We start from the raw sequence: 119,906 nt of genomic DNA on the forward strand, positions 1-119,906 counted from the left end.
CCAAGGTCAGATTTCAAGTCATTAGCCAGGCTTTCACTGTGCACATAAATCACTGTGGTGTATCAGTAATAAGGAAGTTTACCTGTTAAGAGGGCCTTTAAAGGCTCTTTAGAAGTCATGTGAAGTGCCTTGGGCATATTCCTGTAATTTGTAGTCTTATATTAACTCTCATTTTCCTCACAAATGAGGACATTTCTCTTGAGCCAGCTAACTCGCTCTAATTTTCTTCTTTCAATAAACAGAGTATAGAGAGTCATTAGAGACATTTATTCAGTCAGTTATATAACTATTATGGGTTTAATGTTTCAGTACATGTCAGGCTACTTCTCCTGGCTTTATCTTTACTGATTGCACTGGGATATATATAGACAGAAATGCCAGTTGTAAAAGATGAAGACTTTTCTGTCGACCAATATTAGTCATCCGTGTTTGAAACCTTGAAACTTTTCCTACTGTAACATTCCAGCTTTTTTCTGGAGATTTACGAACATATGGAGATTTGTTCAGAAATCTCCATATGTTTATATGTCCTGGTGGTTCATGCAAAGAGCCTCCAGATCTGAGGAAATACTATTCACAGTGCCATAAAGTGCAACCACAGAACAACATGTGCCATTCAGCATATAATATTAGTGATCAATTTTCCAGAACTCGAGCAATGAACGCCTTTATCTCTCTTTTACCGTTTATGACTTTGGTTAATGGTTAAGCAACGTCTTTGTGTCCCCTAGGATGGAGGACATATCTGACCCCCTTCGTTAAGTTTTCTGAGGGTTGATCCGAGGAGTTAACCAATAGCTGGCAGTCGGCGTCTGACCATGATTATAAAGGTGGGCCGTTTGGGAGTTGGCAAGTTTATGCGTTTGAAGCTCGACACAGCAGCAGAGATCTCTGTTAATCTAATCACTGCCTAGTTTTTGTATTCAGTAGTCAGGGATCACTGATACTCAGGTCTACACCTGCTACTGAGTCGTTGGATGTCTGAAGACTGCTGTTTTACTATTTTCACACTTGACCTCTGAGAATCTTGTCGAGAATTCGCAATGGAGAGGTTGAAGGCAAACGGAGGGGGTCATGTCAACTCAGCGTTTGATTCCAACCTCGGTGACCCTCCAATCTATGAAGAGACCGAATTCTCCAACAATGAGCACCGGACGGTCAGACCCTCTGTGATGAGTGCTTTCGGGCACGACACTTTAGACCGGGTGCCCAACATCGACTTCTACCGTAATGCCGGCAGCGTGAGTGGTCACCGAGCGGTGAGACCCTCCCTGCAGGAACTCCATGATGTTTTCCAGAAGGTGAGTCTGTTGGAGATACGATGCTCGATGTGAACTAGCTGACATTTGTTTTTCTTGAATCCTGTTATCTCTTTTGTTGTGCCTTCTTTTCACTCTAAAAATCTTTGTTCCGAAAGCAACTTTCTTCTGAGAGATAGTTACGCTCAGAGTACAGTGAGTGTTGCTGCTTATATGATAAAACAAATTCACAGTGTCTGTATCTGTCTGCAGCTAACTCTTTATCTAAAACCTTGTAAAACTAAGCTGTTAAAATGTTATTTTTGAAACTAAGCAGCGATCAGCACACTTGACACACTTTATTTGCTTTTACTGCTGTTTATTTGGCCCTATTGCCTAAGACATGATGAGGACATTTAGGTTTATAGCATCGTACTAGATAATCTTTTATGAATGGATATAAAAATGATGGATCTTTAAGCAGGCGCTCCAATGACAATTGTGGAACTTTGATTTTTGCAAAAGACTGTATCGTAAGATGTTGATGTGCACCATCCAAATATCAAATTCACATCCAAGAGAACGCAGAAATTTTACTAACAATCCTTAGGACGTGATGCACAGAGGGAAAGGAAATATATAAACATCCCTTCATGAAAAGACAGAGGACAGATGTGACTGTGAATGTGTCCGATACAGATGAAACAAATTTCCTATCTAAGTACTTATTATTATCTATTTTTTTCTCTTTCTTTTAAAGAATGGGACGATCTCTGTACCTGAAACAGTGACAGACGATGGCGAGGGGAGCGAAGGGACCCCCTCTGATGATCTGGAGTCTGCCGTTCCTACTGATGTCGACAAAGGAGCAGTGAAGTTTGGTTGGATAAGGGGGGTTCTGGTGAGTTTTGCTCTTGAAGTTCCCTCTGAGTAACACAGATCTGTGCAAAAAAGGTATTTGCATATTTATTATAATGACTCTGTGTCTCAAAAATTAGAGTATGAAGCAAATTGACATTATTTTTATATATATGTTTTTCTGTAATTATGGGTTCTGCTAACAGAAAAATAAGAAATATGTTACACTTGCCATAGAAAGTGCTTTAACAAATCTTGATCATTGCTATCTAATTCTTTTATTTCACAGGTAAGATGCATGTTAAACATCTGGGGTGTCATGTTGTTCATCCGGCTGTCCTGGGTTTTTGGTCAGGCAGGCTGGGGTAAGTGAAACATTTATACTCTTTGCACAGTCTTAGCATTTATTTCCATTTGCCTTTTTCTACTGGTGGCTTCCAAATCAAAGCTTTAGCATTTTTAAGGAGTTTTATTTGACTTTCTTACAAAATTCTGGTTCAGGCTCATAGTGTTGTCTATTTAAATTCTCACAGAACAATCAGAGGTGCTAGGTTTTTGTAAATGAAGAGACTATGAACACTACAAAATGACACATTTTAAAGCTGAAGTGGAAACATCTTGGAGTAGTTTTTTCATTACCTTTCTGAGCTCCACTCAACAGATAAAAAGTCTCCTCAGCAGCATTTAGTGAATGTGAATGATTGAGATGTAATGGTCTTTAGAATTGCATAAAATGATTTAAGACTATTATTCAATAATAGTTTCGGGTTAATGATTTTAAAATAAAAAATTTTGGCCCTAAACAGAAATGAACATTTTCTAAATATCTATAAGATGGACATTTTTTTTAGATAAAACACTGTTTTATTTCTATCTTGTTGAACATGCTGTTTGAGTTCTAATTCATCCTAATCCTGAAGTGTGTCATGCTAACATTTCAGGTCTGGGAATTGTGGTCATCGCTCTCAGCTGTGTGGTCACCACCATCACAGGCCTCTCCATGTCCGCCATTTGCACTAACGGAGTTGTTAGAGGAGGTAGGTCAGCGAATCGGCTGCCGTATTTCATATTTAGAAAAGCACAGTGACGGGATAATTTAGCGCAATTATTGACTAACCTTCCATGCTGGTATATTATTCATAACTTATAACTGCTACTGCAGCCAGCCTGGGCGAGTAAAACATTATTTATAAGTATTCGCTGCGATAACGCACCCTCTCTGTGACACAAAATCATTCAGTGGGTAGAATGAAGTGACCAAAAGAACAGTGTTTGCAGATAAAGTCACAAAGCCTTGAGACTACATCTGAATGTCACCTTTCCAAGCCTTATTCCCTCTTTTACAGCTTTGCACTGACATATAATCAATCAATCAATCAATCAGTGATTGAGTGATTAATCATCCACTACCGATATCAGTCTTCAGATGTGCCCTGATCATGTATGTGGCAAAATACAACATGTGATTCTGTTGCAGATACCCTCACCAGCCAGAAGCTCTCTCACTAAGTGTTTAGAAATGTGTCAGTGACTGAAGCAAAGACACTACTGATCATTTGACATATTACTGAGTTTAAATACACACTCATAACTAAAATTATTCAATGATGACTGCAAATTTGGTTCATCATCTGCAACTATATCCAAACCAGCTGCTGTTACAACTGATTCAAAAAAAAGAAACAGTTTTCAAAGCTCAACAGAGCTGATATTACAAGAGCTTTTTCTAAATTTAACCCCCCACTTTTACGATATAATGCAGTCTCAAAGATATTCAACACCCACAAGAGCAATCTTTTGCTGTAATTACCTGCTGGAAATGTTAATCACGAGAAGAAATCCAGTTTTGACAGTATTCTTGAACAATTGCTGCCAGAGGCAGTTCTATAAGTCTAATTTAAATATGCACACATTTTTCTAAAAGTGTTTAATAATGTCCGTTGACATAAAAAGCAAAAATATCACCACATTCTTATAATTATCCACAATTGTATCAACACCATTATTAATGATCGTTGTCATCAATTTATACAAAATTAAAAGCAATCCTAACAATTTTATTCATATTAAAGGTGATGGTAACAGAAATATTATATCTCCACTGTTGATAGAGCTGATGAGTCAAATTTCTTGTCTATGTTTCCTAATTTGCTGAAAATTAACTTTGTGCCATTATTGTCATACCCACACATAAAAAGATGTATGACTTTCACACCTACATTTTTTTTGCCAGTTTCGTAAACATATGTAGTTTTTTTCTGTTCCATTAAGAATCACATTATAGGTTTTCTGTCTTCTAATAAGTATATTGATAATTCTATTTGATTGCATGCTCTTTGTATTCTTTACTTCGAATGGTAAATCATTTTGTTACATCATCTAATTTTTTGTTTAAAACAAACAAAAAAAAAAAAACACTTCCATGACAGTACATTGGAAAACATGCATTTATTTTTAAACGAGTCTTTCTTAAAATTAACTTAACTAACTAAACTAAAAGGGAATCTTTTATAACCATTTTGTTACATCAGGAGGAGCTTACTACTTGATATCACGCAGTTTGGGACCAGAGTTTGGAGGGTCGATTGGACTCATTTTCGCCTTCGCCAATGCAGTGGCTGTGGCCATGTATGTGGTGGGCTTTGCAGAGACGGTGGTGGATTTGCTCAAGGTGTGTAATGCTTTAACGATCTGAGTGCTACAGAAAACACACCGAGGTATCTGAGTGCTTACTTACCTTACCTGTATTTGTTCTGCTCAGGAATATGCTGATCTGATGGTAGATGAAATGAATGACATCAGGATCATTGGCTGCATTACAGTGGTGTTGCTCTTGGGCATTTCGGTGGCTGGTATGGAATGGGAGGCAAAGGTGAGGCATTAACATCGTACTTCTTGTGATTACCCTGGACTTGTTGTTGTAAAGGATCAAACTTAACTCAAACCTTTTTATGTCTCCCCCCCCAAAAGGCCCAAATTGTTCTGCTTGTGATCTTGCTGGTGGCCATAGTGAATATGTTTGTAGGAACAGCAATTCCTGCAACTGAAGATAAGAAATCAAAGGGCTTTTTTGGATACAACAGTAAGATCCCGTTAATCTACCTCAAATTTATCCCGAAAAATATTGAAATTTTATACACCGAAGTATAAACTAATACTCTCTTCTTTTCCAAATATCAATTTTTTTAAACAGCAAAACTTTTTATGGAGAACTTTACGCCAGATTTTAGGGATGGTGAAACATTTTTCTCAGTGTTTGCCATCTTTTTCCCTGCGGCCACCGGTATCCTGGCTGGAGCAAACATCTCTGGAGACTTGCGGGTAATTTTTCAAAGCAGATGATTCTGCGGAAGTCAACATTTTTAACGTTTGCTCACACACGTATGTTGTCTGTTAAACTACAGGACGCCCAGGCTGCCATACCCAAAGGTACATTGTTGGCCATTTTCATCACTGGTATCACTTACCTCGGCGTGGCACTTTGTGTCGGTAAGTGACCTGCAGTCTTTCCACCTTTCTCAGACTATAACTTGTTTCTCTATTTTATTAACAAATTGAGATTTACTTGTCATAAGATTCAAAGCATTTTGATGAAAAACTCACAGGCAAAACGTCTGTCTTTATTTTTTTGGTCAGCCGGTACCGTTGTCCGGGATGCCACAGGAAACATGACCGACCTTGTTACTCCTGGGGTGCCTTGTAACGGCTCATCAGTAATTGCCTGTGAACTTGGCTATAATTTTTCTTCTTGCGAAACAGAGCCATGCAAGTTTGGCTTGATGAACAACTTCCAGGTAGGAAACCTTTCAAACACATTGCGGTTATGTCATCTCACAACAGAAGGGCATCCTTCACAGTTGCGTTTTCATATAGAATACAAGCTTTTTTGCTCTCCCCTAATGCGCTCTCATCATCTCCCTTTTTTTCAGGTAATGACCATGGTGTCTGGGTTTGGTCCCCTCATCACTGCAGGAACCTTCTCAGCCACACTTTCGTCAGCCCTGGCCTCTCTTGTTAGTGCTCCGAAAGTCTTCCAGGTAGGGAACTTAATTTTTTAAAATATATTGTAATGAAAAAAAAAAGGTAATTTTGTTGTCATCAATGTCTCTAATCAAAGTTCTATTTTTGTTCAGGCTCTGTGCAAAGACAACATCTACAAAGCTCTGCACTTCTTCGCCAAAGGACACGGAAAGAACAATGAGCCAATCCGAGGCTACGTCCTCACCTTCGTTATTTCCGTCGCCTTCATTCTCATTGGTCAGTAAATTAGTCAACCAACATCCTTACACTGCTGTTACACAACGTCCACATCTTTTCTGACTCTCCTGGTAAATCCCACTTTACATAATGTTGTATAAGCATGGAAGTTAATTTTGTCAGCATGCTTATTGAGGAGGATGGGAGTTGATGTCCAATCAATGAGCATCTACAAAGCTCATTGACTGATTGATTTCACAGTGAGGTGATGAAAATAAATGGTTGTTTTGTTTATATGTTTTACGTACCTTTACCAGGAGGGGTGCCAATAAACCTGAAGGTCATTTCAACTTAACTTTCATGCAAACCTCAACTATTTGCTTTAGTAACACTTAAAGAGCTCTACTGAATGTAGATTGAAACAAAAATCTTAAATCAATTTAAGTCAGTTGCCATTTAAGTTTCACATACACATAGAGGCCTCATGTCAGTAAATGCCTCCAGATAATCTGCTTTTGTGTACGATTGTTAATGTTGCTCAATCTCAGTGCACACAAAGAAACTTCCCAAATAAACTCTTCTTCACACACTGATGGTGTTTTCCATCAGAGTAGATGTGAGTTGGTTCCAAACACCAGCAGACCATTTATCTTAGTACGAGAGCAGTTTGTGTGGTGAGCATCACAAACCTTTTTGTAAAGAAAGGAAGTTAATCAAGCACACTAACCGAGGATTTCACCTCCAGTTGGAGACTTTGTGATTCCATATTAATCTCATCATTGCATACCCTGTTTCAGTTCACAAGCTTCTGCTTGTACATTTTAAGATTTAGTCCTTCTTTGTACAGGTGATCTCAACACCATCGCTCCGATCATCTCGAACTTCTTCCTGGCATCCTACGCACTCATCAATTTCTCTTGTTTCCATGCTTCCTACGCCAAGTCTCCGGGTGAGTCTCCATCAAGCAGCTCAAAACTCAGAAGTATTTTATTTAGAAAATACAAAGCCAGAGAAAAACAAAGCTGTTTTAATATGCATAACTGAGTTTAAGCAACTAAACCTCTTTTCGTGATGCTTTCCCCAGGCTGGAGACCAGCGTATAAATACTACAACATGTGGCTGTCTCTGGTGGGAGCCCTGCTCTGCTGTGTTGTTATGTTTGTCATCAACTGGTGGGCAGCTCTGCTCACATATGGCATTGAAATTCTGCTCTACATTTACGTCACAGTCAAGAAGCCAGGTGAGCTTGTTTGCGAGCCTGGAAATGCTTCAGGGATTGCTGAATATTAGAAGAACTAACCACTGATGGATCTAAACCTTTGTGTGCAGATGTGAACTGGGGGTCGTCCACGCAGGCGGTGTCCTTTGTGAGCGCAGTCAGCAACGCTTTGTCTCTGTCTGGTGTGGAAGATCATGTCAAGAACTTCAGGTAACAATCTGCTGCACTTTCACCCCATTTGTACTCAGGTACAACTTGCCAATGTTTCATGTTGTTTATGTCACGTTCTCACCTTACAGCTGGAAATGTTGCTGCAGTTTTTCAAATCTGTTTGAAAAAATATATATAATAATCGTTGAGCCGGTGTGAATTGTACTGCCGCTGTAATCCGTCTAATTCAATGTTTTGTGTGCTGCACAGGCAGAGATGGCATTCCTCATGCCTAGTAATACGTGGCTATTTAAGCTCCTTCCATTCTTGTCTGACATAAACAAGGCACATTTGTTCACACAGCAACCACTCACTGGATATTTACATTTAGATGTAAAAATGTATCGATTGACAGAGTCGTTATTTGTGATAAGAAGCAATTGAATAAACGTGCCTAATAAAGCAGTGCGTCATATAATGGTATAATAAAAGCATTACACTTGATGATGATCTGCAGTGTAACATTGACACGCTCCTGTTTCTTATTCAGGCCTCAGATCTTGGTTCTAACTGGGTCAGCGCGGGCCAGGCCAGCCCTCCTAGATCTAGCTCACTCCTTCACCAAAAACTACGGACTCTGTCTCAGCTGTGATGTTTTGGTGGTAGGTTACAAATGAATTTATTATTTACAAATCCCCCAAAATAATGCAACAGTGCTGATTTCACACAAAGTGTATGGTTCATAGAATATCAAGCAAGAATAAGAAAAATGTAAATGCTCTGGACAATCAAAGACTAACATTTCTCTGATTTTGCATTCGGGTGTGTGTCCTGAATGCGAAAGAGATGTGTGTGGGAAGTCTTGTGCTCAGGACTGATCCAAGCTTTACATTTTCTGACTTATTTTTTTTCAGGGTCCGAGATCGGCAATCATGCCAGAGATGAACAATGGGATGGAAAAGAACCAGATGTGGCTCAATAAGAACAAACGCAAAGCCTTTTTTGCTGCTGTGGCCTGCGACAATTTCAGGGAAGGTGCAGAAACTCTGCTGCAGGTCAGTGTGGATGGCATTTACACAATATGTCTGTAAAGAGGCAGGAAAACAAAGGCCAGTAACCTAAATTGTCCACAAGAACAATGTGCAATCAGCGGGATCTTATCAAAGGAACCTGGGAAATTTGCAGAAGCTCATATCACTCTTCTTACTGCCTGTGAATTACTTTGTAATGACCCATCTTGAACTTGAAACTTGTCAGGACATCGAAGCAGCAGGTAGAAAAGTAGGGAGTTATTGAGAAACAGTGAAACATTCTTATGGCTCTGACTATCATACTCCAGAGATAAGGACACTGTTCATTGCCAGGATCACTCACTTCAAACAGCACAGAAGATTAAAAGCTATAATTGATTAACGCTGCAGTGGACGAGTCCCTGACTGTAAAACAGAGTCACGGCCTTCTTGTGTACAAGAAGGACATTTTAATAGTTTCTGAAAGTAGTTTTAAGTCCATCAGCCTTTTGTATCACAGCGTGACAAGGTGTCTTATTGTTTCGGCTAACGGCTCGACCCGAGCTGAGGTTTTAAGAAGGTTTCTGTTTTGTTCGCAGGCTTCCGGTCTTGGCCGCATGAAGCCCAACACGTTAATGATCGGCTTCAAGAGGAACTGGAGAACGGCAGAAACAAAAGCAGTGCAGAGCTATGTGGGAATACTGCAGTACGTACCCAAAATGAACATGCAAACATGCTAAAATCAATGTCAGCCGTTAGAAATTTCAAACAGATCTGCATGATAACCATTGTTGGTCTTTATGACAGCGATGCATTTGACTTTGAATATGGGACAGTGGTGCTGCGGATGAACCAGGGACTGGATGTGTCGCATCTTGTAGAAGAAGAAGGTCAGCATGAAGTTACTGTGTGATTCATGATACAGCATTTCAATTAAAATCTTTTAGGTCAAGGTTTTGCAATTACCTTGACCTAAGGTAATTACTGTGGAGCCACACACGGGTATTCAACCCCTCTGCTTTGGCTCTTTGTAAATTTGACCAAAAAATGTGACTTTACTACCACAGTAGCAAAGTTGGCTCTATCATCCAATACCACATTTCATACCGGTAACAATAATACAAACAGATGGGCATGTTAAACTAGCTGTGTGTGCTTCCCTTTGTAAAAGACCAGTGAATGCCACAACAATTACACAGTTTAACAGGTTTTCATTAACAATACTGGCTAGATGTAGGATTATTCGACAAGCTAATGGTTGTTTACCTGCTGGTAGGATTTGCAGCACAGCTTCTCTCCACAATTCAATAGAAATAACTTTTCAACATAGCAAATTTGAGTTTCAGGAACAATGATAGAAAGAGGTGTTTTGGTCACTTTTTAAACACTGATATATTTTTACACCAAGTTGTTGGGAGAAATTATTTATCTACTGGAAACTTGGGGAAACAAATACGTTGCTCTTTGATTCATTAAAAAATATTTCAAGTCTTGTTAAGGTACAAAATAAAATAATAAAAAATAGTAAAGAAAAAGTAAAAAATAACTAATCCTAAAGCTGAATTCTACACATTTATATATATATTTTTAAAATAAAAGAGGAATTGTAGTTGACCTAATATGAAAGGAACTTTTGACATGGAACTTTGATCTGCAGATTACAGAATATCTACAGTGGTCGGCCTGTTTCAGATAAAATAAATAACTTGCAATGATGCCATAAAGCAATTATAGGTTACCTGTTTTGTTGGCGGGGGTTTCTTCAGGTGCACAGAAATTTCCGCTTGGCAACAAATATAGTAATCTGTTACCAATTACCATCAAAACGTAAATCAGGAAACTGTCCAAAGAAATATATATATTTCATAGGGACTATAAGATGACATTTGAAAATGTAAAAATGTTTGGATGTAAATTTATGAAGGCATTTTTACATCAAAAATTAAAAGATGTGATGAAAAAATATTTTAAAAAGTACATAAAAGACCTGTTGCTGTGTACTTTTATCTTGTGTTATTTATCCCAGATTCACCAGTAATTGGTCAATCATTGACAAATGCCCATTTCTACTAACTCAGTCTTTATAGTATTGTAAAGTTTGTTTGTACTTTCCTGGAAAATGTGAATATTCAGATATATTCTAACTTTATGACCTGTAAAAATGCTCTGTTAAAGTTGCTCATTTTACCAGACCAGTAACAGAAATACAAGCTCCCATTTAGGAAACTACAACCAGATCTGTCATGACCGCCCCTTTTCTTCCCTTCTGAGAAAAAGAGATGGCTTTTAATGCAACTTGTAAAGATTAGATTTCATCCTTATGGCTGTTATTCATATAATTCTTTGAATAAGATTAAAATGTTACAACTGAAACGCAGTAAAACATATAAAAGAAAGCAGCAGTTCCATTATTTCTAGCTAAAATGACTTGGAATGGAAGCAGAATGCAACTTACCAATAAAAAGCGGATAAATGTCCCAAGGCACTACATTTAAATATAGGTACCTTCTTTCTTTTCTGGGTAACTCTGATTAATGATACAAGTACTCTCTGTATCTGATCGGTTACCTGATTGTGCCTTTCAGAGGAAATGCTGAAGGCAGCGAAGGAGCAGCAGGCCCTGGATAATGAGATGTTGCCAAACGGGGGGAAAACAAAGGGACTCTTCAGGAAGTCCAGGCATTCATCTCAGCAAGTGCTCACAACTAGAGGTATGTACCTACATGACCTTTCAGCACAGACAAATCCATGCAACTTAAAGCAGAGGACACATCCATTTAAGATTTTTAAGTGTGCGTGAAAACTTTCTTCGACACATTCCGGCTGAATCAAAGAATAAAATAACATGCATTTAACAAATGAAGTCAATCAACTCGCATCGTTTTCTGTGGAACTTTTCCCCACATTCCTATTGAGGTACAATTGAATCAGCTGCTCCTATTAAAGACATTTCTGTGGGTGTAATCCAATAATATGCTCCCATTTGTTCCACTTTAAGAAGCATCTCTTAAGAAGCAGTCCTTTAAGCCAGACAGGAGAGGCTACCTGCAGCCTCCCACTCTATCAATCTATGTCTCTGCATCATACACAATCAACAGTGAGCTACATAATGGAAAAACAGTGAAACTCATTGGTATACCATCTACATCGACATCCCCCGGATGTATTAATGACCAGTCCACCTCAAATGTCCCACTGGTACCATCCAAGTAAATTCTCCATGTACCTTTATATTTACTGAATCTCATTTCCTGTGTCTTTTCTCTCTGTGTCTGTCTGCCAGTGTCGGTGTGTGGACCCCCGCCTCCTCAGATCGCCAAAATGAACGAGAAGCTGGTGGAGGCCAGTGGTCAATTTAAAAAGAAACAGCCTAAAGGCACCATTGACGTGTGGTGGCTGTTTGATGATGGAGGTAGGTGTCACTTCCCTTCTGGTTGGTAAATTTCTCACAGTGTGACGGATTCATCGGGACAGACATCAGATCCTCCCTGAAAGCAAAAGTAGCAAAAAAAAAAAAAAAAAGGTAAAACGTCACAGGTAGTCAATAAAATAATATAGAAAATAAAGGATTGCAAAAAAAAAAAAAAAGTTAATAAAGCAAATATTATAATTACCAACTGTTTGGAAAAGTTAGAAAGAAAAAGTGAATATTTCTGTATTAGCAGTTTTGGCTTTTACATCCTACATCTTTTGCATTTTTGGGCTTAATTCAATTTCAGCCAAATAAATAAACATCCTTCCTAGTCTTCAATCCCATGTTTCTAAGCAGTGACAACATACTCTTTTTGCATGGGATACAAACCATAACAAACAAATTCCATCTTTATTTGTAGTGTCATTTCAAAGTGTTTTGATGGTGCGGTAGTACTCCTAAAATGTAATATATAGAAAAGAAGCATTTATAGAAAGCTTGAGAAGCACTAGCTAAATGCATAATCTGATGTACTGTGCTATCACATAATAATTGCAGGAGGTATATTACATTTTCTCAATTATTTAAGCAAAGCTGCAGGGTTGTTGTTTTCGGCATTTATTATTTCGAAACTTGTCGGTATATTAGCTGTACTGTGCCAATAATTTGAATCCTTTTAGAAAGCGCATTGATTTTTTCATTAACTTACCTTTGATATGCAATTTTTGTTCTGTTGTGATCAGTACAGAATAATGTCTGCTGAAAGATTAACTTTTTACACAGTCTATACAATGCCAAGGAATAGCGAGAAAAGGATGGTTAGACGTGATCCTAGGATACGGGAATGGCATTCAGCCTTAGTCCCTTTTTCCTGGATTCAAAGTTATGTACTACCAGAACAAGATTATAAAAAAACACCTTACATGTGTTTTATGGTCTTAAAACTATGCCATAAACCGGTTTCAATGGACAAGGGGAAAAAAGTCACATGCTTGGAAAACAATAACTTGTTTTCAATTCAAGTGACCTACAACCTACTTATGTTTCCTTCTCTCAGGTCTTACGCTGTTGCTCCCCTACATCCTCACCACCAGGAAGAAGTGGAAAGACTGTAAACTAAGGATCTTTATTGCAGGGCAGCCTGGACGAACTGAGATAGACAAAGAGGAGTGAGTAAACAAACTCATGTGGCAGTATCAGTGAAAACGTATCACGTGAACATAAAGATGCCAGAAATAACAGCATGTGTTTGAATAAAGCTGAATCTGTTTGCTTGGTGATTTGGTTTGCAGGATGAGGTCCCTGTTGCACAAATTCAGAATTAAGAGCAGTGACATCACCGTCATCGACGACATCCACATTAAACCCCGCAATGACAAGTGAGTAGCTGCTTTCTGCCGGGTGCAGTGGTACAACGGTTACAGTCAAGTTTAAATGCTTAGTCATCCACACATTATGAAAGTCAGCTCACCCTCTTGTCTGCCTTTCGTCCAGCATAAAGAAACTAGAAGACATGATTGAGCCGTACCGTCTGCGTGAGGGGTCTAAAGGCAGGGATCAGGCTGCGGGGATCCAGGAGTATCCCTGGAAAATCACTGATGCAGAGCTCAGTAGCTTTGAAGAGAAGGTGAAGAAAAATTTATTACGGTTCTTTCCTGGTGATTCAATGGAATTTCATTAATTAAAAAAGAAAAAGAAAAGAGACCAACATATCTTCTCTTTTACAGACACACCTCCAGGTACGACTAAACGAGCTCCTTCAGGAACATTCTAAATCGGCCAACCTGATTGTTTTGTAAGTATAAAGTGTCAGACGGCCAGATGGTATCCAACTGCCTACTCCACTCCAAAAGTTGATCTAATTTAACGTTTTTCTGTACGGTTAACCCTCTGCAGGAGCCTGCCCATCGCTCGTAAAGGATCCATCTCTGATTTTCTCTACATGGCCTGGCTGGACATCTTGACAAAGGACCTCCCACCCACCTTGCTCATCCGGGGCAACCACAAGAGTGTTCTTACTTTCTACTCGTGAGCACCTCAAAGGCCAAACTCTGAAGAACAATGTTGCTGGAAAGGGGATTACAAAAGCAATACTTTCATTTATATATTCATAAAGGGTTCAAGTACATGAGCGACACTGTCTTCCAGACCCACATCAGTCATATATTCATACTCTGATTATCAATTTGGGAAAGTGAATAAAGAAAGCACAATAGATTTAAAAAAGACAGAAAGTAGGATTTAGACAATACGGCAGCTATGTAAACTGCTTGATTTGGAGTGGCTACTAAGAAATGCAACCATTTTTTATTATAAGAGAGAGAAGACAGAACCAGCACACACAAGACGCTGCTGGAGTGCTTAAACCGAGTGACTGTGACTGTAATATAAATGTAAATAGGATATTGTAGTGCATATTTTTTGAAGTCAAAAAGCTTTAATAATTACCAATAATAATAATGATAACACATCAAACGTACATAGCACTTATTATTACACTCAAAGATGCCTTACAAGAAAAACACAAACAACATAAAACAACTAGCTGAAAATTGAGAAGGGGATTATAATGGTTATGCCAGGTTCAACAGTAATGAGTTCCTGTTGTTATGAAGAAGACAGTTCCAGAGGGCTGGAGCTGTGGCACAAAAGGCTTGACGCCCGAGAGTACGATGTTTGGTTCTGATGGGGGTCAGGAAGTTACAGTCAGAGGAACGAAGCGAATAGGAGAGCGGTGGCAAAGAAACTCGATGAAAGAGATAAGACAGGACGAGGTTATTAATAAGCTATGAAACGAGCTACTTTAATATTAGAAATACTTTCTTCACTGTAGTAGTACTGCTCTAATTCGTTTTTGTACATTGTTAGTTCTAGTTACGTTTAATATTCTTAAAGTTAAAACTGTATCATGTTGTTTACCCATTCCACCTAAATTTGCTTCAACATTTTAATTTTGTTACGTCACATTTCTTTTGCTTGAAGAAAGCTGAGTGATTCAAAGGCACTGTGAAATATCTTTTTTGTGGTATTTTTACTCATCATTTTGTGATTATATTTAAATAAGTGGGATTGTTTGAAATAAAAAAAATATGAAAAGCTTGATTATTTCTGTTTTATGTTTTTTTTTCCATGCCCGTGTTTTTTTAAGTGATTATATATCAAAATGATTTTCCCATATTCTTTCAAAAAACCACAAAGTTAATTGTATCTCATCAGGATTTGATGTAGTATGACCACACAGTAGTGTACAGATTAGAAACAGGGGGGGGGGGGGGGGATCTAATTGTATTCAGAAGTCACCTAAATAGTAAATGGAGTCCATCTGTCTTTAATTTGTTTTCAGTTTAAATCCAGCTGTTCTGGAGGCCTCAGAGGTAATTTTGAGAACAATTAGCACAATGAAGACCAAGAAACACTGCAAACAGGACAGGGATAACGCTGTGAACCTATGAACAAGTGTGTGGCTATAAACCAATATTCCACACTTTGAACATCTTACACTATCGGTTGATCTGTCATCTAAAAAAATGAAAAGATTTCACTAACACTGCACATTACTGAACACATCATCACCACAGGGAAACAATTGTCTTTGTTGATAAACATGTGCTTCATTATGCCACATGTCGGTGAAGGATAGATGGATGAAGCTAAAGCGGGTGCAAAATTATTGAGAATGGGTCAGACATTCTGCTTTCAGCAGGAAACATTATGACAGGAATTAAAACTTCAATTATTTAAATCTAAAGCAGACAGAATGCCCAATTTTAGATACAATTAGGAATTTGTCTCCATCCAATCTGACTGATTTCGAGCTACTTTGCAAAGAAGAATGGCAAAATAGCACAAACTTTTCAGATTTGTTGACATGTGTCAGACCACCGGTTTCTTCCCACGAGTGCACTGCTGTTACACCCCCCCCCCCCCAGAACCAATAAGGGTCAGGTCTGGCACTGGGTGTAACACAAAAAGAAGGCAACCTAAACAGTTGGTGTCAGTACCAAAAATATAGTTTGATTTACAGTTTAAGTAAAATGTCACTCACAGTAGACAAACACAGGGAAGCTTTAAACTTCAGGGTCTCCAAGGCCAAAACAACAAACATAACATCCCACTCTTAATTGTAAAATAGAAACACTTTCTAGAAGAGAACTGAAAAAGAAAGTACAATACCTGAACTCCCTGACTAACCAAAAACAGGAGAAAACAGTTAAAGAAAATGGCAGAGAACCCCTACCAGCTTCCACTGTGAAGAGAAACAAAACTTAAGTTATACACTTTATGCTTCACAAGAATTCTCACAGCAAAACTATACAAAGTCTCCACAAACAATCAGCTCACTGCCAAGATCACATCAGATCAAGGCCCAAGGATCTGACATCTCCGGTTGAAGCTCTTTATGGGGTGGCTGACGAGCTCCAACACATTGCACCTGTGGCAGCCAGGTAAAACTGAAACACAAAGAAAGAGCTCTCTCATGAAGAGAGCCCCTAGAGGTCAGTGACCGTAACAACTGCCATGTGTTGATGTGTCAAATAAAATCTCAATATAGCATACTGTGTGGACTTCACAAGATATATTTTTGTAAAACTGCCTATATACCTCTGCAAATACATTTTTATTATGACACAGACCAACATGTTTACAAGGAGTACATCTATTTTTCCATCTTGGAAGTAGAATATAGGAGTAAATCTGAAAATCTCCGGAAATAAAAATAAAACTGGTGTGCTCTTAAGACAGAGCCATGGAAATTGTGGCATTTCTATTCAAGCAAGAAAACGTTCAATTTCACATAGAACTGGCCATGTGCGCATATTGAATAAGAGAAAATGTTGTGCATGGAAATATATAGACATATCTCCAAAATAAAAATTCACGGTGAGCTGACACAAATATTTATGCATTTTAGCGCGTTTAGGTCAGTGAGCTTTATGTCTCTGCTCATTACTATGCAAAACGCCTCTTTTGGCTGCGTGCTGGAAGGGAAAGAGGTAGGAGGGAGTATGAATTGTCTAACAGGATCTGAGCTGATGTGAGCTGCTATCAGGAAACCAAAAATGAAAGGAATACAGGTCAGAGTCAACGACCTCCTGCGATGCTTATCGGTGTCCAAAACTGCTTCGCGTTTCTTTGAAAGACAGTTTCACACGCAGATGCTCTCTCAAAACAAAGGCAAGCAAGATGGAAACGCAGCGTTAGCTTAGCTAGCCTACCTAGCATTTTGTAATTGACAAGCTTTGGTTTTTGTCTCATGTCACAGTACATATTCTTCTCAGACAGTCTGTTCGTCACCTTCTTTGTTTGATTCTAGTATGTCATTAACGTAAAGCACATCTACAAATCTTAAATGGCTTGGTTTTACTCAAAAAGCTAATGTAGCTTTAAGGTTTAGTTTGTTTATACCTGCAACTGTCGCGAGAATCTTTGTTAGCGTCATTTATAGTTGCTATGGTAACAAAGCTTCATTGTGATTTAGCCATATTTTTATTTTTATTTCTTGCCCAATTTATGACTATGTGGTTCTGTATTACAGCAGGTTATTTGAGATAATAAAGGTGAAAAGTTAGCATTTTGTGTTGTATGATTCTGTTTCCGTTTTGTGACGTATGCAGACGTGACGTGTGGAGGGGGGGGAGCAAATTGTAAAAAGCGGGAAAAAGGAACTAGGGAAGCAGGTCATAGTCGATAACAGTGCAGTTTTTAGCGTTAATTTTGCAGACACGTAGTTGTTTTAGTCAGATTAAATTAATTACCTTGTTGTCAGTTCTATACTGGGATCACATTGCCATCATGCCTGTCCTGGATGTTACAGACTTGTCCACAGTATCTCCATCCAAGAGAGCAAGAACAGAAACAAAGCCTGAAGATGAAAAATACGTGCTTAGATTTTCTAAACTTTCGGATCTTGCAACAACACCTACACGAGGTTCTGCAAAAGCAGCAGGATATGATCTCTACAGGTTGGTTTTCCTTTTCTTTTTTTTTTTTTGCTGTGGGGCTATTCTGTTTTCTTTGCAGTTATTTTTAATTCTAGATATAGCACATTGCTTTAACAGAATAGACAGTCTTCTGTGTCTAGAAATCTTATTTGTTGTAGAGTTTTCTGCACTGTCAGGTATTGAACCATGTGGGAAGCTGTTTTAATGCTTTCTCTAAGGATAACTGCATTGCTTTTCATTTGACACAACAGTGCTTATGATTACTCCATTGGTCCCCTGGATAAGGCGATTGTGAAGACAGACATCCAGATTGCTGTTCCTCATGGCTGTTACGGCAGAGTTGGTGAGTTTCTGACATGCAGCTTGTGCTCCTCAGTCACACTTCCTGTTTGGCTCATTTGAATTCAAGCTTTGATATTTCTTCCTTTCAGCACCAAGATCTGGACTGGCAGCTAAACACTTCATTGATGTTGGTGGTGAGTCTGAGCAGAAATGTGTGCCTCTGATTAGCATAATCAGATCATGCATTTATGCATTTCGACTGCTTGTGGGTGTGTGTGTGTGTGTGTGTGTGTTCACAGCTGGTGTTGTAGATGAAGATTACCGGGGTAATGTAGGAGTCGTGCTCTTCAACTTTGGCAAAGAAACATTTGAAGGTGAGTTCTGTCATTGGTATTTAGGCGTAGGAAGGTCTATCAAAGGTCCCCTCATTGACAGACATTGATGTCATTGTTGGATCAAATTAATTTTATGCCCCCTGGTGGAATACAGTGGCAACAGCCTGAAATGTTTCCCCTGGTGGCGAGTTTTTCCATATGATCTAAAAGCTAGAATGTTCAATCACACCTTTTGTAAATTTAATTTAATGTTCTTTGTGTGTGTTGTGTTATCTAAAAGGTAATGTAAAATGAATGTCGACTTTTATTGCAAATAAATGTTTTCAATTTTAAAATTGTCAACATTTTGCCCATGTCACTGAATTAATTTAATTTGTGCCTTTCACTTAATTCACATCTGTACTAAAAGTTTTTAATCCCTAGAAGGATGCTGTTTATGTAAAGTAACTGCCCAAATGTCCAACAACACAATAACTTTGTTTTATCTCAGGGTAATGCTTTTTTCCACCAACCAGGAAATTGACAAGGTGCAGAGCTTACTGTGCAGAATGACATAAAAGACATCCTGTCTGTCGTCCAAGTTAATCATTAATGTTGCTCTTCACAGTGAAAAAGGGCGACAGAGTTGCTCAGCTGGTGTGTGAGAAAATCTGCTACCCAGATCTGGTGGAGGAAGAGGTAAACTGTGACCATTTTGACTTTCATTTACACCCTGCCTTTCAGGTGTTTCCAGTTAGTCTAAACTTGAAGTAATGCAAGGTATGAACTGAAAACATAAGGGGAATGTTCAGTCTGGTTACAGTTTTAACCCTTTGCTTCTTGATGGTGCCTCCAGTGGAAAAAAAACAAAACAGCGCTATTATGCATCGATCAGAAATTGTTTAATAGCATCACTTTTACAAGGAAATTTTCTAGGTTTTTAAACATTCTTGCACATACATTTCCAAATTGTCTACATATACACAAGTAAGCTAAATAATTTTTATTCGGCTTGTTTAATTTGCTCAATTTATTTCCCCAGACTCTCGATGAAACTGTTCGTGGTGCTGGAGGCTTTGGATCTACTGGGCGCAACTGAGGGCTCCATAATGTTACTGTATTAGCAATAAGTTGTTCTTATATGGTAATACAATTAGGTGCTAATAAAGTTCTTTTTTTATACAGAAAAGACTACTTCTTATTTTTACTCATTTCAGTTTATTGCAGTCGTATTGTTTCATTCAATAGCCCTCCACAAAGCGAAAGTCTTTCAAACCTCCACATGGGGGCAGTAGTAGACAAGAATTCAAACTTGTGCTTCAAGTCACATTCCTTTGCAAGTGCAGCGTTTCTCCAACATGGGGTGAAAGTGTGAGATACCTCAGTGTATCACATCCAGCTGTTTGACTTAATCTGACTTACAATGGCCAAAACATTCCTCACTTCGATCAAACAACTGCAGAGGAGGAGTGGTGTGGCTGTTGTAACTTCTTGTTATTTTGACCTGGATGAAAGAGGAGGAGGAGGAAATAAAACCACATGCATACACAAAAAAATATGTTTTTATTGTGTGGATTTACAGCTAAACCCTCACTGATGTGAACAGAGAACAGGCTGGTCTGTAACAATGCAGCACTGATTTTACTTGTGAGAGAACATGTGGCCACAGCGACCTCAGTGCATAATCATGAAGGCCCAGGTTTGGCATCATCAAATGTGGTGTGTGTGTGTGTACTGCATGTCTGTATACACTGTTTACAAAGGAAGTAGTTGGTCATTATAAGCACCATTATGACCCCCTCTAATCCAGGGGCTTCCTATAGTTTACAAATGCTTTATAGATTAAAAGTGGCACTGATTATTACAGTATAAACACAATTTACATACACAGAAGAGAGCGGACAGACTTAGTTGTTGCAGCGGCAATGACACGGAATCTTCAGAATGACCGTCGGGATCGTATTTGACTACTAAGGTTTTGGGTTTGTAGTGCAGTGCATTCAGAAGTCTGTAGATGTGTTGTTAGCACCAATACGGATACGGATTATTGGATCAGTGGGAAAGATGGGAAAGCAGAGTTTAAATAGGCAGTAGGATTCATTCAAGCTCAGATGTGGTTACATCTCAATAGTCCACAGTGGGTTCCTTCCCTCTCCTAAACTTTTTTTTTTTTCAACCGTTTTCATCATTCAGCGTCTGGGGAAGAAAACATTCCTTAACTTCTTAAGGGGATGAAATAAATTGATAGACTATTGTGACTCAACCCATTCTTCTCTTTCGACCAAGTTGAGTTAATAAAATAGCTTTCTGCAGCCCACACGCCCCTCCAAGTGGCATCTGATTCCACATATCATATGACATTTAACAGTAAAATAAAAACCTATTCACACTCTCAATAGTGCTCTAAACAGCTGAAGAAGTGTTTCCTTAGACTTCGAGCAAACATTTCCTCACTTAGCTGCTATTCCTTTCATAGAATCTGGATCTATGATATGTAGAATCATCTTTGGTGATCAAATGGTGTCATAATCCCCCCTTCCCACTTTGTCTCTTTGGTGGCGAGCCCCTAGTTGCCCCTGGCTACTTATTCAGAGTCTCAATTGTTTGGCCTTTAAGGCAGGGTGAGCATGACGCTGGATCAGCAGCTGCCAGCAACATCTGCCCCTCTCAGTCTGGTGATGGTTAATGGAGGATGAGCTGCACCCTCATCTTCAGTACATCTCCCAGCTGTCCTGTGAGGTAGTCTTTATCATGTTGGTCCTCCAGCTCGGCCAGCTCTTTCTTCCTGTACAGAGGGACGCTGCTGATTTGAAGGTTGTACACCCCCGGCGGGAGGACCTTCTTCTTACTCAAATGCAGGTAGCTGACTCCGTCCCTCTGGTTGATTTTGAAGAGACCTTCTTCATTCCCGTTGTCGATGCTGTAGCGCACGTGGTCGCTGAGCGTGGACAAGGCCGGGGTGAACTCCAGGATGTGCTCGCGGTTGCTGAGGTCGCTGGTGTTCAGGTGCAACTGGAGCGTGTTTTCGATGTCCATGCTGGCCAGGCTTACTGTGTTATCCTCAGTGAGCTGAAGAATTAAAACAATACTTTGTGAAGTTCACTTTTCAACAGCACTAATTCTACAGTCAGGTCACACGCTGCACATTTCAGTCATGCACCAACATGATTTTATGCTCATTTGTAATATATTTAATGAGATTTGGTTAAATGCTGAGAGATGCCCTCACTAATCATTTAGCTAATTGTTAAATCACTTAGTATTGCAGTCCAACCCTTTATTGTGGTGTTCAGTGATGCCAACTTGAATTTGAAACACACAGGTGACGCAGTAATATAAAAATAAAATATCCACCTCACCCTGCACCACCTTCCCTATTCATGGTGTTGGCAGTATTTGTACAGTGTAGATGCTCCTTTCTTTTTTTTTAAAACAGGGACATGTTTTCAAAAAGAGATAGATTTGACCAAATCCATCTTTCCATCAGATTTGATGTAAAGATGGATTGAGCAAACACAAGACAAGCCTGTTAGAGACAGCAAAAGACATAAGGAGTTAAGGTTCCTGTTCCAGCAGGGCAGCATCTCTAAAGTACAACTGGAGCACTAAAGTTTGTGGTTGAATTGTGACAAAATACTTTTAACAGAATGGTGCTTTTACAAGGTACTTTAGATTTTCTGGTTTCTTGTTTGCTCACATCATGCTAGATATGTGTGAATTTACAAGAATGCATCTCTCATTATCATCATCCATGTTTAAAATGTGTCTAAATAAAAAGTCCTTCATTCATCTTAACAGCATATGAATACAAATTCGAAGTTCGAACCGATGATGTGTCAGAAATGTATATTTTGAGCACCCAAATCAACCTTGAAAGGGCTTTTTTATACATCTAGACACAAACTGAATTCGACAATTGACAGACTACCAGCACTAGATCAAGCATGCTGCCACAGTCGAAGTTTTTGAACTAATATGTTCCTCAAGTTTTCCAGTCTTTCAAACAAATTACCTGCATGTCTTCCCCAGCACTATCATGTGTCGAGTTGACACTGCGGCGTTTGCGTCCTTTCTTCGGGTACCCGTTTATCTTACACTCATAGCAGGCTTCTGGAGAGAGCGAGTTGTCATCCTCCTCACCTCCCTGTCCACCACTCACACTGCCACTCGTGAAGCCAAGACCTGTGACACAGTGCCTGAAGCAGAATCAAAGCAATCAGTCAAACCGAAAACACGGTGGCTGCTTTTTATTTTTTCGAATGTCTCAAATGTACCCTTGTCCAGCGCGGTAGTATCCGGGCGGGCATCCACAGAGGTAGCCCCCGTCTGTGTTAGAGCAGCCAAACTTGCACGGGTTGTGGCTGGTGGAGCACTCGTTGATGTCTGTGCAGCCTCCGGTGGACTGCTCGTAGTTGAAGCCGGTGGGACAGAGGCAGCGGAAGCTCCCCAGGGTGTTGTGGCATGACGCTCCCCCACAGATCTGGCTGTTCAGACACTCATTCTCATCTGGGTCACAGGAAGTTGGTGGGAAGCAAACAAACATGGGGGGGGAGGTCATTCCAGTGAAAGGACACAAACAATGCTGGGAAAGTCTGTTCTAAATCTCGTCAATATGTAGAGAGACCTAAACTAGAAACAGGGGCCTGGCTTTAAAGTGGTGGAAAATCTCGTGATTCAGTTTTGGCTTTATTATTTCTATCTGGGGCAACAATTTTTAGCTTAATGAGTTGTTTTAGAATATTATTTTGTCAACGTTTAAATAGGTGAATGACAATGTATTGTAAAGTGCTTTGGGTCGTCTGGACTAGATAAAGTGATATACACTTACAGGTCATTTACTATTTAAGTCATAAAAGATTTTAAGCAAAAATAACAAGAAGGCAGTAAGAAATGTTTTTCAATTTCTCGTGACACTGAACACATTTGAACAGCTCATTCTTAAAACGCAGCCTCTGTTTGATATTTTAGCAACTACATCATCCTGTGTCACAAAAGGTTTTTATGTTGCCATTTAAAAAAAAAAACAGTGCTCACCAACACACTGGTTCCACTGGTAGTGCTGCAGGTAACCTTGGGGACAGCTGCACCTGTATCCACCCACTAAGTTCTGACAGCCATGCTGACACCTGTGGTTTCCGTCGCACTCGTCCATGTCTGCCAGGGACCAGCACAAATCACCATGACTGTAAGTGTTTCATTTCTGTTACCAGTCCATCGATTGCTCTTTTGTTTTTCAGACCTTCGCAGCTCTGTCCACTGGGATCTAATGAGTATCCCCGCTGGCAGTCACAATTGAAGCTACCCGGAGAGTTCTGGCAGACCCCGTTGGAACCGCACAGATTTGGGTCAGTTGAACATTCGTTGTTGTCTGTGCAGAGGGAAGAGGAGGTTCAGGCAGGGGAGCGAACGGGAAGATGATTGTGACCTGGATTTACAGCTGAAACCATGCGCTGTGTTCACTGTTTAAAAAGATGCTAAATCCTTTTTTTTCTCCTTTCTGTCTGATATGAATTCAGATAAAACTTTTACAGTTTTATGTATGCAATGCTAGGGTAGGTATTGCCTGGATTCAATATCCACATGACTAAAAGTGTGAATTCATACTTTCATTCATTCAACTGGTGTATTTAACTAAATATGGCATCACAAAGAAAAACATTATTGGCCTTTAACAAATATTGAAGCAACGGATCAAGACATCTGTCAGTAAGTTCAATATTGGACACAGATGTGTCTTCCAAATGGACATTTACCCTAAGGACAATTGGTCCATGTTTTGGACTGGCCATTATAAACTCCAGATCCCAATTCCATAGAAAATTAGTGGGCAGAACTGAAGAGGTGCGTGTGAGTAAGGCGGCCAATAAACCTGATTTAGTTACATCAGTTCTCTCAGTAGGAATGGACTAGAATCCAATAAACTAGTGTTAGATGGTTGTGGACGAAGACTCAAAACATCTGACACAAGCCATATAATCTGAAGGTTGATTCTACAAAATGCTAGGGAAATGTATGTAAAGTTCTGGATTTGAAGACAGTCCAAACAAATTGTTTCACTTATCATTTTAGCATTTAGAAAATAGGATAAATATGGTAACACGTACCATATTTACTTGTTTCATATGTATTAGGCGTATGTAGCCTAATAGAGCATATGAAAATATCTGGTTTTATCTTAAAATATGCTTATAAATCAGTACGAAATATGTATTTCAAGAAGGTGATCAACATGAATACTTCGGCAAACTAAGGTCCACAGAATATTATGTGAAATTCAGTCAGTTCTTGGCATGAAGCCTCAATAAAACTGACCAGGTTCTAATATTGTTCTGAAGATGGAAAAGTTTTAAATAATTTTGGTATCGGGTAAAGATCACGTCATTTTTTTGTGTCTGCATAGGTATAACACAAGAATTGAAATATAACATGCTTTCTTCGTTACAGTTCTGGATCTGATCAAATTTGACGGTGTGAAAATTCATCAATGCTAATATAAGGTTGCAAAGAAACAATATTTTTTTAGACTTTTGATAAAAATGTTTTAATTGAACCTGAATGCTTTGTTTTATTCAACGGGCTTAACAATTTTCAGTTGAATGAACAAACATTTGAACACATGAGTCAAAAGAGCAATCTCAATGTTTTAACAGCTGGTCGAGATTTCAGAGGTGTCCACTGAAGAGCTTTCACATGAAAGACCCTTTTGGTTCTTAAGGTTGCAATTCTATCAAGAAATAATTTTTATTATTCATGTCACACCCATATTTTTCTAACCTCATTACTTGTACATTCTCAGACCTCAACATCTTCTATGAGGCCTTGTTGAGGTCATTCCTGATGTCCCAACTGAGGGTTCCCTGTGCTAGTTTTGATATGAGGTAATGCAAGCTGCTACATGCTCAGAGTAAAAAAAAATTTAAAAAAAGTTATAGATATATATTTTTTCCTACACAACACAGAAGGGCCGTACAAGAAAAGGGTAGTAGCAAGATGGCGGACCTTGACGCCCTTCAAGTGCTACTTCTTTGTTTAAAATTGTTTGTTCAAATAAATCCTGCATTTTCCATCTGTTGAACCAGCTCAGCATATAGCTTCTCATTCTGGGTGCTTGACTTGGGTTTATTCTGAAACACTGGACAAGCCCAGAATATAACCAACTGGTGGACTTCCTGAGCAGACCATGTTTTCCACAGTGATTGTTGCTTCTTTGTGTAGAGTTAAACCGGCCCATGAGTGATGCAGCAGTGATGTCATGGCTTGCACTGAAAACGATGGTTGAACCAGATTTGGCACTCAAGAATCTCATTCTTCCATTGAAAACACAGGACACTGGTTCAGAATCACATTCGGGAACTGGCTCGAGCTTTGGACTGTGCTGGTGGAAAACCCTGTCATTGGTTTGATCTTGGTCTTTGTTTCGTCTCACTCAAAATCTTGGTCTGGTCTTAGTCTCAAGTTAGACCGAGACCAGTAAATACAGTGACACTGAACTACCTTTAGTTAAGGTTTACATTGCCATTTTACAAACAAAGACATGAATATTATTAAAATGCAGGTGGATGATGAGGTAATACTTACCAATGCAGGCGGTGTGGTGCTGGGTGAAGCCAGGGGGACACTTGCACGTGAAGCCGCCAATGGTATTAACACACAGGAACTGACAATTATGCTGTTTGGTTGAGCACTCATCCAGATCTGAAAGTGCGAGGTTCAACAGGATGAAGCATTTGCTTTTCAAGATAATTCAAAACTGCTCAGATGTTGAACTAATGTGCTTAAGATACAGTGAAAGACTTGCACGCTCCTTTCTGAGCTAAATCCTTGTGCTTGTACAGCTTTTGGCCTACAAATGAACTGCAAAGGCAGCAGACACCGGACACACAGAGGGATACTGCTGAGGGGGGAGGACTGAAGCTTCAGTAAATAAAGATGAAAGAGGCCCTCAAAAAGGGACAGCATGAATACACTTGTTTAGACTTGTGAAAAAGCTCGATAAACAGAGACACAGGCGGATGCACTGCATCACAGTTCCTGAACACACACATGCACACCCACTACAGCTGCTCTAACCTGGAAGCTAAATCATGGAAGGGTTCTTTGAATATTTCGGGGTTGTGTTTCACTGTGCGTGCATGCATGTTTTATGTATCACCTCTGCAGCTCTTTCCATCTTCCTGCAGGGCGTATCCTCGGGGGCAGGAGCAGAGGTAGCCTCCCTCTGTGTTCTTACAGATGAAGTTACAAGGCTTAGGTGCCTGTATGCACTCATCCACATCTAAAGTGTGAGCAGAAAAAACAAAGAATAAAACAAAAAGGCAGAAGAGTTTGAATGCTGCCGCTAGCAACCCCATAATGGGGCAAATGGAGACCGGCAGATCTGGGTTGGGAGAACTTCACCAACAGAGTTTCAACTCTTCACTGGACAGCAGAAACAAGAACAAGAGGAAGGAACGGAGTGTGTAAGGATTAAACAATTGGAGTGCAGGTCATGCTTACCCACACACTGTGTGCCAGTGATGTCAGTGGTGTATCCAGGTTTGCAGACGCAGTTGTAGGAGCCCAAAGTGTTGAGGCACCGACCGTTCTTGCAAAGGTTTCCCATCACACGACACTCATCAATGTCTGGAAGGAAACAAGAAAGGTTTACCTCACAGAAGTTTATGAAGCTGAGATATGAGAGTAATGTGCAAAACTCTTGAATTTGGAATACCTCTGCCGTCAGTGGTGAACCCAGGTCCAAGTGGACACATCTTCTTGTACTGGGTGGTGGCAGGCAGGGGGCAGAGCTCACAGGTGGTTCCCCAGCCTCGACCTCCATCGCAGCAGCACTCCGACTTGGTCACCAGGTTCCTGTTACTAGAACTCATCTGACACAGCGTGGTCAGAACTTCGGTGAAACAGAAGCCTTCGCGGTTATCTGAACAAGGAGAGAGGCAAAGAGGACGGAAACATGAGGGAGAGACCATCAGAGCCTGTGGAAAGCAGACGATACCACCCAGACGGGACCTGACTTCACACGCCAGACATAGATAGATAACCCACACGCCTCTATCACTGCTGTCTGTGAGGAGAAAGATAGCTACACAGACATGAGATTTAAAATGTCCCTCAGGAGCTTTTCTCACCAAGCTTAACATTGTACAGCTGCCCAGACGTGCATATTCAGACAAGGTAGGAGAGCTTTTCCTTGTCTCTGTCTGGATAGAAGCAGACAGAGGAGAAAAGGCCCCACTGACCACGAAGACAGCATAGCCATTTCAAGAACACTCAACGATGTAACAAGTAAGAGCAGCGCGTCTGTCCGAGCATCGTCCAAACAATGAAGTGAAACGCCAATTAAATTAAGACAATGAGGGTTAACAAGGCATGCACAGTGGATTAACAACTACATACCGATACATTCTGTCTGTGTGGGGTTAGCAACGAATCCTTGGTCACATCTGCAGCGGTAGCTTCCAACCGTGTTCTCACAGCGGCCGTTCTTACAGATTCCTGGTTTAGCCGAACACTCATTGAGGTCTAAGACAAAAACCACAACAAAAGGCAGAAATTATGTGTTGGTGCTGTGTTGTCACGTTTACTTAATTTAGTGTGCTAAGATAAGATTTTTATTATTGTTATTCCAGGTTCTGGTGGTAAAGCTGTCACAACACACTGCATTGCCAAAGAAAGTCTTTAGTGTTCTTTCAATATGCTTGGATTAGATCAGACTTCCATAAAAGTTACAGTTGACCCACTGTTCCTGTATTTCGCTTTATCTATTTTCTTAATGAGTCATCTCAAAAGCTATTGCTGCATTTATCATTGTTTTCCTTTCCCATCGGGAGTACTCACCGGCTCAGTTTTTGACGGCACTATCGCTGACATTAGCTATGTGTTCTCTTTTTTTTCTAAATGAAGTACTTCTGGTGAATCACTTTTTTCTTTGTTTATTCTGCCTTCTCAAACCTATGGCTTCTGCTACTGAGCCTAAACTTTTCTTCTTGTTAAAAGGGAGTGGTTCCTCTCCACAGTGACGAAATGAATGCAAAGAACTGGAATGAATTGGATAGATTTGGACTGAATTTTGACCAAACAGAACAAGATTGGAAGTTCTTTGACATTGGATTGATTTGAATGGGAGCTTTTTAAATAAACTGAAAAGAATTGAAGTGAACAACGTACATATGTTGTTTTATTCTGTTAAATGTCTGGGCAGATGTGTAGAGATATTTCTCTTAAGATTTTGTTTTCAAGTTCTTGTAATCTGGTCACCAATCTTTGTAAGAGTAAATTTAGTTGAACAGTCCCAAAGAGACAGGATTATGTTAACGACTGCATATATGTCTATTTTTTATTCATGTCCGAAACTAGAAAATCATGATAATGTCAGTGAAAGCAAAGCCAGAGCCGTGTAATATTTACCCATGCATCCATCTCCATTAGGCGGCCGCGTGTATCCTGGTGCACAGATGCACATGTATGTACCAATCAGATTCTTGCAAGTCATTCCTCTGCTGGAACAGTCATCTATACCATCTTCGCACTCGTTTTGGTCTGGAAAGTCAGACAACAAGCTTAGTCAGAAGAAGAAGCAGAGTGTTTTTATAGGAACTTTATCAGTGGCCTTACTAAGATACTCCTCAACATACTCCAACTCTGAGGTCTTCTGCATCAGCAGGCATGAAGTTGCAGATTTAACAATCTGTTTGAAGTTTTACTCTAAACAGTGATGTTACGATTGCTGATGGGCTCCTCCTGTTTCAGTGCTTCTCTACAAATACATCTGTTGCTATGGTACCTAAGCTATTTTAGAGAGTGGAAGTATAAACAGGGACTTGACTGGTTACAGTTGTCAGACTGTTTTAAGTTCATCCCAGACAGAGATTCACTGAGGATCTCGCTTAGATAACAAGTTATGCAACTTTATAGGTGGGGCCGCTATGTCTGAGGGGCACAGAAAGTTTCCGACCCACACTACATGACCTAGTAAATAGACCACATACGAAAAAATCGGTGAGACTGAGTGGTTTCATTGAGGCACCTTTACACATCCTCCTGTCCTCGCGCAGGACGTAACCAGTGGGACATTTGCACTCGTAGGAGCCGATCACGTTAACACAGCGGAACGCACACAGCAGAGGATTCTGGGAACACTCGTTGATGTCTAAGGAATCAAGAACAAGTCAATTGTCAAGACTGTGAGACAGAGGATGGACTTTCAGGCGCCAACTCTCATACCTTCACAGGTCATCATCGGCCCGGGCTCGAAGCCGTCATCGCACGCACACTCAAACCCGCCGACGACGTTAGCACACGTGCCGTTGCCGCATGGATTTCCGATTTCGCACTCGTTTGTATCTGCATCGAAGGGAGTTGATTAAACCTTGGCTTACAGGAACGAGGGAATGAGACAAGTAAATAAGATTGGGTTACATGCCAACACTGTGAAACCAAATAAACTTACCTTCACATGTGATTCCGCTGATATCAATGCTGTATCCCAGTGGACATTCACAGCGGAAGGATCCGTCTATGTTGATGCACTGACCGTTAATGCATGGGTCGTTGAGGCATTCATCGATATCTGGAATTAAAATGAATAAATAAATCAGCACAACTTCATCACATGCAAGAAATATAGAGCAGATGAAACTTATTGTAGCTTTTGTTTAGATTATGGTCATAAACCTTTAGGGCTATCATCTGGTCCCCGCTTATATCCCTCGTTAGGACACAGAACACGATAGGCATCTGCGAATAAGAAATAGGAAAAGTCACAAATTAAAGATAATATCTGTGCCATTTTCCAACATTTGTATGCTTTGCTGATTTTGTATGTGTGTTAGGAAGGATATTCACCCTCATCTTTCCTGGGGCAGATCTCACAGGGACTTCCCCATCCTTGGCCAGGCATGAAAGTGCAGCAGCATTCCGCCTTAGTTGTGTTCAGAGCCTTTGGTGTCAGGCAGCGTCCGTTTTCAAACTTGGTGTAGCAGTAGTTCACACGGATATCTGAGGGTCAAAACCCACAAAAGAGAACAAATGTAGCAGACAGAAAGGAAGTCTACTGATTCAGCTTTACAAAGTTCTACAGAAATTTAGAAAAACATTTGTTTCATAAATTTATGGGAGTTCGTTCCTAAATGTAAAGTTATCTCATATCACATCTGAAGTTTTAGGTATTAGAAGATAAAAACAACATATTATGGCTCCATCTGGTCCTTGAACCAGTTAAATGCAGCTTGCACACATTATGTAGCTTTTTTTTTTATAAATATGTCAGTGAAATATTTGTAACTTATGTGTGAAACAATAAGTGTGGTGACAAACCAGGAGGGAGGAGGAGGGGAGACCATTGTTTTTCAGAGAAACTGTTAAACTTACGGGGAGGTGGACCTTTTTTTCCCCCCACAATCACTGAAACAGACAAAAATCTCCATCTAACCCATCACCTTCTTCATAAGCCCTCCAAAAACATCATTTGTTTCAGATTCAAAGGTGATCTCTAAAACAAGAGGAGGCTGACGGGGACAGAAAGCCAGTGAATACATTGGTCCAGCTTTACTGTCGATTCTTCACTTCTTTGCATCACTTCTATTTTTTTTTTCCCCAACTACTAATACCCGTGAGCAATTTGTACAGGTAAATGCAAATTTTTTATTTCTGAAACACTGCATTGGTTGGATTTATGCAAACTTCTCAGAATGTAAATTCTTTGGAAGACAGTCAAAAGTGAGCTGGAAAACATTTCCTAGATAGAGGAAGCAGCAATGGATGAGCTAATGCTGCCATCAACCAGGCGAACTTTAACTAAAATAAATTGAATTTTATTTCAAGTTGAATTGAAGTGGATGTATTTAGAGCAGAGCATTTTACACTTCATAAGAATACTTCATAATGCTCTAGATTAATTATTTTTTTATTCTAACAAAAAAAAAAAGAACTTTTTTGAGACTTCTTGGTCTCACCCAGTGCCCCATTTCAGCAAGAACTTCAACTGGTCCGAATCGGACCATGTAGTTTGATTGAATTGTACTGAACTGGATTGATCTGAACAGAATTTGGACTGAACTGAATTCAACACGACTGGATACGACACAGATGGATAAAGTGTGTTGAGGTGACATTTGTTGTCAATTACCGCTCTATAAATAAACTGAGCTGAGTTTAATTCGGAAAACTTCTGTTAGGTCTTAGAAGCATGGTAATAGTCATGCTGCGGGGACCAAACAGAAGGCCATTGTTTAACTGTGTACACCGAACATTCAATTGAAGCCCTAATGATAATGGTCTTGTTTTTCTCATAACGTGTATTAAAAGAAGTTAGTGTTTTTCCTCAATAAATCAAATATGTTTTAATTTTTTCCCCCCTCAAGAACATAAACTGCACAATTCCCTGTACAGAGTTGTGTGTTTTTCTTGTTCCTCTTTGACTAAGCAGCGACTTTCTTGTAATGAGAAGCACATGGCAGTGCCCTCCTGCAATCTCTGGCCTTCACTGAACTCAACACAAATAAGCTTTCTTCACACACACGCACACACACCCCTACGCCCGTGCGCATGCACACACACACAAACACACACACACACACACCTGGCTCAGAGGCAAAGACCACAAACATGAACACCTGGTGCTGTGAGAAAAAATTTTCAATAGTGTCATATTTCTTTTCGCCATAGCCGTGATTTTTCAGCCATTCCTTTGGGGAGACTGATGGAGCTTTAAGACGATGTGGCAAACAAAAATGTCGACAAGACAGTTTAAAAAAAAAAATCAGAAGCAAGAACAACCTCTTAAAGAGTAAAAATAAATAAAAAGCTCAAAATGAAGTTTTGAAATAAACGAGAGCTTGGAAAAGAGTAGATTGTGATTGGTGACGACTGATGTGGAAAAACTTGACTAGAAGTAAATGAAAACATATTAAACACAGTCAGTAAAAGTTGAGCACATACCGGTTTGTTTGACATCAGAGATGGTGACGTACTACCTAGTTTTCTTCTTTACAAACTGAATATATGGAGATAAATAACAGTGAGGACGAATGACTCTTAAAAATGAAAATCTGAGGAAATAAAAAAGGATTTCACCATCTTTTGAAGAAGAAAATAGTTTTGAGCATGCCACTTTTAATGTCAACATATTCGTTTTCCCCTAGTCTAACGATACAGAGATTGACATATTTACACAAATTAAAATCACAAGAATATTTCATGCACAGCTGTGGTTGAAGTTCACTGAAGTAGAGCTAACCCCATTAGAACACTGGTTCAGGAAAAACATTTTTAAAAAAGACCTCAGAAAATTAAGTATATGATATAAAATTTACCATAAACTTTATAAATCTCTGTGATCTTAGCAAATGCCTCCCTGTCGTAATTAACAGAAACACATTTTCTCTGACAGCCAGACTTAGGCTTCAAATTTTAGCACTTTCTAAAACCGTAGAGAGAAGTGGAACGCAAGCTGTAAACTGATGAAGTCATCACTTCAGTGGTTGGAGAGGGAACTCCCTTATAGAGAACTCAGCACAACCCCACCCAGCCTAAGAGCGCACACCAAGTATGTGTAAAGGCACACACACACACACGCATGCCCACACACACCCCTGCATGCATGCAAGTGAGGAAATGGAAAATTGATCTGCTCAGAGCCACCCTTGGTCTGGTCGAGGCTGAGGCAGCAGAACCAGCTGGAACAGAGTAAGCTGTCATGAAATAGCCAGAAAACTTTACTTCATCTCTCTGCTGAGAGCTTCCCAACCTTGTCCCGTGAAGCAGATGCATGCAGTAGCATCACAGTTTCTCTTTTCATCCACTTGCGCTCACCTAAGCATCTGCGTCCCGACGCAGAGAGCTGGAAACCCTCGGGGCACTCGCAGGTGAAGCTTCCCTCAAAGTTGGTGCATTTTCCAAACATGCAGTTCTCAGGACTCTGGACGCACTCATCAATGTCTGACAAAGGATTAGGAATGTCATCAGCCACAGTGCTTAGAAAGTAAAACTTTGAAAACACATTTGGGATTACATTTATTTAGGAATGATTCGATGTCACAAACATTTGTAGGATTGAAATTGGCAAAATCAACAGCTAAATATGTATTGACATTATTTTATTCTACTATTGGTTTCTTTGTGTTTTCATTCTTTCATTTATTTTCTCCATACTGGCAATTTGGTTTGCATTTATTCACTTTTTAACTGTTTTGCTGAGACCATGTTTATTTGTAATATGATTACATATTACAACCAACAAAATGGTGTTTGTTTGCAGATTTAGTCAAAAGAAGTTAAATAAAAAATACTGTATATATATATAAACTCCTGGTGCTGCAGAGAAGTCATTGCAGTTCTTCCCCGCTTTCAAGAACAATGCAAGAAGCAGGAATGCGTTATATTCAGAATGCTGAATATCCGTTCCTCAGAGCCGCTGCTTAAACAATACATGTGTTCTGGCTCAGGTCTACTCAAAGGGGACATTTTCACTGCTAAGCAGAATTGGTCTAAGATCAGATTTGTTCATGTGAAAATTATCGCTTTGTGTGTGTGGGCGTGGATGCGTGTGTGTATGCTTTTTTATACTACGCAGATTCCTGCTGTTATTTGTGTTCAAGGTCCCTATAGCTTCCTGTACCTTTACATGTTTCCTCGTGGAGATAGTAGCCAGGTGGGCAAATACACCTGTAGCTGCCGTCCATATTATCACAAGTTCCCAGCCCACAAGGCTTGGGATTCACTGCACATTCATTGATGTCTGGGAAAAAAGCAAGACATTTCAAAGAGAAATAAGTAAAACTAACGAAAGCTGCGTTTAGTAACACAAGAAAAAGTTAAAGGTTATTACCTGTACAGAGTCTGCCGTCTGATGTGATCTCATAGCCGTCGTTGCACACACAAAAGAAGCTTCCCACCGAGTTCAAGCACTGCCCGTTTCGACACAAGCCCCTCTGCGTGGAGCACTCATCGATGTCTGATCAAAACACAGGGACGTGTCAGAGAATGCACCGACTCTGAGCTTTTCTGCTATCCTCGCTAAAGTGACCGGCAGCGCCCACCTATGCAGTCGCCGTTGTGTGAGTTCTGAAAGCCGATGTAGCACAGGCAGTTGTAGGAGCCCACCGTGTTCTTACAGGTCCCGTTGCCACAGGGCTGCCTCTCGCACTCGTCCACGTCTGACAAGGTTTGATCACAAACAACATTTACGTTTCTCATTTCAATGAAGACAAAACCTGAACAACAAGCACAAAGAGGAAGAAAAATAAAATATAGAAGGACGTACCGACACACATCGACCGATCGGCAGTTGTTTTGTAGCCGTTGGGGCAGAGGCAGCGGTAGCTTCCCAGCGTGTCGATGCACTGACCAGGATTACATATGCCGGGGTTCTCCACGCACTCATTACGATCTGAAGACAGAGAAAGACAATTGTCAACAATGGGGTAAACTGAGGGGCACTTTTGAAAAAAATAAAATCAAATAAAAAAAGTGAATAAATCAGCTTTCATTTTTTATTGTCTGTATTATGTCTTAAACCTTGAAATAAATTCAACCTTTAATACATTACTATATTCTGACCCATGAGCATTTATTCTTTTACCAAAACAATGAGAGCTTTCATGAAAGGCATCCTTAATAAATCCTATAAATTAAATCTAAACTTAATAAACCTTGATTAATTTAATCAAGGTTAATTTTTTAAGTGTGTTGAGTACTTTTTAAATAGTAATCTATGACTTCCTGCTTCCCAGGGCAGTTAGCCACTTTTTAAAATGGAGAGGATTGTCATAATGTGCGGGTGGTGAGAGTGGTGAGGCAGACGCTGTAGACCCAGGTGGGATGAAAATGATGATTTTAATGGTGAATAAGTCCAGGAACAAGCAGCAGGCACAAGGAAACACTGACAACGAATAGACTAGACGTAGACGAGGACCCGACGAGGAACAAAGAACACAGGTGGAGTTAAATACACGGGAGGGTAATCACAGAACGAGACACACCTGGGAACAATCAAGGGGAGGACAGGACAACGAAGAGACTAAGGACACAGAAAACTCTAAATAAACACAGAAAAACACAGATCCTGACAGTACCCCTCCCTCAAGGGCGGCTACCAGACGCCCAAAAAAAAAAAACCACAACAAGGGTGGGCGGAGGGGCGCCGGATGGGGGGCCAGAGTCCAGAAAAAACAAAAACACAACAAGGGTGGGCGGAGGGGCGCTGGACGGGGGGGCCAGAGTCCAGAAAAACAAAAAACTACCCACCATCGTGGGCGGAAACACAGGGAGGGCCAAGAGTCCAAAAACAACAAAAAACTACCCACAGGGTGGGCGGAGGCAAAGGAGGCGGGAACCACGGAAGTGGTCCGGCGGTCGTCCGCGGCGGCGGGAACCACGGAGGCGGTCCGGCGGCCGTCCGCGGCGCTGGAGGCGGGAACCACGGAGGCGGTCCGGCGGCCGTCCGCGGCGCTGGAGGCGGGAACCACGGAGGCGGTCCGGCGGCCGTCCGCGGCGCTGGAGGCGGGAACCACGGAGGCGGTCCGGCGGCCGTCCGCGGCGCTGGAGGCGGGAACCACGGAGGCGGGAACCACGGAGGCGGTCCGGCGGCCGTCCGCGGCGCTGGAGGCGGGAACCACGGAGGCGGTCCGGCAGCCGTCGGCGGCGCTGGAGGCGGGAATGATGAGTCCCTGGGGCCGCCCACAGACGGCGACGACGACGAGCCCCCCGAGGCAGGCTCTCTGGTGGAGCACAGAGAGTCGGGGTCTCGGTCAGAGCACAGGGGGTCTCAATCGGAACACATGGGGTCTGGGTCTCAGGTGGAACACTGGGGGTCAGGGTCTCGGGTGGAACACTGGGGGTCAGGGTCTCGGGTGGAACGCAGAAGGTCAGGGTCTCGGGTGGAACGCAGAAGGTCAGGGTCTCGGGTGGAACGCTGGAGGTCAGGGTCTCGGGTGGAACGCTGGAGGTCAGGGTCTCGGGTGGAACGCTGGAGGTCAGGGTCTCGGGTGGAACGCTGGAGGTCAGGGTCTCGGGTGGAACGCTGGAGGTCAGGGTCTCGGGTGGAACGCTGGAGGTCAGGGTCTCGGGAGGAACGCTGGAGGTCAGGGTCTCGGGAGGAACGCTGGAGGTCAGGGTCTCGGGAGGAACGCTGGAGGTCAGGGTCTCGGGAGGAACGCTGGAGGTCAGGGTCTCTGGAGGAACGCAGGGAGTCAGAGTCGGAACGCAGGGAGTCTCGGAAGGAACGCTGGGAGTCTGGGTCTCGGAAGGAACACTGGGAGTCTCGGAAGGAACACTGGGAGTCTCGGAAGGAACACTGGGAGTCTCGGAAGGTGCGCCGGCTGGAACGCCGGCTGATTCGGCCTCGGGTGCGCCGGCTGGAGGTGAGCCGGAGCGGAGCCTCGGGGCCGGCTGCGGGGGCGAGCCGCAGCGAAGCCTGGGAACCGGCTGCGGGGGCGAGCCGCAGCGAAGCCTGGGAACCGGCTGCGGGGGCGAGCCGCAGCGGAGCCTGGGAACCGGCAGCGGAGGTGACAGCTCCGGAAGGCGACGAGGGGCCGGGTCCACCGGCGGCTCACGTCGCTGTCTCCGGGCGGCCTGGGGTGCGCCGGCTGGAACACCGGCTGATTCGGCCTGGGGTGCGCCGGCTGGAACGCCGGCTGATTCGGCCTGGGGTGCGCCGGCTGGAACGCCGGCTGATTCGGCCTGCGGTGCGCCGGCTGGAACGCCGGCTGATTCGGCCTGCGGTGCGCCGGCTGGAACGCCGGCTGAGGCCTCGGGTGCGCCGGCTGGAACGCCGGCTGAAACGGCCTCGGGTGCGCCGGCTGGAACGCCGGCTGAAACGGCCCCGGGTGCGCCGGCCGCACCGGTTGGGGGTGCTGGTCCCGGAGCTGGAGCTGGATCCGGGCTGGCGGAGAGACTGTGCGGCTTGGGAGGCAGAGGTTCGCCAGCCATGACGGCTAGAGCCGCCATACGCTCCCACTCTGCCTCCCTCTGCAACTCCACCAACCCCGGGTGCGGAAAGCGAGGAACCCAGTAGTCCAACAGGAGCCCCAAGCGGATGGCGAAACCGAGCCGTCGGATGGCAGCGTACGGCTTGGCCATCGCCTCCTTATACTCGCTGATCGTTTCCGTCAGCTCCTTTATATCTTCTGGGTCCATGATGTAAAACTAAAAAATTAGCGTGCCTCACCGTTCGTCCTGGTCGGGTCCTTCTGTCATAATGTGCGGGTGGTGAGAGTGGTGAGGCAGACGCTGTAGACCCAGGTGGGATGAAAATGATGATTTTAATGGTGAATAAGTCCAGGAACAAGCAGCAGGCACAAGGAAACACTGACAACGAATAGACTAGACGTAGACGAGGACCCGACGAGGAACAAAGAACACAGGTGGAGTTAAATACACGGGAGGGTAATCACAGAACGAGACACACCTGGGAACAATCAAGGGGAGGACAGGACAACGAAGAGACTAAGGACACAGAAAACTCTAAATAAACACAGAAAAACACAGATCCTGACAAGGATAAGAGAACATACCATTTAAGAAATGTCAGATTTATATTTATTGTTAGAAAATATCAGTGAAAAAACACTTAAATGTTTCCATATACATAGTCAGAACAACATTCAAGGTTATGATAAAGCAAATTTGCTAAAATTCACAAAATAATTTTTACACAAAGCCATTTTTATAATTGATGCTGATAAATGTGACAAAAAGGAAACGGAAGAGGAAGTCAAAGTTGATTAAAGTCAATTAAAAGAACAGCTTTTAATATCAGTTTTTTTGTTGTTGCTCTATGCAAATTCAATTATTGGCAAGATTGCAACATAAATACACTCCAAATCTGTTGGAAGGCATTCCGACCCTGTAAGCTTTTTATCACGAGTCTGTTTTGTTCTTGGGAACTGCATGAAAAGCAGGAAGCAAAACAGGATGTTGATTTAACATTTCCTTATCGCTCTGACAGAAACATGTTTCAGATATGCTGAAGCACATGTTCAACAGCTCAACACATGCTTCGCATTCTCTCCTCGTTAGTATCAAGAACACCATGAAAAACTCCTGCTCGGCCCCAAATGTCGCCGAGCTTCCTCTGCTGCTTCAACTCCGGCTTATCACATGAAGGAAAATAAAGTTGAACTTTCTCATAAGTGAGGAAGACTAGACAATTTTTTTAGAAATAAATTTGTCCCTATCTCACTGAGGAAATATATTTTTTGGCTCTTTCGGCTGAGGGAGGATATAAAGGAAAGGAGTAGAGATAGGCATATTCTGCTATTTCTGGGGTTAAATATCACTGTCACAATGCTCTGATTTGACGTCGGATAAAAATAATGTTTCAATCATGAGCGGGGCAAACGTGGTCAAAAGGTTAAAGCCTCAGCTGTATCTAGAGCATGCATTCCTCGTCTCCGACCTTTGTTTTATTCCTGGGCCGAGCTTCAAACTGCAGTCTCTCGTTCTTGCTTTTTGTTTATGAAGCGGTTCTTCATGTGCTCGAGCGAATCACAGCCGAGTGTGAAGCGGATGAGTCAGTTCTTTCAAGTCTGAGGGCACATTCAAAAAATGGGCCGCTCCCAGTGGGTCAGCAGGCTGTCTCCGCTTCAAGTGGACGAGATTAGATACCCTGGTGTCTCGCTCTCAACCTCCCTCCAATCAGAGCTTACCTTTCCTCACAAATGTCTTACTTTGCCAATCCCAATACTTTGCTTCACCATTTAGCTTCTTCTCACTCCATTTAATGCATAAATACTATCGTACAGCAGCTTATTTCCTAGAATATTTGCACATTTTAGCCTTTAATTCCATGTATAATTTAATTTGTATGTTATTTTCTGAAGATTTCCCAATGCAACCGGTTTCCTGACTGTGGTTCTGACCCGTGTATGGACCAGTTGACTCAGTTGATCAGATGACATAACTCAAAGCAGCCCCCTGCTGAGAGTGAATGCTTAAGGGAGTCATGTAACCACATGACCTTGACTTAAAGTAGAGTGAAAACATCCTTTTACTCTTGTTTTTAAAGTGGATCCATAGTGACACAGGTTTGAAATGTCCCATGGCAAATGGCTGCGGCAAAAGTCTGATATTTCCCCACCAATACGGCAAAAGTACAAACATTTGAAGCAGATCATCTAAATTTCATATTGTAATTCAAGATACTCTGACACAGTAGTCATCAAAAAACTTCATAAGTATCAAGCCTTTTTCTCTTAGAGTCTGAAATTCTAGCATCACAGCAACCCAGTTGGCGGTTTTAGTGTTGCGTCCACTCTAAAGGCACCTGAAGTGTCCATCCTTACCCAGACACTGTCCGGTGGAGGTGAAGCGGTATCCGGCTTTACATTCGCAGCGGTAACTTCCAGGCATGTTCAAGCAATCTGCGTTCTGCTGGCACACGGGTCCGTTCTGGCACTCATCAATATCTGGCATCCGTAAAGACAGCATGTTCACACAGATTAGACTTCAGTCGACCTGAATTAGTCAGTCTCCTTTGTCTAGACAGAATTTCTAAGAATGTCTTCGATCAGCGTGTGAGTGTGGACATCACCTTCACAAATCAGCAACTTGTCGTTGTAGACAAAGCCAACAGGACACTCGCATCTGAAGCTGCCTATCATGTTGATACACACTCCGTTCTCACACACACCTGGGATTTCCCTGCACTCGTCGATATCTATGGAATGACAACAATGCAGATGATAATTTTAAAAACTTGTTTTCCATAAACAAGCAGTAGGATTGTAAAATCTTACCAATAACCCGTCCGGTAGTGATGTCGATGTAATATCCTGGCCTCTCACTGCCGCAGAGGATGGCAAACTCATCTAAGTGTACATAAATCATGAATTAACTAGGGAAAGATGATGTTTATACCAAAAGAACAGACGCAGGCATCGGAACTCACCGGTGCTGGGCACAGGGCACTGTTCACACGGTCTATTCCAAGCACGGCCGATGTTGTAGGAGCAGCAGCACATCTTTTTCGTCATGTTGAAGGTCAGCTCTCCATCGCAGGTCCTGTTGTCTGAGTAAAAGTTCCTGTAGCAATAGCTCTTCCTCATGTCTTTGTGCATATACGGAGAAATAAAAACAGCCAATTGTGAGTTTGGCACCAAAGGTCCGAGACATTTTTCCTGCTCCTGTGAAACATTCAGACTCACCCATGCAATTGTGGCCACCGTTGACCTGCATGTAGTCAGTGGGGCAGATGCAGGTGTAGTTGCCGATGGTGTTGTAGCACTGGCCGGGGCCGCAGATTCCCGGTTGTTCGCACTCGTTGATATCTTCATCCGGAAACAGAGAGGAAATGTTATTGTATGTGTCTGGTTTGTACTTGTTGAAACACATAAATAACAACCAGTAAATATTTCTATTATTTACTTGTTGATAAAACTCTGCAGCAGAAACTCTGATGTAGGTTGCAAAAACGTTTAGGAGATTATTTCGATTTAAGTTTTAAGGAACATGCTATTTGATATGCTTAGAGACAGATTTTAGGTTTGATACATTAAAAGAACAGAAAAGTGCTTCACCGGTGCAAAATGGGTATTTTTGTAAAATAAATTTAGCAGCAAGGGACAAACAGAACTATATATTTTGCAGCAAACTTTCTAAGTTTTCCATTAAACGGAATTTAAATTTGTTCTCTACCTCTTCTGGATGCAGATGTGCATAATTTGGATGGGAACAAAATTTAAATACACAATTCCAAAACAATAGGTTTGAACTGAATTTTTATGAGCGCATTCACTGAATGGTTACAAAATACCAGCATTTTTTTGTCCTTAGGTTTATACATTTTTTTATGTGTGAAAATATTTAGAAGCAACCAAACAGGGGGAAAAAAAAATCTTAAAATCCTTCAAAACTAGGAAGAAAACGTCTGAAATGACATCCAGATGCCGTTTAAGTCTTCATATTAACTAATTAAACTGGTGGCTCTTTGCAGTAAGAATTTATAATCTATCTACATTTAAAATTTAATCCAGACATACACACAAAATACCAGTTTTGCAAATGTGATGTCATTTCCTTTAAGGTAAAAGTGGAGAAACTACCTGACAGCAATGCTAATAATTCAAACTGAATATGACTGGATGCTAATCATCGTCACTAACAATGTTTAGCACAAGTTATTTCCGCATCAACATTAATGCAGTCACTTTACTTGCAGGAAAACAAAAGAAGCGATTTTTTCTTTTTCTTAAGAATGAACGGATGTGGTGTCCTCATTCGCTCTTAATGGTCCAGCAAACAAACATGTGCACATAAAAATGTCACCAGCCGTGTGATTGTCCTACCCACAGGTTCCTCCTTTCCCCTCTGGTCCCATTACTGTTTTCTAAACACCCTTTTTATTTAGATTTTCCCCTCGATCTTCCATTCCTCCCATTTTCTATCATCTTTGGCCTGTCTTTCAGAAACCGAGTCCACCTCCCTGAAGAGAGGGCTGACCACATCAGATTCTCACCCCTCCTCTGAAAGCTATGAACTCAGCTGCTTCATCCTCTTGGCCAAGCATTGCTGGGATAGCAGACAGGAACCAGAAAAGAGAAGTTCTGGGATAGACTCGGAGCAATGGTCCAATATTTTTATTTTCTTGTTTACTCTCCATAATGACCTCAATTTTCTCACGAAAGCATCCTAGGGCAATTGATTGAGAGGGATAGGTTCCCTGTGTGTGTGCGTACGGGGTGTGTGTGTGTGTGTGTTCCCTATGAGTGTGTGTGCATGTGTAATACCTTCGCAGACTCTGGTTTCAAGGTTCAGGGCAAAGCCTCTTGGACATTCACACTGGAAACTACCAAATGTGTTGATGCACCGTCCTCCCTGGCACAGGCCAGGAAGTTCTAGACATTCATTGATGTCTGCAGAGGAGGGAAAAAAAACAACAACAAAATATCAGTGGCACCATGTTTGGCTGTGGGCTTGTAGTTAAATGACAGCATGTGTTTGTCTGACCTTCCAAGATGACTGTGACAGGGTTTGGTCTGAAGCCTTCTCCTCCAGGACACAGTGTCTTGTACTCAGCTGTAACATGTAATACCAAATCACAATAAACATCAGCCACACAACAACCAAACACCAGTGAAGTTTCCCGCATTCCAGGATCTGCAGGGAACAGTTGCCTGAAACTAGGTCACATAAAAGATGCTCGTTTTTTTTTTTCTAATCAGACGTCTGAGATCTGCCAGTGAATATCGGAGTCTGGTGGACTGGACACGACTGCGACTTCTCAGAGATAACTGTCTGTTCTTGTCCCAGCAGCCGGCGTATCCTCAAGCTGAAAGGGATGAGTCATTGCCTGCATTGTTTTGAACCATCTGGTGGTAATTTCTATGTTAGCAGGACAAAGCTGTCTCATCTTAACCAGCAGCAATAATTACAACGAACCTTCATTGCACGGCATGAAAATAGCTAACTTGCACTGAGGAGAAATTTACATTTGTGTTAAACTCTGGAGTTACTACTGGAAATGATAAATAAAAAGGGGAGGAAATGACTGCACTGTTGGCTGAATGGATATAAAACAGCATTTTGAATTACTAGTTTCCCTAGTAACCATAATCCTAAACCTTTGGGAGTAACACAAAACTTTTAAAAAAGAACTAACTTGATAAAAAAAAAAAAAAACCTGAAGCCATAATATATCTTTATCTTTTTAAAATGTTTCTATCTTTTCAATATCTTATAGAAAACTTATGATAGAACTTTGACATAACTCTTAAGAAATTAAATATGATATAACTCTTAAGATTCAATAGTGGGAGTGTTTTTTTTGTGTGTTATTCCTCTTCCAGATCTATCTTTTCTCTTTAAGTCTATGTAGCAAAGTGTGAACTCACTTGAATTTCCAAGTGGGCATAATTCACATGGACTCCCCCAGCCGTGGCCTTCGGAGCAGCAGCACGACGCCTTAGAAACTCCAACGCCAATCTCATTGGAGCAGTCCAAACTCTCGGATGAATCTCCACGGAAACGCACATCCCGGTAACAGCTTCCGGTACGAGTGTCTGTCCACACACACACACACACACACACACACATATACAGTATATATGTATGGGGATTTTTCCGGATTTTTCTCCTGGCTAGTCTAACAATAAACATCCCCGATTGGTTGAGATGATGCGTTGAGTCTCACCTACGCAGCCCGCCCGAGTGGGGTTCAGCTGAAAGTCGGGTGGGCAGTTACAGATGTAGCTTCCAGGGATATTGACACAGATTCCACTCAGACAAATAGCTGGATCTGCACATTCATTGATGTCTGAGAGAAAAACAAAGAGAAGCTGGTGAAATTCCCCATTTCCTCAGCTCAGTTATGGTTCCCTGCTCAATGTGTCTTGCCTGTGCAGTTGCCTCCACCCCTGTCCAGCTCATATCCAAGGTTGCACTGACATCTGAACAGTCCTGGGATATTTTGGCAGCGTCCATTGACACAGATGTCATCAAAGCTGCATTCATCTATGTCTGTGGGAAAGACAGAGAGAGAGAGATGGACTCAGCAGTTTACTCAAGGTTAATGCATACCCTTTAAAAGCTTCAGATTGTGTCACTTATTTCATATCTTTTATGCTGGTGTACTGAAAAAATGAGTGAAATTGATGTAAAGTGAGGATTTAATTTTATTAGACATACAAGTACTGACATGTTGGTTTGATGTGTGTGTTGCATTTGATGCACTCCTGTTCTGAAAAGTGTGTGTGTATTGAAATCAACAGTGGGATTCACAGTGTTCCCCTGCATCATGACCAGGTAGTTCACTTTTCATTGAAATCTCTGTCTTTTTTTTTACATTATTTACATTATATGCTAAATATTAGCCAATGTAATTCAAAAATAGGTCATCTTGTCAGACTTGCTCTTATTTTAAAGCCTTAAACATATTGAGGTATAAGTGAAATCTCAGATTGGTCGTTATTGGACATTACTGTGAAATTTGGGTCACAAACTAGTCTAATTTGTCACACTAAAACACTACATCTGTGTAAAACTTTCTATGTAAATGGTGTGTGAGAGCTATGGGGCTAGTAAAGCAATGTGAAGATTTTCAAAAATCTGAAAAAATACCGTCAATATTAAAACATTAGAAGAAAAAAAACACAGAAAATATACTTTTGACTTTTATAAGACTTTTGCCTTGTTTTAGACAGCAGATCGAGTTTGAAATTCAGCAAAAAAATTATATATATACATATATATATATATAAGTATAATTAATGGTAAACAGACATTGAAGTTTGATATCAGTTACTCCTTTGGCACTTTATACATGATAAACAAATTACTAAAAGTGAGAAAACATCTTTCACAGTTCATTGATAAGTTATGACACTTAACTTTTCAGTGACCAAAGCGATCATTTCTCAGTACTGACTGGAACGCTAGAACACCAAATCATCAGCCATATTTCAAAACATAATGACACAAGTGAAACTTGTGTCATTCCCAAGTAAACAACTAAATCCACTTTAATGCTAAGCACATTGCAAACTTCTTGTATCCAAAACTGTGTTTTATGAGTCACATTTGAAAGCCCCGTTCTCGTTGGACTGTCTGTTTCTCTAAACGGGAAAACAAGCAGCCATTCACAGGAGTGAACACAGGACATTTTTAACACTTGCAACAAATATGGCCAGAAATTCAGAGGTTCTGGAACCAGAACGTCCATATTTAGCGGCGCCTTACCCCCGCAGGCCTTCCCATCCGAAGTGGTGATGAATCCCATGTCACACTCGCAGCGGAAACCTCCGGGGAGATTTAGACAGTGGCCATTTTCACACAGGTTGCCGTTGTCCGCACACTCGTCGCTGTCTGCAGAGGTGAGCAGATGGACTTTATTGCAATTGGGCTTTTAAAGAAAATTTAAAAAATGATGTAACTTGTGTTTTTTTGGTTTGCTTGTGTGACCTGAGCAGTGGAATCCATCTCCTGAGAAGCCTTCCTTGCACGCACAGCGGTACGAGCCCATGGTGTTGAGGCAGTCGGCGTTGTTGCTGCACATGTGTGTCCCATTTGAACACTCATCCAAATCTAATGCAAAACACAGAACAACCATGAAAAAAAACTATTTTTTTCAGCATTTCCTTTAAAATTGTCCATGTCTTTGATCCTTTTTATTATATACTAATTATATTGGTAAATCACAAAAAAACACATAAGTGTTTAGTGTCTCCTTGTTGAAGTAAAAATACCAAATGAGTTTAATCAGCAAATGCTCCATCCTGCATGCGCACATAGCATGGAGCATTTGTGTGTGCAGAACCAAATCAAGAAGATTATTTTATCAACATATGCACATTAATCTTATTTGGTTCATTTATTTTAGGTTTTTTAAAATTGGTTTTCATTTGCATTTGAATAACTGTGGAGAACTGGGCCATAAATAAAAGCGTCAAGCTTTACTGACCTTTATCTAGGAAGAAAACAAATGCTAGAAGGATCACAGTGCAGATTATTTTTAATCTTCTGTTTCTTTTCCCACATACTGTAATTAATAAATAGCTACTTCCATTTAAAAACTCAAATTCAAATTTTAGATTTCGTATGTGAAAAGATGACACTGGGCCACTGAAACGCAGTCCATTTTTCTGATGTTGTCTCTGACTGAAGAGTGGCATAGTTCGAGGGATGCAGTAGCTGTAGTGAATGCCTTGGTAGGTCTGTATGTGGTATCTAATACAATTTACCCAACAGCTGGTGTCTGTGGCTTGTGAATCTCCTACAAACTAGTAAAGAGGCTTTGCATCACAATAAAGACTGTTATTACACATGTTTTTCAACTGCATGTTTTCCTTCCAATTAACTTTCCACTAATGTGCTTGTGTGCAGCACAACCAGCTTCTTCAGCAGTGAAGTTTTCTGTCCCCGTGGAGGGTATCACTGACGTGAATTCATCAGTCTTCTGCCATAATATGTCCACATCACTGCTGTGTTGAAAGTCTTTTCATTCAGTTTAATGTAATGATCAAATTTTCTGATAAAACAGAATTTTGGTTTTCATTACCTGTAGCCCATAATCATCAAAATTAGCACAAATAAAACTACATAATTTGCGTTTTACTGTTGAGTTTGTCAGATTTTTTTGTGGTACTTTGATTTGTCAAGATACAATTGCAAATATAAGACATTTTTAAAAAGGACCATATCCACACCTCTGCCTATTTCATTCAATTACCTGTGCATTTGAGGCCATTGCCAATCCAACCTGGCGCACAGTTGCATTTGAAGCTGCCCGCTGTATTGGTGCAGGACGCATGCCGGTCGCAGTTGTGGGCTCCAATCTCGCATTCGTTGATATCTGATGAGAAATAAAAAAAATTCCAAGTAAAGAAAAAAAAATGTAAAAAAAAGAAAAAACCAGGCTCTGATGGTCCGCTGATTTGGGTCTGCTTTGCTTTTTTGCTGGAGTTTTTGGCACGGTGACCAAAGTTGATGCTTGGCTTGCACTACATAAAGAGACAGGCGACAGATCTAAATGTTCCCGGCTCGCTAGTTTGGTCTGATGAGAGCTGCATTTCAGGCCACAAAGACATTGTGGCGTTCTCTTGATCTCCGATACTAACAGCCATCCTATGAGGATTTAATGAGCTGGAAATTGATTGTTGAAGCGTGACAAGAGAGAAATAAAGAGATACATGTGGAAGAACAGCGCCCTGAGGCAACAGTCTGTCTGCTTCCTCTGAACTGGTATTACTGAGGGTATAAGGATTTTTTGCTTTACTTATAAACTCTGCGCTGCTTAAATTACTTTTTATAACGTTGATGTTCTGTTTTTCTCAACATTCCAGATGTTCTACATAGAAACAAAATTTTTCCGAGGGACAATTTCTTTGAAAGTGTGATGTAAAGACGTTCATGTCAATGCGAAACCTTCACTTGACGTGTGGGAGCCCTGGATTCTAATAAACAAGTGACAGTACATAACGGGAACAATTACTTTGGACTACTATTAAATTGCGCACTTCCTATAAAGCTCTGCACATCCTGTAGAGTAGAGCTAATAAAGACCTCACTGCAGCAGCTGGTGGTGATATAATGAATGGAGTGCGTAACTCTTGCCTCTCAGGGAACTCTCGGAGGAATACCTAAATACCACAGTGGAAAAAAAGATCCTATTTACGGCCACAACACACAATAACGACTTCTAATCTGAGCCCCAAACGACCTCCTGACACTTGAACCGACACAATACCTGGCCTTGAGAATAAGGAAGCAGCGCGACTGCGTGTCCCCCGCATATCAAAAGCGAGCCATGCTGTGAACTCAGTCAAGATGTTGGCGATTTAACAGCCAGAGAGACGCGTTCCCCTCTCCGCGTGTCGGTCTCTGAGAGGGTAGTAATTCAGAAACACTGTCAATTAAAGATTATGCCGCTTCTGGTTTACATTCTTCCTGAGGACAGGGTACGGTATATTTACACTGCATTTGATCATGGAGTTAATATGAGGGCTGGCAGCAAGCGAATCTCCCTGGATTACAGATGGAATTAATGATCGTTTCCCCACCGAGGCTTTGATGACAGAGAGCGCACAGCAGACGCACAGACACGCGAGAGGAAAAAGCAAAGTGCAACTCAGAAATTGCTGCATGTGAAGAGTGCGTCAACAGTTGTAGTTAAATCTGGAGCCTGCCTTTCTGTGTATTAAATGCAGTTGATACAGATGTTTGCTAAGTTTGAAACTCATGCCTTTTAAGTAAGCTCGCCCACACCTTGTCCAAACTTTAGAAGAAACATAACCACAACACAACAGTGCTGAAGTTTGATGTCTCTGCTATGGAGCAAAACAGGGGAAAGCTTTAACCACCAGCTGGGCCAAATCTGGGTCTTCAATAACCTTTACACAAATCAACGTGCCGGTAGGAGGCATGTTCCACAAAGAGTAGCAGACTTTGTCAAATTGTCCGTCAGACATCTTGCCTCGCTGAGAGGAATTGGAGTCGTAATTCTCCAGACTGGGGATGAAATTCCAAACGGGTGATTCAGACCCAAATGCTCTGCTGAGACACCAGCTTTCTCAGCACAAGGAGAATTCTATATGGATGTTTTAATGGGATTAGAAATGAGCCAGAGTGTTTGTGTGTCTGTGTTTGGAAGCACTCGTCATTGAGAGTAAGTGGGGCAGGCCGCGTCCAAATTCTGACAAACGCGTTTATTTGTGTCTTAAATGAGACCTGCTGCTGCTGCTCATTGGCTCATTTTAAAGACAAAGCCAGAAAAAAATCACTGACCAAACTTACAACTAGCTTTTAATCACAAACTAAGTGGTGTTATAAATCAGACCTAATTCTCGTTGGACGCTAAGTAGCTCCAAACTAGCAAACTGTCGAAGCAGCCGGACGGACTTTGTATTTATGTGTTCTGGAGCCGTTACAGGTGATTACGTGCCGGTGAGGCGTTCCAACAATCACGTAATGTTTAACCGACCTTAATGAAAGACCAACCCAGGAATAAACAAAGGTGCAATATGATGCAAGCATCTGATGAAAGATAGTGATCTCACTGCTCCTGCTGCTGTTACAGAGGGCGCCTGAGTGCGTTAACTCGCGTGTGTTTATCTGCGTGTTTCTCATCAAGTCAGACAGAAGCTTTCGGAGGGGAATTGGTGATGTTGGCGGCACTTTTGCTAACTCTCCTAGCGTCCTGCCCCGTCTTTCCTAGGTTCTTTCCTTCCCACAGGGCGACAGAAAAACACAATGCTCGTGATTAAAAGCAAGAGAATGCAAGTTTTTGCAAGAGTATGCAAGTTTATCTGTCTCTTGTGCACAAGAGACAGATAAACAGTGAAAAAATCAAGCTGCTCTGCCTTCTTCCAGTGCTCCCAGAGTCAGAGTGAGGATCTTAGCACTGTTAATAACCTTTGTGTATGCGCTGCTCACACCCTCCCCATTGCGCTCTGCTAAGCTACAGCTTCTCCCCATCAGCAGAGCCCACTATGACTGCTCAGCCTAGTTAACATGGACAAACATTTTTCCTGGAACGGTAAGTTGTTTATCTGTCGTTAGCACATTAACAATAAACTAGGTTGATTGACAGCGCTAAGCCCTTCCTCCCGACTCTGATTGGTTGTTTTCGATGGGCAGCGGTGCATTTCTGCAGACCGCAATAATAGCTCAGGGAGGAGTTGGAGGAGCTTGATTTTTTCACAGATTATTGTCTGTTTCATGTCATTGTGACACGGCATGGTGATATTTTTAACAATCATCAAAAATCTTTTCTTATTTGTTTTTTTTTTTTTAAGAAAAGTTACACAACACAACTTTAACAAGCAGCAGACCTCTGCTCACACGCAAACATCCTTTTCACCGCCCTCCGCGATTTCCCGGCGGCAGGGTGTGCAGTCCTACATGCTTACACTCACCTGTGCAACCCGTGGTTCCCTTGCGGACAGAGTATCCCAGGTCGCAATGACAAATGAACGACCCCTTAGTGTTCTCGCAGTTTCCACTCAAACAGATGTTGGGGTTCAGCTCGCACTCATCCACATCTAGATGGAGACAAAAATGGAGAATCAGGCACGGTTACTTTGCTTAAACAGACCTGCAATAAAGAGAAGGTTAATGATGGTTAATAAAAGTTTTTGTGACTATAAAGGTTGTTTGTTTTGAAAAGCCCAGCTGCGTGTTTGCGCAAATACACGCCTTTATATGAGGGGTGTCAAGCTCTTGTTTCTCGTGCAGGGAAGCCAGACGTCTAAATGTCACACATTCCTCCCTCCTTGGTGAAAATAACACAACGCTCACTAGCCCATAAATCAACAACAATAACAAAAAAAAAGACTCCCTGCTCTGAGAGGCACACACTCACAGAAATGAGTCATTAAAACTCATTCTCATGACTCATACTTTGGATACCCTTGAAGTGGATCACTACGTTGTCTCAGTAAATCCCAGAGAATCTGAACCTCCTGGATTTAATAAGGTCAGAGCTGTAGCGTTCGCTCGCTCACCCAGGCAGGTCTTCATATCCTCCGACGACATGAACCCATCAAAGCACAGGCACTGGAACGTCCCTGGGGTGTTGGTGCACTGGCCCCCATCGCAGACCTCAGGGCTCTCCTCACACTCGTCGATATCTGAAGATTAAAGACACACAGAGGCAAATCAAAGCTGCAACACAAGACCTTTATGGCACACACGCCGGTGTGTTTTTAGTCGGGTCAATCCAGGAAAGAGCATAAATTAAACATGGCACCGAAACATTGCTCTCAAATTACCACGGTAAAGCCTTGAATTCTGTTGGAAATTAAAGGAGTGAGAGCAAAACTATGAACAGCATATGCAACCTGCAGCCATATTCAGATATGAGCCAGCTTTGAAGCTAGAAAGAGATAATAGTGAGGGAACAACATCTTTCGTTGCCTGAAGACATTTCAAAGTAGGAAACAAAAGAAGACATTTTTGTAGGTCTATGGCTTACATTTTGAGTGCAGGTTTCCCATAACCATGTAGCGAATTGATCACTACAGCTTGCTATTACTACTTTTACTACTGACACTCTCAGAAATATAGAAGAACTTCTGTAACTTTGTAAACAAAGGATAATTTGAAGCCAGTCAGAATCAGTCAGCTTCTTATCTCGTCTCGAGATTACAAGTAGAAAGTAGGAATAAATATGCAAACTAAATCATATTATGGTCCATAAGTAATAAAAAGATCAACTTTCTTATACACTGCAAAACACAATACACCTACTTACCAGTGCAGGTTCTTAGATCAGGCATGAGCGCGTAGCCGCTGTTGCAGCTGCACTCGTAGCTGCCCTCCGAGTTTGTGCAGAAAGACTCGCAGCCACCGTTCTCAATGGTGCACTCATCAATGTCTGAGCAGCAGAAAAAAACAAGATGAGTAAAAATGGTTTAATAAATCAACAAAGCAGAAAGAGTCGGTCATCACAAGTGAACCAGTCGCATATTTTACCACGTACCAACACAGTCCAGCCTGTCCTCGCTGGATTTGTAGCCTGTGTTGCATGTGCACTGGTAGCGGCCGATCATATTGACGCACTGACCGTTCCTGCACAACCTGTCACTTAACTCACATTCATTTATATCTGCAAAAGAAGAAAGCCTCGATGAAAACTGGGCAAATTTAACACATATTTGTTAAGTAGAATTAACAACGAGAACAGATAGCAATGATTAGTCATATAATAGCATATACAGTGTATGTATTTGCATATGTAAAATAACATTCACAAGGCACAATTCAATCAAAAGACCAAGAAAGACATTTACATAAATCTATATATGGCACAAGGCAATAAGTAACTTTTCTAACTTCCCATGGGAGTCAGCTATGCTGCAGCACTAACTGTATGTGGAAAAAAAAACATAGAGGTTTGGATTAAGATGGATTTTTAAAATGTATTTCTGTCTACATATTTACAATGGCTACAGCTTTTAACATTTGGTTCTCATCTAATTTAGAATAATGTTGGTATTTCCAAGCAACATTTCCATTGTTTACACATTTAGACAACACAATGCGACTGAATAACTGTTCTGAAGTCTTTGTGCTAATGTCAGTGGCTATTTAAGTCTTGCTGGGATTTGCAGGGTACGTTTATGTCAAAGTGCCATTTCATAGTAGTATAATCCAACCATGCTTTTAATGCTCAGAGCAATGTTGTACCAAAAAATTACTATAATTATTTCTGAATTTTGCTGCTGTCAGAATGACCACATTTTATATCAGAAAACTAGACGACCAAGCTTGAAAATACTTAACATATTTATGAAAGCAAAATAGTAATTAAAAATAAATCCTGTAAAACAGTGAAAAGTAATTCAAAATATATATTTACTTTAGATGTGAATATATTTAAATTTAAAATAATTAGCAAAAAATGTATTTTATCTTTCTAAAGTATATTACTAAAATCTGTCCAATAATAGACGTCATGCACATTAGCAGGTGTTACAAGGCTCAGTGAGGCCACACACACACACACACACACACGCAGACAGAAACCCAGCCAGATGATCCAACGTTCCTCTTTCCCCAATCGGTCCCAATCGGTAACTTCCTACATCCTACTTCTGATCACCATCCGTAGGACATTACACACCTTAACAAAAATCCCTAAACAGGGGAGAGAAAAGAAAAGGAAAAAAGAGGAAGTTGATGTTATTGCTCACCCAAACATGCTGAGCCATCAGGGGCGATCTCGTGTCCTTCGGGGCAGATGCACTGGAAGCTGCCCTCGTTGTTTACACATTCACCTCCACGACACAGGAGAGGGTTCCTCTCACATTCATCAATGTCTGGCAGCAGAGGAACACACAACACAGGCAAAATAACAATTATGTCAGACCTCTGGCTCTGACATATTTGTTTCACAACTTCAAATTTTCTAATAATATTAACTGGGTTGAACATGTCGGATTAGCTTTAGGGAAGCTTGTTGCATCAACTGCAAGAACGTATTTACCATTTGCATGTTTTGTCTACCTACCTAACCCGATAAATAATTATAATACTAGATTTATTACTTCCCTTTCCAAATGCCCACATTGCCACAAAAATACAGCTTGTATCTTTCTGTTTCAGATGAAAACTCTGCAATTCATGAGAATAACAAAAATGCAATTGAGTGCCATCGATGACCTGAAAAGAAAAGCAGAATGCAAAGTATTGTGAAGCCATGACGGGGGCCGGCTGATTTGCTCCATCTTGAGGTCCAGTACCGTGAATTGTCTTTTAATAATTAGAACTCTGGACCACCCTTATGGGAACTTGGGAAGCCTAAATTGGGGCTTTTCCAAACACAAATCAGGTGGAAGAATGATTTTAACTCCCATTTTGCGCCAACATGTATGTAATATGTGAGTAAAAACAGCCAAAGTAATACTAGCTTACATCACCCAACCCAAAAGTGGGCTGCTCCACGTTTGGCATAAGCGCTTATAAGCACCTCATCATGAATTTATGAACCTAAAGGGAGCTCTGGTGCTGGCTCTGTGTTGCAGGTCCTCCCTGTAGCTGAAGACTATTACAAGCTGCAATAGCTCCCTGCTTTCAGATCCTACCGCTTTAACCGCGTTAAAAAGATCATTCCTGCTCTCACACGAAACGACCTTTCATAAACGAGGCATTTCTGCACACTGCTCAATCAATTTACCAGCAGCAGCAGAGCTGATCTGACGTACGCTTATTAAATCGAGTCATTGCTCACCCATGCAGTTTTTCATCATCATGAAGCCACTCTCGTAGCCCTCGAAGCATTCGCACTCAAAATCTCCGGGTGTGTTAACACATCTGCCCTGACCACAAAGGTCCGGGGATATGCGGCACTCGTTGATGTCTACAGAGGAAAAAAAAGAAATACATTTTAGATTCTATCAAACATACTGAAAACAAGTTATTTACTTCATTTATTTCAATCACTTGTCAAAAAATTTGAAACATAGCATTGCTCCTATAAACTCACTGTTCCTGTAAAGTTAGGAGCATGAAATTGACCAAACTCAGATTCCTCAATTTGTCGCCCAAGTGAACCCATCTCCACTGCTCTAGAGTGCTGCGGCGGCATGCTTTGCACAACTCCATCTGGTTCTGAAAATCCGTTCTACTTAGCTACTGAGCTGATGTGAAAACCAAATGAAGTTTGGAGCTTTAAGGCTGTTCACTCTGCAGGTAGTTGGGGATTTCTGCACAGTGCGGACCTCGGCGTTGCCCTGTCTTCCACACTGGGATTTTTCCATGACTAAGCGAGCGAGGAAGTTTCATGACTGGACTTATTGCACAAGAACTATTACGTACTACACTGGAATTCACCGAGTACCTCAGACAAGGTTTGTTGACGCAGTCGGCGGTCTGAGTGTTGGATTTTCACCCATAAAACTGAGTGGAACAACTGAATTCAATGATTTGGAGGGAAGACGCCATAGATTTGGTAATATAGTTTATATTAATACTTCTTAAGTGACTACTATTTGCAGCTCTAATACCCTGTAAGAGTCAGTTTATACCATTACCATTGATCTACTTCTTCTAGCTTATATTTTTATATGAAACTATCGAATAGTACGGAAAAACAAGCTGCTGTAAAATTTTAGGAAAGTGTGCAAGAAGAAAAACTAGCTTCTGAATTGGAGATGAATTCTTATTTTGTTAAAAAATAGATTAACACAAAAAGCCAAGGTAGGTCGTTTGCATGCCAAGCTAATGGATCATAAAAGTTCAAATTAGCTGAAGGAAAGGAACACCATAAAGTGAAGTTAAGCAAAGATAAGGTGGCTCCTCTCTCAGATTCCTCCCCAGTCTAAAAGCTTTGACCTTTTCGATTTAAGCCACATTATGAAAAGCTTTACACTGAGAAATCAGGCTGGGATCTCACTCACCTGAGGTAACGCATCCCAAGTATCATTTAATCACTCAGAGCCTTTAAAAGAGCTCAGAATCCATAAACTGTAAGGCCATTTAAACCTGAAGTGATGTGTGTACATTTCAGTTCAGCAGAAACGCAGTTAACCAGACATTGTGGGACCAGCTCCAGCATATCCTCAGCAGCCACGTTCCCATTAGACTGAATGAGCTGAGTGTAAGTAATGGCTTAACATCGCTTTACCGTGATTAGAGCTGGCAGAAAGATGGAGTGAAAAGAACTGATGAAGAAAGGCTAAAATTGTTGAAAGCCAGCCAAACTGAATAAGCTTCAGACTCCTAACGCAAGTATAGAAGCTAAAAATAGGTCTAAAGGCATTTTGAACCACTGATTTCTGAATTTTTTTACAGAGTTCCTGCCCATTTTTTATATCAAAATTTAGTATTACTTCTGATTTTGATATTTGGAAAGTTTTAAAAGAACGAACGTGGAAAAACATAGTGAATTGTTGAATATTTCCACAGATCTTAAGCTATAAATGTGTAATTTGCCAAAGGTAGGTTGTTGGGTGGATGGGCGGACGGATGGATTGTAACAAATGTGATACCAGATGTTCCACATTTTTGCTTGTCAACTTTCACAAAAGTCGCTCACCGGTACAGTTCCTCTCGTCCGAGTCCAGGGCATAGCCGTTGTCGCAGCGACAGCGGAAGCTGCCGATGGTGTTTCTGCATCTCCCATTAGAGCACAGAGTGTTTATCATCCTGCACTCATTTATGTCTGAGGTTTAAAGCGGAAGGAGAAACCGGTTAGAGTTCAACCAATGGGGCACCTTTTGTAGGTTCACACTCTACCAACAATACCTTTGAGGAAGGGTCTGCCATTGATGAAGTCCCCTCTGTGCGAGAAGCCGGGGCCCCGAGGACACAGCTGGTTGAACTCTGGTGTGCCCTGTTCTGGACATTCATCACATTCGGGCCCCCAAGCAACACCGACGGAGCAGCAGCAGGCGTCCACCCTGTGTTTCCCTGATATGGGCGTCCCACAGCGCTCGTCGTCGTGGGTGAGGTAGCAGTGCTCGGTACGCAGGTCTTTCAATCACAGTATGTTAACATGCATTAGATATCTTAATTTAAATAATACATACATCATTCAGTGACAGAGTGAAAGGTTTACCGATGCACATCCTTCCACTGATGTCAACAGTCATCCCTGGAGGGCACTGGCAGAAAAAGGATCCCTGTGTGTTGACACACTTGCCATTTATGCACACACCCGGAAACACTTGACACTCGTCCACATCTGAGAGTCAGCCGGGAGAGAGGGGGGAAAGAGAAAAGCAACATCGAGAGCCGAGCTGAGTGCTCCACATTACTGAACTCAAAGGTAAAAGCACAATGTTCTGCACCATGAAGTCCTCACAGCAGCCCATTACCTTCACAGTTATTTCCTCTGACTCTGGCAAAGCCTTTACCGCAGATTGGATCTGAAGAGAGGAAGGGGTACAATGCAAAGCTAGTCATTAGTGATGTCTGATTAGAATCAAAGAGGACACCACAAGTTGATGAAGTCAATGTTAGGCTAATCAAAGTAACCGTTCTGCTCACTATGAGAGCCACACAGCTTTGCTTTTTGCAGTTTTAGTTGTTTTAAACTGGGTTAATTACTGCTGTAGATATGAGCGAGGTTAGGAAATAAGGGTTGAAAACCCACAGGCTGTAGTGATATACAGAGAAAATACTATTTGTCCTTAAAATGTGGTTAATATGTGCTAATTTATAAACTTGTTACTATGAAATTACCTAGAAAAAACAGTGAGGAGTCCAGATAGTCGAACTAAAGTAAAATTTGTGCCGATAATGAGGGAACAGACATGATTCATTCACAGCATCTATTGGTTAATAATAAACATTGTTAAAAATGATTCAGTAATTATGCTGAGAGACTATTTTATGGTAAAACTAAAAAAAAAAAAAAAAATACTAGATTGTTGCCATACTATTACAACTTAACAGCATCTAATTTAATATGAAATCATTTTGATAATAAAACTATATCACCTAAGTATTATTTTTGTATTAATTCAGTTGAATTTAATTCAGCTTATATGTATAGAATTTGATTGTTATCACTAAGCTTTTATTCCAAGCTATTGATTTCTACCCTGGTGCTGTTTACGGTAACTTTAGATGAGAACGTCAGCAGAAATATTCACAGATCTAAAGACAAACATGTAATAGTGACAGAAGTGGAAAACATGTTTCTAAAGAGCAAATCTATCTTTTGCTATGGAAAAAACACTTAGAAATTGTTCAAACATGATTTGTTCTACACATGCCTGGGCAAATAACAGTACAAAATGTAGCTATGATTCATATGGTGTGTACTAGTTCACCTTTTCAGTGTTTCAGTAGCTTCTGATGCAGAATATACATGTGTTACATTAGTCAGTTTCCAGCTAGCGGTGTTTTTTTTTAGACAAAGCCTTGGCATCATGAAAATACAGAAAACGCCGATCACCTTTTTCACATTTAGCACATGGACTGTTCCAGGCTTCTCCCAGCGTGGCGCAGCAGTGCGATTTCAGGGTAGCTCCATTGATGTTGACCTCACAGCGATCGTTGACTATCTTCAGCCAGCAGGTGCTCTTAGTCGTCTCTGTTTCAGAAAAGAAAATCTCATAGTGAACACAAATACTTTAACATGTAGGGGGGAAAAAAAGTGCACATTTCATTTGAAGAATATTTGTGGTTACGGCGTTGAAATAAAGCCGCTCCTTGTTTACCAATGCACTCCAGTCCAGTGTTGTCCAAGGTGCTGCCCACTGAACACGAACACACGAAGGACCCCTGGCTGTTGGCGCAGTCTCCGTTGATACACGGGGAAGAGTCACACTCATCAACATCTGTGGGCACAAACAGTTATTCACTATCGTACAGAGAAAGAGAAAATATATATGCAACGATGCACTGCACCAGGGATTGAGCATTGGTCTAACCTTCGCAGGCATTGGTTTCGGTATCAAAGCGATATCCTTTCGGACACTGACAGGTGAAACTCCCGGGAGTGTTCCTGCACAGGCCGTTGTCACAGAGCAGGTTGTTCATGTAGCACTCGTCAATATCTAAAGGACAAATCAAAAACCAATACACGCCATCAGTTTTTCTACTCCGGGCTTCTGTTAGCACAAGTTTACTGAAGTTCACCTACCAACACAGTTTTTGCCCGTGTGGTCCACCTCAAAGCCGACATTGCAGTTGCATTTGAACGACCGCAGCATGTTCTCACAGATTCCATTCTGACAGATATCAGGGTCCAGGGCACATTCGTTTATATCTGAGAAGGCAAAGAACAGCCTGCTGAACATGTGAGGGAAGATGATCAGATCACAACCCACTTTCAGCTCAAGCAGCACTGCCTGTCTGACATGCAACTGTTTGCTATTTTCTTTAACCCTCTATGGCATGGCGTTGCCCTCAGGCAACAAACCACATAGCTGTACCTCACATTGCTCCTTTATTTTATTTTTTGGGGGGCATGATTTTTGACATATTTTTGTCCAAAAAATAGTTCTTTTATGAATATAGTTTTTGTTTGATTTGTATTTCATTTCTCATAATCAGTGTAGACAATCTTGGTGTTCTAGACCAATGTTACCCTGAGGCAACAAACCCAAATCTGGTTCCAGGAGGTGTCAGAGTCCGATTTTATGATTGACATGTAATTAGGGACCACCAAGCTCCCAAAGAATGCAGGAAGATATTTCTTCCCCACAAAAATAAAAAGTCATGCCATAGAGGGTTAACCGGGACAACAGTTAAGGACAAGTCTGCATATTTCTCCTCACCTCTCCCGTCGCCTGTTGTGCCGGAACCACTGGGACACAGAGCCAGGAACTCAGCTGCAACAAAACACAAACACACATTGGATGAAGAAAGCAAATCATTTTAAATGCAGGAAAACATAGCTTTTACCAGAGTTTAAGAAAATGCAAGGACATTTCGTACCATACCATTATCCATGTACAAGCATTCTTATTTTGCTGCAATGTATATAAAGCACCTTTTATGTGGTGTTTCTCTGGTGTCCTTTAATTTAAACTCTTTAACTGGCAGGACTAATGAGAGGCAACTAAACAAATTATATTGCAACACAAGAAACACGAGATATACACAGTTGTGTCCTGCGTTTCATGACCAGATGACATGTCTCTCAGTCGATCTCAGCAGGTGAGCTAACACTGAACAATAGACCTGATTTCTAGAGTGCATGTAAAACTTATTTATAAAAGTCAATATAGAGTCTACTGCCCTGTTTTAGACCTATATGTCTAAGCCTAGATTTAGTTTAACGTAGGCTGATGAGTTTAAAAATAACTTCAAATCTTTAAGGACGAAAAAAAACGTGGGTAACCATGTAAACATTACCAAAAAAGCATTGATTTAGAGGAATAAAACATCCTCTTCCTTTCATATAACACAGTTGTATTCCGTATTATAGATGCTTATTGAAAAGTTAATTTATTTTCATTAATTCAATTTACTGAGTGAAGCCACTTATATAGATTAATTACACACACGCTAATGTTTTCAAGCCTTTTCTGTTAATTTTTCATAGTATTTCATAGTGAACAGCTTACAGCTAATGAAAACATGACGCTAAAGATTAGAATATTACATCAAACTGAAAATGAAAACACATTTTGTGGGCTTTATGAAAACCATGCTTATTATCCACTTAAAGATTATTAAAAGATGCTTTTATAAAGATATAATGTATACATTTTTACAAAGAATTATATTTTTTTCTTCATTTTATCATAAAATGGCATGTCAAAGACTATTCACATATTGGCAATTACAAGCAATTAATTGTACATGTGAACATAGGAAAAACGCCGTGTTGGCAATAGATGTTTGAGTTTGCAATCAGCGCAATTCATTCTTTATTTTTAATGCTCAGCTAAAATAGGTCTACATTTAAACTTATATAACGTCTTAAAAACAAATTCAGATACCAAAATAACTTTTGCTTTTAAATCAAATACAAACCAGTTTTAGCCTAAAAATCTTCGAGGCGTTTAGACATCGTTTGGTTGGATTTTCAACAGGAAAATGCTCACTGAGGATTGTTTCACCTGGTAATGGATTCTAGTTACTCTGATTTGAGTAAAAGTTACTAAACGCACTGTGCAACGAATGCTTTCAAAGTCCTTCTGAAGAGCCGGGTATAATCGGGTATAATACATTTGCAGAGGAAAAGAGATTTAAGTTCCAGTACCAGAGCTCTCTGGTGGGCAGGGCTGGCAGGGCTCTCCATAGGCGTATGCCGTGTTGGCACAGCAGCACTCTGACTTGGTCACCGCTCCAAATAAAGGTTGGACACACTGCCCGCGCTTGTAGCCACCGTAACAAGAACTGCGCATATGTGTGTCTGTTTTGGAGAAGAAAACAAAACATGACGGCATGTATGTGAGAAACCAAAACTAAGGTTGAAAAAAAGATCCTGAAAGCGGGTGAAAATAGACCAACACGGAGGGAAAAGAATGGCAACAGTCAGCAACTCCAATAAACATTCACACTAGCGAAAACAAATGGCTGTTCTATCCATACTCTCCCTGGATTTAAGGCATTCTCCTGCACTGATATCATCTTTATGACTACCCACCCGGAGAACAACAGCGTTTCGACATGTCTCACAAATAATAATGCAGTGTCATTTTGTTGGAAATGTTGAAAACATCAAGTCAGAAGAAGGTCTAGTTTTCAATAAGCACTCAACAAGACGTGAGCGCCAAGAGGCTCAAATACGATCAATTCAGATAGTTGGCAGAAATCCTTCTTGTCTTCATATTAAGCCTCCCTTGTCTAAAAAGGAATCATCATAAATTTTAGGATATATTAATTTTAGTGGAGAATAATAAAAACACTTGAGCAGATCTGCTTACATGTCTGAAATATTCCGGACTATTGTCAGAAGAAACCGATTCTGTCTACAGGTGCATCACTTGTTATGAGAGCTCAAATAGTTATTTCACTCTGCGGCATACAATTACATTTGTTGGATGTCAGAATCAGCAGGAGATTTATTTATTTTCCTCACTGTAGCATCCTGAGAGATTAAATTGGCCATAATATCTAATTTAACAACAACGGCAAAAACTGTTCACTTGTCACATGCGCTGGCGGATCGTCTCATCTAGTTTAGGGAAACACTAGTCAGGGAAAAAAGGTAAAATTCAGGGTTAGAAGTCACAAAGAATTTAAACTGTGTACTGACGTATCAGTAAACAGTTTAGTCAGCAGTGACTAAGCAACTAGAGATACACAAACCTCCAGCAGACAAACATTTATTCGTCCCTGTTGACAATAAAAGCTTAATGAGTTGATGGAAAACTTCAGGAGCGGGGCTGCATGGCGGAATAGTTATCTGAGCTGTTAGCTCACAGGTGGGTTCACATCCCAGCCCGTGTTTACAGGAAGTTTGACCATTCTCGCAGTGCATCTGTAAAGTATGTTAGTGGTTCTGTGATGGTATTTCGCGGTACGGTAAACACTTCAGAATATCAAAATCAGACATTGCTTACATGTAGAATAAGTATGACTGAACCACATCAATCACTTTAGAAGATGCAAGAGACGAATTTTTACCATGCGGCAGGGAAAAAACATAGTGTCAGATTTCTGCTTGCCATATTTATTTTACAGTGAAGGAAATGAATCACGTATCCAATCAAATGGATACGTATGGTAGCTCACCGACACAGACTCGTCCATCCAGACCCACCGCCATCCCCGCCATACACTCGCAGCGGAACGATCCCTCTGTGTTGACGCAGTGTCCGTTCATACACATGCCCGGAGTTTCGCACTCATCAATGTCTACAAACAGAAGCAGAACATTTATTTTCTTCTCCTCTTATTTCTGCAGCAAAGTCTCAGGGACACTTGTGGCATCTCACTGTTTAACGGCAGTCTGTCACAGTCATAATTCCTAGCAGCGATGTGGCCTGTGTGCCATTGTGTTCACGTTTATGTGTAAGGAATTGAGCCAGATTTTACTGAAACACAATGAGCCCCTCTGCCCGCCCTTCTCTCCCCCAGGATCCTCTTAAGCTACACATTTAATTTGTGACTGCATGCATGAGCACACTTCTCCCACACCCTTGTTCTGTTTGTTTAATCTAATATGACTTGATGCACTCAGCGTCTCTGAGATCAAATGGCTGTATGGGGAGTTAACCCTGGAAAGACACATTTGAAGGGAGAATGTTTCCCATTTATCTACAGGGCATGGGAATTTCATTTTATGCATCTGATAATGTCGAGTAAAGATATGTATATAAATCTGTTCAAGGAATTCTATAGTCATTTTGTTGTGTTAATGTTAAAAAGAGGCCAGACGCATTTTCTCTTCGCTCCAAATAGGTTTGGATAGGCTGTTGGAGGCAGAGTTAGGCAGAAAAAGGCAGATCCTGATTGCCGACATGTCCAGCGGTCCTGTCAGGAAACAAAAGGGTTTTTTTCCCCCAAGACATTTAGGGGGACTTTTTGCTTTTTACCCCATCTGTTCAGACTCACTTAAAAGCAGCAATAAAATACCAGAGAGTCAGCCACCCAGCAAACTACATGCTATGCAAAAGGAAAAACTGATGGAAACTTTCAGCTGAACAGTAAGCCATCTCACCAACACACCTACACACATGCGTCCGCTGGTGTCCAGCAGGAACCCGGGTTTGCAGATGCATTTGAAGCTGCCGTCCTCGTTGATGCACAGCCCGTTGAGGCACATGTTTCTGATCAGACACTCGTCCAGGTCTGTGGGAAAACAGAGGTTGTTAGCGAAGGTTCCAGGTTACATTGTTTGAATGAGTCTGAAGATCCAGCCAGCCAGCCGGATCTTTGGGGAAACTTGCCTATTTTCATCAGTCAATGGGCCAAAGTTCAGTCAACTTAGGCGAATCACCATTTAATAACAAACCAACAGGTCAGACTACTATACAAACATACACTAAACCTATGAGTAACTTAGCATGGTTACCTAACAAACTTTTGGTTTTGTATGGGGAGAGCTGCAGTACCAGCAGAGAAACAATTTTACACCAAAAGGCTTCAACAAGGGTTTGAGCTAACAACTGTGCCGCCTCATGGTTCCATATATTTTCTTTGCAACGTGTTTGTCACCAAACCTGCTTGCTTTGATTACATGTAAAGTGAAAGTAAAAACATCCAGAAGATCAATAATCAAGAATATTTTAATAGAAAGTTCTTAAAACTCTCCTCGGTAATACAGGCATGTAGAAATTCAAAGCTAACACATTAGTAACATCTTTCTGTAAACACCTCTGCTCCAATAATAATTTGTCTAATTAGATCAGAAGGCAAAATAGCTAAACTAAAAATCAAAACTGCATGGGTTGTCATATAAGACATAGGCTACAAAGAAACTGCAAGTTTTCAGCTCAATCCAAACAGTCTGAAATGTAAAAACGTGATCTTTTTGTTCTGTGGCTGAACCATATGTTTTTACTATGTGCTGACTTACTTGGGGTACTGTGCAAAAAAGACTCAGGGTTAGATATTTTCTGTAAGTGTAGGCTGTTTTGAAGGAAAGCACCGAGATGTAAGATGTTACTTAAAGCAGAGGTGTCCAGAGTCAGTGCTCAAGGTCTGGTGACCTGAATGTTTTAGTCGTTTCTTGGTTCAACACACCTGAATCAAACAACAGCAGGTCTCTGTAGGACTTTGTGGACTATTAGGATCAGCTGTGTTTGGGCAGAGACTCGTCTAAAACTGGCATGACAACTGGAGCTGCACACCCACGATTTATAGGAAACAGTATTTTCTATGGTATGTTGAGGCATGTCTGCGGTTCATTCAGAAGGTTGGGGGAGTGAAAGAGACATAGACTTTCAGCAGATAGCAGTAAGAGTAAATGAAATATGTTTCAAATTTGCTCTGTTTTATCATTTTTGGATTTCAGTCTGTCACTAAAACGGTTGGATTTTGAAAATCTCAAAGTTAGGAGTTATCATTTTGTAAGGAATACACAGACATGACCGTGCTTTTTGATAATAAAATGACAATGCCAGCAGCATATCATTTTACCCTTCAACCTGGTTGAAGGTTTTTAATGTTTTGCACTTAGTTGTTGGATAAAGACTAACAGACTGTTGAACCAAAAGGAAGAAAGACAACCTCGTACAAAATAGCAACTAAGCAAAGAGAGAGTTGTACCCAACTAAAATCCAAAATGTTCACATTAAGCCTACATTATAGTCTTGGACAATAAAGGATTTCACAGACAGCAAAGATGGTGCAAGTATTTCCATAACATTAATTACTCTGGTAAAGACTTTTGCATGTCCTATAAAGCTCACTGAGCTGAAATCCACATAAAATTGCCAGCATGATCTTTTAAAATCCCACCCACTCTACTGTATTCCAGACGCCGAACGAATCCGTGCTCCATTAAAAATAAACATCACACCTACTGTGACCATTAAAGCGAACCACCCTTTAAAATCTGGCTCTGCTGCGGAAATGTAGATCTCACAAATTGACGGACCTTGACAATTTTTGCCATCTGTTGAAATTTCGAATCCAGCGTTGCAGACGCAGTGGAAGCTGCCTTCGGTGTTCACACAGCGCCCGTTGTTGCAGATACGCCCATTGGCGACACATTCATCCAGATCTGCAAGCGGCAAAAAGTACAGTAAACGCACGCAGCTTCTTAAAGCGTACGCCTGCGCTTCTGCAGGGTGGGTGAGTGTGGGTGTCACCTCGGCATTCTGTCCGAGTCGCAGTAGTCTGGAATCCGGGAGGACACTGACAGATGTAAGAACCAGGGGTGTTCATGCATTCACCGTGTGGACAAGGACTTCTGTCGCACTCATCGTCATCTGTAGAATAAACACTGGGGTTCAAAAAGCTTTCTCGCGTAAAGCAAGCTGAAAATAGGCAGCTAAACACTTCTTACCAATGCACTCGCCCCTGGTGTCCAGCTTGAATCCCATGTTGCACTCGCAGCGATATCCAACGCCCGGCAGGGGAATACACCGGCCGTTCAGGCAGAGGTTACGGAAAGCCTGGCACATGTTGGTGATATTCTGTGTCTGGATGATAACAGGACCTGACAGAAACAACAACAGCACATACATTCAACAACTGGCAATATAAACATAGTTTCATACTGTATAACAATCTATGCGGTACCAAAAAGCATTTAGACAAAGTCAGAGCTGTGTTGCTGTAAAAGGTTGTTGAATCCAGGATGCATAGAGTTCAAGTTTCTGAGGACGTGCAAGCTCAAAATGAATACATGAATTCTAAGACAGCCCATTATAAACATGGAAACTCAGAAATAAAGCAATCAAATGAAGCAAGCAAACACATTTACATCAAGCAAATGTGTTTGTATTATCTAGAGTTGAGATGAACAATTATGCATTCTTAAAATAAATTATAGTATTTTGTCTCTATGTAGTACTTTAAATCTTATGTCCATAAGACAACTAGTCTCCAGTTTTGGTTGTACAAAATTCACAAAACAAAATAAGCTGTTTCAAACAAAAACAGTTTCAGGACTTTTTAACACGATAAACTGTAACTGAAATGTGAAATACGGTTTTCCGTCCACAACTGCATTCACAAAAAAGAGCAGGTTTCTTTATATTCCTATGATTAAAATGTTTTGATATAATAAACATGGAAGACTTTAAAGTCCATTGAAGGCTGCAGAGGAAAAATCAGATCAAACATTAATCAATGTCTACTTCCTATTGATACCTTCAGGAAAATTAACTATTTGTCAACAACACATTACTGGTTAAGCTACAGATCAATGCTCTTTTCTACATTAGTGTAGGAAAGAGCATTCTTATGGAATGGACCAGGAATATCCAGAGATGATAAATTACGTTTCCAATATGAGCTGCCATATGAATCCACCTGCTACTCTCACACAAAGACCAGATCATGTAAACCATGTCTGATCATTAAATTAGACACGGACTTTTAGCCAACTTGGAAATGTGGCCAGTAAACAGTTCTTCCTCTCCAACAACTAAGAGCTTAAATATGTGAAATCTTCCCCATTAAATCCTAACTAAGACTGTCTGCTAAGTGTCCTTTGGCACATCCAAACGTGTTTTAATGTAAAAGAACTTGCAGAATTCACCGTCAAAATGGAGACAGAGAAGTAATTCAGAACTGCACCAAATAATGACTTCTAAACAATTTTAATAACATAAAATAAGATAACCTCCATGCTCCCTTGTCTTGTCCCATTTCAGAGAACATAATGCAGCTGATGGCTTTTCTATAAGCAGAACAATCGAAGAATATTTTGGAAGCAAATGTGGACAGAAGAGCAAAAAGTCTCCAGAGACGGAAGGCTGGTTTATTCTACATTTATAAAATAATTCAGAGTTGCACAAAATTGTAATATGTTGTCTTAATAATATTAGTCTTCAAATGTTTTTAGAACTGTTTTTAGACATATTCTGCCCATAAACCTGTAGTACTTTTACCCGTTTAATGATCTCAAATGCCTTCTAGTTCGTTAGCTTAAGCAGCGAACTACATTTTTTCGTAAGAAAACCAGAAATCACCTGGAGGAGGAGGAAAAGGTCCTTGTGGCTGATACGGCCCTGGACCTTGGCCTGGAGTTACGACCGGTCTGTGAACTGGGATGTGACCTGGAACCTGGATGGGAATTTGACCAGGAACTTCTCCAGGTATTGGGATTGGGTAGATGTGGGGCAGGTCAGGAGACCCAGGGATCCGACCGGGAATCACCACTCCGTTGTTAGAATCGGGTATCTGGATGCACAGCCTCTGGTACTCCTCTACAGCGATCACAATTACAAACAAAATGCAAGTAAAATATGCGGGTTATTATTTCTTTTTTTTTAAGACTTTGAGCTGATGTGAGGTCATCCGAGACTCCACCTGTTCCACGAATGGGGCACATCTCCGGCGTGGAACCGTCAGACCAGCAGCGCCCACTGTCACAGCAGCACTGCATTTTAGTCATCAGCTGTGAGTTTTGGCTGGCACAGCGTCCGTCCACCAGGCTTCCGTAGCAGTATCCACCGCGAGCGTCTGTGAAAAATGGCACGGCGTGAAGTAAGTTAAACAAATCATGCTCCATGATTATGACCTGCGCTGTCCGCATGTTGAGAAACTGGCAAGAGTAGAATCAAACAGAGGTCGTCGTTTCAGACTTTCCATTATTTGGGGATGGAGGCAACTTCCAAAAGTCATCAATTCATATTTTATGAGAACTTTCTCTCCATCCTGCAGTTTCTGGCTCCTTGCTCCAGCATGAGTCACACTGAAGTTGCCTATCAACATAAAAATTCACGTTTTTGTTTCATTTCCTGCCAGCTAAACCAGTGTGCGCCAGCATAGAGCTATTTTCCATCACCTTATCGTTGGTTAATTTGAATGATTCCAGGTATGCATGAACTGAAAAATGCTCATTAAAAAGAAAAAAAATCTGTCCTTCAGGGTCTAGACTTGTAGCGTTGCTGCATGGGAAGTAGACTAAAATGTTTGGCACTGCAGCTTTTTGGCACGGAAGACTCAGACATTCCTTCCAAGCATGCTCTCCTGAGGGGGGTAATGCGAGCGTGTGTTTGCATATGTTTCTGTGTGCATGCATGCGAGGGTGATAATGCGCTTGAAGGTCAAATGGATTATTCCGACTCGCATTCTTCCCTGGTCTGTTTTGGTTGAAACTGAGCTTAAGGAGGGACTTTTTCAGCTTTTCTGGAAATCATCATCGCAGTTCCGGTGGACTGACAGTCAAACGCACGCACATTTCTCTTCCTCCAAAAGTCAAGCTCGTCTCATAATATGTCATTTTTTTCCCCAAAAGCTTAAACTTGTCTTTTTTATTGTTTGCTTTGAAGAAGCCAGTGTTTCTTAGTATTACCCCAAACTTTCTGAAGGTTAATCGAAATCTTTCCTCGAACTGTGTATGCTTTTTTATTGATTTCCGATCCAATCTTTAAACATCTGTTGACAATCTACTATATGTTGGATTTTAGGGAATGAGTCTTCAAGATTCAGTATAGCACTGCTGAGTGATTCAGTTTTGTCCTAACAACTGTACTATCTTTGATCCTTTTCATAGAGGGTTAGGGTTAGGTAATGGAAACTTAATTTGTTTCTTGGCAGTATTCTGGTAAAAAATAAAAATAAATGAAAAGCTTAAAGAAAACAAATTTAGTTGGTTCTGAAGCTGTGTGTTTTGGACTTATCTCTCAATTTTTTAAGTGTTAATCAAGTAGAAAAAAACCAAAAACAAGTCTTTAGAGAGTGATTTGGCACTGAACTACAAATTAAGGAAAATAACAGCAAAAACTTTAAAAGAAAAACCTGATAAACTATTCCTGAAGATCACTTACAACAATAAAAGTCTAAAAATGCACATATATAAAACAAATAAAGAATAACCAAAGACTTTTGCACAGTACTGCAGTCCATTGTTGGGGAACTACAGACAGGGACGTGACTACTGACCTAAATTCTTCCAGATGGAACGATGGATGCGTTTCAAATTTTTCTTCCCTAAGTGCCAAACATAGGACTCATGGGAAAAAAGAAAGAGGTTGAAGCATCACCTTCCTGACTGAAATGCTTTACTTTCTGTGTTTGAGTTGCCAGAGACAAACAAAGACAAAGCGGACGACACAATAAACCTGTTTGTTCTTTAATGGGGCGTGAGAGTCGGTGTGACCCGGAACTCACCCAAACACCTGGATCCATCGACAGAGGTGTAAAATCCCTGGGGACACTTGCAGAAGTAGCTGCCAACAGTATTATAGCATTCACCCACGCCACAAAGACCAGGAATGTTCGAACACTCATCCAGATCTGCACAGAGGAGAGGATGGAAACGAGACATGGTCACAGGATATTAAAATCCAAAGGCCACGGCAGATTCTCTCCTGTGCGAGCAAAACTCAACTTTCCTTGAAGCGCTCATAATCAGACACGGCATCTTTTAGAGAACACACTGTAACTTAGACGTGTGTCAAATGTGTTTTACACAGTCCAGAGGTTTTCCGGCAATTATTATTGGGCATAAAATAGCACATATTCTCTCTGAAGAAGAGTGCCAGGATAACAGATTTAAAGCTGGTCTGGAAACGATCAAAATTTATGCGTTTCAGAGCCAATATTTCTCACAGACTTACAGAGGAGGAGACATGTTTTATTCAAGTCATGACGAAGATGGAAACATTTAACACATTCTGGGTCGTTCTGAAGCCAAATTAGAGATTAATAAAATAGGGTGGAATTAAAATCACAATGTTCAGCAAATCAGTTTTATCTATACATACATAAAAACTTTGTCTTTTCCATGTTTTTCTTATTTAAAGCTGAGAAAACTCAACAGTGCAATGAGGGGTGGGCGATATGGTCTTAAAGTTTTTCATGATATTTTGTGGTAATATTGGGGTATCTGTTACTTCTTTTGCAGTTAACTGTTTTACTGTGATTGCATGGCACAGCAATCGTTTCCCAACAAATACAAATATTGTTCATGAAACCATTTGTAATTGGTTTCTTTAGGACACCAGTCACACAAAGAAATGTGACTGGTTTGCATCACTAGACTGTTCATACTAAATGCATTTTACTTTAATTTTTTTTTACTTTATTTGTATTTATTGGCACTCATTGAAAGAAACAGTAGAGAAAATAAAGTAATCTTGACAATATGGACAGTTTTTTTTTTAATTATTATTATTTGGAATTCATAATGACAACAATAAATCTAAATACTTGTCATGATAAGAAATTTATCACAAAAACTGATAAGCGATGCGATAAATGCCCACCACTGAGTACAACACATGTCTGCCACTACAGGTGACACAACCAGGTTAAAGTTATTTTTTCCAACAGAGCCGGATCCATTAGGATAGTTTTCACCCTAAATAAATTAAATCAGCATGTCAAAACAGCTTTTTTGTATTTTAGTCAGCTTAAATTTGCCTGTTCGGAAATATTTTTAGTACGACAAACAGTGAGAACAGAAGATCTGTACTGTAACTATGAGGGAACTTTAATGTAGAGCAAAACGATAATAAAGCAGCATTTCTCTAAAACCTCAGCTTTAAGAGCTGTACAGCTGACAGAAAACTGACTGCTACTTTGGTTTAATTAAACTTATTTTAAGGGAAAAGTGTGTGGTCTTTTCCCCACAAAGTAAAAACCCAAATACCATTACTGAGATGAAGTAAACCACAGAGACGGATGTGGTTCTCTCTTAATGTTTAGGCTCTTTTAAATATTTCTTAGCGTACTCTGTCATTCAAGCTGACTCTGAAAGTCAGTCAGTTCACATGATCCTCCTCACCACCACGACTCAAAGCTTAAAACTCACCTTCGCATTTCTGCGAGATCTCGTTGAATTTGTGCCCAGCGGGGCATTTACATTCAAAGGACCCCACTGTGTTGATGCAGTTGCCTCCTTGGCAGATGCCGGGGATGGCCTGGCATTCATCCACATCTGGACAAAAAAGAAACAAAAAAAACATGTAATTAATGCCTAGTTCCCATTCCATAGTTACTAAAAATGAACACATTAGGCAGCGTACGTCTTTTCTGGGTCTGTCCTCCTTTGACTTTTCTTTGTTCATCATTGTGAGGAGGGAAAAAGAGGAAAGAAAGAGAAGATTTCCTGCAGGAGGAACAGAAAGCGAAGCAAAGAAAAGCGAAGAAACATTAGCAAAGTATTTGAAGCAGGGTGTCGAGTTTAACAGAGCGCTAAACTCTCAATCACGGGACATTACCAAGGTTGAAGGGATACTCATCGCTGAGACAGTGCAACGGGTTTATGCGCTATGCTGATGACTCAGTTTAATTCATTTAACAATTTCGAGCAAATAAAATCAAGAAATGAGGCAGAAAATCTGCAGGACGCTTTGACCTTGAGTGGACTCAGAGTACTCCATGTTCCAGTAGGTCTCTGGCTCAGGTCCGCCTCCCCTGCGGAGGTTCTGATGTTATTGGGTCTGAGGCAGCGAGGCACAGGGCCGTCTTACCAGAAATGAGCTCTCCCACGTGGCACTGCCACTGACCCGTGTTACCAATTCTGACAGTCCTGTCACAGCGGGTGTCTGTCTGTGGGCATTCCATGCACATGTGGGAGGCACTGCCACCCACCCAATTTAACCCAATTAGAGCTAATCCTCTGTAGCGGGCTTTGAGGGCATGACAGAGGAAAAGAGGGGAAGAGTCGGAGGAAAACCGAGTTAAGATACAAAAGGATAGAAGTGACTTGGAAAAGAGACAGAGGCAAAGAAACAGGACTAAATTAGAAAAAGAAACAAGAGATTCAGGCTTTATGAACAGACTTTACCTTGGCACGCCCCAGTGCGGTGGTTTGGTATGAACCCTCTTCGGCAGGGGTGAGGCTGAGCGGGGCACATCTCACAGGGGTGACCCCACGCCCGTCCGACTGTGGCACAGCACAAGGTTTTTGTGCAGACAATCCCTGTGAGCTGGCCTTGGCACATCTGGTTGTTCACGGAGGCAAAGCATGGCCCGGTTCTGTAGTCTGCCAGGAGAAACCAACAATATATTTTAACTCAAAATGAGTAGTTACCTCTTTACCCTCAGTACTAATTGCAAAGAGGTTATAACACTCAGTAAGCAGTGGGGCATGTTGACACAACAAAAACCCATCCAAACTGTGATAGAAAAGCCAAAGGAATATGTTAGTGGGATTGAAGTTGGACTTGTTGAAGAACCTAGCAGTGCAGTAGACGGTAGCGATCCGACATCAGAGTTAGGAGGAAAATCTCCTGGGGAGAAAAGCAAACACCTACTCCGAGCAGGGCCATGTCAGAGTAAACTCCTGCCATCTAAAACTACTGAAAGTGAGAATCTTACTGCAGTTTGACAGAACTACCAATTAAATATTTTTTAATCTCAGTCAATATTTGATTAGAGTTGTAACAGTAGTTTGTTGTAGTATTTTCTCAACCAGGTGTCCTAAAAAAGACATTCTCCGCCTGGTAAAGCCACTGAAGAAACTTCCCACGTTTTTAAATACTATAAGTATTTTTGGCACTTAGCAAGCCAATAATATTGTTACAAGATTATAATGATTTAGAAGCACCGTGGGAATCCCATGAATAGATTATTAGTCGCTAACAGCAGCTAATTTAGCATCTGCTTTCAAGCTTCCTATCCTCACTGTAGGCCTATGTTGCAGTTTGAGTTTGCATTTGACATGGGGACAACCTCGACTCGAACATTCAATGTTTTGTGGCTCATAAAACCTTTTAAAAATATACTAAACCAAAAGAAGAGTTTGATTCCTTTTGTATTCTGAACGCCAATGTCAGATCTGGATGTTTCATTACACCCTACATCACTTCACCATTCAGACAGTAAAACATCGGTGGATTACAGGCATAGTACCTACAGTATGTCAGGCATAAACAGAAGCGCTCAGCCTGAATCCAGCTTCTGCAGCGCGCTTCCATCAAACGTGATGAAAGGGCCACAGATTGTATAGGAAGGCACTCTGTAATGAACTAATTGTCTGTTCTTGACATTTGTGCTGGCCAGACTCAGGTGCATGTAACATTATAACATTGCACTTGTCTGTCTGTGTTTGAGAAAAACCAGAGATAGAGAGGAGTTCTGGATAATCTGAGAAGACAGCTGCAGAATGTAAGTATCACCTAAAAATGTGTGATCTAAGGATGATTTCACAACCATAGTTTGTTTTCCCCACCTTTGTGATCAAACTCAAAGCTTGCCAAGATAAAACCTGGTGTGTTTTTCCCACCCGACCCAGATAATATCTGTTTTTGAAAAAATGAAGCTCTCACAGTTTGCTAAAGCAGCAACCTCACCACTTGGTGTGCAGACATTCAGCAAATCAGTCCAAATCAGTTGATGAGTTTTATAACTAGTCATTTTTTTGTGAGGACGGGGGGCTGGGGCGGGGTGATCAAGAAAAATCCAAGCCAAAAATCCATACTGAATGATTATGAGAAGATGTCTTAACAGTTGCATAGGAAAGGGTGCGCAGCCACTGTTTGTTGGCTTGGTTACTCTACCGCATCCCACAATGCAACACAAACCTGACTACGGCAAGGCACTTAGATCAAGCTTGCGCCTGGTAGCTGCGTCTGCATCAGATTCACACGACAGACCGTGGACTGCTCTATGCTTCATTTGGAAGCATACGGAGCCCACCTCCTCCAAATGGTCTGTGTACACAAACAAACCACACCAAGGAGGGAAAGGAACCAGAGTTCATTTTAAATGGGCAAAACACCTCAGGTGTGAGAACTCCCTTTCACTACTTCAGTCCTTGTGTTGTGTCTAGTGGCAGAGGCCAGTGGGAGGCACATGTATCATGTAGTTTGGAGAACTTTTATTTTTCCAATGATACAAAATATAGGGGATAAGTTCTTAAAGTCAGCAGAGGCTGGCTGGCAGGGTGTGTTTCTGGAACATAGAAGGTGATTTCCACACTAACTGCAGCACCCTAGAGGTAAAACTAAATGGCTTACAACAAATATGATAGTGTGAAAAAGTCCCTCCATCAAGACCACTCTCCTCTCCTCCCCTTCAAACTGGTTCAGATCTCATTCCCCTGAGCCAGCGGCTGGTATGCATTTGTATTCTCCTTCCAAATGCCACTCCTTAGTTGAAAACTCCCAGCCGATTTGACAAAATCACCGAGTTTTATCAGGTGAAAGATTTTGGAAGATGGTAAAACACTGATGGCGGAAAAGAAAGACAAGGAAAAACACATCAGTCCCCAAAACGATCTGGCTACGATCCAAAGGCAAAAATCATTTCCACATTTCAGAGCTCGCAGCAGACAGCAAGAGGGAAGAGGGAGACCAGCTCCAACAGCACAGTCATTTAAAACAAACGAGACATTGTGCGTTTCCCGTGTGGACCGGGGCCCAGCCCAGGCCCGTCACGTGCACCACAGCCTCCACGGTCTCTGTGCCTCTGGCACCGGTCCTGTGTGAAACAGAACTGGGTCATCTCTCATTCTGTCCCCCTCCCTCCCGCTCAGGCTCGACTGGAGTCCAAATGCTTTCTGATTTTTACTCAACTTTCCTTCCAGCCACGAGTCCGTCTCCAAACAGCTACAAAGTAGCGGCGTTTCAATCACTCTCCAAACCGATCAGCCTCTACACGTCACATTCCAAGAACTTCACAACCAATAATCAACTCAACATCTACAAAAGTATTCTTTCAATTCTAAATAGTGATACAAAAATTTGTTGTGTTTTTATTTAATAGATTTTCTGTTTATTTCTGATTTCTCCAGTCCCAATTCTGGTTTTGGAAAATTCACATTTTCTTTATTCTGCTCATGAACAAAAAGTAAAGATGGCTGCCACTGATTAGGGCTTCCTCGTGTCTAGATGACAAAATCAAGACGTTTCAATATCAGGAGATATCAAGCCACATTAACTTTGTTTAAAATAGATCCATATGGTCAATATGTTTAAAGGAGACCAATATGAGTAAGACTTGGACACCTTTGTTAAGCATGTTGTTGTTATTTGTTCCAGATACAGAAGAGTAAAGACGGACAGATCCCATTATCTTACAGACATAAATAAAATCAAGCGGAAATGAGAAGAAGAGTAAGTACTTCAATCCCTACGCTTCGGATGTTGGTGGTGAAACAAAATCAAAAGTACTAGCAAAAGTTTACTCTCAAAACCCAGTCAAGGAAACCTAAAAGCTATATTTCTTTAACCTCGCATTCAAAGGTTTGGGCTAAAAAACAAATACTTTATCTCAATTGCATTTACATTTTTAGGTCTTAGCATTGGCTATAGTTTTTCATTCCTGAATACTCAACGCCACGACCGCAAACTACTTCCTAGATGTACACTTTTTCAGCTTTAAATGAACAATAGCAACAAAGTACTGTGGGATCATTAATAACAAATAAACTGGAAAGTTCTCATGTGGCACTAATGTATGTCGAGCACTTCAGATGCAATATTTGTTTTACTGTCACACATGAATATTTGACACTAGACACACATGTTAAAGCTCTAATTAGTGCGAGAGATTAAAAAGGACATTAAGTTGAAATATTAGAGGGGGAATAAATATAATCACGGGACTTTAAGAGTCGGCTGAGGTAAACAGGGAGAGGCAGACAGCTGTAGGGTGAAAATGGTGTCATTTCATTCGTCATCCTTCTGTGTCTTTGTCTGCTGCATGCAGCTGGGGGGACCCACCCGAGTCATGTAAGTACATCTGGGAGCAATCGTACGTGTGCACACACGCATGCAGAACTGCAGCTCATTAGAGCCAGCAATAATCTCAAAACACACCACAAACTTATAGAAATGTTGGACAGAGGAAAGTTTGTGGTGACTCCATGCAGAAATGTTTCTGCCGGGGTAAATTTAGGAATCCCCGCTTCGAAGTGGGTCAAAACAGGGTCCTGGAAGTCCAAAATATGATCTATTTTTACTCACAAAAATCATATAATTTTCGGAGTTGTTCCACATTGTGCTCACGCACTTTTACTTTGATGCCCCTGAATAAAGATAATTTCTACCCTCGCAGCTGTGCATGCATGAGTTTTTGTAATTTGTGTGTTTCCATTATTGGGTTATATAGTCGGGTGGGGTTTACTTATTGGCAGGTCAACAGATTTCTCCATTTTCCCAGAACAAACTAGTTGAGCATGAAGTCAATCACAGACGGAAAAGACACACTTTAGTTATCTATCCACTGAGATTTGCATCAGAATAAAACAGAGGCTGACAGAAGAAAGTCAGTGAGGCATAGGAACCGAAAGCGTCTCTCAGCTGACTGACCGACTTCCCTCCGGTGCTCTGTTTGCAGACTTTTCTCTCTCTCTATTTTTTTTTTTTTGACTGAGTAGCTCACATGTTTGCACATTTTTGGCCCGTCTTCCTCCACCATCCCAAGTGAACTCACTGGCGTCATAGCTAATGCTTTATTTTACTGCCCCTTAGCCGAATGACTGCAGCAGGAGGAAACAGCGATGGATGCAACAGGAGCCGGACTGTGGCCGTGTCTCTAGAAATTCCCCATTCCAACCTAAATCGCATTTGCAACCAACAAAGGAGCACACTGAAGCAGCAGTCAGCTGTTCCCAGTCAGCAGGTCATCAGTCACTCAGGCAGCGTGCGTCTCTCTGCTGCAGTGATGTCTTCGTCCCATTTTCCTACATCCAAGAAAACCTCAGGAGTCCTGAGTGCGACTGCTGCTCGGATCGCATGTGTTTAGAAACCTCGTGACTTTGCTAATGTGATAAGATCAAGCCATAATGGAGCACAGTTCTGTAAATTGCATTAAAATCAAGTGGGGTCTGCAAACACATGTGCTTTATGCATGTGCTTGTGTTTATGTGGGAGCACAATGACTTTCCCTCAGGGAGACGATGGATTCCGGCCAAAGAGATTCCAGAAAGAGAAGTTAGCCTAAAATACCACTGCATCCATACATCTCCATCCTTTAGGTCTTTTTGTTTAACCAAAATGCTAAATGAAGATGGACATGAGAGAATGTCATGGAGGAATCCCTTCACAACTATTTTGCTACAAAATTTGTGTATTTAAAACGTAACTTTAATCTGAAAGACAGACACACCCAAAAAACGACACTTTAAAAGTTATTTCCTCCCTCACACTTTTTGTGTTTTGTTTTTGCTTTTTTTTTTGCTCTTAAAGGTATCAAATAAGCTTAAAAAAAGGCAAATCGCAGGGAAGTTTTCAAATGATTTCAGTTATTATGGGAAAAAGTGATCTAAACCAACATGAAGTATGTGGAAAAACTCAAATCATAAATTAACTGAGATTAACCACATTTTACGGTGTGGCTTGTGAATTTGAACTGAAATCATTATCCACAAATAGAGAAAATATGGAACAATCTCACTTATCCACTTGTCCAAGGTCATGATTAAATGCTGAAAATGAGAGTGGGCAGAAATGGCCAAAGGTGTAAAACGCTAAAGGAACCTGAAGGAACACAAATTCCCTCAACAGACATGTGCCAAAAACCTCTTTATGATCCCTCAGAGTTTTCGGAAAATATTCAGTGGATTGACAAATAAAGTGGAACATTTTGGAAGAACTGGGTCCCAACAACACGCCGACAGTCAGACACGGTGCTGTGATGGTCTGGGGCCGTTTATACTGCTTCGGGACCTGGAAGATTTTGTGTAATTGATGAGATCGGTTGAATCTGATTTCTTGGAGAAACCGACCGGTTGACCTTAAGCACAACTTTGCAGCATGATCGAAAGGACAACAACCACAGGACATTATGCAGAGTATCAAGCCAAAGGATAGCAATCAGGAAGCCATGCACAATGGCGTCATCTCATGGGGAAGAGGATAAAGAGCGAAAACCTTTGCCATAGCATTGTTAACACCGAGACATAAATTCTCTAAACAGCGTCTCAGCAAATAAAACTGTTGTTTTTAATATTGGCTGAAAGCAGCTCATTACCTGAGCCTGAAGGGTTGTTGGTTTTTTAAATGAACAGATATTATGGGCTGAGCACAGATACCAGCCAAGGCCTCCAGATTTCTCCTCCAAACACCTAGAGCGGTGAAGCTGGGTTAAATCAGTCCAAGCTTCCTGTAGCTGGAACCTTGCATCACATGAATTCATCTTATTTATATTTAATGATGTGAAGCTTTTTTCTTCTTTTTTTTGCCTCAAAAGTGTGATATTTTGACCAAAACAGGAGAACGTGCTATAAAACAAAGGATCGCAGAAACTTGCTAAAATATTTACAGCCCTTTAACTTTTTATTACATTTAGTGACTTTGCAAATATAAGCAATGTGTTTTACTGACATTTTATGTAATAGCACATCACAAGAGCACAAAATGGTGACATGGATTTTTTTAGATGCATATTTGTAAATTGTGATGTAAAGTCAGCCCCATCCACTCTCGCTTGTAAATTGTTTTTGAAAGTAACCATAAGTAAGTAGACTCCACCCATGTGTGTGTGTTTTACTCTCAGTATAAATCCAGCTCTTCTGTTAGGACCTCTGAGGTTCGTTCAGAACATTAGTGAACAAAGTGTTTCAGGATGACCAAAGAGCACAGCAGACAGCTGAGGGAGAACGCCATGGAAAATGTTTGAAGCAGATTGAGGTTATAAAATATGATCACAGTCTTTGAACTGCTCATTAACACGCTGCTTAAGTCATCATTCAACAAGGAAGAGTGCATGGCACAACCACAAACCTACCGAGCTTTGGCGATCCACCTATAATGATAAACATTAATCGGAAAAGCATCCAAGATAAACACGAGAACTTCGGAGGTGATCCGCAGCTTAGGTGGAAGGATCACACGAGACAATTATTGTTTGTGTACTCTGTAAGTCTGGCTGCTGTGGCTGAGTGGCTCCCAGCCTGCTTTGGCTTACAGAAAGTCATATAAGATCCTGTTTACAGTTTGCCACAAACCATGTGAGAAAACAGAAAACACAGAAGGAGATGCTCTGTTTAGAAAGACCAAAACTTTTTGATCTACATTCCAACTGCTATGTGGGCAGAAAACTTAACGTCACCTCATGGCACTGAACACAGCATCCCCTTAGTGAAACATGGTGGTGACAGCATCGTTCTGTGGCGATGATTTTCCTCAGCAGAGATGGGAAAGCTGGTCAGAGTTGATGGTGAGATAGACGGCACTAAATACACTGTAAACCCAGAAGAAAAGCTGCTGGAGACTGCAGCAGATCTTAGGTTCATCCTCCTGCAGGAGGATGAACGCATAAGGGTGTTCCTCAGACACCCTTATGCGTGTGTCTGAGGAAACAAGATTGTTTTCTGGACAGGGCCATAAAGTGGAAGGGTCACATGACTACGCATTACTGATTGAGAAAGACCTCAACAGACTTCGCAGCTGAAACTGCAGCGAAAGACGGATGTGCACTTTTGGTGCAAAGCGCTTTGCACCAAAACACTTTGATGAAATATTTTTCATCAAAGAGTTTTGGTGCAAAGTAATCTGAATTAGTTACAACTAACTTAGCCATTTATACATCCCTCTTCAACAAGACTGGTTTCTCAACCTTTACAGTTCATGTGACATAGTTGTATCATTTTATTTGTTATGTTTTTATATTTTTTTCTTTGTTTTTGCTTTTAGTAGTTTATATGTTTCATCATTTTATGTTATTTTATGTTTTATCTTTTTCTCAGTAGTTTAGTTTGAGGCTACTAGTATAGTAAATTTGTTAACTAAAGTGTTTTTTTAAGGCTGAAGTCTTTTTGTTAATAAACTAATGTTTATTATCAAAAGAACATATAGTATCTTTCTGCTCAAAAAATGCCAGTGCTGAACTTACGCCTTCATCTGTTATTCTAAACATGAGGCCTCATTTATAGACAATAACTGAGACTGAACAACTTTGCTGTTATTTTCTTGATAATTAAGTGTTTGTCCAACTTGGCAAATTAATAATTCCATTAATAATTGGCCTAAGAATGTTTTTATCATTACTAATAGCCAAACTAGACCCTACAGTCGCACAAACGCATTGGTCTGGTAAAGGTCTGACTTAGATCTAATTGGGGATCGGTGGCCAAACGTAAAACATTCTGCTCAAATCCGACTGAGAGCCACAAGTATTTAAAAAATGGGCAAAACATTTAAGCCTCTAGCTACGCATGACTGATTGAGAAAGACCTCAACAGACTTCGCAGCTGAAACTGCAGTGAAAGACGGATGTGCACTTTTCAAGTATTTATTTGTAGAAATAATGAAAATCGCGTATAATTTTAAATCCAATACATGTGTTACTTCGTGTTGGCTTGTCACATACCACTCCAGATAAAATAAATTGAAATCTGAGGTTGTAGTGTGAAACAAGGTCAAGGAGTATGGTTGGGTTTGCAAGAACACTGTTTATGCAAAAAAAATACGGCGGGATTCCAGAGTCAAAGTTACATTTCGATGCAAGATATAAATACAGCTGAGAGCAAATGGTCTGTTTGCATTCTCCTCACTCTGCTTAGCAGAGCTAAGTTTTAAAACCAGATGTGCCTTTCGACTCTGCTTTCAGGCCCGTAGCCACGAACATGTGTGTAGTAGTCCTTACACACCATCTAGACAGACTTTCACATGAAAAAAGCCCAAACCCAGAGTGCGCAGCAGGCTGCTCAACAAGATAAGGCATGGCAACAAACTGAGGGGCGACTAGATTGCACTCACTAGTTAGATGGTCTAAAGAAAGCAATGATGTAAACTACAGGACAAATCTGACGGAGAGGTCCATGAAGCATCGTCTTGTTAAAAGGACGCAACTAATTAAGAGCTGTACTGTCAGTCCAAACATTGGTGTTACGAGGCCATCACACTGACCCCTACAGGTCACTGCTGCAACATGCACGTTCACCTCAAACGCAGCACTGATTGCCCGTACTTTGAGTGTGCTTGTATACTGGGGAGTCTTTGCTTACATATGCCAAAAAGCAACCACAGGAGGACGGGAGGTCTTCAGTTACCAAACAGTGCACGATCACAGCGTCGTTACGCTCCCCAGAGTGTCGTTTCAGAGCAGATGTGGAAAATAATGGTCATTTCTGAACCTGAGCCTGACATACAAACGGTCTTCGACAAACCGAGTTCTTGCATCGTGCGGCATGACCGACCAGTCAGAGGAAACGACAAAACGATCAGCGTGGAGTCACGTTTTTACAAAAGCCGCACGTGCTGATCTGAAAACCTGTCCGGAAGCAGCAGAAGCAGCAGCGAGTCTGGAATGTGGAGGAAATCGAAAGCGGGATGGATGTAGGATGAAGGGGAGGAGGAGAGAAAAGCTGTGTAGGATTCATTACCTCTCTCACACTGGGCTCCGGTGAAGCCGTACGTACAAACACATCTGTTGGGAGCCACGCACCTTCCTCCGTTCAGACAGCCATTTTCACAAACCGCTGAGGGAGAGAAAAAAGGCAAAAAATAACCATGAGACAACATGAAGACATTGATTCCAAATTAAAGTTTTCTCAATGATTGTGAGCATGTGTGTAAAGCAGATAAACTTTGTTTTTTGTTTTTGCTGTTTTCATTTCACTTAGGGGCACGGTTTGATTCTGCATCCCTGAAGGGAAGTAACTCTTCAAACCTAAGCGCTCAATGATTTAGTCAGCTGTTTGCCGAGCTAAAGTCTTTCCCAGGATCTCTGTGAATTATGAGGGAACAAGACAGCTTATTCCTTTTTATGGGAGAACAAGCCACATTTGCACAGTGGGTTTTAGGTTCTGTGTATAAGATGACGCGTTTAGTCTAAATACTGTCAGATATAACATCCTGTTGTTTGCATAGCTAAAGCTTCATTTCCATCAAAAATTGTTTACAATCTGCTTTTATGTTGCTAATATTTGAACTGGTGTTGACAGCGTTTTTAAATACAATTCATGTTGGCTCCACCAGGTCACTACATTTTACTAACAAACTGTGCGGCTCCTTACGCCGTGCATGGATTAGTCCTGCTTTCATTCTCATTTTGCTTTTATCAGAGTTTAAATTCCCCGCTTTAATTTTTTTAAAATTTCAATCAACATCAACAAACCAGAGAATTCCAAGCATACTGCTCACATTTTAGTTAGCCAGTCTTGTCTCCATAACAATGCCTTTATTCTCTTGACAAAACTGAAATCTTCGCGCTGGTCCAATAAACATGTCCGCTTGTTTGTGTCTTCAGAAAAAGCTTAATCCATTGAAACAAGCCAACGAACACATTTTGTACTACTTAAAACATTTTCCTGTTCATTTAAAATGTGGAAAAATGTGTGGTTGAGATTGTATGTTGCTAACAGTTGTTAGCATGATGAGTTAGAACAGGAATAAGCCCATTCTTCTGGCTTTTGACTGAGAAACAGGACATGATGGGTGTCTCCTCCCACATCACAATGGAGGAGACACTTTCCATCTTAAACAACTGGATCTGCCTTGATAGGATAAGCTCAGATAAGCAGAAACCAGATGTCTGTATGGAGTATTACTTTTGAAATCAAATATGAGCTTGTTTTCCTGCTCTTCTTAGTTAGACAGTCAAAGACATTGCAGTACAGTTACCAGTGATAAAAAGTTAGAAAAGTATTGTTCTAAAAATCTCATAATGTGTTTAATAAGTAAGACCAAGACTTATGGAACTATTTATGACCTGTTTACTGATTTTTGCCACTTTGGCAGATAAATATTTCACTGGTTTCAATCAGGATTTTTAATATGTTGTCATTAATGAACACGGTTTCTCCCACAAAGAGTCATAAACAGGCTGAAATTATTTTGACTACCGCTCTGCAGATATCATGTAGCTGTTAAGAGATTAATAAATGTGAGGTCCCTGCTGTCCCCCCGGTCTGTTCTCACACCCCTTGTAAAAAAAGGTCTGCTTCATGCGCCTGGATTCCTGTGGTTGCCAAAATAAGTATTAGGTTGTGTAGAAGTCTGGAAAAATATGGCCTTAATTCTCTACTGATTTATTAACTCAGTAACCCAGATCAGTTTCAAATCAAATTACGGCACCACTTACAGTCAAGTAGCTGATAAGCTGTGCAATACGCTGCTTTTGTGATGACCAAGTCACTGCTTTACAGGCATGAACTCTGTTCTTTAACGTCCTTTCCTCCGTTTCCATAAATCAGCAACAACAACAGCCAAAACACCAAAACCACAGCTTTAAGACAACCACAACCCAGTGGGTGCCGCCCCCCCCCCAAGTGCTTACGCCCATATTTTGAATGGAGCTGATGGTGTAGGTCAATCAGCAAAATAAATGTGCTAAATACTTAGTAGGAGTTCGTTGGAGGGTTAGAGAGCACATCTTCAGTACAGACCAAAAGTTTGGACACACCTTTTAATGCAATGAGTTTCTTTATTTTCATGACTATTGACATTGTAGATTCACACTGAAGGCATCAAAACTATAAATAACACATGTGGAAATATGCACTAAACAAAAAAGTGTAAAACAACTGAAAATAGCCCTTATATTCTAGTTTCTTCAAAGTAGCAACCTTTTGCTGTGATTACTGCTTTGCACACACTCTGCATTTTCTTGATGAGCTTCAAGAGGTCGTCACCTGAAATGGTTTTCACTTCATAGGTCAACCTGCCCTGTCAGGTTAATAAGTGGGATTTATTGCCTTATAAATAGTCATGAAAATAAAGAAAACCCATTGAATTAGAAAGGTGTGTCCAAACTTTTGGTCTGTACTGTTTGTCCGGAGGAGATGGGAAGCAGTGGCGGTCGTTCTTACGTTGACCGCAGTGGTTTCCAACGTAGCCCTTCTGACACTGACAGTTGTCCTCCGCACACGTTCCTCCGTTCATACAGCGAATGTTACAGTGCTGAACTGCGGGTTGAACAAAGTGAAAACACACAATCAAACCAACGTTGGAGCTGTTCACAGATTACCCAAACATGTAATAATGTTTAAAGCACAAACAAGATTGACTCTAAGCGTTTTCTCAACAGTTGAGCTGAGACATAATATCCAAGAGATTTTCTTTTTGCTGGTTAAACATATGAAGTGCTGAAGTGCTGGCAGCTGCGAGAGAGAAAGACGGAGGAGATGTTGACTGTGGACATTTTCCAAAACACACACAACCGCAGATAGCCCGCTAACACACGCACTCAAACACAACAGCCCAAGAGATTGGCTGCTCTTCCAAAAAACGTGATTGCAACATGTATCCATTGCTCCAATCTGGAGGCGGCGTCCTGGATGTGTTCAGACGATTCTTTGACCTAGTATTATTTTTGCCACATTAGTCAGTGCTCAGGAAATTTGATATTTACTAGAGCTAAGACTCAATCTAGCGGTCCTGCATATTTTCGTGATCTACACATTCTTACTGATTGTGAGATGATTAAATGCTATTTTAAAACTATTTCGTCCAAATAAAAATGTAAAGATAAGAGTGGGATTTGGACTGAACTCTCTAAAATCCATTCCATTCTTATCTATTGGTGTAGAGCCAGTTAAACTCTGACCGATGCATTAAATATTATTATTATTATTTTTTTTAAACATATCAAGAAGAGAGGAATTGCTGAATGACCTGACTTCGATCCACAGGTTAAGGCAATCTGTCCGTTGGGGCAGGTGCACATGTTGGGTCTGGAGCAGAAACCATCTCCGCACGTACTCCGGCAGATTGCTGAAAACGGGAACAAAACACTTGGTCAGACAACACGCCTCGGAAACGTCCTCCGTAATTCAAATGACAAAATATTGTGTGATTCTCGAGCTGTGGAGCCAGCTTTTGTCGTTATTATTCATGTGAGAAAATGTATGTTTTGTGTCTGTTGCTTGTCAACCTGTCAACTGCAGGTTTTAAATTTCTGCTACGAGTTTCCTTTGGTGCAGCTTAGACAATGATCTCAACCTCAGACTCAGCTTTCATTCGTAAAATCTCAAGAAGGATCGCAAAAAAAAATATTCAAATTTGACAAAGCACACCTGGCAGCCGAGCTATTTTCTGCTTAGAGTTTCGTTGCCAGAGAGTGTTTCCAGTTGTCACAGTCTGTTCGTTTGCTTCCTTTTTTTTTTTTTTCCACCCGGACTGTTTCTGGCAAGGTCCACTGCTCCCAGCTGCTGTCAGGTGAAGTCCTGCCACTGACCCCTTCTCTAAGAACCCCACTGCGAAACCATGTCATTAGAGCCGGGTCCGGAGTCCTGCCAGCTGTACGGCCTGAGCTCAGTCACACAGCTCTGAAAACTCCTCAAACTTTTATGTCTCCGGATTGAAACACCGGTAGACAAAGGAGGGGGGAAAAAAGCAATAGGTAAACAATGCCTCAGAGAAAAAAGTAACATCAGAACCAACTTCAACTTTGCTCAAACTCTCAACAGCTGTATTACTTCCAGTTATGTGGAGCACATGAACAAACATCAGGAAAAAAACTAATAAAACTCCAAGATAAAGGAGTTTTATTTAGGAAGATAGATGTATCTTCCTAAAGTTAAAGGTAAAATGGGAGTTAAGTCTGGTTGTGCGTTTCCAGTAGGGACAGGCATTTATCGTGAACTTTGTTGTCATGAGAAGTTTATTGCTGTGATAACGATTGTGATTAATCACAACAACAACACATTCCAATTAATAATGGCACTATTCTTGGGATTGTTATTTTTTTCTAGTTCCTCCACCGTTGGTTCGGCTAATAAATGTGAATAAATTCCAAAATAAGCTTAACTGCAGATTTTAGGAGCTATATTTGTCTTTATGAGGTTGTGACTGCATGTCATTGCCAAACAGTTGCCTAAAAAAAACGACTCCAAAAAAGTTGTAAATGCCTTTTTACTATCACTTTTATTGTTAAACCAATAAATACTACAAAATACAGAGATAAAATTTTAAGTCCATATCGCCATCATAGCTTACAGTTTTGGAAAGCAGAACGTTTTGGATCTTTGTATTTAGGCTTGAAGCATTTCCTTAGAAATTACACTTGTAGTTAGAGTTATCTCATAATGTTCTCCAGAGAATGGACACACATGGGAAATACTTACATCTCTCATGCATTCAATTATTGCCCATTAACTACATTTTCATTTTGCGTAACAAGTGTTTGTGCGTTTTGAGCTTTTTTCGTCCCTTCTCGTTCCTGTCACCATGCAGTTGAAACAAATTTCCTCATCTATCGAGGGTATTTTCCTGTTAGTTTTACTTTTATCTCCACACTCAGGACAGAACATTGTCTTTTGGCTTCCTTAGACACACTTTGATTTAAACAAATAGCAGCTTAATTGTCGCTATGCACCAAAATGCTCTGAAAGAATCAAACTACAAACTGACCGTATTTAACATTTAACTGGACCTGCTTGCATTAATGTTGCTATGAAATAGCAACAGAAAACCAGAACTGATTTGTTACCAGATACTTCTTGGCTTAGACTGACTGTTCCCTCAATGCGCCAACAGAGTAACAGTGATGTAAACAGAATACAACACCAAGCACAGCATGTCACCATAAATTAATCTTCAACACTGTGAAGGATGGTGGTGGCAGCATCATGCTGTGGGGTTGCTTTGCTTTCGGCATCCGGCCCTGGAATACTTGTAAAGCTGCAGGGTAAAGTGAATGCAGGAAATGCAGGAGGACTTTTTGTTTGTTTCCAACAGGGAACTACAGTTTCAGAGAACATTTTTATTCTCCAGTAAGACAACGATGCAAAGCGTCCGGCTGAAGCTACACAGAAGGTGGCTGCTCTGATGTGGCCTAGTCCAAGACCAGTCCTCCATCCAATTGAGAATTTGTGTCTGGACTTGAAAAGGTATTCACAGCCGATCTCCAAGCAGAGACAGAGGAGCTTTTACTACATACTGACTTGAAGGGAGTGAATTTTTTTCATGCAATTACTTATTTTTGTGTTAAAAAAATGGAATTGTGATTATTATGAAGAAATCAATTTTAACTTTGAAATTGTGGGGGTGGAAAGGGGATTTAGTTTGGTCAAAAAAACTGAAGTTGGCGTAACTCTATAAGTCCTGCAAGAACACGTTCCACAAGTCAATAAGTTACTTTCTTTTAAACTTTTGAAGCTATTAGTTACAAAATAAAGTCTTCTTCACTTGTGTCTTCTACTATTTAAAAACTACTATGCAAATTAGAATAAGAAGGTCATGCATCACTATTTTAAATTGTTAAGCATTTAATTTATTGTCTCCATTTCATAAACAAGGACGTTTCCTACACTTTGTCAGTGAAAGTGTGGCGGAACAAGTGGGAGTGGCAACGGGAAGCAACGGATCACAATGGATCCGAAAGGACAGGACCACAATTTACTCTGAACTGCAGTGAACCTCTGGTGCTGCTGTTCTACGTTTTTATTTCACTCTACTTCAGCTCTTTTTCATTAACTCTGATGACTGCTGCAGCAAGTCAAAGAATGCTGAGGCTACTTTTCCGCTGCCGCTGATTATTAACTGAAATACAGGCGATCTAATTGAACCAATTGCGAAGCGGGACTTAAGTCCTGTCTTGACATTTCGAATCAAAGACCAGTGAATGGTGGGAGGAGGTACTTACGAACAATGCACTGGTTTCCTCCTGTAAGAGTCTTCCAGCCTGGGCAGCAGTAGGCACTGTTTCTGGAGCCGCACACATTTGGTCTGTGAAAAACAAGGTCATTTTAGGTTTCTGTTGTCCACACATTTGTCCAAAGTGACGCTAAAGTGTATAACGCTGACAGCTTCCTTGAGCTCCGGATTCACAGCTGCTCTCTGCTCGAGTTTCTTAACATATTAGACAAAGCCATAACACGAGGATTTCAATTCTAATCCCAGTGATTTAGTTCACCTTCATCTATGTCAAGGTTCTGTAGGGAATTTGTTTTTCTTTATAGAAATGAGCTAAAAAATCAAACACTGTTCTTCCTTCCCACACACAGCCAGAAAACAATATTTCTCGCTCGTAATATCCTGTGCAAATGCACAACAATACGACAAAGGCCTATGAGTTTCTTTGAATGTTTGTGATTTAAGACCAATGACAGTAGGAAGCAGAAATGCACCGTTACTTTTGAGCTCTAAATAAGTAACTAAAATCCCAAGTTCCTTCCAAAGTTTATTTGATTAATTATGATGCAGATTGCCATTAAGTTTATCTTAATCGGACAGACAGTCACATTAGAATAAAAACGCAGCCCAAGCGAGCCAATAATCAGGATTTTCCAAAAATAAATATACATTTTTGGTTTTCTTTGAAGCCTGTCTGGCTAATTTCAGTTTATTTCATTCTCCTGACTGTTACAGCTAAATGAAAAAAAATGGTGCAGGTTCCTTGAAAGCAGTAGTAGTTTTTAATTCAGCTGAAAATGAAACAATTTCCCCATCTATGCATTAAACAACACGTCCTAAATCCTCTAATCCTTGTGTAATGTGTATTATGCTCAGAAAAAGTGCATCAAAGTACATTATTTGGATTGAATCATTTTGGCACAAAATCTGAGCATTGGTTTGTCCAATGAATAGGACAACTAAATCAAATGAGCTAAGATTGAGCATTGTAATCTTTGGACCAGCACTTGACCCAAATGTTGTTCCATTCCAATCTCTGACCAGTTGATTGGAGCATCTCTACAACCCCTCTAAGTTATTGTGCTGTACATATAATATATTTGTATATTGAACTCATTCTATTTTTCTTTTTCAAAATGTTTTTTTGTGGTCTGTTCTGCTCTTAATAAAATCTACAAATGGTAAAAACTGTTTTGGGTGGTTTTGTTAGCACTGAGAGGCAGATCATTTATAACTTAAAACAAGGGTCAACTGCCCTTTGATTTCAGTTCACAAAATCAATCAAAACTAAGAACTCCCAAGACTTTTGGTTTATAAAAACACCAAATGACTTCATGAAAATTTGATGGCACTTTTTGGAGTTTAAGAAAAATGTATAAAAGTTTGGGCTACGCATATATCTGGACAATCTTGTAGTTGGATTCAAAACTACCTTCTCTCAGCATTGCAGCACATTCCTCTGTTTCATGAGGCACTGTCCTTAAGAGAAATGGGATTTGGTCATAAGTGGAAACAGCGATTATTGCACGTGTTGGCAGGAAGAAGGTGGATTGGTGTGAACTTGAAGGTAAAAAAAGAAACAACTTCCTGTTTACCACATCTGCATAAGGAAAACATCCTCCTAGAAAACATCGTGACCGTCCTGCCACCTACAGGCCTGGGACATGTCAACATGTGTGAACTTGTGATCACCCGCTGAGCCCACACTGGTCCCGGAGGGAAGATGTGCATCGTAACTCGGAGCAGATCCGTGAGGTGAATAATGAATCGGCTCGGGTGTGTGAAACAGTGGTAAGTCAGTGTGACACAGTGTGCAGGCTGAATGCACTTCCTGCCTTTGAACCCAGATGTTGCGACACATTAAAGTTAGCCATGCCAAATAGAAACGCCTGCAGAGAGAGCTCATGGAGCTGTCTGCTATCTGACCTCCATCAGCTGTTTGCTGTCATCACTGGACGCATGCATTTGCTCCTTTCTTTATTGCTTTCCTTCTGTCTGTCTGTCTCTCTCTCTCTGTCACACACACACGCCCACACAAAATCACATTACACACAACCTCTCCAGCAATGACCCACTGTGAACAGCTGCAGATGTGATTTATCCACAACTGGGGTGTGGTGTATTTGACTAAAAGGAGGATTAGGCTGTTAGTCCTCCCCCACCCCACATCTCCAGCCCCTCCACTCCCTCAACCCCCTCCACCTACCCCTCCTCTTTCTGCCACAGCCACACAAGACCAATGGCCTTCTTTGTTTGGAAGTAATTTATTATTGCAGTCAGCAGGAATGCGGTATTCCTGCCAGTATTTAATTACTAAACTTTGCTCCAAACTTCCCATCACACACAATGTCACCCATAGGTCTCAGCATGCCTTATTAAAAAAAAAACACGCGCGCGCGCGCGTGCGCGCACGCCTACAAAAATGAATTTTGACCTACAGTGCTCCTCAAAAAAAACAAAAAGCAGGACGGGAGGTAATGACACCTGCTCCGAGGTTCAAATAAAACAGCTTAAAATGATGTCAATCTAAATTACAAAAAAAAAAAAAAGAAGAAAAAAAGAAACAATTAAAAAAGAAAAAGAAACGACAGACGCATTACCCCCTGAGGACATCCGTCCCCCCTCTCCTCTTGTTCCTGTTGGCTCTGGTGTCCGTGTGCCTGGTCACCGCCTCGCTGTCCTCGGTGTCCACCTCCTCTGCAGCGCCTCCGAGTCCGCCAAGGAGCGACAGCGAGGCCAGCAGAGCCACGGCCAACTGCAGCAGCCGTCCTGCACGCTTTCTGCCCGGCATGTCCTCTCCACAGAGCGCAACTCCGGTGCTCGGTGATATAATAATAACTTAACGGACTCCACTAGTTTCCCCCCCAGCACCGTAGGACTTCTGCAGTCTGGAGGCAAGCTGGAAAAACAATATTATTAAAAAAAAAAAAAAAAAAAAAAAAAAAAAAAAAACAACAAATGCATAAATAAAAAGACACAGATGATTAATCCGCATGAAATAAAATCAACTTATACTCGCAGTTACATCATCTAATAAGACTTTTTTTTTTTTAAAGAAAGAAAATCAAAGTTAACAGGGTGCTTTACCTTCTCTCCAGAGAAGGAGATTCGCCTTGGACGCGACTCAGGACGGCTTCACTCTTACTTCCAGGTAACAGCTGAATAAACGCTCTGAGCAGGAAAAAAAACTGCGCAGAGGAGGAAAAGTCACTTAAAGCTTTCGCCTGCGGCTGCTATAAGTGGATGCGCATTGTAACTTTTGGGAGATGACTCATGCGCGCGTAGCTGAGCGCTGGTTTCTGCACTGGTAAGTCAGAGCAGAGGATGCATTCCAGAGGATAGTGAAACTCTCTGCGTCTCTCCCCCTCTCTCCGCAGAGCTCTTTCCCCATCCCTGCTCTGCTCAACTTTCCCCAAAAACTTCTTTTTTTTTTCTTTTTTTTTTTTTAGTGGGCTCTCGCGATACAAAAGCAAGCGTGGGTTCATTTAAAACGGAATCTTACCTAAACATTTACAGTGAGCTATGGAAGCGTGTTCCACCCTCCATCCCCCAGACTAATCATAGTTACAGTCATATTCAATGAATTTGAATATTACTGAAAAGGCATTTTCTTTCAGGTACTCAATTCACCAAATGACACACAAATTGAATAATCACACACAGTCTTACTTAAAGCCTATTGTTCTTTTAATTAGGACGATTTTCCACGTGCAGCTGATGAAAACATAAGATTTAAGATAAGAATATCAGACCAAATAATAATAATAGTAATTAGCAATACCTTAAATAACGTTAAAGGATTGATCTGATGCAAAAGCAGCATCTTCTAAATTATTTGAAGAGTTTCTACCAGGCTGCACAGTGGCGCAGTTGGTAGCACTGTTGCCTTGCAGCAAGAAGAATGTCTAAATTCTCCCTAGGTTGTTTGTCCTGTATGTCTCTGTGTTGCCCCCCCCACCTCTCACCTGGAACATAGCTGGAGATAGGCACCGGGACAAAGGGTGAACAGAAAATGGATGGATAAGTTTCTACCATCTAAAAGCTAAACATTTTTACCCTGTTAATGGAACTTTTTCCTGATTCTTCCAGTGCAAACCACCTAGAGCCATCGCAAAATTAGAAGATACGATATGATATATGTAATTTTTATTCATCAGTGGGAGAACTGCCTCTTCCTTTGTAATCTCATTACCCCATAACTGAGATACAGAGCAACTATATTCCAATTCTGACTTAGGATTATGAGATACAAATTCTTCTTTGGCGGGTCAGATTAGCTTTTGGATTTATTTCATTTATCTTTTAAAATATTTTCTTCTTTAAAATGGATCTAGTGCAACAGGCAAACTCCTTACTGCCAAAGTCCTACAAAAGGTTTTATTTCGTTTTAACTGGGCCATGTGAAATTTTTCATGAACTCATTCTACAGTTTTTTAAAATATCACTGGCTTCCCAACTTCAGAAAACTAACATCTTTGATAATCTCTATTTGCTGGAGGATGGACTAAGACATTGCACCTGTAGATTTTTACTGTGAGCCGTTTTTAGGCTCACGATTGGCAAACATCTTATTCTGCGGAAGGTAGCACCAAAGTGTAGCTTTAAAGCACATCTGCTCACAAAATTACCGCAGCTCAAGTTTTTTTCCAAAGGTCGCGAACGCTCGAACGTCAACGGGTTTTCTGGAGACTTCCACATCAAAGACTCTTTAGTTGTGTTACTTTTTTCCGTCTGCAACAAACGCACAATAAAAGAGGTTTCGGTGCTGCCTTTTGGAGCTGCAATAGGAGGCCCTGCAACTATTTACCTTGCACAGACTGTGATTTGAGGAATTTTGTTCAGCGCAGTGATAGTTTTCACACTGCCTGATGTCTGTCACCACACCCTGTAAATATACAGTCAGCCCCACTCTGAAGTTTCCTATCTGACTAAAGCAGGAGTCAGTCACGTTTCATTATATTCCACACCAGCTTTCCTGTGGGCTGCGTTTCTTCCTCTTTTCTCCGCTAACTGGCTTTGACACCTTTCACTCCCTCCAAGCTGATTCTGTTTTGAAATGTGGGAAAGAGCTCTGAGGAAGACAAAAGGTTTTTCAGCACATGATTAAAATCCCTCTTTCACCTGCACTGTGTCTGATGTGTATCAGCTTCGCTTCATCAAGTTGTCATTTTGGCATAGATCTCCTCTTGTCTTTCGGACATACTCTCTTGGAAGTGTGTCAGCCGCCTCAAACTGAGCCTCGTCGATACTCTAATGCTGCTTCTGCAGTAAGTCCTGCCCTTCGCATGGCCTCTCCATCACTGCTGACAAGATCGTGTTTACCTACCAGACAGCAGGCAGTCTGCCACAAGACTGCCTGCTGTCAGAGGGCACCCAGAGTTAAACCTCTGCATTTCTGCTGCTTTGCTCTTTTTTTTAAATAGAGGGCTTGAATAGAGTGTTACTCATGCTTTAGTTAAGTCCTATTAGGACTACTCTGGAGCTCTTCCTAAACATTAAATGACTGATGTTATCCCATGTTGCTGACCTTATTTCTGCACATGGATGTTTCTTTAAACAGCTTGAAGTATTACAGCACACAAAAATGTCCATTTGGTACGAACCTTTGCTTTAAAGTCGCAGTTTGGGAACTTTCTGGTACATTTAAATTAAGAGGAAAAAAAATTAAATATTTATTTATTCATTATTTTTAAGTAACACCAATATATATTGTCATAGGAATAATAATAATTATACTTTATAGAAACTTTTCATACCAGTAGGGTATTACTTACTCATCTCCTCTTGACTTCTACGAATGGAGAATGGTAGAACATTTTGGTATCCATTTGTCCAGATGTTTTGGCTCATTATTCTGTTCAAAGAGAAAACCATGAGCCATTTTCAGTTTCTTGCAGGAGCCACCAGAATATTGTTTAAAATTTCTTTGCATTTCAAAACGTTTATGATGTCACACATGTGCGCAAGGTTCCCATGGCTTTTGAAAGAGAAACAGATCCACAGCATAACAAATCCCTCACTGTGCTTTTCCAAATTCTGATCCTTTATTTTACTCCAAACTCACCTGGAGGAACCTTGCAGAAAAGCTCGTTCTCAGACTCATCTAACTCCAGTTATAGTATTTGTAGCATTTAGCAAGCTCCAAACATTTAACTGTGTGATGGTAGGATACATGAGGGGTTTTTGTGGGACAACTTTTGAACAATTGAAATAAAAGCATCTAATCGCTGTCATGGTGACTTGGAGACTCATAGATGACACTCCTTGTGATGGTTCTGAAACCAGACGGCTCAGAGATTTGGTTAAATCTCATGTAAGTTCCTCCTCACTGGTGGCAAAATAAAAATGTTCATCTCATATTGCTTAGTTCAAAACAGAACAGGACAAATAAAGAGATGGGTTTGTCTTCTAGTGCCAAAAATTATTTGCAAGTATTTTGGATGGTGAATGTTTGTTTTATTAATACTTCCTCATTAAATGTCATGATTTGTGGGTGGATAATGGGCCAAAGTGAGAGATGGAGTCTGGGTGACTGTGATGAAAAAAAAATGTACATTTAATACAGAGTCCAAAATCGCAAAGCAAAACTTACAAGAAACTTCAGGGAGCCAGGGCAGAACAAGAACCACATGTCCAAGGAAAAAGCCAGCAGGGAAACCAGGGAAGTACAATGGAGGAACCAACAAGGGGCAACTGAGAATGAGGAGTAGATGTGCTGGGAAGGTTGATTACTGAATAAGGAACAAATAGCCAATTAGAAATAGGTTGCAGGTATGAGGGGGCAGAGGGAGAAAATGGCACAGGAGAGTAGGGAAATTAATCTAAAAATATAAAAAAATAACTAGACACAAGGAAAAAATACAAACTAGAATAACTAAAAGAGAACTGAACTAAAGTAAAAATGAAATGAAACAAGACGATTCAGACTGATCTAATCAAAATAAGCGCCCATCCATCCATCCATCCATCCATCCATCCATCCATCCATCCATCCATCCATCCATCCATCCATTTTCTTACACCCTTGTTTCTAGTGGGGTCAGCAGGGGTGCTGGTACTTATCTCCAGTGAGACATTTCGGGCAAGAGGCGGGGTCACCCTGGACAGATCCCTAGTCCATCGCAGATGGAGCATGTCTTTAATGATAAATTTCCGTTTTAAGTATATGTATTTGTAATATTTTTCTATCTTACAAGAGAAGAAAATTACATATTTTACATGTATTTCATGCACTGGAGTCACTGGTTACATCATCTGGAATAATTTATTAACATGATCAGAGCACTTTTACAAAGTCTATCATCTTGTACTTTTGTAAATAATGATGGTGTTGTGCCTGAGCTACTATTTTGACCTACTTTCCAGTGCTCAAAATGCTAATTAAGATTCTCTTCATACTGGAGAAATAAGAGAGTAAATGACAACGGAAATGTCCCCCAAAACACTGTAAAAGGTGAACAAATTAGCTAAATCAAGAGAAGCTGTGGGTGTTGACAGAAGAGACAGCTGGTCAGAGGATAATAGGTTCAGAGTTGGAATGAGAGTCTGGAGAAGAGGCAGAGGGGAGAAGTGGCCACTATGGACTAGAGGCGTTGTTTTGGCAATAAGATGGACTCTCCCTCATATGAGAGCTTCAACTCTCTCGTTCTCTCTCTCTAAGTATAGCAGACATCAACCTGTGCAACATATACATGAACTGGGTGGGGAGGATCAGTATGTCACCAACTGGCTTCAAGGTTGCTGTTACAAAGCCTCCAATTTCACAGATGTGAAGTCTTGTTGTTGTATCCAGCATTCATTTGCAGCAGACTGCGTCTGCTTGAGAACTCACAGATCCATTCAGTAAACCAGGATATCATTGAAAGTCCATTTATTTTAAGAACTTTTATCACTAAGTGAAAAACATTAGAATAATTACACGCAAATAGATGTTTGAATGCCTTTATTTCCTTATTTCTGTTAATTATGATGGTTTTCCACTAATAGCTCATGAAAACATGAGATTTAAAATTAGATTACATCAGACCAACAATAAAGACAACAGCAATAAACAACTATGTGTGGCTGTGTGGGATCTGTAGCAATGTTATTTGACCAAAGACCAGCACAAGTCCAAGATGGAGGGAAGCTCGGCCTTCTCTGCAGATATAGTTGTTTGTTGCAGTGTGGACCTGTCCAGTTCTGTGGATGAGCCAAAGCACACAGTAATGTGATGGATGAGAACAGGACAGTCTGAATGATGGCAGTACAGAAGACTCTAGCAGCTCCTGGGGAAGCTTGTACTTACAGGAAATACAGTTTCTCTTCCACCTTCATCCAAACATCTCATGTCCTGAGAGAGAACGGTTCCTAGAAACCAGAAGTGATCCACCGACCTCTTTCACATTTTTAAAGCAACCATTTTATTAAATTAATTGCACGGTTTGACTGATGTGAGAAATTCAAATCCCAAAATGTTTGTAAGGTTGCCATTGAATTCCTCCTGATCTTGGAGAAGGAACCCAGTGGCAGCTCAGTGGCGGGACTACCAGCAAATAATTTAGCAAAAAACATGCCCTGTCGATGTATAAGTGGCTCTACTCTGCATCAAAGGAAAAAGAAAGAGAAACAAGAAGTACAACATGCCAAGCAGATAACAGTGCTTTGGAGATTGTGAAAGACTAATGAAAGTCTAATAAATGCTTCCACACAACAACTCCTGCAACCCTGCTGGAGTCACAGCGGTGACGTCAGAAACGTTTCTTCGGAGGCTTCGGGTCATGCTTTTCATCAACAAGATGTGTAGTATGGGAGAAAGCTGATGCCTTCTGCTCTTCCTTTACACAAAGAGTGTCATTTGCTGGAAGATACACACCCCTCCCATTTCACTCCACCCACTCAAACGCCCACTAGTGTGTCCCCATCCTTCCCTCGGTTAATCTCCTTTCTTTCAGGAAAGTAAGCGTGGGTTTCATTTTAGGAAATGTTTACTCTTGGTGCCTAAAATGGCAGAGCTAAAAAGTCTGAGGACTGAAACAGAGTTCAGATAAACATCTTTAAGCAGCCGGCTAGTTTGTGCTGTGAATTTTACAGCCCGCCACATTTCTCTCTTGTTAGTAACTATTTACTTTGTATATTTAATCCGTTTTCGATGAAACATGATGAAGCACAATTTTTCTCTAACTCTTTTTTAACTAATCGTCCATAAAATACTTGCCAAGATGCTTTGCGTTGCTTGCTTTGTCTCTCGCCGTTTTGGGAGCAGCAACTGGAGCAGACTTTCTCACACAGTGTGTTGTGTTTGGCTCCAGCAGCCACGGTTCATTTCCTTTTGTCTTCTGCAGCACAACTGGTGCCAATATTCATGTGAAATATTTCATGAAAATGAGCTGCAGCACAAACAACTCTCTCCCCTCTCCTCCTGCTCCGTCTCCGTGACTCACATGCACACACAAACTCGGCGTAAAATCGTGTGCAACAGGCTCAAAGGCGAGTTTGGTGCTCTCGGTGGTTTATGTGGGTTATTAGTGTAAAATACTGAGCAGTTTAAGAACGTCTGTTTATTATCCCGAAAGCTCTCCTTCATTAACACAAACATTACTTATAGTAGAGGCCCCAGTGCCAGCATAAACAAAGAAATGATAAATATTTGAAGCAGTCTCCTCAGTTTTCTTGCGTGCACCTGTATGTGCTGTCTGCACTCTTTCACCCTCTCCGTGGTTTCCCCATGGGAGTGAATCACAAATACCAAGAGGATGATGTTTCCAAGCAATGAGAGGAATGACGGAAAAGCAGCACGAGGCTGGATAGTGAGTCATCTTTGAGCGTCCTGGGAACAGGGTTTAAGTGCGGCTGCTCTTAACCTGGATGTTGTTTTGTGCTTACTCACGCCCTGAAATGATACTGAATCTGCTTACCTGCATTCTATTCCCTGATGGATTGAGGGAAGCGGTCCAAGTTACCTATTCCAGATATGAGCTTTCAAATTAAAAAAAACATCTGTTCTTGTTGGTACAAATGCAGAGTGTTGGTTTCGCTATGCTGTATAATCAGAGGTAGTGTTCCTCATACACTGGTTGTGACGAGAAGTCCCTTAAACTACTGTTGCCTTTCTATCATTTTAAACCTGAGATCCTCAGACCAGCCCGTGTGACACTAATAATCGTGACATGTTCAAAGTCACCTAAATTAAAATTTTTCTCCATTCTAATGCTCAGATTAAATTTCAATAAGTTCCCTTTACCTCTCTTTGATGCCTAGATGCATGAATAAACTGCTACGTGTTTTGTAGCTCATAACTAAGGAATTGAATAAGTCTGGCTATCAGAAAGGAGCTGCACAGATAGACAGTAGCAGGTGCTAAATACTTGCTCTTTCTCCTCTGGACAAAAAAGTGCCCTTCTGAAATCCCCCCCCCCCAGTGTATTGTATGAGGCCCAAAACAGCATGATTATGTGTAATGTTCAAGCACTTCTTCTAAAAAAAAATGTATACTGCTAAAGCAGCCTGTGGTCACTTAATGCAAAGTGCCCTTTTATTACCACTTGACCCCCAAACTGTCTGTGCACACCAGTGTCCATCGGAGAGGCTGGTGAGAGTATATTTTTGCTCCAATAGAAAAAGAAATAATGAAAACAAAGTAATCGTGAACAGGGGGGGGATAATGCAGCAGAGTTGTGGAAGCTTGTTGCCGTCTTGTCCCCGTTTTTTATAGGTAGAAAACTGAGATGTTGGGGAAGCACGGCACTTCAAGGATCCCAGCTAAGTAGGAGGCATTGTGAAATGATTAATGTGGAACAAAATGAGAGAAAACTGACTCATTTTGGAATCACAGCTTCCCAAAAGCCATTAAATCGTATCCGGAAATCTGCACTGGATTGAAATGATTAGAAACTGCGCTTGCTATGACACATTGAATAACTAATGATCTAATGTTTTAACGTAAGATTGTTCCAAAGCAAATGATGAATTTGTTTCCCCCATTAGAAAACCTCCATGTCTGGCGTTCACCGTCCCAAAAATACAACCACAGGTGGCAACAAGCACTGCACATTTGACTGATCCACTTTCAAGTGTGTTCCTCACCACTGAGTTTCCTCTCAAGCAGCTCAACTGCAGTACGAATGGGATGGTTTGCTTGTACTGGAATTAACAAAGGCCAAATTTAATCTGAGACTCCACCTTAATATAACTTGCTGCTTTAATTACTCCAATAACTGTTTATCTCTCCTCTCATTGGGTTTACTTCATTTTTGAGTTGGCACTACACTGATCCACATTGAGCTTCACAGAGCAGACGCTTGTCAGATGTTAAAAGCATCTCGAAATCTCTTCCTAACATTTGTTTTTATTCACAGTGAACAGAAATCAACAAGAATTTTACTCTGGTATTTGCTTGGCATCCATAGATTGTGTAAAACACTGGAAATGCTTAGCTCAGTACAGAGGAAATGTTTTGTTAGGTAAGCCCCGCAGCTTTTATTGCGCTAAAATTCAAATATTTAACAGTGAATGATGAACGTATACGACATATTGTCCTCCATTCATGCATGCAGCAGTTCAGTTTGTAACACTGAGCTGCAATATGATATCAGGTGTTAATGTCGCGCTGTCCACATGCTGTGTCTGAACGCTCACAGATTTATGCAAGTTCTATCCCTTGCGGGGCAAACTGGATAGTATCCAGGCTGCTCTAACAGCCTACTTACCCTCACCCCCCCTTTACATGAGATTTATGCAGTCCGTGCCCCCCACACAAATCTGACCATCTTAGGAATGGAAAGCATTCCCTGCTGAATTTTCCTACCAACTGTTCACAGCTACCATCTGCAAGAGACTTCGAGTCAAAGAGAGAGGACCAGCAGAGCTCACTTCGTAGAAACAAAAATGCCCTCCACTTTTCATACAGATTTAAAATAGAATAGGATGCAAATGTCCTGAATTCTCCCTCGGTGGGGAAATTCAGGTGTACCTGCAGCAAAGTAGAAACAGGGATTTGCACGAAATTAAAAATGATATAAACAGAAAATAAGATCAAGAGGCTATACAGGGGGGTAATTTTATAACATAAGAGAAATAAATGCTGCATTGGAAATAGCATATTCAGATTCAAGGAAATGTACAACTGAGTAAGATCATTTTTAAAAAGAACAAAAGGTGCATGTATGTTTGGGAGTTAAAGAAAAACATTTCACAAAAAATGGAAATTATTGGTATTTTTGATGTTGTTAAGAAATCAGGGCTTCTGTTTTCATTTACATACACGTTTATTTACAAGAGCCAAAATTACCACATCACCATAATTTGATAGAAGTGTGAATAATTTTTTTGTCATAAACATTTTTCATTTAATGTGGCGATCATAAATTGGGTGGCATGTTACTATTTTCTGTGTAGAAGAAGATGTTGTCTTTAGACCAGAGCTTATGAAACAAATGACTTAGTTAGCATTTGTTTAAATATGCTATAGTTAAACAAAAAAACCTTAATGTTATTTTTGCCACCATTCTTTCTTTTACATCCATAACATTTCCTCTGGCAAAACGAAAGGAAAATATCATATCTGACTGTTTTGTTAAATAACACATGTTATAAAACCAACCTTCTCTTTTTCCTGCTTCTGAAACTCTATATGAAATAAACATTTCAAATTTTTAAAGTTTCCAAAAATTAGGCAAACTTAATAAATTCAAGGTGACAACAGAAGACAAGCTTTTGTGGAGAGTCGTTATATTCACTAATTAAAAGAGCAGAATGAGAGGGGAAAAACCCCATCATGGAAACCTCTCTCCTGCTGGTTGCTGCAGTCCAAGTCACGCTGTCAGAGTCTAAGAGAAACGTTGGAGCTGCTGGCCAGAGCGCGAGCTGAGAAATAGAAAGCAAGGCTGGAGTTAAAGGCTCTTTTTGTAGCTTGCCAACAGTGGAGTTTAGATTTTAGTCTCAAACATCTGTCTACTGCCTCGCACAAGAATCCTGGAATCCCCCACCTCATCATCATTACTGTATTACACAGAAAACACCCACAGACTTGTGCAGCTCTCCTTATTAGGACAACCCAATGGGCTGTGTTCATTATGTACATCTAAGCCTTGACTTTCCACTACTGCATGTCAACACTTAGCAGGATGCTCCTCACTCCAAAAGTGAACATCTGGTCCTGACGAGGTTGGACATGGTAACAATCCCAAGGAGAAACCAAAAACAGGAACACAAACACACAGAGATGCAAACACAAGGATGAACTCAACGATTTCCTTTAGATTCTTAGATGGGGGACGTTGTGTAAAATTGAGGGGTTTTTTTTGTTTGTTTTATATCATGTTTCAATGCTATTCTCTCATAAAAACATACATTGAGTGTTGATTTGATTCCTTTACGCATGTTTGAAAAAAAAATCCTCTAATCTCCCATGAGAACCATTTGGGAGTGCCTAAATGCTTACTCTCATGGAAAGCATCGCCTTTTCCAGGCTCCTCTTCAGATCTGCAGTCTCCAAGCTGAGCTTCCCCCTCACAGAGCAGCCCTCCCCTGCAGCTTCCCCACTCATGACTCCCCCACTCAGCTCCTGCAGACTAGCGGCAGCAGTAATTAGCAAACTCCTGGTGGAACCTGGTGAGTCTGCTGAGCTCATCATACTAACTACTTCTCAGTACAAAGCTCCTAAGACCGGTTGTTAGCATTGGAGCGTTGTTGTGAGGTGATCTGTCAGAAAGTGCAGGAGCTCCTTAAAGAGACAGAGACCCAATATTAAGGCATCAAATTGCAAAGTCAGTTTTCAAAATCTTATTTTTGTCATGTGCAGCATTTTGATAACAACTAGTTACTTGAATGTGCTGTAAAATGGCACTATGTGCATGGAAAATACATACTACTGCCCCTTTAAAACAAATGGCAGATTCTCATCGCTGATAAGGTGTGAGCTAATGACATGAATCACGCTGACCTATTTTGTGAAAAGACAGAATAGAAGAAAGAGTGGAAGATTAGAAATTTGGAAAGTGTAAAAAGACTCCATCTGAGTGGATGTGAGTCTGAGTGTGTTTCTCCTCAACTTCACACCTACATAGTAGCTTCAAAGGTAAGCCACCATGCTGGTCATACCGGCAGCCAAAGTTGAGCTCTGTTAAGCAGAGATGCTCTCTACACATATAGATGCAAACTTTTCTCCTGCATTCACTCTGCGAAATTCTTGCTGTTTGCTTTTTTGACAGACATCGTTGCCCTGATCTGCTGCACGTCCTTGTTGGAACCGGACTTTTGCAAACAGAAAACGGAACCAGGCGCAAGACCCTGTAGGGGTTTTTTTGTTAGCGTGTATTTGTTTGTGAGCCTCACATGACTCAGTGTCTGCTTCTTTTAACTGCCTCTAGAGGTGCATGGATGTGGAGCGTTGCAGTGACTGCCGCAACGCAGCCAAGTTTCTCTTAGTTTCCTTCCAGATCTGAACTCTGTGTGACTCTGATAACATTGAATTGAGAAACAATTTCATGCTCTTGTACTCGGGGTGCTTTTTATGGCTTCAACTGTTCCATTAAGGCGCTTCAGGGTCTGGGAATGGTTTTTTGAAAGGTGTGTGTGCGCGTCTCTTTCTCTCTCTCTCTCTCTGCATGTGTGTGTGTGTGTGTGTTTTAAGTTAATGCCCTCAGGCTCATCAGCCTTTCAGTTGATACTGCAAAAGGAATCCAAACAGCTCAAGCTCTTTTATTTTTTTGGTTCCCAACCAAAGCCACAGAATGAGATTACCCAGAATGCTTATCATTTCCTGTTTCTGAGGCTGTCATGTCACCAATGGGGTTCAAGGAAATTATTCACACTAACAAATGGACAGAAGACATGGGTGCAAAATATGAGGTATCCTCGTCGTTCAGATTTTATTTTACCTTTATGACATATCAAACATCTAAGCAAAAGTTTTAAAAGTTTTTTTTTTTTTTTTACTTGGTATTGTAGACACAAATAAAAAAAATATTGTGACCATCACCATGTGTTGCTTACTGATCTTTATATTTCCAGTTAACTCGTCATAAACAAGTTTTACAGTTTTACAGAAGAAACGGTTTTACAGTTTCTTCCTCAAAGAAAGAGCAACGTGTTTATAGGTCGCCCATAGTTTTGGATTGTTGTTTCGCCGTGTGTCAAAGTGAGCAAGCTTGTCTCATTTGTTTCTGTCTTGGCTTCAAAGTGGTATCCAATCATAGATAGCGTGGGGATGTAATGTTTGAAATGGTGAGCAGGATTAAATGGGTTTTGAACACGGATGGAATAATGTATGAACAAAATAACTTTAAGGTTTCTGAAAGGAAGCCATCTTTTGGGTCACTAGCTGCCCACCATCATGATCATTGTTACATTCAGAAGAAAAGTGGGAACCTTAGACTACGAGCCTTGCAGTGAAGAATGGCGGGTGGAAGTAGTGCTTAATCGAAGATAACATATGTTAAAATTTTTCTTATCTTTTTTTAAAACACATGTTGATGGTTTGTAATTTTAAAAAAAGAGATTTTTCTAGCCTGATGAAGGGCCTAAAACTGCTTATGCACCAGCACCTCAGCTTCCCAGCTGTCATCTTGACATTAATGAGGGGTTAGAGGTTAAACAATGAGCTCACAGCTTCGACAAGCTGTGACAGTCAGCAGGCCTCTCAGAGTCGACAGAATGGCATCACAGAGGAGGTCATTGTTGTTCTTGGTGACACTTTCTGGGAGAGGTTCCTGTGACTCAGAGAAAATATGCGAGGATAAAACCGAATCAGTCAGTCTGCTTCATTTCATTTCACATTTTGTATTTGTAGGTGACTTATTCTTAAACTTGAAACCCCCGTGGATCTTTGGACCGACTAATTCAAATTACGCTCACACTGTGATGAAACTGAAATTGTGCATTAAATGCGTAGGAAACACAGGAGATAACACTTCAAGCAGCTCCACTTCCTGCACTATCGGATGTTCCGCAAGTTTGGGATTGTGAGGAAGTTACGAATGCCCTGATAGCATCTCACATCTTCAGAACAGAAAGGCTTCAAGTGTTTGTTTTGTCTTTCACTAAGATACCCTTTCAGTATTTATCTTTTCTTGTACCACTCAAAAGAATATCAGCTGTTGGTTCTTCCTTGGTCTCACCCTAACGAGCTTTACTCAGGCTGATTAGGACAGGAGAGACCTCCCAGGCTTCTCTCAGTCTCTCAGCTGTTAAAATTTGCGTTTTTAGCACACATCTTTTACTGCTATAAGGTGAATACGTAACAGGCAGCAGAAAACTAAAGCCTAGTAGCGTAGGTGATAACCAGCTGTTTTCACTGTTCCATCTCGCACACATCTGTTTCAGACCAACAGATTTGCTACAGAAACGAAGGGAATTATTGTTTTTATTTATGTCTGTCTTTTCTACAAACTTGCATTGGCTCCTTTTCATAATAAGACGTAATATACATTGCACGAGAACGAAAACAAATACTGTAGTTTAGGAAACCCTAGCAGGCTTCATTCTATGCATCATTTCCTTTTAAACCCGCTCTTCCTGTCCGGGGTCATGGAGCGGCCGGAGTCTATCCCAGCTGTCACCAGGCGAAAGATAAACTACCAGCAGACTGCCAGTCCTTCACGAGATCATTTGACCAATCAACAGGACATATTTTATGTACTTTCAGGACAGAGGCTCTATGAAGACCCACAACACCATCTTGTGGTCAACAGTGGCTACAACAGTAACGAGCCACATACCCTGATGCAACCTTTTAAATTCGATGGAAAACACAGCTGCAGTTTTGAATTCTGTGGAGTTGGTCCTCCACGGGACCTTGGTGACACAGTTTCACAGGACATAATCATGAGAAGTTCATGTTTTTCCTCAAATGGAATGAAAGTTTACCAAAAAAACAAGCAAAAGTGAAAGAAAACATAAAAATCTAAGTGTCAATATCCATATTTTTGCAATTTCATTTCCAGTTATTGTTTCGTCATTCGGTTCAATAACCGAATGAGAAAATGCAGAGGTGTAGCAGAAAAAACTAAAATAAATGATTGAACAATTGAAGAGTTGTCAATAATTAAAATACAAATGAAAAGCTTTGATTAAATAATGTCATATTAAAACATAATGGACATATTCGGAACAAAATGCAGTATGCCCAATTATTTGATTCTTCTTTCTATGAAAATGAGTCAGTTGGGGTGTTTTATTCATAAAATTTTAATGCATCTTTTCACTTGATAACGCCTTAGAAACCCTCCATAAAATGGATGGACAGAAGGACAGACGGACGGATGGGGTATTAAAATGTTTAAAGATTGATGAGAGTAAATAATACAGAAACTGCAAAGGTTTTATGCAAAATAACTCTAGATTTATTTTTGCTTCACAGAAAACAGAATATCTTAACATTTCTCAGCCATTTATCTGATAAAAACGAAACATGTCATTTCGGCACATTCTTTCTGTTTCTATGTTCTTAACGCAAAGAGAAAGTGAAGAAAGTGACGGCATAATATGAGTCAGGCACACGAAATCAGAACAAGAAATCCCCCCCAAAAATAAAACATTTACACAGGTTAAATTTATTATAAAAAAGAAGAATGATTTTTATAGTAAACCAGTATTCTGGTCATTTCCTCCAGGCAGCAGAGATTGTGCTTAAACTTCGAGTAAAGGCCAGCAAAGTCTGCATGGAGGAGGCCGGATGTTCCGCAGGCGAGCAGCTGCTCTCAATGTGGGACGGAGGAGCTGACAATTTACTCATGACGGACAGAAACAAATGGACAGGAAGTTGGCTCAAGAACTGTACACGCATTTTTCTGCCCTCAAAAAGTCACAGCTCACTGTAATTCTGAACTTGTGAATTTACAGTTTGTTTAATTTTGTCAGGCTGCTAAATGTGACGATGAACCTTATTTATTGATTGATTTTTAAAAAAACTTTTTTTTTTTTTTTTTCATTTTTGGGGCTCGAATCTTGTATTTACATTTAATAGTCTCTCGGTGTTACTGTGATTGCAGGATCGGCTGCTTCAGACGCAGCTTGCTGCTTCCAGAGAAGATGGGCGTCTGCTTCTCCATGTGGAATTGGACCAGGTGGCCGACACTCTGGAACACCTGGTCCCGTGTTCGCACCTGATTACACAAAAACAGATGAAAGCTCAGAAAACATCGACAGTGCCTCGAAAAAATGTTTATTCCGCTTGAAGTATTCATAAAAGAAGGTGATCTATTTCATTTTAGTCTAGACCATCCTAAAACATAAATATGTCATCATCTGAACTAAGTATTCCCACAGCATGATGCTGCCCCCACTGTGTTCCATCATGAGGATTGTTTGTTTGGGGCAGGGATGTCAAACTCACTTTCATTTCAGGCCACACAGAGATTATGAATGTCCTCAAAGGGCCTGCGGTGGGGATTTGAGTTTTTCTGTGTTTATTTTAGGTTTTTGTGTCTATCGAGTCTCTGCGTTGTCCTGTCTACCCCTTGATTGTTCCCAGGTGTGTCTTGTTCCCTGATTACCCTCTGTGTATTTATACCCACCTGTGTTTCTTATTCTTTGTTGGGTCCTTGTTGGATCTCTCCTGTCTTACTTGCGGTCCATTTAGTTTCCAGTTTGCTACCAGTTATTGAGCCTTAGCCTTCTGCTCTTGCTGTGCTGCCTGGATTGTTGGACTTTGTATTTTTTGGTATCGATATTAAAATCATCATTTCACTTCCTAAAGCTGGGTCCACTGCGTCTGCCTCACCACCTTCACCGAGTTTCATGACACCTGCTGTGTCAGAATGTATTAAAAATAGCCTGTTAAACTGTTAAAATATTAAAGCTTTTCTTAAAATTAAATAGTTGAACATATATCTTCACATTAATTCCATTTGGCACTATACAAACTGAATTGATTTGACTGATAAAATAACATCTAAGCCCACAATTGTTATCTTGAAGGGTTATTTATGAGGCTGTCTTGAGGGCCATATAAGTAGCTATGGCGGTCCGGATTTGGCCCACGGTCCTTTAGTTTGACACATGTAGTTTAGGCTAGTGTGGAGTATTAGGTTTCTGCCGCAAATAGCGGTAAAAAGATAGATCCACATATTTGCTTTGCCCCCTCCATTGCTTGAGGCCAACTTCAAGCAGGATTTTCTTTCGTTTTCTTTCCACAATTTGTCAATCTCATCTGTTATGCAGGAACTGTGGAGTGTGCAGCCAAAGCCTGCCCCGTCATCAGATTGTCCCACCTGAGTGGTCTCTTCTTATAGCTGCAGCTCCTCCAGAGACAATATGATGCTCTCGATTAATGCTCTCCTTGCTGAGCTAAGCTCGTCAGGTTGTGTGGATCGCCTCAACGTTTTAGGTTTGCAACTACATATCACCTTCCTTTTACTTCATGTGTGGCTTACCTTGTGTCGCTCTGTCACTTAAAATCCAGATAAAATGCAATGAAGTTTATGTCTGTTTCGTGTCAAAATGAGTTCAATTTAAAGAGGTAGGATAACAGCACACTACCTGGATAACAGCACACTACCTGCCCGTGTGAATCCACCAGCAGTATATGTCGCACAGTGGCGCCCTCCATCCCACTGAGGACGTATTGACCGGAGGCCGAGCTGCTTTCTCTGACCAGGAAATCCCCGCTGCAGGTGAGGAGAGACTCTGCCTTTTCTCTGTCCAGCCTGGAAACGAGGGACACGAAGACGCTGTGAAATAATGGGAAAAAAAATCTGAAACCTGACAATTTGCTGGTATGATGATTCTCCCCACCTGCCGTGAAACCAGACTTCCTGGTAAATTAAGCTCTGGACTGGGGTGTCGAAGAGGGGAGAGTGTTGTTCTCCACTGTCATCACACTGCACAGAGTCTGGTAGAGACAAAACCAAGAGGAAATACAGGAAAAAAGAGAGCTGAATTTTAATGGTGTGCAGTACATTCCTACAAGATTTACAGGATATTATCAGCTGCAATACACACGTTTCAACTTGCACAAACTCGTCATGTAAAGGAGCTGAAGCTCCTGCTTGGGATTCAAAATAGTGTTTTAAACTAAAGCCAATAATGTCTATATTTTGATGGCCTCATTTTAATGCAGTGAAGTAAGTAGATTCACCACAGAGGAAAAACAGATTTCACTCAGCTCCTGTGTGTCATAGAAGGGCTATCCCGAACAATCGCCTGAAGAAAAAAATGAGGATTTTAAATTTAAACACACAAAATTGAATTTATATCCCTTTTAAGAAGCACATCACTGACAAAAGTTTAGTGTTAGCAGCTGGCGTGAACATATTGGTTCCTGTTTTGACTATGTTTGGACATTTAATCAAATCACACTGGCCTGGGCTTCCCTGTTAAATCTCAAGTGTGCACTCACTGACACACAGCCGTTGTATAAACAGTGATTTATTTCAAGTTGTGAATGAATAATCCTGCAAAACTCTCACTGCTACTATACAAAAAAAATAATCAAAAATAAATACTATGCTATAGTAAATTATGAAAAAAATATATATTTTAAGGTACACAATAGATTGCACCTTAACATATTAATCAGTTTAAACAGATCAGACACCAACTGATGTCCGCCTGTTAAGTTAATGTCTAAACTCTAGTTAGTCAAACTCTGCCTTTGACTTTTTAAGTGAATTATTTGCCCCTCAAGTGACCCAATTCCGATTTTTTTTTTACGTAATGCGACCTGTATCTGATCTTATCATGACCGTCTGAAGAGCACAGGTCGGATTCTTTAAGAATGCGACCCATATCCGATACGTATCCGATTCAAATGAGGCCCAACGTTCAGGTCGCATTCATCCGAACTGAACGTCACTGATACTGGACACATCTCACTATTCTGCGCCCTGATACGCGCAAGCGGGACGTAAAACAACAACCACGACGGACTATAATGAGGATTAAGTTGTTGATATGCAGCTCCGGTCGGACAACAACTTCAAATATGTACGCTTTGCTCCACCGTTAGCCTCCATATTTACTTCCGCAAACACTGAGCACGTCTTCTTTTTATGGCTCTCAGGTTGGCAGAACACTGAGAACCCTGACGCCATTGTGCCCTCTACTGCGCATGCGGGACACTTTCAGGTCCTTTGCCCGTTCAGACTGCAGAACACATACAGGTCGCATACTGTATGTGTGGCAGTGTGAACGGCCCCGGCAAAAAACATCCGATTTGACAAAATATCGGAATTGGATCACTTCAGTCTGCAGTGTGAACGCAGCCTGAGAACAAGATTATTGAGTGTTAAGCAAAATGTTGAAAACGTGTTAGGAAACTTTTCTATGCGTCAGTCCTGCGTAAACCTACACCGTCCACAGAACGGCGCTTTCTCTCCTGCAGCCTCATCTCTGACATTCACCTGCAGATGGAGCTGAAGTTTCTTCTCTGACGGAGTAGTCATGGAGCGAAACCGGCCGAGACAAGCAGACCTGCAACAGATGAGTCATGCAAACCAAATGTAATAGATATCTTTGTCAAAGTGTGTGCGTGGGGTGTGTGTGTGTGTAGGTGGGTGGGTGGGTGTGTGTGTCCTGCGTGAGCAGCTGTTTGTGAACGTAACGAGACCCATGGCCTGTAGGTTGGAGATGTGAGGTCGTGACAGGAAAGTCGCTGATTCAATTCTCACAACGATTGTTGGAAGTGACTGAAGAGCGTCCTCTATTACAAACTAGTGAGAAAGGCATTTCCTGTTCAGTTGTTCCTCCCCAGTGACCCACAGATGGAGTTACGCTGTACAGGGCCACCCCGAGGTGTGCTCGTATAAATGACTGGCTTTAATGAACTAATTCAGAACAATTTGAAAACGGAAACATTTCTTGACTTATATTTTTCATTCTTAAAGTTTGTTTTAAGAATGAAGTGTTTCAGAAGTGATCGTGTTTCAAATATTACAATCTATTGCGTGTTAAATTGAAGGACAAAACGTTATTTATTTATTTGTTTGTTTGTTTGTTTTTTTAACTCAATTGCTGCTGGATAAACTAACCCTAAGGCTTTCAGCTACATCCTGCAGCTTCCATCAGGGAACTGAGTCACTGAGCTGCTCAATTATACAAAAGATATTTATCCAAGATCAATATGTTAAATTACAAATTATCACCAGGACGGCAAATGTTTTATTTAGTTTTCAATTATTTAGCTAAGTGAAAAATCTATATCTCCTTACTACTACTTGCAGGTTATTAGCTTTTAGTTATAGACTAACAGCATAGATGGTATTAGGAATCAAGTACAGGAGGAAACGGCGTCAAAATGAGTCACAAAATGTTAGAAAGAGCAAAATATGACCCAAGACAGTTTTGACTCATGATTGTGTATGGTAAGATAGCTCAACTCAGCACATAACAGATTTTAAAGCACTCTTACCTCCTGAATATCAGGTTCCTGTTTCTTCTCCTCCTTTGACACCTGCTTGCCCTTTTTGCCGCCAACCAGTGAAAAAAAGTTTTTTCCTGTGGTGACGTTATAGTAGTCCGGCTGCTCGGTGACCTCTTCCTTCTGCTTGGTCTTTTGCTCCATTGATGCCTCTTTGGGACACCATCTTGGACATATCCTAACCATAGACCTGAATAAAAACCACAACCGTGATGTTCAGATGTTGCCGTGTCTGACAACACGCTGACTCACTAATAACTTTATGACCTTGGGGAGAGGAGCGTTGATGTCTGGCTGAGAAGCTGCCGGAAGCGCGTCTCAAAGGCCTGCCCGATGGTGCTGATAATTTCACCGGCCCGGCCTTGGGGACACTCCATGATATGGCACTCTACCCGATAGTGGAAAGGAGACGCATCATTCCCATAATTCAAATATCTGGAGCTTTTTGTGGCCTAAAAAATGAGCCCTACCTCTATTATTAATGACGTCCTTCGCAACGTATGCAATATAGTCTGACATGTCCTGTGAATACATTTAAAGAGGCTTAATTAGTCATAAATAGGAGCATAATTATGTCACATTAAAGTCCAACATCTGTAGATGGAGGTAAAGTGTGTAGAGTAAGATTTAAGTTATATTTAAGATTTTTGGACCTGACCTGAGTTAGAGTTAGACCAGTGAATCTAAATATTCAGTCTTAGCACAACTCGAGCTCAGCTAATAGACTGACTTTAATCAGGAAAGAAATTTTAATTCAAGCTTTCTGGCCTAATTCTACATTTTAAAAATAATAGCATAAGCAATACAATACATTGTATAAAACCTAGTAAATTTTTTGCTTTGCTATTAACCTGAAAATGTTTGTTCATGTGGAATATTTGAAAACAAAAAACATACTGGGTCTCCTCCAGAGGCAAATGAAATGCCCTGCATGGGATGGTTGACAATCGTCTGTGGAAGAGAAGGGAGGGACACATAAAAAAAAATTTTATACTGTTGTTAGAAAAATAAAAATAATAATTATATATACAGTACAGACCAAAAGTTTGGACACACCTTCTAATTCAATGGGTTTTCTTTATTTTCATGACTATTTATAAGGCAAGAAATCCCACTTATTAACCTGACAGGGCAGGTTGACCTATGAAGTGGAAACCATTTCAGGTGACGACCTCTTGAAGCTCATCAAGAAAATGCAGAGTGTGTGCAAAGCAGCAATCACAGCAAAAGGTTGCTACTTTGAAGAAACTAGAATATAAGGGGTATTTTCAGTTGTTTTACACTTTTTTGTTTTGTGCATATTTCCACATGTGTTATTCATAGTTTTGATGCCTTCAGTGTGAATCTACAATGTCAATAGTCATGAAAATAAAGGAAACTCATTGAATTAAAAGGTGTGTCCAAACTTTTGGCCTGTACTGTGTATATATATATATATATATATATATATATATATATATATATATATATATATATATATATATATATATATATATATATATATATATATATATATATATATATATATATAATATGAGGGAAGTAAGTTGTACCTGTAAGTTGGAGGCTGTGATCAGAGACAAACTGTCTGTGGACACTGTCAGGATGGCTCTGCTCCCAGAAAACTGCATGTTGATCTGACCCAAAACAGCAGAAACCCCTTTACACGGAGGCTGATGACGACAAGAATCCCAGTTACTCCACCGATCCGTCATCTGAATGCTCTCCCTGCTTGTTTGTACCGCACTTACCCGCTTAGTTCTCAGCAAAGATTTCACTGAAGTCCTCTCACACAGTCTGCTAATTGCCTCCCTGCACATAAACACAGATTTGAAGCATGTAAACAGTCAAGCGCACAAGCATAGAGATACCTTTGTAAAGAAGGGATTCGGTGCGTCCTGTGACTTGTGATGCATGTGACAAAAGGAGAAAAAACACATTAGAAGCAGCCAGTGTACAACAAGCAGGGTTACATTTGTTCCTTATAGTAACTTAGACAGATGAAGAATACAAATTAATATTTTTATAGTGGTATGTGAAATAAAATCCTACCTTATAAAAAAAAAGAATAATGTAGTATTATACTGCAAATCAGAAGCTAAAATTGCATATGGTTTCAAAACAATTCATTTAGCAGTTGTTGTTTTATTTATCTAAAATTAGTATTTTAGGCTAAACAACTCAAACATTTAGTCTTGGTAAAAATACCCCATGGCCCCCCACACAATAAAAATCAAATGAAAGGATTTAATTCAAACTCTATTGAACAAAAACAAAGACACCAGATAAAGCCAAGTTGTAAAGGCTTGTTAACATACGGTGCACCATAAGTTCAAAGTTTATGTCCCTAACCTTTATGTGATTTTCTTAAAATTAAACTCACAAAAATGCATCGAAGCTCCTGTTGTTGGCTGGATGTGTTTACTGATTAAAAATGACTAAAATTCCCAGCTTCATTCCAAACTCTGGTCAATTGATTCATGCATCATTAGTTTTTCGTTGTTCTGAAAAAGATTGTTCTTAATAGAAACTATTTTACTGAAGTTAAAATGATTCATGATCAAGATAAACTCTAAAGATAATAGAAAATAGTTCCAAAATTGCAGCAGTGTGTTAAAAGGAGTAAAAAAGAAGGAAGGAATTCAACATTATTGTAGTGAAACACGCATGTGCTCTGGTGCACAGTTATAATACTAGACAGTTTATCAACTAACTAAATTATTTGCTAACAAATTGGGAACACTGAGCATGAAAGAATTTAAAGAATCCAGGGGGTAAAAATCTAGTTACATGAGGCATGAACAAGGCTTCTGCACAACGCAAAACTCATCTGGACCAACTTAAGTGGATCGGAGTGATGCCGTAAAGTTTTCCTAGTTGTCTAGCAAATCAAAATCTATCATAATTTGGTTAAATATTTCACTAAACTGCAGACTGAAGAAGGAACAGAAAAATGCTGGGCAATATTTGCACACAGCTTACAAAAAAAATATGAAATACCACTCGGCATGTCAGTGGGGGCAGCAGGACTGCACTGCTGCTTTTTGCAGATGATGTGGCGCCTGCGGGCTTCATCGGGTCACGACCTCCAGCTTTCTGTGGAGTGATGCGCAGCTGAGGATGAAGTGGCCAGGATGAGGACCAGTGCCTCCAAATCAGAGGCATCCTGAGCCGGAAAAGGATAGAGATGGAGACATGGTCCACCCCCCAGTGGGGGAGTTTGAGTATCTCAGGGTCTTGTGCACAAATGAGGGCAAAATGCACCAGGAGATCGACAGGTGGACTGGTGCTGCGTCTGCAGTGAGGCAGGATCCAACAAGATTTCATGGCCGACTTGATTTTTGTGTGTGGGCGTGTTTTTGTGTGTGTGTGAAAGCATGTTCCTGCTCCTTCAGTGAAGGGGTTCCTACCAATGTGTTTGGTAAGAACTCTCAGAAGAAAAGTCCTTAGATGTGTTATTTTATAGGCTAATTTTTCATACAAAATTATGGTCAAGAGAATAAAGATGGTTACATATAACTGGATTTTTGTTTTACTGCAGAGAAAATATATTCCCCGAAGAAGTTATAAAGCTCCATCCGAATGCCCAGATGACTTCTGAGAGCAGATGCTCAGGTCAGAAATGCGAAAGCATAAAAACACACATAACTGTGTAAGCAACTAGGTTGTTTTCCTGGAAGAACATTTATCCTCCTTGAAAATGGGTTTCATGTAATGGATGTGTTCTCCCTCTCCAGCTCGCTTTTTAATAAGACTATGAGAGATCATTAGGAGGAAATTCATCTAATTGGATTTTCTGGCCCATCACTCAGCAGCGCTGTTGTTAACAGAGGTTGCTGTGTGTTGGCATTCTGCACTAGGATGTCAATATCAAATGTTGACGAGAAAGCCCCGGTTTATGAAACATTATACATTTAATTTAATTTCCCCTCTTTGAAAATAAATAATAAGCTACACATGCCCGCTTTGGCAAATATAACGTCAAGCTTGGAGTGAAAGGGATGTCGCTGCTCTCTTAAACACATGCACAAAATCAGCAAATATATCAATAATGCATTAGACGAATGCTTAAACGTTCCTGTTTTTATCCTTATTTTGGTCGTCAGCTTTCTCTTTTTTTTGATAGCATTTAACTTAGCAGGATAAAGAACTCAAAGTTTTTTTCAAAGTGTCTCTAGTAGACACCGGAGACCAGTAGAACTATATATTGACTTTGTTTTTCTAAATACTTAATTTGAAGAACTGTTGTTTAATTTTCTTTCAAACTACACGATCTTTATCTCTTTGCTAGATTTGTTTCTAAAGTACACGAGCATTTCATTAACTGCTGATTTGAAAAAAAAATCTGACACTTGAATTTAGATAGGTCTAAAGTAAAAATGCAGAACATGTCTAGTGAATTTCCCTGCTTTTCAGCCATTTGTAATCAGACTTTCTGGAATCCTTCAAGCTCTTTTCTCAGAATGATTACTTGTACTTCCAGACCTCACCATGACCTCTTCCTGTCTGTCTATGTGGACAACTCTAAATCACATTACTGACAGAGAAAACATCTTTTCTCCTTTGAGCTCCTCCAACTTCATGGCTGTTGATTATATTGTGCACATACTTCAAAATCTGCATTATTTGCGTTTGCAAAGCAGGCCTTTGTCCCGAAATTAATACAGACCACCCAAAGCAAGGCAGTTTGTACTTTAAATTTGTACTGCTAAAAAAAGAAAAAACACTTTCAGTGTTGGGGAAACGTTTACCTTCGTCTTCAATTTCAAAATCCTCATGGGCGAGTTACACATTGTTAGACAGGAGGTTGGGATAGATACGGTCACATTTTTTGACGCTTTCCTTGGCAGAATGGCAGAACTCGATTAAATTCGTTGGCTTCCTGTCACGGTGCCAGCTTTTAAATGTAGTCAATTTCATTTCCAATACATCGGAGCCAGAAGCTAGTCTGCTTAATCCAAACACGTTTTAATGTGTTAAGGATTACTGTCTTGTTGACAAGCTGCAAACACGTTACCCAAATCCTGTCATCCTCAGACAAAAGTAAATTGTTGAAGAAGTCCAGGAAAAAACCCAGAGACCGCTGAAAGGGTCCAGTCGATCATAAACTGGAAACGGCTGGAACACCTTTGTTCCCATCAGCAAGCAAACCAAATTTTAGACAGAGACCCAGTTAAATACTCTGACTGTTCTCCAGTGGGATAAAAATAAAGTACAGAATACAACACAGTCCTCCAGAAAGCAGCAAGCTGGAGATGCCGTTAAGCTGAAGAGCATTGTACCAACCAATCCAAAATAAATGGTCCCACATAATAAACTGGTTTGCTGAACTGGTAAAGTCCATTGACTGAAACAGACACTGGAAACTCTACTGGAAATTTGTGGAACAATTTAGAAGCAGAGCCTGCTGTCCCATATCCATCCAGAATAATGACACAAGTTTGTTGATGAGTGCAAAAACTTTTGATAAAGTAGTAGCTAAAGGGACAATTAACCGGACATTAGAAGGGGCTCCTGTAAGCTGCCCATCTGGAAAGCATTCGCAGCACTTCACTTTTTCCACATTTTGTTGTTACGGCCCTTATTCCAAATTGCACTAAATTCATTTCTTTCTTGGAAACTCACACAAAACTGTGGAAGAAAGTTTTTGAGGGTTTTGAAAATTTACTGAAAATGAAAGAAAAAAAGAGAAATCACATTTACGTAGGTATTTACAATCTTTGCCATGGGTGAGTTATCGTACCGTGTGACTTGCATTCTTGTATCAACGTCGAGTGTCCTCATGGACTGGACCACTTCCACGCTACCCATGTACTTCAAAACACAAGCAAATAAACAAAACATCAGTTACTAAGTAGATAGAAACATGATCAAAAACAGCATTAGGCAGAGCTGTTGTGACTTTCTGTCCCATAAATCCACTGTATATGTCCACAGTGTCATTAAACAGCGGATTTCACAACTTGATAGTAAATACGTGGAGATGATTGTAGAGGCATTAATGCCACCAGGCGACAATTTGCTCACTTTTTGCAGCCCTTCTCCCATTGGTCATGAGTTCGAATAAAACAGGCCCTATAGGCCAGAGCCAGGATGAGTAAATCCATTGATGCGAACCCAGCTCAAATCAATAAGTGTACATGTGGGTGGGGTGAGTGGGCAGAAGTGTGATACGTGTGTGTGTGCTTGTTTATAGAGGACAGCCAGACAGTCTGTTCTCTTTTCCACTATCGGTCAGTTCACAAGTCCTGGTCCTAATCACCCAGGAGAACACACCTCTGTTTATGGGACAGCATGAGCCCTGCTAATACCAAACACACACACAGACACCCCCCCACACACACACACACGCACGCCAGCAAGCAGAGTTGATCTAGAGAGGAGCAGAGAGCCAGGATGAGTCACTACTGCCTACACAGGAAGCTGTACGTGAGAACTGGAGGGGGGGAACGTATGAAAGTGAGCATGATAGTGTGGAAAGAGCAAAATGAGACAAGGATCTGTGTGCTTTCTTTGGCTTTCTTTGTGTCTGATTGTCCGAAAACTGTTGATCAAAATCAACACAGACATCCAGAAAACTCAACTGTGCTTCACAAAGAGAATCTGTGGTGATGCTTAAACCCAAACATACGGAATGGAAATTCTCCTCAGCATTAGTTGTTGCTAGATTTTGAGTGTGCAGGCATGGAGAGTGGTCAGAAGTGTACCTTCACGTGATGGTGAACTGCTTTGTTCGATGTTCTCACCACTGCACAGTCGTCTACTGTCTTCAAGCGGCAGAGCCCGTCACTTTGCTGCGAGCACGGGGCGCAGGGGAGGCTGGCCATCCGGTGCAGTGTGATGGGACGCTTTGTGGAGAGGAGAGCCGGGTGAATCGGGTCTGGTCCAGAGGAGAAGGACCCACCGAGGGAAGAGCTCCAATCTGCTCTGTCGTCCCGTTTACTGACAGTTCTGATTGTATTCGCTTGTCCCTTCAGGACTCTCCTCAGGCAGTTCGGACTTTGCAGCCGGATGCTGGCCACACGGGGCATGAAGTTCCTCAGGGTGGATGATCCATGGGGAGATGGAGTCCCGGGATCAAGCTGAGCAAAATCAGAGTCTAGGCAAAGGTCCCTCTTTGAGGGCAGCAATCTTTCAGGGCAATCCTCCAAAGAGGTCAAGGAGTCGTTGCGCAGTGGGCTGTATTTGGTGCGTTTCAGCATACCTGCAGACGATTGAGAAAAGTGTAAAGATGCAAATAAGCAGAAAATGTCTTCTCATTAAATGTCGTTGAAAGAGACCCACCTGGTAGAAGTCCTGTCTGTGGTTTGAACTTGGGTATGTTTGCTCTCGCATAATCAGGGCACTGGAACACTGGCGGAAGGAAGAAAAGAGGGAGCTGATAACATTAATGGCAACATTGAGAAAAGCAACCAAGTTCTGATTTTTAGTTTTCCATGCCAATCAGCTGCTCTTTACAAATGTATCCCCGTGTTTGGGGGGAATCATCAGATGTGATTCCCACCGCACATCACAGCAAATTCAACTCACCCTCACCGGTCTGGGTCTGTCCTGTGTAGATTACAATCCTGTCTGCTCTGCTGCAGTCATGCCGAGTAAAGTCTCAAACCTCCAGACTGAACACTTTTACAGTCAGTTTACCAGGCATCCAGGGTTTTCTCTCTGAGGCATGGATCAACTGAGCAGCTTTTATGAATGAAGTCACTTTTTTTTATGAATGAGAGACTCTGGCTCAGTTCCTATGTCTCTCTCTATGACGCTGCAGATGAATGTATGAATGAACCAGAGGAGAGATTGACAGACGGACCCTAAGGCACTGTTGCCCCTCCCTCACCGATAAACTACCATCCAATCACAGAAAGGCAGGGTGAGTCATGCTCTGCACACACTCTCTCTCTCTCTTTCTCTCTCTTTCTCTCTCTCATGCACACACACACACACACACACACACCTACAGTTATACACTGAAGCAGAGCCAATAGAGTGCATTTGTCCCTCTCTGTTAACATCATTTGCACCTTGGAGATGCTTTTAAAGCGCATTATTAATGCATTACTAGCTCGGCTTCCTCCCTTCAAAATGCTTCCTATCTGATTTCTGAATGAAATGAACTTTTTAACATCTGCTTTGCAGGAACATGGTCGGGCTGACTTGATCTCTGCGATAAAAAATAAAAAAATAAAAAAATCGGAGTGTATCCAATGAAGGTATTATTCAAATGACCCGCATGAGCGCACAAGCGGAAGGGGATTAAATGAAACATTTGCATTTCCGTGTGATTCAGATCGGAGCGTTATACCCGGCGCCAGTGTTGAGAGTATTTTACATAGAGAGTTTGCTGCCGATTAAAAAGATCGTCACTTCTATTTTTGAACTGTTTTCATGACATTTTACTCGGATGTAAGCAACGCGGCACAGACCTTTATACAGATCAAATGAAAACATGCAAACAAGAGATAAAAAAACACACACACAAAAACATGCAAATCTTGTAGTGATAATATAATACACTAAATATTAAGAACTTAGTGTAAGTAAAGTTCTTACACTTTACTTACACTGTGTAAAAAGATAGACACACCTGTTTTGTTTTTTTTTGTTTTTGTTTTTTTCTTACTGTCCGAAGTTAAATCAGACCAAACTTCTCTTGTTTTAGGTCAGATGGAATATATAAAATTGCTTCTATTTGCTACATGTCACAATAATGAAAATATCCATATATCACATATTTATTCATTAATGTCTTCCAGATCAGAAAAATTACATACAGAAAAAATACAATGTTAAACAAGGAGGAAAAGCTATGGATGATAATCTTATGGCTTTGGAAATCTCTGACAGGTTAACTGAGACATTTGTGTTAACTGGAGACACACCTGTGGATGTATTGTAAGACTACACCTCCAATACACTGCTTGCTGGTTTGAATCAATGGGAAAGTAAAAAAAGAAGAAGAAGAATATAGAAAATCAGCCACTATCTAAGGAAGATAATTGTGGCGCTGCACAAGTCTGGTTCATCGTTGGAAAAAGATGTCCAGATTCTTGGAGATGCCGCATTCAGCTGTTCAAACAACACGTGTAGACACGATGGGAAGGTCCAACCATCATCATCAGAAAGGGAACGGGTTCTGTGGCCAAGAGATGGATGTGTTTAGTTGAAAAATGAGCAATGAAAAGCTACTCAGCAAGGAAGGAACCCATTGATACAAAAAAGCATGAAGAAGCAATATTTCAGTTTACAGGCCTTCGTTATTTGGGGGCATGTTCATGCCATTGCTGTTTGGCCATTGCTACATCTGCAGGAAAAAGGGGGACGCTTGTAAGCATTGAAACAGCATCCCAGCTGTGAAGCATGGGGATGGCATCATCATGTTTTGGGGCTGCTTTGCTGCAGGAGGAACTGGTACACCTCATAAAATAGATGGCATCATGAGGAAAGAACATTATGTGCAAATGTTGAAGCAACATGCTGAGACATCAGCCAGGAAGTTAAAGCTCAGGCACAAATGTGTCTTCTAAAATAGACAATAGCTCTCAACGTACAGTCAAAGATTTTTGATATGGCCATCAGGCAGGACAGATCTCGATTCTCTAGACAATTTGTGAGCAGATCTGAAAAGTCGTGTGGGAACGAGGCGGCCTACAAACCTGACTGAGTCACATCAGTTCTGTGAGGAGGAATGGGCCACAACTCCAGTTAAACAGAAGCATGTGGAAGGAAACCCAGAATGTTTGACCCAAGTCTTACAGTTCAAAGATAATGCTACAATATACTGTAGATATGCATGTAACCATATGGTGAGGACATTAAGAAATAAATCTCACAACATATTCCTTCTTCCATTATTCTGGTATTTAGCTAATAGAAATAGTAGTTCTGGTAATACTGCCAAGAAAAACTTTACCCCAAACAGCATTGAAGCAGGTAACACAGGTAAATGTCCCTGTGTTACGCATAACATGCTGTTTATTGAAGGACAGCTTCCATATTCTGAATTTCCCTTTAACCAATTAGGGAAAATAAATTATTAAGTTAATGTGGTTATTATCTACAGCACAAAGTAAACAAGATTTGTCCATGTTCAACAAGTAAAATAAAAAAATGTGCCTCAAGAAGCATTGATTTGTGAAATACTTTGTAAAAACATATCTAAATTTAGCTCATCTTAATATGGGATATCCCTCTAATCCTGTAGATTTGGAAAATACAAACAGGAAGCGTCCAGCCATTTACCTTTTGGAAGTAAATGCACATCAAAAAATACATTTATGACCAATAAAATAGTGGCAATAAATAAAACAGTAACAAAATGTCAAATAGATATTTGTTTTTTGGGGGGGGAAAAACAAACCAAAACGTAAAAAACATGCATCAATTAATATGTTTCTGAAAATGTAAAATAAAAAAAATAATATAAAAACACAAGCATGAACTTTACTGGAAATAAAATGACTGGAGACAATGGGCAAGTTATCGCAATTTAGCTGAAACGTCATTTAGACCCTAAAAGGTGAATAATATTGGAAATAACTGAGGACACAATACAGTAAAATACGTTGTATATACTTTCAATTAATTT

General features: G+C 40.8%; 4 protein-coding genes across 5 annotated transcripts; 2 read left to right on the forward strand and 2 right to left on the reverse strand.

The window, feature by feature from the left end:
* The first annotated feature begins 793 nt into the window (after nt 1-793).
* Nucleotides 794-14,371, forward strand: slc12a1 (solute carrier family 12 member 1). Its single transcript, XM_005814757.2, has 26 exons — nt 794-1,301; nt 1,999-2,139; nt 2,386-2,461; nt 3,038-3,133; nt 4,628-4,767; nt 4,858-4,968; nt 5,067-5,178; nt 5,290-5,417; nt 5,501-5,585; nt 5,733-5,890; nt 6,026-6,133; nt 6,230-6,353; nt 7,141-7,242; nt 7,378-7,533; nt 7,623-7,722; nt 8,213-8,324; nt 8,577-8,717; nt 9,272-9,378; nt 9,480-9,562; nt 11,258-11,383; nt 11,956-12,084; nt 13,142-13,253; nt 13,377-13,463; nt 13,579-13,711; nt 13,812-13,879; nt 13,981-14,371. Exons 1-26 carry the CDS (start codon nt 1,044-1,046, stop codon nt 14,114-14,116), a joined length of 3,129 nt encoding a protein of 1,042 aa, XP_005814814.1. The 5' UTR covers nt 794-1,043; the 3' UTR covers nt 14,117-14,371.
* A 2,680-nt stretch (nt 14,372-17,051) lies between these two features.
* On the forward strand, nt 17,052-20,586 carry dut (deoxyuridine triphosphatase). Its single transcript, XM_014474821.2, has 7 exons — nt 17,052-17,259; nt 17,900-18,047; nt 18,278-18,369; nt 18,458-18,502; nt 18,608-18,682; nt 19,251-19,321; nt 19,665-20,586. The coding sequence occupies exons 1-7, from the start codon at nt 17,145-17,147 to the stop codon at nt 19,719-19,721; spliced, it is 603 nt and encodes a 200-aa protein (XP_014330307.1). The 5' UTR covers nt 17,052-17,144; the 3' UTR covers nt 19,722-20,586.
* fbn1 (fibrillin 1) lies at nt 20,167-90,382 on the reverse strand. The gene is made up of 66 exons (XM_023331699.1): nt 90,076-90,382; nt 89,589-89,887; nt 86,999-87,081; nt 84,028-84,126; nt 83,223-83,318; nt 80,796-80,891; nt 71,310-71,507; nt 70,332-70,457; nt 68,687-68,812; nt 66,881-67,033; nt 66,541-66,777; nt 64,908-65,060; nt 64,711-64,830; nt 64,497-64,622; nt 62,624-62,746; nt 61,688-61,810; nt 60,210-60,362; nt 58,777-58,830; nt 58,140-58,265; nt 57,928-58,053; nt 57,715-57,834; nt 57,450-57,587; nt 56,365-56,415; nt 56,106-56,231; nt 55,793-56,020; nt 55,584-55,709; nt 53,778-53,906; nt 52,741-52,866; nt 51,528-51,653; nt 51,300-51,422; nt 50,551-50,676; nt 49,963-50,088; nt 46,779-46,901; nt 45,512-45,634; nt 45,290-45,415; nt 43,949-44,071; nt 43,746-43,868; nt 43,447-43,614; nt 42,563-42,631; nt 42,343-42,468; nt 40,762-40,884; nt 40,506-40,664; nt 40,354-40,425; nt 40,149-40,274; nt 39,901-40,023; nt 34,881-35,006; nt 34,657-34,773; nt 34,446-34,571; nt 34,236-34,355; nt 33,431-33,556; nt 30,464-30,616; nt 30,293-30,355; nt 30,069-30,188; nt 29,843-29,962; nt 29,646-29,768; nt 29,027-29,158; nt 28,016-28,141; nt 27,333-27,539; nt 27,119-27,244; nt 26,775-26,897; nt 26,201-26,317; nt 23,862-23,990; nt 23,657-23,776; nt 22,897-23,128; nt 22,635-22,818; nt 20,167-21,691 (listed from the first exon to the last, which is right to left on the reverse strand). The coding sequence occupies exons 2-66, from the start codon at nt 89,777-89,779 to the stop codon at nt 21,305-21,307; spliced, it is 8,715 nt and encodes a 2,904-aa protein (XP_023187467.1). The 5' UTR covers nt 89,780-89,887; nt 90,076-90,382; the 3' UTR covers nt 20,167-21,304.
* Nucleotides 90,383-104,313: 13,931 nt separating this feature from the next.
* On the reverse strand, nt 104,314-117,066 carry shc4 (SHC adaptor protein 4). Of its 2 annotated transcripts, none has more exons than XM_023331990.1 (14): nt 116,861-117,066; nt 116,609-116,677; nt 116,032-116,528; nt 115,068-115,138; nt 111,076-111,136; nt 110,878-110,997; nt 110,222-110,275; nt 109,795-109,846; nt 109,592-109,712; nt 109,316-109,514; nt 108,309-108,378; nt 106,702-106,798; nt 106,466-106,613; nt 104,314-105,071 (listed from the first exon to the last, which is right to left on the reverse strand). In XM_023331990.1, exons 3-14 carry the CDS (start codon nt 116,524-116,526, stop codon nt 104,943-104,945), a joined length of 1,617 nt encoding a protein of 538 aa, XP_023187758.1. In that variant the 5' UTR covers nt 116,527-116,528; nt 116,609-116,677; nt 116,861-117,066; the 3' UTR covers nt 104,314-104,942. The 2 variants fall into 2 exon arrangements, with proteins under 2 accessions (XP_023187758.1, XP_023187759.1); XM_023331991.1 differs by having other exon boundaries at nt 106,447-106,613; nt 116,855-116,927.
* Between the last annotated feature and the right edge of the window lie 2,840 nt (nt 117,067-119,906).

Source organism: Xiphophorus maculatus, chromosome 4, assembly GCF_002775205.1.
Source record: "Xiphophorus maculatus strain JP 163 A chromosome 4, X_maculatus-5.0-male, whole genome shotgun sequence".
NCBI lineage: Eukaryota > Metazoa > Chordata > Actinopteri > Cyprinodontiformes > Poeciliidae > Xiphophorus > Xiphophorus maculatus.

Excerpts from the sequence above, each read along its gene's own strand:
- fbn1 (XM_023331699.1), bottom strand. The coding sequence starts at position 89,779 with ATGCCGGGCAGAAAGCGTGCAGGACGGCTGCTGCAGTTGGCCGTGGCT. Across the intron at positions 71,508-80,795 it reads CGGAGCCCAGTGTGAGAGAG|ACTACAGAACCGGGCCATGC; the intron begins GTAATGAATCCT and ends TTCTCCTGGCAG. Across the intron at positions 40,426-40,505 it reads GTGCCCTGTGCCCAGCACCG|ATGAGTTTGCCATCCTCTGC; the intron begins GTGAGTTCCGAT and ends ATGTACACTTAG.
- slc12a1 (XM_005814757.2), top strand. The coding sequence starts at position 1,044 with ATGGAGAGGTTGAAGGCAAACGGAGGGGGTCATGTCAACTCAGCGTTT. Across the intron at positions 7,243-7,377 it reads TTCCTACGCCAAGTCTCCGG|GCTGGAGACCAGCGTATAAA; the intron begins GTGAGTCTCCAT and ends TGCTTTCCCCAG. Across the intron at positions 9,563-11,257 it reads GCATCTTGTAGAAGAAGAAG|AGGAAATGCTGAAGGCAGCG; the intron begins GTCAGCATGAAG and ends TGTGCCTTTCAG.
- dut (XM_014474821.2), top strand. The coding sequence starts at position 17,145 with ATGAAAGGAATACAGGTCAGAGTCAACGACCTCCTGCGATGCTTATCG. Across the intron at positions 18,370-18,457 it reads TGGCTGTTACGGCAGAGTTG|CACCAAGATCTGGACTGGCA; the intron begins GTGAGTTTCTGA and ends TCTTCCTTTCAG. Across the intron at positions 19,322-19,664 it reads CAGATCTGGTGGAGGAAGAG|ACTCTCGATGAAACTGTTCG; the intron begins GTAAACTGTGAC and ends TTATTTCCCCAG.
- shc4 (XM_023331991.1), bottom strand. The coding sequence starts at position 116,526 with ATGCTGAAACGCACCAAATACAGCCCACTGCGCAACGACTCCTTGACC. Across the intron at positions 115,139-116,031 it reads CAGTTCACCATCACGTGAAG|TACATGGGTAGCGTGGAAGT; the intron begins GTACACTTCTGA and ends TGTGTTTTGAAG. Across the intron at positions 106,799-108,308 it reads AACTTCAGCTCCATCTGCAG|ACTCTGTGCAGTGTGATGAC; the intron begins GTGAATGTCAGA and ends TGTCTCTACCAG.